At 43.3% G+C, this 144,179-nt stretch overlaps 3 protein-coding genes across 15 annotated transcripts in view; 1 reads left to right on the top strand and 2 right to left on the bottom strand.

Moving 5' to 3' along the window:
- LOC144092640 (uncharacterized) overlaps positions 1 to 4,018 on the top strand; it is a 97,278-nt gene extending 93,260 nt beyond the window's left edge. For all 11 annotated transcript variants that reach the window (XM_077625627.1, XM_077625629.1, XM_077625632.1 and 8 more), the window contains 3 exons: positions 3,476 to 3,619; positions 3,681 to 3,767; positions 3,838 to 4,018. In XM_077625627.1, coding sequence (XP_077481753.1) covers positions 3,476 to 3,619; positions 3,681 to 3,767; positions 3,838 to 3,974 — 368 coding nt within the window. In that variant the 3' untranslated portion in view covers positions 3,975 to 4,018. The remainder of the gene's footprint in view (positions 1 to 3,475; positions 3,620 to 3,680; positions 3,768 to 3,837) is intronic.
- Positions 4,019 to 27,193: 23,175 nt separating this feature from the next.
- On the bottom strand, positions 27,194 to 101,486 carry inpp5e (inositol polyphosphate-5-phosphatase E). Of its 2 annotated transcripts, XM_077625259.1 has the most exons (11): positions 100,745 to 100,888; positions 91,516 to 91,694; positions 78,868 to 79,026; positions 61,477 to 61,600; positions 61,308 to 61,405; positions 59,418 to 59,662; positions 59,241 to 59,348; positions 44,616 to 44,777; positions 43,855 to 43,970; positions 40,486 to 40,622; positions 27,194 to 30,504 (listed from the first exon to the last, which is right to left on the bottom strand). In XM_077625259.1, exons 3-11 carry the CDS (start codon positions 78,969 to 78,971, stop codon positions 30,378 to 30,380), a joined length of 1,221 nt encoding a protein of 406 aa, XP_077481385.1. In that variant the 5' UTR covers positions 78,972 to 79,026; positions 91,516 to 91,694; positions 100,745 to 100,888; the 3' UTR covers positions 27,194 to 30,377. The 2 variants fall into 2 exon arrangements, with proteins under 2 accessions (XP_077481385.1, XP_077481384.1); XM_077625258.1 differs by lacking the exon at positions 91,516 to 91,694 and having other exon boundaries at positions 100,745 to 101,486.
- A 15,145-nt stretch (positions 101,487 to 116,631) lies between these two features.
- On the bottom strand, positions 116,632 to 143,674 carry LOC144093204 (neurogenic locus notch homolog protein 1-like). 2 transcript variants are annotated; one of them, XM_077626537.1, is made up of 8 exons: positions 143,425 to 143,674; positions 141,615 to 141,690; positions 141,410 to 141,536; positions 140,046 to 140,341; positions 129,623 to 129,770; positions 128,852 to 128,949; positions 124,402 to 124,689; positions 116,632 to 120,149 (listed from the first exon to the last, which is right to left on the bottom strand). In XM_077626537.1, the coding sequence occupies exons 1-8, from the start codon at positions 143,523 to 143,525 to the stop codon at positions 119,799 to 119,801; spliced, it is 1,485 nt and encodes a 494-aa protein (XP_077482663.1). In that variant the 5' UTR covers positions 143,526 to 143,674; the 3' UTR covers positions 116,632 to 119,798. The 2 variants fall into 2 exon arrangements, with proteins under 2 accessions (XP_077482663.1, XP_077482664.1); XM_077626538.1 differs by lacking the exon at positions 124,402 to 124,689.
- Between the last annotated feature and the right edge of the window lie 505 nt (positions 143,675 to 144,179).

Below are 144,179 nucleotides of genomic sequence, written 5' to 3'. Positions count from 1 at the left end.
CGGTCTTTTGTTCGCCCAAACCCAAACAACAGGCGACCAAAAGACCGGCGACAAAACAAAGGGAAAACAACATGGTCTACGCATCAATGAAAGCCAACAATGGCCCTGAGCAGTTTCACTGAGCGGACGTGTGAGTGTATAAGAGTTTGTATGTATGTACATGAGTTGTCCCCTTAGGAAGGGATGTCAGTCAGGGTCTTAACAAGTTCTCCAACAAAACACAATAAAAGTACGGGAAATTTTGAGCTTTTCTTTAGCCTAATAATTAATAGGGCATTAAGTGTGACAAAATAATATTTCACAGTTTGTATTTAGGGAATTTGAGCAACGATTTAAATGGTAATTATCAATAACCTTCCGGGCGACCAAAAGACCTGCGACCAAAAGACCTGCGACCAAAAGACCGGCGGCCAAACGACCGAGTACCACTGCAGTCAATCAGTCTGGGCTACATGCAAGAGGAATGTAAGTAAGGTAAGGAATGCCAACATCACGGTTCCCACTGGCTGGAGGTGGAACGCCCAGGCCGAGGTTGACCAAGCCATCAATAAACTGCAGCATCAGGAGATCATGGGCAGAGTTCAGGCATGAAGAGCAGGGCTAGGATGGGGAGAAGCACCGCAATTCTGGTCCAGAGCTAACCGTAAGGAGAGGAAGGAGATAGTGGTGGCGGAGGTGACAAGGATGGGGGAAGAGTGCTACAAGATGAAGGCCGTGTCGCAGGGAAGCTGGACAACCTGGGAGGGAGTTGTCAACCGAAACATCAGTTGGTCCGACCTGTGGAAGATCCCGCAGGCAAGGATCAGCTTCTTCATTCGTGCAACCTACGACACGCTTCCCTGTCCCCGTAACCTCCACCAATGGTTCGGGAAGGAGGTCTGCTGCACACTTTGCAACGCTCCCAACGCTAGCCTCCAGCACATCTTGTCAGGCTGCAAGACTGCACTTTCTCAGGGGCGCTACAGATGGCGTCATGATCAGGACCTGAAGAAACTAGCTGATGTGCTGTAGAGACGTCGACAGAGCAGTAAAAATTCACCACCAGCAGAGATCCACGCCAACATCGTCACGGAAGGGGGGAAAAGAGATACACCAGGCCAAGAGAGACACTGAGGCCCTTTTCCCATGGTGTTAGGGTTATTAGCCTTACATTATTATATATTTGCTTGCAATGAAGAATGCTTTGCTGTACTTAGAATGTTAGGGTTATATTATATATTTACTTGCAATGAAGAACGCTTTGCTTCACTTGGAATGTTAGGATTATTAGTCTTACAATATTATATATTTGCTTGCAATGAAGAACGGTTTGCTTCACTTAGCTTATTAACATTAGAAAAGTAGAGTACATCTGCTTGCAACCGTGTAAATGCTTGCTCCTGAGTTAGCCTAAACAACAGGAAGGTCACTCCTCTTGGACAGCTGGAATATGGAGAAGATCCGGTGGATCTTCATTTGTTTTGAGAACTAAACCTTCTGTTTGTAACTCGGGTCCTTGACTATCGACTTCTCACACTGTTTTCACACCCCTCCCTTGAGAAAATCCGGTGGACCTTCATTTGTTTTGAGAGCTAAAAATTCTATTGACTTCTCACTCCTATTTTCACATGCCTCCCTTGAGAGCTGAGATGTCTGTTGTAAGTCTGATGTCTGAAGTTAATAAACAGCAAAAGAGATGCGTCTAACACCAGAATGAACTTGGACGAAGGCGCGTCAGTTTGATTCTCTCTTGCAAGAACACCACAGATGAGTCTCCTGTCTCTTTTATTTGTGCGTGCATTTGGGAGTGCCTATTGGTGAACCTATCACACGGTCAGGAGTGGAACATGAGGGTTGACCTCAACAGGCAGCTCTGATTCCCCACAGAGATCATCACCACATCACTCCGCCCAGAGATTGTGGTATGGTCCTCCAAGGCAAGATCAGTGCACCTCATAGAACTAACAATACCAACTTTCAACATTATAACCATATTTGTTTCATTTAGACACTGACTAAGCGCAGAGGGATGCCACTATCTTGGACAGTAAATGAGGGCAAACAGTGAAATGGGTAAAATTCATCTTACCAGTGGCGGTCGGTGCTTTTTCTCGTAGCGCCTTCAACGTATCAATCCAACCCTCAAAAACTATTTTATGGCTATAAAACCTCTACTGCAGCTAGAGCTGCGACACATAAAAAATAATCAATAAATCAATGCACAAAAATGGGGTAAAATCCATTTCCTAGCAGCATTTCATGATTAAATACAAACACTAGAGCTTTTCAGATATCAGAACCGGGCCCACAATTGAAATATTATTTTGGAATATAGCCATATTATACTCACCAAAAATTCTTTTTAACTGTACACAATATCCATCCTCCTTTCTTTATTCCTTCTTTTCTATCGCCATCGACGCTAATGATGAAAGTCAAGCCTGTCCTGTCATTTCCGGCATTGTGGGTGGAGTTTGCGATCTCTGGCTGATCTCACTATGCTTTGTCCCGCCTACTAGCCAATCATAGTTGGTGAAAGCAATGACGTATCCCAGCCAGCAAAATGCTAACGCCTATGAAAAATCATTGTGGGGTTGCCAACTCGAAATCTGATTGGTTAAAAGCAACAGTCTTGTTTAATGCAGCAGACCCCGCAGAACTGATTGTGAAGGCTTTGAGGCAGATCTGATCTGGCAACAAATAACGGCTGAAATGTGATTGGTTAAATGCTTCAATATGAAAACACACATCTGGAAGCAGTGCAACCAGGGGGAAAAGCAATGAAAGGAAGCTAACAGACCATTTGGAATAATAGGTATTGATGGACAAAATATAATATGATTCAGATATTTCTTAGGCCAGCAGAGAAGGCCTTGAAGGCCCTGATAGCCCGCCACTGCATCTTACATATATATGTTTAAAAAGTCCTAATGAGCTACCGGACGTCAGGACAGGCGGCAAGCTAGATACCACGTTTGTTTTATTGTTCCTACAAAATGAACATTTGATATGACATGTTTTTTTGTTTTGAATTTTATCAAATAAAATTCCCCCCAAAATGCAACTTATGTTTTTGAGTCACTTCTAATTATTTTACAGCGTCACTTATGGCTAATTTAGGGGATTCCAGGGTCACTTTCTTTTATTTTTGTACCATTTACAATCTACTTCTTGTTGTTTCTTGGGGATTCCTTTTCATTTTCGGTAAATTTTCAGGCCAATTTGTGTTGACTTTGGGTCACTTCCTTTTAATTTTGAGGAATTTAAATATCAGTTTTTAATAATGGGTCATTTAAAGCTCCTCATCTACTAAATTTGGAGAAATTCTTGTTCATTTTCTGTTGATTTTAGGTCACTTCCTACTAAATTTGGTTGTTAATTTCAAGGAATTCCCAGTTCACATTTTTCTTTGCCAAGCATCCCTACAACAAACAAACAAGTAAACTGTTCACCTAAAAACAGCGAGCGATTGATGACACTGTCATTGTCATCTCAGAGTGCAAGTGCGACATAGCAGGCAGCCGCTCACAGCACTGTGCACCTTCAGGGGCGTGCCCATGCAGGGAGGGTGCCACCGGGCAGCGCTGCGACCAATGTCTGCCTGGATACATGCGAAGAAAGAGCATGGCCCACTGCACAGGTACATAATGGGGGGAGGGGCCCTACAGGTTGGCATGTGATGTGTCTCCCCTATCGCACAGCTAACGTGTGTGATGAGATCCAGACATGTCAGAATGGTGGCACTTGCGTTGACTTCCTGCGTTGCAACTGCAGTGACGGCTTTGCGGGTAAGTGTGCCGCCGATATGTCAAGTCTCGTGCTGACGTCAAGTGTCAATGATGTCACACGTGCATGCAGGAATGTACTGTGAGCAGCGTGTGTGTCTGAAGAAGAGTGGTTGCCTTGACGGCGATGCCAACACGGCCTCGTCGACGTCGCCCTCACGGACCTCGATGACCCTGAGCTTGCTTGCCTTTGCTGCCATTGCCATATAATGTGAAACAATAAGTGGAGTTGCAATAAATATGACACAGGGCTACCTGTTGATTTTGGGTCACTTCTTTTTGATTTTAGTAAATTTCACTTCGTTTATATTTTGGACCATTCCTGACTCATGCCCAGTTAATATGGGGAAATTACTGGACACTCTCTATTGCTTTTGGGGTGTGACTGGGTCACATTTATTCATTTGGAATCATTCCCATTCATTATAGGACAATATTGTGTCACTTCCCACTGATTTACGAGCATCCCAAGGTCACCAGCTGTTTGTTTTTTCTCACTTCTGGTTAATTTTCGGCCATTTACTAGTCACTTGCTTGTAATTGCTGACAATGTTCGATTTATTTTGGGTAATTTATTGTTTCCTTTGGGCCATTTACTGTCAGGTTTTTGGGTGGAAGTGTGTGTGTGTGCGTGTTTTCCTTGTGTGTGCTTTCTGGGTGATGTGTGCGTCTCAGCTCTTGTGTCCCTCATGGTTTCCCTTCCTCTTGTAAACTAGCTGCGTGTGTTTATAATTATCCCTTGTCTGTGTATTTAGGGGAGTGTTTGGTGACTTCATTTATGGTAGTATGGTAGTACCTCGTGTTTCCCCGTCCAAGTAAGTCAGGTTTCTGTTTCTTCGTCTTGCCCAGCTTAGTCACATTTGGGTCCCTGTGTTTATTGTTTTTGTATGAGTATTTTGTCATTAAAAATAATGAGTAGTGCACCGACACTTTCGCCGCCTTTTTCCAGTCTCGCATCCTGGGTTCTGTCCTCACCACGCACCCGAGGCAATCATGCAGAATACTCTCTCCAAAACATGAACCCAGTGATCCGAGCCCCAAGTTACCTTTTTGATTTTTCACAGTGGCAAATAAGTATTTAGTCAACCACAAATTGTGCAAATTCTCCTACTTGAAAAGATGAGAGAGGCCTGTAATTGTCAACATGGGTAAACCTCAACCATGAGAGACAGAATGTGGAAAAAAAGAGAAAATCACAATGTGTGATTTTTAAAGAATTTATTTCTAAATTAATAGTGGAAAATAAGTACAGTGGTACCTCGAGATACGAGCTTAATTCGTTCCGAGACTGAGCTCGTATGTCTGTCAAAGCTGGATTGCCTCGACAATAATCTTCATACAGAGGAAGCAGCAAAGTTTTTGACTCCCGGCCGATGGAGGTTATCTGGAAGGGAGGCCCCATCTTGACCGCTCTCAAAATGGCCGCTGCCCGTTCCGCTTTCTTTGTTCTTGGCTAGCCCCCAACCTTCCTAAAAAGGGGGGGAGCGGACGGACAGAGCTAGCGTCCACGTGGAGGTCCCCCAACCAGATACACCGTCCGAACGGTCGGTGATGGTATTTAATAGAAGTTAGGTGGAGACAAACTTTAGGCGGGAACACGAAAGGGGTGTGTTATATACGAAGTGATGACAGGCCTTGACCTGTAGGTGTCAGTAAAAATTCTATTCTAGTGACTTTAAATTCATAAGAGAGCAGAAAGGTGCAAGATTAAATAAAAGAATACAATTCATATTTCACAATGTCGATATTCTCGTAACTCAAACGAACATTTCCCATTGAAATGAACTAAAAACAAATTAATTTGTTCCTTCAAACCCTCTGAAAAAACACCAAAAACAGGATATTGGGTTGGAGAAAAATGTTTTATTTCTTCTAATCGGCATCTATTAACAAATTAACACATAACTAGTGGTTTAATTATTACTAAAAAGCAGTGGCGGGCCGTCAGGGCCTTCAAGGCCTTCTCTGCTGGCCTAAGAAATATCTGAATCATATTATATTTTGTCCATCAATACGTACTTATTATTCCAAATGGTCTGTTAGCTTCCTTTCATTGCTTTCCCCCCTGGTTGCACTGCTTCCAGATGTGTGTTTTCATATTGAAGCATTTAACCAATCACATTTCAGCCATTATTTGTTGCCAGATCAGATCTGCCTCAAAGCCTGCACAATCAGTTCTTGCGGGCTCTGCTGCATTAAACTAGACTGTTGCTTTTAACCAATCAGATTTCGAGTTGGCAACCCCACAATGATTATTTCATAGGTGTTAGCATTTTGCTGGCTGGGACATGTCATTGCTTTCACAAACTATGATTGGCTAGTAGGCGGGCCAAAGCAGTACCGAGGCAGCCGAGATCGCAAACTCCACCCACTATGGCCGACGGAAGCAAAAACAAATAGATTCTGTTTGCTCACAAAGCTATTTTCTAGACGGACTTTTTCAGGAAAAAAATGGACATCATTAAGAAAGGGTGGTCAACTCCGAAGCTAGCAAGCCTGTTACAGCCGGGAAAATGGTGTGTGGGGCACTTTCAGCGCGCTAACTTAGCTCCACAAGCAAATACTATATTGTTGTGTTGATTTAATGCCATTTTCAAAACGGACTATGCCGTAAATATGACAGGACAGGCTCGACTTTCATCATTAGCTTTGATGGCGATAGGAAAGAAGGAAGAAAGAAAGGAGGATGGATATTGTGTAAAAAGGATTTTTGGTGAGTAAAATTACAAATATGGCTATATTCCTAAATAATATTTCAATTGTGGGCCAAGTTCTGATATCTGAAAAGCTCCAGTGTTTGTATTTAAGCTCCAGTGTTTGTATTTAATCACAAAATGCTGCTAGGAAGTGGATTTTACCCCAGTTTAATTTTTGGCGTTTCACCATTGACTTCCATCGCTGTCTTTTCCCGGGAATTTGCCCCACTGTATGTGGACCCTTCTCCTCCGCTAACGCTTCCCCGGACACTGGGGTTCCCCTTTTGGCCATATACTATGGTCCTCCACGTGGTGTTCTGCGGGAAAGCACCAGTAGGTGCTATGCCTAGCCAGCAGGCCCTCACCATGTCGCTGACAAGGGCGGCTGGACCATGCCTTCCGCTCAACGGCGGCGGTGTGCGCCCCAGCCACAGGGGAGGAAGAGGTGGAGCAACGATAACTTCAAGGGCCAAGCGTCAGACTTTGACGGCCAAGTATGGGGCTCCAACAGCCGTTCTCAAGTGGGTCTGGCGGTCGTCTTAATGCATGGCATGATGATTGCGGCCATTTTCAAGCATGGCATGAGGACGACGGCTATTTTTGGGTGTGGCATGATGATTGCGGCCATTTTGAGGTGAAGCAGGATGACATTGGCCATTTTCGAACGTGGGATGAGGATGACGGCCTCTCGCAGGTAAAGGCTCTGATTAGCTGTTACTGCATGCCCACCACAGTGGCCCGCTCCTGCCTGCCTGCCCCGGCGCCCTGCTGCTGCGTGCCCACCCCCGTGCCAGTATTTAGATCGTTTCAACAGTATTTAGATCGTTTCAACAGTATTTAGAGTCTAAATACTGTTGAAATGATCTAAATACTGTCTAACTAAAAGTATACTAATACTTTTATTTGTTTGATAAAAATGACCATCTAATCTAAAGTATTTCAACATTGCAAGTTCCCCAGAGAGAATGAAGGTAGGTTCATTGGACTGCTTCAATAAAAACACCATCTGCTATTTAATAAATTGACACTAGATGGCAGTAGCCGATCAGGCGACCAAAGACCGGCGACAAAAAAGACCGGCGACAAAAAAGACCGGCGACCCAAAAGACGACGACCAAACTTCCGGGCGACCTAAAGACCGCGACCAAAAGACCGGTGACCAAAAGACCGGCGACCAATCGACCGCACACGCTCTGTACGGTGATTCTCTTGGTTGGGGCCCCAACAGCGGCGATCCTCTTGGCGGGGAACCTGACGGCGGCAGCGTGGACTTTCAGGCCGAGGGCGGAGAACCCATGGCGACGGCGTGGACTTTGAGGCCGAGGGCGAAGACCCCCACGGCAACGGTGTGGACTACGAGGCCGAGGGCGGAGACCTTACGGCAACGATGTGGACTATGTGGCCGAGGGCAGAGACCCTACGGCGACGGCGTGGACTACGAGGCCGAGGGCGGAGACCCCCACGGCGATGGCGTGGACTATGAGGCCGAGGGCGGAGACCTCTGCGGCAATGGTGTGGCCTACGAGGGCGGAGTTCCCCTCGGCGACGACAACAATGAGGCCGAGGGAAGAGACACCCTCGGCTCCGGCGACAAAAAGGCCGAGGGCAGAGACACCCTCTCCGGCATCTGATGTTGATCACCTTTTAGACACCACAGTGAGTCGCTCCGCCTCTTCGCCGCCGCGCACCAACAGGACGGAGACCGTTCTGGGGAGGTGACCTGTGACAGTGCCGTCATCTCTCCAGAAACTGTCCAGGGCAAGGGGGCTGGCTACTGCCTAGTGGGGCTACCCGAATGATCCCTGGACGGGCCAGCCAGCCCCCTCCTCGTGGGCCGCCAGTCGCACCCATGCCCAAGCCACGAACCAGCGTCCCCATGCCGGCTGGCCCGCCAGTCGCACCCGTGCCCAAGCCGCGAACCAGCGTGCCCGTGCTGGCTGGCCCGCCAGTTGCACCCATGTCGAAGCCGCGCACCAGATTCCCAGTGCCGACCAGCCTGCCTAGTTCCTGCCTGCCTAGTTCCTGACCGGCTAGTTCCTGCCCGCCTAGTTCCTGCCCGCCTTGTTTCTGCCCGCCTAGTTCCTGCCCGCCTAGTTCCTGCCCGCCTAGCTCATGCCCGCCTAGTTCATGCCTGCCTAGTTCATGCCCACCAAGTTCCTGCCCACCAAGTTCCTGCCCGCCAAATTCCTGGCTGCCCATAAGCGGCGCCGGCTTTCCGGGCCCCCTGGATGAGGGGGTCGGCGGTGCCGGCTCTCCGGGCCCCCTGGATGAGGGGGTTGGCAGTGCCGGCTCCCCGGGCCCCCTCGACAAGGAGGTCGGCGGCGCCGGCTCTCTGGGCCCTCTGGACGGGGGGTTGGCGGTGCCGGCTCTCCGGGCGCCCTGGATGAGGGTGTCGGCGGCACCGGCTCTCCGGGCCCCCTGGACAAGGGGGTCGGCTGCGCCGGCTCTCCGGGCCCCCTGGGCGAGGGGGTCGGACGCCCGCCGGACCGGCTACTCGGCCATCACTTAAAGGGCCAGCGCAAACGCCCGCCGGACCGGTCACTCCCACGCCTCGTCAAGGGCCGGCGTGGCCGCCCGCGGGACCGGCCAATCCCACGCCTCACCACTGGCCGGCGCGGACGCCTCCTGGACCTATTTCTAGTAGCCTTGCCTTGACGTCTCCCCAAAGATGTAACAATAGTCAATTGAGCTGAGTTTTGGCAGTTGTAAAACCTGTTCAAAGAGAAACAAAACATTGCAAAACTTTTTTCTTGTTTTTATGGTTCAAAGGGAAGTGTCTAATCTCTATCTCAACAGATATCCAAGATCAGACCCAAGAGTATTTGATTTCAAACCAGCCATGTTCCTTGTAACTGAAACCCACTTGTATTCAAAATTTCGCCCACTTTGGGCAGGGATAATGAAGGCTTTAAAAATTGAGTCAGAAGGACGTATCTTGCCTTTTCTCTAGCCAATAAAGAGAACTGGTCATGGAAGCTTCAATAATGTCATGCCTATATTTTTATTGACACTTGTGTCACCAGATCTTTCAGAATAAAGAAAAGAACACCCCACAAATGGTGATCCCAGCGTGATTTGTTTGTAAGGTCCAGAGGAAACCATAACTTTCTTTGCAGACTATTGGGGACAAAACAAAAAGATTTTAAATTCTGCATAATTTACAGAAACATCAACATTTTATAAGAGTCATGGTGAGATAAGATTATTGTTATTGTTATTCACGGGAGTCGTAGTTTTGTGTATTTTTGTTGAAGTTGTTGAAGAAAAGTCGCGCTCTGAGTCGGCTGCATTGAAAGTGTGTAATCCTACTGAAAAAGCTACCGTATTTTCATGACTATAAGGCGCACCGCATTATAAGGCGCACCCTCAATGAATGACACATTTTATTTTTTTTTCCATATATAAGTCTCACCACATTGTAAGGCGCACCGCTCCTCATTACACTGGTCTACCATACCGCATTATACGGGTCTACCGCACCGCATTATACGGGTCTACAGTAGAGGCTGGGGTTAAGTTATGCATCCACTAGATGGTGCTGCGCTAAAGGGAATGTCAACAAAACAGTCAGATAGGTCAGCCAAACTTTATTAATAGATTACAAATCAGCTTTCTGACAACTCCATTCACTCCCAACATGAGTAAACAACAGTTTTTTTTATTTTCCCTGAGGTTAAAGTATTGGTATTTTTGTGACACAGCAATAGCATAATAACTCATGTTGAACAGGTGGGCGAATGCGGCATCCAACACGCACGTCTCTGTCTCACCAAAGTTTCTGCCTTCCTGAAAGCTCGGACCACAGTTGAAACCTCCACTGGGAATGACGGCGAACATAGAATTAATGTGCTAGATCGAGCTCAACCGAAATGAAACGCCGTTTTATATATCTCAGCATTCACTGTGCACCGGAAATAGAGTCAGGGGCTGCTTGCCGTTGGTGCGAGAGCTGTTGCAGCTCAATATTGATTATATATTTATATATATAGTGCGCAGTCTAGCTCTGAATGCTCTGTTGACGCCAATCTAGCGGCTAGAGTTCTTTTGTCAATCCACCCGGAATAACGGCAAGCACCAAATTAGTGTGCTCGCCGTCATACTGGGTGTACAGTGGTACCTCGACATTTGAGCTTAATTCGTTCCGGGACGGAGCTCGTATGTCGATATTCTCGTAACTCGAACGAACGTTTCCCGTTGAAATGAACTAAAAACAAATTAATTCGTTCCAAACCTCTGAAAAAAACTCAAAACAGGATATTGGATTGGAAAAAAAAAAATATTTCTTCTAATTCGCCATCTATTAACAAAGTAAAACATAACTAGTGGTTTAATATTACTAAAATGTGTTTAATAGAACTGAAATTAGACGGATTTCGCGGAGGGTAGAGAGTGGGACAGAGAGAAGGGCAACGCACTCGTAACAGAACAAACAAATTTTAATTAACTTGGATTAATATATACAGACACTCAAACATACGTTTAATGTAACTTAACACAAAACTGAATTCTAATTTTGTTTTAATTTGTTTTACCTTTGTTCTCCAGGTTGACTCCACCCGGACTTTCAGCGGGAGTTTTTAAAAGGAACGCATCAAGGGTTGTTTGTTTTTGCCTTCCCTTCAAAATATTTCGAAAATGACGCGCACAAATGTCCTCACAATACGATATCGCACGACCACTTACTAGTTTGTCAGGGTGCCTCTTTTCTAAAAAATCAGAAAACTCTTGCCACTTCGCTAGCATGTCTTTGATATCCTTTGTAGCCAGGCGGTACCCCTCTTCCACCTCCTCCTCGCTACTGAGTTCCCGCAACACCTCCAAATGTTCACTCTCCTGGAGCTCGATTAAATCCTGTGTCATCAGTTCTTCGTGGTGCTCGGCGATTAGATCATTCACATCTGCCTCGTTAACCTCCAGCCTCAAGGACGTTCCAAGTGACACGATATCATCCATGACAACAAGCAAGCTCTGTGACACGTACCCCACTCTCATATTTTTCAATTATTTCACGCTTAATATTGATTGTCAACGTTCGCCTTTTCTTTGCACAACTCTTCATTCCACCGTTTGCTTTGGATCCATTTTTCTTCACTTTGTATTATGCATTAACTAACAGGGAAAAAATCACGGGAAAATGCAAGGCTCGGCCCAGTGCTCGTAGATATCTGTTATACATGAAAGAGATGCGGCAGATAAGACAGTGGGATACAATGATAAACAGCCTCTCATGTCTTGGCCACCAGGCTTTCTCGCATCTCAAAATTTTTCTCGTATCTAGAGATAATTATGTGCTCGAAATTTTACTCGTATCTCGGAATGCTCGTATGTAGGGGTGCTCGTATGTCGAGGTACCACTGTATTGACAAAAGAACTACATATCCCAGCATGAACTGTGCACGGGGGGAAATGAAGTCGCAGGCTGCTTACCGTAGTTGCGAGACCTGTAGAGGATGGTGTTTCCTATCGACTGATTTATTTTATTTTATCGTGATAACAATTTTAATATTGGTCCATATATAAGGCGCACTGGATTATAAGGCACCTTGTCTATTTTGGAGAAAGTTTAAGACTTTTAAGTGCACCTTATAGTCGTGGAAATACGGTATATGCTTTATCGAAACAAAATCGCTGTTTCTGTGTGAATAAGCGCCAATGAAACATACCCTCTTATCGAAATAAGGTCATGTGTGATTCATGCAAGAGGAACTTTGTGGTCCTCAACGTCCTTTGCGGATAGTGTGAGATGTTCTTTTCTTTTTTCTGAAAGATCTGGTGTGACAAGTGTTAACAAAAATAGAGGCAAGACATTATTGAAGCTTCCATGACCAGTTCTCTTTATTGGCTCGAGAAAGGGCGAGATTCACGTTCTGACTCCATTTCTTAAAGCCATCATTGCCTCCGCCAAAAGTGAGCGTTAATTTGAATACAAGTGGATGGGTTTCAATTACATGGAGCATGGCTGGTTTGAAATCAAAATCTCTTGGGTGTTAACTTGGACATCTGTTGAGATAGAGATTCAAAAGATATGACACAATGATCAGATAGAAGCAATCACTTTGGTCTCCAAGCATGAAGCATCCTACATTCTGGCGGGAAAATATCTTTTGAATAGGACACAAATCTTTAAGTTAATTTTTCTAACAAATAATTCATAACAGACCCCCTTTTGCACAGAGAAAACTTTGCAACAAAACTATTAATCACACAAAATTAACACATCAAAACCTCCAGTATGTTAGAAAAAGTACTATACACATTATTTCATCATGGAAACAAAAAACTTGAAAGAAATTATAAAAATCAAATCCTCTTCGATTAGGTGGTCTGCCACTGAAGTTCTTCTCGTAGTTCTTCTTCCTCTCCTGCAAGTGGTTGACGATCTCAGTCTGGGTCCATCAGCAATAGAAGTCCACATTCAAAGCAAATCAACCATCGGTCACAGACAGCATTTCATAATTTTCCATTAGAACAGCATCAAAATGGCCATGTGAAGGAGAGCGGTAGGAGAACACTGAATCATAAACAACAAGTGATTGAGTAGCAGAAACATTCGAGTTATTAATACTAAAAATAAATCTCCTAATCATAGCTTTCACACATTGCAACAATACAGCAACTAAGAAGTAAAAACAAGAAGAATAAAAAGTAGTAAAAGAAACCATTAAAGAAAGTCTCAAATTTTCCATTTTGCAAGATTGTCAAAAGCAATGCTAATTTTGTATAAATGAGTAATCAGTAGTGCCTATGTTAGAATTCAACAGTATATGACATTCACACATGAATAGACAGTACTTTAAAGCGCAACATCTCATCTCATTTTCTGAACCGCTTTATCCTCACTAGGGTGGCGGGGGTGTGTGGGGAGGTTGCTTTGACCTATCCCAGCTGACTTTGGGCCAGAGGCGGGGGACACTCTGAATTGGTGGCCAGCCAATCGCAGGGCACAAGGAGACAAACAACCATTCATGCTCACACTCATACCTAGGGGTAATTTAGATCAATCAGCCTACCCTGCATGTCTTTGGATTGTGGGATGAAATCGGAGTACCCGGAGAAAACCTACGAAGGTTTGGAAATAACATGCAAACTCCAAACAGGTGGACCGACCTGGATTTGAACCCAGGTTTCCCACTGTTAGGCCGAAGCGCTAACCACATGCTACCCGTGTGCGGTCGATTGGTCACCGGTCTTTTGGTCGCGGTCTTTAGGTCGCCCGGAAGTTTGGTCGTCGTCTTTTGGGTCGCCGGTCTTTTTTGCCGCCGGTCTTTTTTGTCGCCGGTCTTTTGGTCGCCTGATCGGCTGCTGCCATCTACTGTCAATTTATTAAATAGCAGATGTTTTTTTTTATTGAAGCAGTCCAATGAATATTCATTCTCTCTGGGAGAACTTGCAATGTTGAAATACTTTAGATTAGGTGGTCATTTTTATCAAACAAATAAAAGTATTGGTATACTTTTATTTAGACAGTATTTAGATCGTTTCAACAGTATTTAGACTCCAAATACTGTTGAAACGATCTAAATACTGTTGAAACGATCTAAATACTGTTGAAACGATCTAAATACTGTTGAAACGATCTAGATATCTAATATCAAAATATCAATAAGAGCACACATTTAACACATCGGCTGCTGCCATCGACTGTCATAGGCGTCCAATGAACCTTCATTCTCTCTGGGAGAAATAAGAGCACTCATTTAACACATCAGCTGCTGCCATCGACTGTCATTTTAGATCCAGTATTTGTATTTCATCCCTGAGGTGCTGATTTTACCGCATTTTAGTGCATTTTTGGCACTTTTGCGAATGGTCGCATATCGTCGCATTTGGTCGCGCCGACTTTTATCGCTGTCTTTCCCCCGGAAAAATCACCCCCAGAGCCCGGTAGTCATGTCTGATAAGCTCCGGTATTTGTATTTCATCAATAAGTGCGTATTTTACCCCCTTTTAGTGAAATTTAGGCCCTTTCGCAAATGGTCGTCGCATTTGGTCGCGCCAAGGTTTATAGCTGTCTTTCCCCCGGGAAAATCACCCCCAATTAATGTCTGAAAAGCTCCAGTATTTGTATTTAATCATTAAATGCTGTTTTAAAAACTATTACTCCGCTTTTGGAACACTTTCCTGGGCATTCTTAACCATTTTTCTACCTTAAGAGAGATTCTCCCATTCATTCTCCCAGAGAGAATGAAGGTTCATTGGACGCCTATGACAGTCGATGGCAGCAGCTGATGTGTTAAATGAGTGCTCTTATTTCTCCCTGAGAGAATGAAGTTTCATTGGACACCTATGACAGTCGATGGCAGCAGCCGATGTGTTAAATGAGTGCTCTTATTGATATTTTGATATTAGATATTTAGATCGTTTCAACAGTATTTAGATCGTTTCAACAGTATTTAGATCGTTTCAACAGTATTTAGATCGTTTCAACAGTATTTAGATCGTTTCAACAGTATTTAGATCATTTCAACAGTATTTAGATCGTTTCAACAGTATTTAGATCGTTTCAACAGTATTTAGAGTCTAAATACTGAAACGATCTAAATACTGTCTAACTAAAAGTATACTAATACTTTTATTTGTTTGATAAAAATGACCATCTAATCTAAAGTATTTCAACATTGCAAGTTCTCCCAGAGAGAATGAAGGTTCATTGGACTGCTTCAAGAAAAACACCATCTGCTATTTAATAAATTGACAGTAGATGGCAGCAGCCGATCAGGCGACCAAAAGACCAGCGACAAAAAAGACCGGCGACAAAAAAGACCGGCGACTCAAAAGACGACGACCAAACTTCCGGGCGACCTAAAGACCGCGACCAAAAGACCGGTGACCAAAAGACCGGCGACCATTCGACCGTGTACCATGCTACCGTGCCATTGCGCAATATCAATATTAGAAAAAATAAACCATGAAAAAGGATTTTGTTAGGTTCACCAATAGGCATTCCCAATTGCACGCACAAATAAAAGAGACAGGACAATCCTCTGTGAAATTCTTGCAAGAGACAATCGAACCGATTCGCCTTCGTCCATGTTCATTCTGGCGTTACACGCATCTTTTTCTTGTTTATTAGCTTCAAGGACCCTAGTTACAATGTACATCTCAGCTCTCAAGGGAGGGGTGGGAAAAGAGGAGTGAGAAGTCGATAGTCAAGGACCCGAGTTGCAATAGAAGGTTTGGTTCTCAAAACAAATGAAGGTCATGTAGTGCTTCTCCATATTCCAGCTGTCCAAGAGGATTCAACCTTCCTGTTGTTTGATCTAACTAAGGAGCAAAGCATTTACATCGTTGCAAGCAGATGTACTAGAATAACTTTTCTAATGTTAAAGCTAAGTGAAGCAAGGGTTAGGGTTTTTACCAGTATCTGTTTTACAGTCAAGGAGATACAATTGACGGCTCAGAATTTCGGTGCGACGGCTGGCCTCTCTCGACGACGTTGAGCCTCATCGAGGGATGGTGATCCGACTTATGGGTTGGTTGCCAAATTGCAGCAGGAGTCTATTTTTCTTTGGGTTACGCCAAATAAAAATATGAATAGGGTGAACAACATCCATTACAATGTCCCAAAAAAGAAATTGGAAATTATGCTGAGCAGGGATTTGCAGCAATGAAGGAACAGCTGGCAGCCACCAGACTCATGGCTTTCCAGGACCGCAAAACGGTTGGTATGCTTCTGACGGTTGATATGCTTCTGACGGTTGATATGCTTCTGACTGTTGATATGCTCTTGGTGGAGCAGGGGGCGTGTGCAAGGTTTGGAAATGTTGCACTCAACAACACGACACCAAATCGGTCCCTAACCAGAGCCGTTGAAGGCCTGCAGACCCTGAACCGGAAACAAAGAGGCACTCTGGAGTGGATCTATCCGCCTGGGCAGACTGGTGGCATAAGAGCTTCGGCAAGTGTAAAAAATTGGCCTTCACCGAGGTGATATCAGTAGCTGTTTTGGCTAATACTTTGACAATGTGTGCGTGTTGTCTTATCCCCTGCTTACGCTCTTTGCTAAACCGACTTATGGTTAGTGCAATTTCTCTAACAAATTGCAAATTGCATGAATTGTATCTGCTTATTAGACAGCCTAATGGTGAGAATATTGATGGCCAGGATTATGCTATTTATGAAAATGAGTTGGATGAGAATGATTTTGTTCTTCCTTTTTCAGACCAGACATGCCAGTAAGGTGATTTCGGGTAAAGATCCAGCCAACGGGCTTCCCCCAAGTATATTTGTATTTGTCATAAAAAAATGAATTAATGAAATATAGGCGGAAGGAAGTTTTATTATGGGATTATGTACAAATATATAATTACGGGGGATGTTAGGATTATTAGTTCTACATTATTATATATTGCAATGAAGAATATGCTTTTCTTTACTATTAAACTTAATTCAATTCAATTCAATTCAATTTATTTGGCAAGAAAAAAGCACTAGGCTAAGGGCCATGTAACAAGACACAAGAAATGTGCAACAAACGCGGTGTAGTCACTGGTTCACGGCCAAAAAGTCATCCAGAGCCCGCTTGAACTGGGCGACCGTCGGCTTCTCGACCACACCCTGCGGAAGCCGGTTCCAAGGACCGGCGATGCGCACTGAAAAAGCCGCCTTCCGCCGATTCAACCGGAACCCGCGAGGGTACAGCTTCCACGGATGACCCCTCAGACCACGATCAGGTGCGGGCGTGAAGAAGAGGTCGCGGGGCACGCTGTAGATGTCGTGGAGGATGTTGTAGGCCAGTATTAGGTCCCCTCGCAGACGCCTAGCCTCAAGGGTCGGCAGGTTGAGTCGCTGGCATCTTTCCTCGTAGGACAATAGCCTGAGGCCGCGGACCATCCTCGTTGCAAGCCTCTGGACCCGCTCCAGATGCTGGATGTCCTTGGCGAGGTACGGTGATGCGGCTTGGATCCCATACTCGAGAATGGGCCTCACCAGGGAAACATACAACGGAAGGAAGATGTCTGCTGTGATGACGGCAAAGGACCGGAACATTAGGAACAGAACTCCGCGAGCTTTGTTGGCTGCTTGGATGCATTGGGCCGTTGGTTTGAACGTGTCGTCGACAATGATGCCCAGATCTTTGCACCGTTGAGTTCGTTCCAGTTCCAGGCGTCCCGGTTCAAAGTCAAGAGGTGAATCAGGAGGAGCCCCAATAGCCAGATGACTGCATTTCGTGATATTGAGCCGCAGGTCCCACAGGTTCGACCAACTCCACACATGATGAAGGCACCTACGCAGGTCCTCGTAGTCGCTCCGGGGAGCAACGAGCTTCACATCATCGGCGAAGAGGAGAACCCGCTGGGAGATGTGCTCTGGCAGGTCGTTTACAAACACCACGAACAGCAGTGGTCCAAGAACGGAGCCTTGGGGGACACCGCTGGGGGCGTTGTGAGTCTCTGAAAGTATGCCATTGACTTGTACTTGAAAGGTGCGGCCAGCCAAAAACGCATCAATCCACCTCACGACCGCTGGGTGAATCGCATACGCTTCCAACTTGCGGAGTAGCAAGCGATGGTTGACCGAGTCAAACGCCTTGGCGAAGTCCAGGAAGACCAGGTCGGCAATTTGTCGATCGTCCATTAATTGAGTGACCCATTCCTCCATCATCAGCAAGTTGGTGAGGCAGGATCTGTTGGACACGAATCCATGCTGACTATCGGAGATCGCCGCTGTGATCTGGAGATGGGCCATCATGGACGTTTTGATAATTGATTCTAACATTTTGCAGATTACTGAAGTGAGGGAGACCGGTCGGTAATTCAGCGGGTCCTCTCGGTCTCCTTTCTTGTAGATAGGGCAGATGACGGCCCGTCTCCAGTCTTCGGGGACTTCACCTGATTGCAAGGACAGTGTGAAGAGATATGCGAGGGGAAGTGCTATGGTCGGAGCGAGTGCCTGGAGGACCCTCGGGTGAATACCATCCGGACCATGGCTTTTAGTGGCGTCCAGACACATCAAGGCTCGGTAGACTTCAGGAGGTGTAATGGCAACTGCAGGCATTGGGGGAACATCCCGAGCAAATGGGGGTGCTGGTCGCCCATCATCGGCTTTGTAAATGCCTGCGAACACCCTAGCAAAAAGAGAGCTTTGCCCCTCTGCATCCGTGACACCGACTCCATCAGCATCCCTGAGTTTAACCACTTGATTGTGCAGACGTTTGTTGGCTTGAACATGGGCGAAGAAGCGCTTGGGGTTTGCACGAGATGACTGCGCCAACCTCAGCTCATACTTGCTCCGCTCTTGCCTTTCAGTGAACACTGCCCTATTTCGTTGCTGCTTATAGACCTCATATGCAGCTGCCGTGCCTCGTTCCTGGAATTCGCGCCAAGCAACGTCTCTGAGAGTCCGTTCCCGCTTCACCTTTTGCATCGCCCAGGGTTTGTGCTTCTGGTGCCGTGGCATCGACAATGGTACTGAGCGCTCAGTCACCCGGAGTATGGATTGTTTCAACAATGCCCACAGCTCGCCGACTGAAGTGATCTCCATGAAGGAAGCCCAGTCAACAGCCTCGGAAGCCTCCTCCAGTGCGTGATGATTCAGGGTAGCAAACCTTCTCTTCGGAAGCATCACGCTCTGTAAGGCCGGAATTGTTGCGTGCCAGTTGAACTTGAGCACCGCATGGTCAGACATGGAGAGCGGCGGGAGGATGATGAGAGACGATACCGACGACGGGTAGCACGTGAGTACCAGGTCCAGAAGAGACGGGCGTTGGTTACTGCGGAAGCGTGTCGGAGCTGCAACATGCTGTGTTAAAAAGCAGTTATCAACTGTGTCGAGGAGTGCCTGGTCGAACCGGTCGGCTGATGAGCAGACGACATCGCTCCAGTCTATTGATGGTGCGTTGAAGTCGCCAACAATAAGGCAGTCCTGGTGTGATGAGACCGAGCGAATTGCACTGATTACGTGGTTGTCGTCTTCGGCGGTAGCTTGCGGAGATCGGTAGACTCCCAAGATAGGCAGACAGACTCCGCCCACAGTTATATTGCATCGCACAACCTCAAAGAAGTCGGTCTGTTGAGCAGCGGGAGGGAGAGGACAAAGGGAGGGATTTAGCTCGCCCTTAGCATAGATGATAACTCCACCACCACGTCTGTCTCGCCTGTCGCACCGGAAGGGGATGTAGCCCATCAGGTTTATCTCAGCGTCGTGCACTTCAGAGCTTAGCCAAGTTTCAGTAATGACGATCATATCAGGCTTGAGTCCTGATAGAATACTGAAGAGGTCACTGAACTTAATTTCATATTATTATTATATGGTTGCTTGCAACAAAATTAATGCTTTGCTCCTGAGAACTTTAGGTAGACTAAACACCGAAACGCCTTTGACGACTACTTGGAGTGAACTAAACAAAGAAAATTCAAAACACCTTGAGCTGCACATGACTTTCAAACATTCACTTGTTTTGACTATATTGACGTATCACTTCTGTTTCTCACCCCTCCCTTGAGAGTGGAGACCTCCATTGTAACTAGGGTCCTTGAAGTTAATAAACAAGAAAAGAAAAAAGCGTGTGACGCCAGAAGGAAGCGGGGACTTGACCTCACCGGTTCGCTTCCTCCTTGCGAGAAAAATCCAGAAGATTGTCTTTTCTCTTTATTTGTGCATGCATTTGGGAATGCCTATTGGTGAACCTTTCAATAGAATTGCATTTATTTTAGAGGCAGATTTTGTCCTTTGAATGAACCAAAATTTCACACAGTGTTGTGTGTTTTGACAGGTGTGTTGATGCTGTGATTATGTTATGCGTTGTCATAGTTTGGATGCGTTCCGTGATCCTGCTCGCGTACAGTAACATACGATTCTTCTATATTCTAGTTTATTTGTTTTTCTTCCCCTGTGCTGTTATTGTTGTACTTGACCTGCCTGCACTTTTTATTCCTCACCGTGGATACTGACACCTTTTCAATGTTATACATACAGTAATACCTTAAGAGACGAGCTTAATGCATTCCGGGATCGAGTTCGTATGTAAAAAAACAACAAGAGGATATTACAATGGAAAAACATATTTTTATTTGTCCAAGTCAACACCTAATCACAAAGTAACAAATACCTATCTAGTGTTTTGATCTTCAATACTAAAATGTTACATTACTCAGTACAGACACACTGTAGCAGTGAAGCTGCCACAGAGTGTGCGGAAAAGAGAGTGAGGGAGGGAAAGAGAGAAAGTAACAAATACCTATCTAGCAATGGCGGGCGGTGCATTTTCTGGTAGCGCCTTCAACGTATCAATCCAACCCTCAAAAACTATTTTATGGCTATAAAACCTATACTGCAGCTACAGCTGCAACACATAAAAAATAATCAATAAATTAATGCACAAAAATGGGGTAAAATCCACTTCCTAGCAGCATTTCATGATTAAATACAAATACTGGAGCTTTTCAGACAATAAAACCAGGCCAGGGGGTGATTTTCCCAGGAAAAGACAGCGATGAACGTCAATGGCGTACGGGCAAACATTGCCCGAAAATGGGGTAAAATCCAGCAAAAAACAGCATTTATTGATTAAATACAAATACTGGAGCTTTTTAGACATCAGAACCGGGCCCGGAGTATCATTTCCCCGGTAAAAAGACAGCGATGAACGTCGATACGTCCATACGTGAAATGACAAAAAATGCACTAAAATACTAAAATTAGGTAAAATCCACTTCCTAGCATCATTTATTGATTGAATACAAATACTGGAGCTTTTGAGACATTACAACCAGGCCAGGGGGGTGATTTTTCCCGGGAAAAGACAGCGATGGACGTCAATGGTGAAACGCCAAAAATTAAACTGGGGTAAAATCCACTTCCTAGCAGCATTTTGTGATTAAATACAAACACTGGAGCTTAAATACAAACACTGGAGCTTTTCAGATATCAGAACTTGGCCCACAATTGAAATATTATTTAGGAATATAGCTATATTTTACTCACCAAAAATCCTTTTTACACAATATCCATCCTCCTTTCTTTCTTCCTTCTTTCCTATCGCCATCGAAGCTAATGATGAAAGTCGAGCCTGTCCTGTCATATTTCTGGCATAGTCCGTTTTGAAAACAGCTTTAAATTAAAAAAACAATATACTATTTGCTTGTGGAGCTAAGTTAGCACACTGAAAGTGCCGCACACACCATTTTCCCGGCTGCAACAGGCTTGCTAGCTTCGGAGTTGACCGCCCTTTCTTAATGATGTCCATTTTTTTCTTGAAAAATCCGTCTGGAAAATAGCTTTGTGAGAGAAATCTGCAACAGAATCCATTTGTTTTTGCCACTGTCGGCATGTGGGTGGAGTTTGCGATCTCTGGCTGCTTTGGCCCACCTACTAGCCAATCATAATTTGTGAAAGCAATGACATGTCCCAGCCAGCAAAATGCTATTGCCTATGAAAAATCATTGTGGGGTTGCCAACTCGAAATCTGATTGGTTAAAAGCAACAGTCTAGTTTAATGCAGCAGAGCCCGCAAGAACTGATTGTGAAGGCTTTGAGGCAGATCTGATCTGGCAACAAATAATGGCTGAAATGTGATTGGTTAAATGCTTCAATATGAAAACACACATCTGGAAGCAGTGCAACCAGGGGGCAAAGCAATGAAAGGAACCTAACAGACCATTTGGAATAATAAGTATTGATGGACAAAATATAATATGATTCAGATATTTCTTAGGCCAGCAGAGAAGGCCTTGAAGGCCCTGACGACCCGCCACTGCTATCTAGTAGTTATGATCTTCAATACTAGAAGAGAGAATAATAGAGAGAAAGAGAGAGCGAGTGAGTGAGAGAGTGAGCAATTGAGATAGTGGGAGAGTGAGAGTGAGAGAATGGTAGAGTGAGCAAGTGAGATAGTGGGCGAGTGAGAGAGAGAATGGGAGAGTGAGAGAGTGAGTGAATAAGAGAATGAGTGAGAGAGGATGAGAGAGCGTGAGAGTGTGTGAGAGAGTGAGTGAGAGTGAGTGAGAGAGTCTTTTTATTTGTCCCAAGTCACCACCTAATCACAAAGTAACAAATACCTATCTAGTGGTTATGATCTTCAATACTAAAATGTGACATTACTCAGTACACACTGTACAGCTTACCACGGAGTGTGCGGATAAGTGAGAGAGAGTGGGTGAGTAAGTGAGTAAGTGAGTGAGAGAGTGAGCGAGTGAGAGAGTGAGCGAGTGGGAGAGTGACAGAGAGTGAGAGAGTGTGAGAGTGAGAGAGAGTGAGAGAGAGTGAGGGAGTGAGAGAGATAGAGAATTGATAAGAGAGAGATTTGATGTACGGCAACACGCTCTAACATAACAAATTTTAAATTTAAGTTAAATGAACTTTACGATACACACACTTAAAAATAAGTTTTAATCATTTAAACATTACACTACATTTTAACCTTGTGTGAAAATCGAGGCAAAGATGTTAATGAATTCCACCGCTGCTTTTAAATCGGAATTTCCTGGCTTCTCCATGCCTCAGAACCGAATGTCTACCAGTTGGTTTTTAAAATTTTGCTTGTTTTGCTTTGAAGTCTGTGTACATTCCGCTGGCTTTTTCGCAGATTATCGACTCAGTCACGCTATCTCCAGTAAAAAAAAAATGCAACCTCTATGGCCCGGTGCTCGTAGATATCTTTATGTGAGGGAGATGCGGTGAGAAAGACAGATCAACGCTGCTCTCATAAGCAGCTTCTCGCATACTCCCACCTGGACAGCCACATCGGAAACCATTTTGTATGCTCATATCTCTAATTCGTTTCATATATCAAGGCAAACATTTGTTCAGAATTTTCCTCATATCTCAAATTTCTCTTATGTTAGTACACTCGTATATAAAGCTATTACTGTATGTGCTTTTCCTCCTGTGTTCTTTCCTCCGGGTACGCCGCGCGTTCATTTAATTTTTTGAATACTGAGAACTTGAGGAGAGTGGGGTGTTGAGATGTCCAGAGAAGGTATTGGTCAGTTTTTGTGGGTTGTCCTGTTTAAATTTTTTCAAGATTGTCGTCCATGTAGCGCAGGTGTCTCAAACCGATTCCGCCGAGGGCCGCAGTGGGTCCTGGTTTTTGTTCCAACCGATCCAGTGCCGACATTTTAACCAATCAGGTGTCTTCTAAAATAAGTAGCACCTGGCTGCAATCAACTGATTAACTGATTACACTTGCAAAAGGTATCCTCTTGTTGAGTTGGAATGAAAACCTGCACCCACTGCGGCCCTTTGAGGACCGGTTTGAGACCACTGATAGCGTGTTCATAGAGATGGATTGTCTACTCCCATGCCTTTTAACTGTGCCTTTTGTATCAGATCCTCCATATTTCCCATATCAAACCCTTGTTTCTGAAAGTATATGGTGTCTGTGAATTGAAAGTATATGATGTAGCAATGAAACTGCAACTGAGTGATATCCAGTATTGTTAGATTAGAGCCTTTTGTAGTGTTCTGTCTAATCCTAACTTGTCCTAAACTATCCGGGTGGTGGCCTGTGTAGGTGTTTTGGTGAAAAATTAAATGACATCATGTGAGAAAAACAATGTCTTTTTCTGTACTTTTTTGTCGAGTTCTGTAGGATTATTTTAGCTTTTGCAGTGTTGATCTGTCCGAGTAAGGGTTTTATTATTTCTGAGAGCGGTTTTGATAGATTGTACAGACCGTGACCGGACGTTTCGTCGAACGGACGTTTGGTCAACGGACGTTTCGTCAAACGGACGTTTCGTCGAACGGACGTTTCGTCGAACGGACGTTTCGTCGAACGGACGTTTCGTCGACAGACAATTCGTTGAAAGGACGTTTGGTCGATGGACAATTCGTCGCCGGACATTTCGTCGAATGGACAATTCGTCGCCGGATTTGTTCGCTCTCAACATTTTGTGGTCTAAGAATGTACTTTAAAAAGAGGTTTAATATTAAGGCAGGGTTGGGCAATTAATTTCACAAAGGAAATTAACCTGTGGCTATAATCTCACATATTTACATGTATATGTTCATTAATTTTTATAGGCACACAGGGCTCTGTAAATCTAAATATAGCCGTCTAATGTTGATACCTAAGCCTCTCGCAAATGCTGCGTTCACTTGCTCCTCCAGAGTCAATCACACTAGCTCAGGGTTGGGCAAACTTTTTGGCCCGGGGGCCACATTGACTTTAAAAATTTGACAGGCAGGCCGGGTCAGCACAAGATACGATACATATAAAAAACTGCATCCGTTAACAGTACATATGAAACATGAACAGAAAAAAAGGACTAAAGTATGAACATACTCATCACTCATCTGGGATTTATGGGGTGCTTTCTTGGTTTTCATCAGAATAAAGGTCTGTTCACACACATATGTAGAGCCAAATAACACCAGAATCCTCTATGCCATCTTCTGGATGTTTGGAAATTTGGCTGCACTTAATGAAGCCTAAAACTCAGAGACTTTCAGGGAGTTGAACTTGTCACATTAGAGATCAATCAGTTCCCGCTGAAACTCCTGTGGAACCGTTTCCAGGTCTTGTGAGAAAGGACATGACACCAGCTGTCAATTTTTCCAAAATCACAAAACCGACGGCAGAATTGCTCATGCAGGTCATCCAATGATTCCCTGTATTTTTTTCACATGCGGGGTCCTCTTTTAACGCAACCAGTGTGGGGAAATGAGCAAATGACTTGTCTGATATTTGGTTGAAAAATAAAACCAGCTTGGTTTTGAAGGCAGAAGGTTTGCTTGCATTTCATGCACAAACTGTTTTTTCTCTTGTAGCTTCACATTCAGCTCGTTCATGTGTGTCAGGATGTCCACAGTAAAAGTTAAATGTTCAGAAATGTGTCAGTATTCTCAAGTAGCTCCCACACACATTTACATACTTTTACAAGGCTAGTGCACCATCTATTGGGGAAATGAGGGTATTGGATTGGATAACTTTATTCATCCCGTATTTGGGAAATTTCATTGTGACAGTAGCAGAGAGTGATTAGACAGAACAACAAAGCAAAAACACAAAGTACAAAGCAAATCAAAGTAAATGGGGTCATTAAGAATCACCAAATCAGATCATTAAGACAGAAAAGCAGCAAAAACACAAAACGAGCAAGAGTGTACGGAGCTACCGCCGCCGGCTGCCACTTGAACGGCTCCATCTTGGTTGCGGTAGCTAAAACGGATACAGACTCAAAAAGATGTTGTAAAGGACAAAAACTGGAACCACACACAGGAAGTCTTCCACAAGATGGGGAACTTCTGCAGACAGTGACCGAGGTAGAGACTATGCAGAGTCACTCTTCCAAGCTTATCCGCACAGTTCCTCAGTAGTCTGGAGCTGAAGACAAAAGCAGTAGAGCTCCCGAGAGGCCGCCCGTCGTGGCCTGCGAATCCAACAAAACCACCCAGAGCTGCCACCCAGGAACGTGGCGCCCTACGTTTTTCATCCAGCCGGAGATATTCGCACTGCCCCACACCTCCGGCTACCCCCTGGATGAACTAATCCGCGTTCCAGTGACAGCTCTAGCGCTGCTGAGGGTAATCCTCAGGCGCCTGAGGTGACCCAACAACAACAACAACAACAGCAGCAGTAGAGCAGGACTCCGCTTCCGGCCTGGTAAGCACCGACAGCTCTTCTATCTTATCCCATGATGGAATGGTTGGTCAGAAGTGTTGCTTCTTCTCCCGGCACTTTTGTCCAGCTCCGAATTTCCAGCGGGATTGAGGTCTTGCTCCTTCTGCTGCGTATTGTAACAGCTAGTCCCATGTGTGTGACAGCGTGGGCATGGCTGATGGTTCCAAAAAAGAAGTGGCAGAGAGAAGCCAGGCTAACAGAACAAAGAAAGTTGTAAAAACATTAAAGTAAAAAGTATAAAGTACAAAGTAAAGTAAGAAGGAATGTATTAAGAAATATTAAAATGTAATTAAAAAAAGATAGAAGGGCTGTAAAACACGAAAAACAAATAAGAGTGGACAGAGCTACTGCCACTGGCTTCCACGTGACAGCGCCATCTTGGGAAAAAAATAAAATAAAATAAATTATAATAATTTGGACAACGTCGGCGGGCCGGATTAAAATGGTGATAAACACATGGCCTTCATGTTGTAGTAGTACCTCTGGTCAGTTTGGTGTGCTGTCCATTGAAGAATCTGCCAGTATTGAATAGACAAAATTCCACCGAAAAGCTTAGACAGTCAGTGTGTGAGGTTAACTCATATTCTGCCATTGACGGGAATAGGCGTCCAATCCATTTTCATTGGGCGATTGGCAGTTAAAGAGCCCATTCATTCACTGCGCTTGTCAACAGTACATTTCAACCAGAGGTTCCACTTTAAATGGATTGGTCGTCTGGCAACTGCATTTGAACTGCACTTGAGTTTGTGTTATTTATTGGATAAAGGGACTATACAAATTAATGAACATATACATGTAAATATGTACGATTATAGCCACAGGTTAATTCCCTTTGTGAAATTAATTGCCCACCCCTGTCTTGATATTAAACCTCTTTTTAAAGTACATTCTTAGACCACAAAATTTTGAGAACGAATCCGGCGACAAATTGTCCGTCGACCAAAGTCCGTTCGACGAAACGTCCGTCGACGAAACGTCCGGGTACCTAATACCACTAATTACAAAATTAGTTGGTTCCAGAAGTTTTTTCGTAACTTTCGTAAGTAGAGGTGTACTTTATATGTAAATTCTCTAATTCGTTCCACCGTCCTCACACAACTACCAACAAAACCCTTTAAAATTGGTTAAAGTGTCCCAATATTGAATGAAAGATGAGGAAAGACACATAAAAATGACAGAAAATGATTTTTTAATGTCTTAAAAGCATACAAAATGTATCCGTGCTGAAACGCTTTGGATCAAGAGGAAAAATATGCAAGAGAGAGAGAGAACACACAACCACTGTCTTGTTTTGGGGACTTGTGTGTGTGTGTGTGCGTGTTTGCTTTTTCCCTATTTTGTTCCTCCGGTGCGGTGTGGAGCAAGTTAAGCCGCGTGGATTGGGCACACAACAGGCAAAAAGCAAACACACACACACATCCACCCCAAACCCTAAGAAGGCATTGACAACCTCACGGACACATAAGCACACGTCTTACAAACGCAACATTAAGAATTCAAACAACATTAACAACATTTATCAAAAACAAACATTAACGTTTTATGATTTCTTTGGAATTTAATTTTTCACCCGTTTTATTAGTCGCTACTGGTTCTTACCTGTTTGGTTTCACTTTGCCCTTCCGTGCTGGTTGACGGACGTTTAAAAATAAATACAAATAAAACTATCCAAAGATGATTGCTGAGATGAGTGTTTTTTTCCACAAAGACCGGAAGTTTGTGAAATATCTCCAGCATTTCTTTGATTTTTTTGCTGTTGCAATGCTCGCTGCTTCCACATCGTCTACCTTCTCATTGTATTCCCCCGTATTGTCGAGTGTTCATTAACTCGAGTTTGCTTTTATGCCCCCTCGACCAACTGGTCATCCACGATGAACACTTCGTTTCATTCAGACTGGTAATTTTCTTGGGATGCATGATGATAAAAACAGAAGCAGTTGCTTTATCCACACTTGAAAAACTCAACAAAAAACCCAGTCAGAACTCCATGAAGACGAACGGCGGTCAAAAGTACAAATGAGAGAATCTTGAAACAGTGGTTGTTGTGAGAGCCAATGAGAGCCCAATAGAGAGTAGAAAGCTTCTAAAGTGAGAATAAATGCATCCGCGACAGTATTTTCAAAATAAAATAACGGATAACGAATGCATGTACTTCTTGGGTGTTTTCGTAACATGGATATTTTTTCTTATCTCGAGGCACTATTTGCATATAAAAAGTTTGGTAACCTGGAAATTTCGCACCTAGAGGCATTCAGAAGTAGAGGTATGACGGTACGTGACTGATCCCACAGTGTCTGCAATGGGGCAGAGAGTTGTGCCTGGTTTAGGAATTTTTGGCATGCCATAAATTCTGGAGATAATGTTTGCTGTGATTACATGACTTGTTTGTCTTTTTTTCCCGCTGAGTAGCGCATTAACTTGGGATTTCACTTTATTTGTATTTAGTCTTATTTTAAATACTTAATATAAGTTGTCATGGGCGGCCCGGTGATGCCAGTGGTTAGCGTGTCGGCCTCACAGCTTTGGGGTCCTCGGTTCAAATCCAGGTCACGTCAACATGTGTGGAGTTTGCATGTTCTCCCCGGGCCTGCATGGGTTTCCTCCCACATTCCAAACACATGCATGGTAGGCTGATTGGACACTCTAAATTGCCCCTAGGTATGGGTGTGAGTGTGAATGGTTGTCCGTCATCTTGTGCCCTGCGATCGGCTGGCCACCAATTCAGGGTGTCCCAGCTGGGATAGGCTCCAGCACCCCTGCCACCCTAATGAGGATAAAGCGGTTCAGAAAATGACATGAGATGAGAAAATAAGGGGAGCATTTAGCCGAGGTGGATAGGACGTGATATGCGCACGCGCATGCGCATTCCCCTTTGACCTGTCTGCGTCAGAAAGCCGTCAACTTTGTAGATTTTAGACTTTTATAGCGAGGATAAAGCGGTTCAGAAAATGAATGAATGAATGAACGTGTGCCCCATGTATGTTTGTGTAAATATGTACCGCGTTGCATTTGTACGGTTTTTATTGCTTACTATGGGGAATTGCAATCATTAATAAGGGAGACATTTAGCCGAGGTTGACAGGTCTGTAAAAGAGAATCTTGAAACATGGATAGTGGTTGTTGTGAGACAGCCAATGAGAGCCCGGTAGAGTGTAGCGAGGTTCTAACGTGAGAAGCAATGGATCCGCGACAATAGTTTCAAAATAAAATAACAAATAAGGAAATGCATTTACTTTTTGGGGGATTTCGTAACTTGGATCTTTTCTGTATCACGAGGCACTCAATAAAAGGCTTTCGTAACCTGAAAATTTTGTACCTAGAAGTATGCCTGTTTATGTGTCCCCTCCCATAATTACTGTGGTTCTGCCTTTATCTGCTGGGAGGATTGTGGTGTCTTTGTCTTTGATTGTGTTAGTCTTAGGCCGTTTTATTATACCTTCTATTTCGTTGTGTCGCGCTGCTTTTTGTCATGGGTCCTGTATTTTTTCGCATGCTATATTCATTGCTAAAATTAAATTTTTGTGGAGTATTTTTCTGGGTGTGACGGCGTAATTCTTTTGTAAGTATGCTGTGCTCTTGCTATGTGAGGTTGTGGATCCATTTGCCCTTTCCGTGTGTGGTTCGGTTCCATTTTCTTCTTTGCGGTGAGTCTGTCTAATTTTCGGATGTGACAGCGAATTCCTGTTTGTGTATGTTGGGTAAATGTCCGCCATAGTGTTGTTACCACGATCGTGTTCAGAACGTGATCAACTGCTGCTCAAACTGTTCTGTTTACCATTGTAGTTTTTTATACGCCGTATTCCATATATCTTCTTCAAGAAACTGTCTTTAGTTTCAAGGCACATCGTTCTTGTTGGAGCCATGATTCTTGTGAATCGAGTTGGTCCAGCAGCCCTCAGGTGTGATCACCGCACTGTTTTAACTGCTGACTAATAAGCAAATTTCATCTGAGGCAGGTGCCCATTTAAGGAAAGGAATTTTGAATGGGTTGTGTCCCTATTATCTACTCAAACTGAAGTGACTAATTTTTTTCCCCCTCAGAATGGAATGATTTTTTCCCCCAGTGCTTGGTATATAAAACTAACATTTAATGACAACCTCAATGTTTTTTTAATCATTTCTTTTAGTGTTTCTGAAAGCCATGCTGTTGCACTTTTGAAAAACATCATTATAGTTTCATGTTTGTGATCTGAGTTTGTTCAGCAGAATAAAATGTCTGAGTGAGTGCTTGCTTAACACTGATGATTCCATACTTTTTGTTAAGATTAGTAGATGTCCAATCCATTTGATTCGGGACAGATGAGAGAATGAGCAAATAAACAAATATCCCTTTCACAGAAGTGTGACCCTGGTATTTCAGGAGATGGTACAGACGGTGCTTTGGTTCTTGCTGGCTTCCCTAAGCTTGAGTTCCCTGCTGATCCTCCTTTTGATGCCTTCAAGGTATAGGCTGCAGTCAAAATGGCCCGCTCCCAATGGAATTCTGGTGGAGAAAAATAGCAATATCATTCAGCAAATTCTTACCAGTTGGAACATCGCAGGTAGTCGCAGTGGGTCATTAAACACTTGTACAGCAAAGACAGTGTTGGGATACACCACTGTATGGTGTTCATTCACAAAACGGTCAATGATAAATACAGTGCGTGAAAAAGTATTTGCCCCTTCCTGATTTGTTTTTTGGATATTTATCATATACACAGGTTTCAGACCATCAAATTATTTTTTGTATGACACAGAGACACCAAAAGTAAAGAGAAAATGCAGTTTCTAAATGATGATTTTATTTGCCAAGGCAGAAAAAATTACAAACTTGTCTAGCTTTCTTTGAAAATTAATTAGGCCCTTTTGTGAAATCCCTCATCAACTGTGAATAATAACAATTATAGGAAAACTGAGTTCAATTTAACAGGCCACACCCAAACCCGATTACCATCACGTGTTTAATGAAGAAAACAATTAAATACAATGTGTCAAACAAAGTGAGGGCCCCAGCAAACCACTGTCAGAGCCATTATCCACAAATATAGAGAACTGGGAACAGTGGCAAACGTTCCCCAAAGTGGTCAGCCAGCGAAAATTACTCTAAGAGTGCGACGACGACTCATCCAGGAGGTCACAAAAGAACCTAGAAAAACATCGAAAGAACTGCAGGCCTTGGCGACCTCAGTTGAGGTTAACATTCGTGACTCCACAATAAGAAAAACACTGGCCAAAGCTGGCATCCATGACAGAGTTCCAAGGCAAAAACCATCTTTCTGCTCCTTCCCACTTTTAGAAGAAAATTCTGTGGACTAATGAGTCAAAAGTTGAACTTATTGGAAGGTGTGCAGCTCGTTACATTTGATGAAAAAATAGCACAACATTCCATCAAAATAACACTATACCAACAGTGAGGCAAGGGGATGGCAGTGTGATGGTCTGGGGCTGCTCTGCTGCCTCAGGACCAGGATTTGCTGTAATTGATGGAAGAAATAAGTCTGCTGTCTATCAGCAAATTTTGAAGGCGAATGTCAGGCCCTCAGTTCATGCACTCAAACTCTAGCGCTTTTGGAGCATGCATTATGACAACGATCCAAATCACATCAGCAGGTCCAGCTCTAAAGGGCTCAAAAAACAAGGTTAAGGTTTTTGGAGTGGCCAAGTCAAAGTACGGATTTAAATCCTATTGAAATTCTGTGGTGTGATCTGAAACGGGCGATTTATACTAGAAAACCCTTTATTATTGCAGAATTTAAACAATTCTGCATAGAAGAATTGGCCAAAATTCACCCAAAGCACTTGTGAAAGGCTCATCACAAATTATTGTAAATGCTTGGTTTCAGTCATTGCTCACAAAGGTGGCACATCCCGTTATTAGGTTCAGGGGGCAGTCACAGAGGGCCAGACAAGTTTGCATTTTTTTGCCTTGGTAAATAAAATCAACCTTCGAAATTGCATTTTCTATTTCCTTGGGTTGTCTCTATGTCATACTAAAATTGGTTTGATGATCTGAAACCTGTGTGTGTGTGTGCTTGATAAATATTAAAAAAAACAGAAATCAGGAAGCGGGCAAATATTTTTGCACGGCACTGTATGCAGAAGGAATTACATATTTACGGGGTGTTCGCTAAAGCACATGAAATAACTGAACAAGTGAATAAAATGGATATTGTTTGCATTAGTGTTGGAGTATTTGTGTTTAAAGTCCGACTTCTAATTAACAATGAGCTTTACTCATTTGGCATATGAGCACAGGAGGATGTAAAGGGGTGAAATGCCTCAGACAGTCTCCAGACAAACACCTGCGACCTATCTCGTGGGACGGTGAGGCCTTCCATGACATATTTTGCTTATTCTCATAACATACATTTTGCTTTCTCAGCAAAAAGTAAATATACCGTATTTGCTCGCATACAAGACGCACACACGTTTAAGCCGCACCCTTCAAAATATTGAAATTTCCAATTTCTCGCGTGTAAGCCGCCCGCTGATTCCCAATATTCACCTCCATATTTGTGGTTTTAATAGGAGTACAAATGTGTTACTTTGAAGGGAAAATCTTAAGAAAAATCCTCACACGTGGTATTTCTGAGATACTGTATGAATCAAAAGCACATTATTAGGCTCAATATCATAAGGAAGTTAATATGCCTGTCATTGTAAATGCAAAATATCAAATGATTCAATTTGAAAAAAGAAATAAGTCTATCTTGATGAGAACCTGATGCTTTCTAATTACAGAAATTACAGTTTTCTTACCAGAAGTTTAAGATGTTGTGGCAGCCATATTGCCACAAATTTCAAAATATCTCAATTCTTTCGATAGTTCATATTACTTCAATAGTTGTCACTTTCTAACAAGAAATAAAACGAAAAAAAATCAAAGTGGAATTTTGTTTTATTTCAAAATCAAGGCTACTCGCGTCTGGCGAGTCAGAGGACGTTTAACTAGGTTTAGATGGCAGCGCACTGGGTAAAATGGCCGGGCCCCGAGCGTGCAGTGACGAGAACGAGAGTTTTTTTACGTTTTATGCAAGATACGTACGTTTGTTCTTAAATTTCATTCATAGACGTCAAAATACATTTTGTTTAGCGTTTTAGCTGTTTATCTTTTCTCTATTTTGAAATATTCACATACATGGCGGCGAACACGGGTGCAGCGGCTCTTTGCTCTCCAGTTTGGTGTTTTCTTTTCTCAATCCTATCGTTATTTACCAACATCTGCGAGGCAAACTTTTCCTACAGTCGCCACGACTTAATTGCTATCGGAAGGAGATGCGATATATCTGATTTCACAACAAACTACCAACGAACCTACGATATCCCCGAGGGCATCTCGAGACCTCCGGGATCTCCGTGGATAGTCAGCCCACTCAAAGCACGTCGAAGGAGGCGAAGGCGGCGGAGAGAAAGGAAACAAAAGCGCGGATGTCGGGCGGGCCTTGCTGCTAAGCTAAGTCAACAACCACACCGAGCACCGCTTCCGAGTATCTTTTTGACCAACGCCAGATCCATCACCCATAAAATGGATGAGTTGGAACTTCGAATTGCTACCAACAGCTTTGTTAAGAACTGTAATATTATTCTCATCACGGAAACGTGGATACACCCGCAAATCCCTGACGCTGCGGTATCGCTAGCTAGCCGAACGCTTTTTCGGAACGATCGTTCAAAGGAACTAACAGGCAAAAGCAGAGGAGGAGGACTATGCTTGGTCATACATAATGAATGGTGTGGTGACAGTAGGATCATTGACACTCACTGTTCCCCGGACTTAGAGCTATTGGCAGTACGATGTAGGCCCTACTATCTACCGAGAGAGCTAACGGTCGTCATAGTAACGGCGATCTATATTCTTCCTGATGCTAACGTCAACACGGCATTAAACCTCCTGCTAATGGCTGTAAACAAACAACAGCTTGACCACCCCGATGGAGTCTTTATTGTTGCTGGTGACTTCAACAGAGCATGTTTAAAGACTGTTCTACCTAAGTATATCCAATACGTAAAATGTCACACGAGGGGAGACAAGACGACTCTTGACCATGTTTATTCTAACATCAAACATGCTTACAAAGCCACTTCCCTCCCTCACCCAGCTGGATCAGATCACCTCTGTCTAGCCCTCACCCCAGCATACACTCCATTCCAGAGGCTAACAAGGCCACAAATAAAGACAATAAAAACTTGGCCCGAGGACGCCCTTTCTCAACTGCAGGACTGTTTTTTCCGCACCAACTGGGAACTCTTTGAACACGACAACCTCCATATACTATACGGACGCTGTACTTTCCTATATCAAAAACTGCATGGACAACGTCACTATAAATAAACATATACAGGTTTTTCCTAACCAAAAACCCTGGATGACCAAGGAGACACAGGCACTCATCAAATGCCGTAACACCGCTTTCAGATCAGGGGACAAGATGAAATATAGAGCTGCCAGAGCTGAGCTGAAAAGAGGCATTAAAAATGCCAAGGCAGAATATACTAAGAAAATTGAGGAGCACTTCACAGAAAATAACCCAAAGAAGATGTGGCAGGGAATACGACATATTACCAACTACAATAACAATAATATGTCTGTTAACGCAGATGCCTCACTAGCGGAGGAACTGAACCGTTTCTTTGCCCGCTTTGAGACTGACAAATCAGACCCAGTCTCAACACCCCCACCACTACCCTGCAGCAATACATTGAAGTTCCAGGAACAGGAAGTGAGACTGGAAATGCGGTCTCTGAATACCAGGAAGGCTGCTGGCCCTGATGAAGTACCTGGGAGGGTGCTCAAAGCCTGTGCTGACGAGCTGGCTGGAGTCTTCACAAAAATCTTCAATTGTTCCCTGCAACAATCCATCATTCCATCCTGCCTGAAATCTGCCACCATTATCCCTGTCCCCAAAAAGCCAACCATTGATAGCATGAATGATTATAGGCCTGTTGCTCTCATGCCTGTGATCATGAAGTGCTTTGAAAAGTTGATAGCCCGCCATATCAGGAATACAATCTCTCCCTCAGTTGACCCTCACCAGTTTGCTTATAGAGCTAACAGGTCCAATGAGGATGCTGTCGCCATAGCTCTACACACAGCACTGAGCCACCTGGAGCACCATGGGAATTACGTGAGGATGCTTTTCATTGACTATAGCTCAGCCTTCAACACCATGAAACCGGACATTCTGACTGACAAACTCTCCCACCTTGGACTATCCTCCTCCATCTGCTGTTGGATAAAAAACTTCCTAACCAACCGGCCAGTTTGTGGCCGGTTGGTTAGGAAGCACTGAGCACTGGCTCCCCTCAAGGCTGTGTACTGAGTCCTCTTCTGTACTCCCTGTACACTTATGACTGTACACCAACCCACCAGTCTAACTCCATCATCAAATTTGCTGATGACACCACTGTGGTCGGACTCATCTCAGAAGGGGATGAGGCGGCCTATAGAGACGAGGTCAACAAACTGTCTTCGTGGTGCTCGGTGAATAACCTCACACTGAACAACACAAAAACTAAAGAAATAATCCTGGACTTCCGCAAACAGAGCACAGATCTGGCCCTACTTCTCATAAATGGAGTTCGTGTAGACAGGGTCCAGTCCTTTAAATTCCTCGGGGTCCACGTCACGGACAAGCTCTCCTGGTCCACAAACACCACGGCAGTAGTGAAGAAGGCCCAGAAACGACTCCATTTCCTGAGGGTACTCAGGAGGAACAACTTAGACACTAAGCTTCTGGTAACTTTCTATAGAGCCACTGTGGAGAGCATCCTGGCATACTGCATTACAGTGTGGTAAGCTGGAAGCACGGCAGCAGACAGAAATGCCATGCAGAGAGTGATTAACACTGAGGAGGAGGAGAACCAGGGGGGAGAGTTTCTTCTGGTCTGGCGGGTCAGGGGAGTGCGGGCAGGACTGAATCTGTTAAAGAACTGATTCAGTTCATTGGCCCACTCCCTGTCTCCGGACTCCGGGTCTCTGTCACTGTTGCCTCCATGGCCCAAAATGGTCCTCAAGCTCCTCCAGACCTCTTTGGTGTTGCCTCTCTGGAGTTAGTTCTCTAGTTTCCTCCTGTAGATTGTCTTTCCTTTCCTTATCTCTCTCTTCAGCTCCTTCTGGACCATTTTCAGACTCTCTTTCTCCCCAAACCTAAAAGCCCTCTTCTTCTTGTTCAGGAGGGCCCTTAGATCCCTGGTGACCCACAGCTTACTGTTGGAGAAACAACGGACCTTCTTGGATGGTACAATGTTCTCAACACAGAAGTTAATATAATCTGTGATGCAGTGTGTCAAGCTGTCAATGTCTTTCCCATGTGAATTGCACAGCACCTCCCAGTCAGTGGTCTCAAAACAGTCCCTCAGTACCATGCTGGTCTCCTCGGTCCATCTTTGTATGATCCTCATGGTAGGTTTTATTTTCCTCACCATAGGGATGTAGGTGGGGATCAGATGGACCAGGTTGTGGTCTGAACGGCCCAGTGGGGGCAGGGGGAATGAACTGTATGCCTCCTTTATGTTGGCATACAGCAGGTCCAGAGTTTTTTGTTCCCTGGTGTGGCACTTCACATACTGAGTGAAGGTGGGGAGAGTAGAAGCCAAGGAAGCATGGTTAAAATCACCAGAGATAAGGAGAGACTGGGGGTGTGACGTCTGCAGCCGGGACACAGTAGCGTGTAGCAGCTCGCGAGTGACTGCCGCATCAGCCGAAGGAGGTTATAGGCAGTTATTACAATAACATGCGAGAACTCCCGGGGATGTAAAACGGCCTGATGCTAACAGCTACTAGCTCGATATCTCGAGTGCAAAGTTGCTCCTTCACAGTAATATGCCCGGGGCTGCACCATCTACTATTAATAAAAACAGCTAGTCCCCCACCTTTCTTCCTACCGCTCTCCTCAGCATCTCTGTCCGCCCTCACCAGCTGAAAGCCATCCAAGGAGACGAGAGAGTCTGGTGTTAGTTCATTCAGCCAGGTCTCCGTGAAGCACATAATGCAGATTATCCGATATTGTCGTTGTTGTTTGGTACGCGCCGTTAGCTCTTCCATCTTATTGGGGAGAGATCTTACGTTCCCCATAATAATAGATGGAATGCTGGGTCTGAAGCGTCGCTTTCTCTCCTGACATTTTCGTCCAGCTCTGCATCCTCTTCTCTTCCTCTTTAACTCCGCGGGGAGGTCCAGGTCCAGGGGAATCCAGGTGTTGCATAGCGCTAACAGCTGATCCTTTGTGTAAGACAGCGGAGGCATGGCTGAGTGGGTCAAAAATGTAATGTCCAGAATTTGAAAAGATAAACTAAACTAATAGATCAAAGACTGCCTCTCGCACAACTTGAGTCTTGGAGTAGAGTCTTGAAAGTAAAGTTTTAAAATATTAAAGTATGGAATATAATATATAAAGTAAAGTAACAGTAAAATCTTAAGAGACAATAAAACGTAAAAATAAAGGATAAAAAAGCTCTAAAAAAGCTGAAAAACACAGAATACGAGGGAGGGTGTTGGAGTTACTGCAACAAGCAGCCGCTTTGAACGGCGCCTATGATGCAATGTATGTGTATGTTTTGCCATGCCTGGCTGCATCTATAAAAACGGTGCGTCCTTTGTGTGTTTAAAATATAGAAATAGCACTCGTTACTGACACTGCGGCTAAAACTACGATGCGCTGTATAGTCGTGAAAATAGGGTAATAGATTTTTCCTTTTTCTAATTTTCTATTTTCGTGTTTGGCATCAAGTAATGCGAGGTGCATACTGGGATACAGTAATGCCTCGATTATCGCAGTTAATGTAGACCAGACGGCCACGATAAACGAAAGTGAAGTAGGGTCGCCCCTATTTAAAAAAAATAAAACAATAAAAATTAAAAATGTTACTTCAATGCTGAGTTCTAGTAGCAAGCCGAGGACAGGGGAGTGGCTTCCACTTGCGAGTTTCAGCGTGGATTTTCACATTTTTATGAACTTACAAAAAAATGTAATTAACAAAAACAAATTTCCCCCAGAAAAAAACCGCGATGTAGTGACGCCGCGATAGTTGCGATAATCCAGGGATTACTGTATATAAAACGGCATTTTCATTTCTACAAAAAAACAGGCCTATTATGAAGCATTGTGCTCTTTTATCCTTTGGAATCTTTAAAAAGATTTTTTCATCTGATTAATGTCTAAAATGTTCATTGATTTGTCCTTTTTCTAATTTTCTATTTTCGTGTTTGACATCTGCGCGGTGCATGCTGGGATATATAAAACGGCGTTTTCATTTCTACAAAAAAGAAGCCTATTATAAAGTATTGTGCTCTTTTATCTCTTGGAATCTGAAAAAATATTTTTTTGTCTGATTTATGTCTGAAAAGTTCATTAATTTTTCTTTTTTCTAACTTTCTATTTTTGCGTTTGACATAAAGTACAGTAATACCTTGACATACGAGCAATTTGAGATACGAGTAAAATTTCGAGCAAATATTTACTTTGAAATACGAGACAAATTTTAATATAAGAGCATACATTCAGGTGTGGCCAACGCGAGAGGCTGCTTTTGAGAACAACATGGGCAGTGTCTTTCCCGTCGCAACTCCCTCGTGTAAATGTCTCTACGAGCACTGGGCGGAGCGGTACATTTTTCAGTGTTTATTCCCCGAGTGCAGAATGGTGTACGCGTGGCTGAGTTTGCTCGCTAGTACGAGAGGAGTATACTACTTCTCGTTGGCAAGTGGTCGTGCGTTATCCTATTGTGAGGACATTTGTGTGCATCATTTTCGGAATATTTTGAAGGGAAGACAAAAGCAAACAACCCTCGATAGGTTGCAGCTGAAACACAGGGTGGGGGCAGGGCAAATAGAGCCAACCCGGGAGAAGAAAGGTATAAAAATGTAAAACAAAATTAGAATTAAGTTTAGTGTAAGGCTAGATAAAATTTATTTTTGAGTGTGTCTGTATCGTAATCCAAGTCCAACGTCTTATGTGTCTTGCTACTGCAACCAAGAAATTTCCAGAATACGGGTTGAAATAAAGTTCTAATCTAATCTATAGTAATCCCTAAATTATTGCGGTTAAAGTAGACTAGACATTGCAGGTGAACCACTACACCACGTGCGAGATAGCGAGAGAGATAGCGAGAGAGATAGCGAGAGAAATAGCGAGAGAGATAGCGAGAGAGATAGCGAGAGAGATAGCGAGAGAGATAGCGAGAGATAGAGATAGAGAGATAGTGAGAGAGATAGTGAGAGAGACAGAGATAGAGATACAGAGAGATAAACAGATATATATATATATATATATATAGAGAGAGAGAGAGTGAGATAGACAGAGATAGACAGAGATAGAGACAGATAGAGAGGGATAGAGAGATATAGAGATATATAGAGCGAGAGAGAGAGAGAGAGAGCGAGAGAGATAGAGATATATAGAGCGAGAGAGAGAGAGAGAGCGAGAGAGATAGAGATCTCGCGGTCTCTTGCGCTCTCTCTCTCTGTCGCGCTCTCTCTCTCTCGCGCCCTCTCTCTCTCGCACTCTCTCTCTCTCTCACTCTCTCTCGCGCTCTCTCTCTCGCACTCTCTCTCTCGCGCTCTCTCTCTCGCGCTCTCTCTCTCGCGCTCTCTCTCGCGCGCTCTCTCTCGCGCGCTCTCTCTCTCGCGCTCTCTCTCGCACTCTCTCTCTCTCTCGCGCTCTCTCTCTCTCTCGCGCTCTCTCTCTCTCTCCCACTCTCTCTCGCGCTCTCTCGCACTCTCTCTCTCGCGCTCTCTCTCTCGCACTCTCTCTCGCGCTCTCTCTCTCTCTCTCGCGCTCTCGCTCTCTCGCACTCTCTCTCTCTCTCGCACTCTCTCTCTCGCGCGCTCTCTCTCTCGCGCTCTCTCTCTCTCGCGCTCTCTCTCTCTCTCGCGCTCTCTCTCTCTCTCGCTCTCTCTCTCTCTCGCGCTCTCTCTCTCTCTCGCGCTCTCTCTCTCGCTCTCTCTCTCTCTCTTTCTCTCTCTCTCTCTCTCTCTCTCTCTCTTTCTCGACATTACGACTTCAGCTGCCTTGTGGTGTGGGGTTCACCTGCCTGACATCAGTGTGGGCAGGCGCGGGCTCAATTCCTGCTGGTGGGGTTATAATTGTGAGTGCAGATGGACGTTTGTCTCTCTGTGTGTCCTAGTGGTTCACCTGCAATGTCTAGTCTACTTTAACCGCAATAATTTAGGGATTACTACAGATTAGATTAGAATTTTATTCCAACCCGTATTCGGGAAATTTCTTGGTTGCAGTAGCAAGACAGACACAAGACATTGTAGACCTAGGTAAAAAAAAAAAACTGGAGCCACACACAGGAAGTACAAGGTGGATTTATTTAGCAAGTATAGGCCAATCTTGAAAGAAAAAAAATCTCATATTGAACATGTATATTGGCCACCCGATATATCGGTCGAAATATAAGAAGGATCATCACCCAAAAAACAAACATAAGAGTAACCCATCCGGCTGGCCAGCCAGTGTATCAGTCAAAGTTTAGTACTCACGTATCTCGGCCAGCCTTGAGCTTGACACCGTAGATACCAACGACAGGCCGGTGATCCGACGTTTTGATGCTGGAGCAGCTGGAGTATTTCAACACGTGGATGGCCTCGGCGTATCTCGTCCGGAACAAAATTCGGTCCTGTGGGAGGGTCCCAATGCATCGGTCAACTGATATAATATAATCTTCATATATAAGGACTTTTTTTCTCACAACATTACAACTTCAGCCGCCTTGTGGTGTGGGGGTTCACCTGCCTGACATCAGTGTGGGCAGGCGCGGGCTCAATTCCTGCTGGTGGGGTTATAATTGTGAGTGCAGATGGACGTTTGTCTCTCTGTGTGTCCTACCGGCTGACTGGCGGACAGTCTAGGTTGTAGTCTGCCTTTTGCCCGAAGTCAGGGCGAGGGAGAGGGCGAGGGAGGGAGAGAGACGGAGAGGGAGATAGACAGAGATAGAGATAGACAGATAGAGATAGATATAGACTGAGATAGAGATAGATAGACAGAGATAGAGACCGATAGAGAGAGGGATAGAGAGATAGAGAGAGATAGAGCGAGAAAAGTAGGGACGAAACAAACACTCGGTTCTGAGGCATGGAGTAGCAGGAAGTTCTGCCTCGAAAGAAGCGGTGGAATATATTAACATCTTTGCCTCGGTTATTGCACAAGAAGGTTCAAATTTAGTGTAACGTAAGATTACAAATTATTTAAAAGTGTTTGTATAGTAATTTAAGTTCATTTAAGTTAAATTTAAAGTTTATGTTACATTACGAGCGCGATATCGAGTCTCTCTCCTGTCCTTTCTCTCTCTCTCGTCCACATTGTCTGTCTGTACTGAGTAATGTTACATTTTAGTATTGAGGATTATAACCTCTAGATAGGTATTTGTTACTTTGTGAGTAAGTGGTGAATTAGAACTAATAAAATTATGTTTTTAAATTGTTTTATCCTGTTTTTTAGTGGGGTTTTTTCAGAGGGTGAGAACAAATTAATTTGTATTTAGTTCATTTCTATGGAGAAAAATTCATTTGAGATATGAGTGAATTGACAAAGGGCCATGGGTCCCGGAACGCATTAAGCTCGCATCTGAAGGCATTACCGAACAACGTTCTGAAATGGCAATCTCAAAAACTGTGGTGGGATTCAAAGCAGGCTCTCCATGCTCGGAAACCCAAACCTGACTGAACTGGAGATGTTTTGTAAAGAACAATGGTCAAAAATACCTTCAACCAGAATCTAGACCAGGGGTCACCAAACTACGGCCCGCGGGCCGGATCCGGCCCGCCGGCACATTTGGACCGGCCCTCTGAACAATACCAGAGACGATATCGGATGTTTTTTTATTTTTTTATTTTTTTTTGGATGCAGCCCGCCGGCACATTTGGACCGGCCCTCTGAACAATACCAGAGACACTATCTGATTTGTTTTCCTATTTGGCCTTGAAGACTGGGACGTTTTAATCTTGTGTTTGGTTCATTGCACCCCTGCTGAGCCCACAAATCATCCCAGTGAAGCGGGGTTTCGCATTGCTTCTTTGGTGACACGCGCGGGGAGAGTGTTTCCCTTTGATGCAGGCGGGCACGTCCACCGTTGCATGCACGAGCAGTGTTACCGAGACATCTGGACGATCGCAGGTGAGGGCGGAGCCCTGGGACCACCGCGGACTATTCAAGCATATAAAAACTGCAACCTGTTTGAGAACGGAATAATGGCGAAAAAGTTAGGTGAGAGAAAAATTGATTCAGAATGCAGGGTATTTAACCTGGAGTGGACAAACGATTATTTTTTTGTTCAATGCAAAGAAAAGGCTGTTTGTCTCATTTGTCAAGAGACGGTGGCGGTATTCAAAGAATACAATCTTTGCCGACACTATGAATCCCGTCACAAAGACAAGTACGATAGCTTGCAAGGCCAAATACGAGCAGACAAACTCTCAAAGCGAAAAAGTGGACTACTATCTCAGCAGAACCAGGCATCCGTTCGGGCCAGCTTTTGGGTTGCTAAATTGATAGCAAGCAGCGGTAAGCCTTTCACTGACGGAGAGTTTGTTAAGAAATGTATGGATACTGTCGCGGAGGAGGTGTGTCCCGAGAAGAAAGATGCATTTAATGCCGTAAGTCTGTCGGTGAGTACAATGACCAGACGCGTTGAAGAAATCGGGAGTAATGTATATGCCCAGCTGCAGCAGAAGACGAAATAATTTGCCTTTTTTTCATTAGCACTGGATGAAAGCACGGACGTGCAAGACACAGCGCAACTGCTCATTTTTATTCGTGGAGTTAGCGCAAACTTTGAGATTTGCGAGGATCTGGCAGCCCTCCAAAGTCTCAAAGGGACTACAACGGGAGAGGATATTTTTGACAAAGTGTGCCAAACCATGGAGAAGTTGGACCTGGACTGGTCAAAGCTAGCTAGCATCACGACTGACGGGGCTCCTAACATGGTGGCCGAAACTCGCGGTCTAATAATGGGACGCATGAACCGGGAGTTGGAAAAAAGGGGTCTCACCGCCCCGCTACGAGTCCACTGCCAAATTCACCAGCAAGCACTGTGCTGCAAAATGTTGACGTGGGATTCTGTAATGACGGTTGTGGTGTCGTGCATAAACTTCAGAGCAAAGGGAGAAGATTGTGCATGGCACAACAGAAAGTTAATGTTCCATGGCTTTTTTTTCTATGAAGAACCCAGAGAGAGTTATTTAGTTATTATTTATTTCATAAATAGTGTTATTTATTTCCTGTTTTTTCTGTGAAGAACTCAGAGAGGGTTATTTAGTTATTATTTATTTCATTAATAGTGTTATTATATGTTTCCTGACTTTTTTTCTGTAAAGAACCTGGAAAGGGTTATTTGGTTATGTGTGGCTTTCTGGAAAACAATAAAAAAAAATTAAGCTCCCCTACGATCGTCACACTTTTTCTGTTACAAACTGACACCGGCCCCCCATCAGAGAAGGGAAAAGTTATGTGGCCCTCACAGGAAAAAGTTTGGGGACCCCTGATCTAGACCCTCATTAGAAGCTATAGGAAGCATTTAGAGGATGTTATTTCTGCAAAAGGAGGATCTAGTAAATATTGATGTAATTTTTCTGCCAAATTTATTCACCTGCCTACTTTTGTAATTATTGCACTTGCTGTAAATCCTATAAACTTCATTTCACTTCCCAAATATTACTGTGTTTGTCTGCTATATGCTATATTTAACTGAAATTGGTGATCCAAACAACCAATACTTTATCAAGACAAATCTTGGAAATGATCAGGGGTGCCCAAACCTTTTCATATGACTATCTTGAAAAAAATCACATATATTGGCATGATACACCAGTTGATCTTTAGACGACTAGTTTTGTATCGCTGGCATTTCTTACAGTGTAAGACGGCGTCCTCTTCTTTGCGCTGGTGTCGTACACATCACTGCCAGTGTCGAACTTGTAGGTGGGGAGGAAGTGGATGTCAGCTTCCCGGAATCCTTTAAAGATAGAACCTAAAAATATCATCATTCTTGAGTTAGTGCAAAATTCTTCTCCGTATCTTCTTAATCACTGCTTTGTTTCATATTACAAACATCTCCTGCAATTTAGGTAATAATCTCTTAATTCATCAGTTATCATGGACTTCGTTTGCTTAACCTTGTGACCTTTGACCTCAAGACAACAACTTTTATCATTTCATATTAAAAACATCTGCAAGTTTGATTATAATTCTTTTATTTACCCTTGAGTTATTGTAAAATTAATTTTCTGGCTTCTGTGAGCGATGACCTCATTACCCCCAAATTTAACCATTCATTCCATATTATAAACAAGTTAGATTTAGTTTGTTCTTGAGTTATTGCAAACTTATTTTCACTAACCCTGCAAGTGTGATAATCTTTCAGTCGCTCTTGAGTTATCACAAAATTCCTTTTCTGATCTCTGTAATCTTTGAACTCACGACCCAAAAATTTAATCATTTTTTCCATCTATTAAAATTATTTGACCAGAAATGAATGATTTTGAATCCAAGTCAAGAATATTTTAGATTTTTTAAAAATTAAGAATGTAATTTTCTTCTTACTAAAATGTAAGTTTTTGACCCAAATTTCATTTTGTTGTTCTTTTTTTAAGAGAAGAAAAAGTAGAGAAGTTACCGTCTCTCATCTCCTTTGCTAGTTGGTCCTGCTCTACTAGAGCATCTACGTTGTGTCCTGCTGCACGCTTGATGATGCTCTCCACACTGACCCGCTCGTGACCAAGGCGAAAATTGAAGTCCCCGAACCAGAACACCTGGTCAAACCTTGTGGTCACATCAGCTGCAAAGCATATAAGCCATTTCAAAATTGTGTTGCAGCATCTCCTGATGGACTCTAAGTAAACATATTGATTGTGTGGATGCTTTGCAAAAGCAAAGCTCCCCACACATTTTGACTGTCTTATCGTTCCTACTTTGACACTGGATTAACATAAAAAATAAACCATTTTGCGAAAACACATTAATCACACTATGCCTGTTGTCTAAAGTATAGTTCTTTCCATACAGAATTACTTTGTAAAAAGTAATCCGCCGAACCAAACAACGTCCGGTTCATGTAACATAAAAATAAGTAATAGATCGACTTAATCCTGTAAAACTCCCACTTTTAACTCGTAACATTAATGCAGTTTTGTGTTCACACAGACCAAAAGTTGAAGCCCATGAAACCAAACAAAAACAACACAAAATTATCCAAAATGTACAAGTGACATTCATTCATCCAGACAAAGAATGGCTCAGAAGACCTCTTATGACAACATTGTCGAACGGTGTATTCCCCTGACAGGATGCGGGTCACCGGGGCCCCACTCTGGAGCCAGGGCTGAAGGAGGTACACAATGGCAATTTCAATTGGGTGCCTCCAGTTTTTAACCTAGGTCTATAATGTCTTTTCCTGTGTCTGCTTGCTACTGTCTTGCTACTGCAACCAAGGGAATTTCCCGAATACGGGATGAAAAAAAGTTCATCTAATCTAATCTAATGGCGAGCGTCTGGTGGCTGGGCTACACCCATGGGGCCCGCCGGTTAGGCACAGCAAAGAGACTACATGGGTTACCCTTCACATGGGCTCACCACCTGAGAGAGGCCAAAGAGGTCGGGTGTGACGAGAGTTGGGTGCTAGCCAAAGGAGGGACCCTTGGCGTTCCAATCCCCGGCTGCAGAAACTGGCTCTAGGGACGTGGAATGTCACCACTCTGGTTGGGAAAGAGCCTGAGCTAGTGCGTGAGGTTGAGAAATTCCAGGTCGATGTAGTCGGGCTTACCTCTACGCACACCTTGGGTTCTGGTACCACTCCTCCCGTGGGGGGTTGGACACTCTTCCACTCTGGAGTCACTCACGGTGAGAGGCGCCGAGCAGGTGTGGGGATACTTACAGGCCCTCGGCTCAGTGACTGTATGTTGGGGTTCACCCAGGTAGACGAGAGGGTAGCACCCTTCCGTCTTCGGGTGGGAGGACGGTACCTGTTCTTTGTGTGTAAGCACTAAACCGCAATTCAGAGTAACCACCCTTTTTGGAGTCCTTGAAAGGGGTGCTGGAGAGTACTCCTTCAAAAGAAACTCCCTCTTTATGCTGGGGGACTTCAACGCTCATGTGGGCAAGGACAGTGAGACCTGGAGGGAAGTGATTGGGAAGAAAGCCCCCCTGATCGGAACCCGAGTGGTGTTCTATTGTTTGATTGACAATAATGAACACCATATTCAGGCATAAGGGTGTCCATATGTGCAATTTTCACCAGGACATTTTCACCTAGTCCACAGTTTGATGATTGACTTTGTGGTTGTGTCATCAGAGTTGCAGCTGTATGTCTTGGACACTCAGGTAAAGAAAAAGGCAGAGCTGTCAACCGATCACCACGTGGTGGTGAGTTGGCTCCGATGGTGGGGGAGGATGCCGGGGCGGCTCGGGAGACCCAAACATTTTGTGAGGGTCTGCTAGGAACGCCTGGCACAGTCCCCTGACAGAAGATGTTTCCATTCCTACCTCCGACAGAGCTACTCTCATTTCTGGGAAGAGGCGGGGAACACTGAGTTCGAGTGGACCGTCTATTGCTGAGGCAGCAGACGGTAGCTGCGGTCGGTGCCTGTTGTGGTGGCAACTCTGGAGCCCGCTGGTGGACGGGTAAGGGATGCCGTCAGGCTGAAACAGGAGTGCTATCGGGCCTTTTTGGCCCATGAGAGTCTGGAAACAGCTGTATGTCTGTCAAGCCTCTGCTTCACCGGATCGAGCGAGCAAGGTCAGGATGCCCCCTGGACACCTCCCTCAGGAGGTGTTCCAGGCACGTCCCACCGGGAGGAGGCCACGTGGCCAACGTAGGACATGCTAATGTCAGGTTTTTCTTATTTCATTTTATTATACATGGGCCTGCAACGAAGTATAAGCTTGGCCTTGCTATTAAAGGATGCTTTGCTCGCCTTTAGTTATTCATTGATGACAAATCAAAACTTGTGTCCTCCTTGTAAGAAACGTTTTCAAGCCTGTGTAAAGCAGTGGCGGGCCGTGCATTTCACACCTAGGCCTTCAGTCGTGCTACATTTGAATCAATCCAACCCTCAATAAGTATTTTATGGCTATAAAGCTGCCCGGTGGAGTGCGTGGTTAGCGCGTCGGCCTCACAGCTCTGGGGTCCTGGGTTCAAATCAAGGTCAGTGCACCTGTGTGGAGTTTGCATGTTCTCCCCGTGCTTGCATGAGTTTCTTCCAGGTACTCTGGTTTCCTCCTACATTCCAAAAACATGCATGGAAGGCTGATTGGACACTCTAAATTGCCACTAGGTATAAGTGTGAGTGTGCATGGTTGTCCGTCTCCTTGTGCCCTGCGATCGGCTGGCCACCGATTCAGGGTGTCCCCCGCCTCTAGCCCGGACTCAGCTAGGATAGGCTCTGGCACCCCCAGGACCATAATGAGGATAAAGCAGTTCAGAATATGAATGAATGGCTATAAAACCTTTACTGCAGGTACAAGACATATAAAAGCATTAATCATGACCTCATAAAATTAAAATATTATTTAGTAATATAGCCATACTCACCAAAAAGAAGTGCAAGCTGGGCTGCATTACTCGCGCCTGTCGTCTCATCCACCATAACAGAGAAAAACTGTGCTTTCTTAACTTCCCTTCTGATCTCTTCCCCCATCACTTCAGTAATAGCAGGTCATTTTTTTATTTTGGCCCGACGTCCCACAAAACACTAATAGTGGACAGGTGGTAATGTAAATCCGTGTTTCTCTCAGCAATAAGAGAAAGAAGCTCCAAATAGTTTCCTTTGTATTTGGATCCAGCGATTTCAACGTGTTTTGACATGAAACTTCCTGCTTGCCCAACAAACTGACAGTCTATCAGTCTTTTCAAGATTGACCTATTTTTCTTCAGCTTTTCGTTGTGGAGCTCCATTTCCCAGAGCACTTTTTTGCTGAGCTGTATAGCTCCACTCGACACTCTGGCTACAGGGTTGTCCGACCGTTCTTAATGATGTCCATCTTTTCTTAAGAAGTCCATCTTGAAAATTGCTTAGACAGTAAATCTGCAACCAAATCAATTTCTTCTCCTCCTTCAGCCATTGTGGGTTGACAAAACCGCTATTAAATCAAGACAACAATATATTTGCTTGTGCAGCTCGCAACAGATAGAGCTTGCTAGTGCTGGCTAGTACACTCTATCACTAGCCAATTATAGTTTCTGAAAGCGACGACCTATCCCTACGCCTGCGAGAAGGCCTCGGTTTCGCCAACTCGAAATCTGATTGGTTAAAGCAACAGTTTTATCACGCTTATTTTATGCTGCAGGGCCTGAAGAACTGATTGTGAAGGCCTCCAGGTAGATTTCTGACACTGGTAACAAATATTGGCTGAAATGTGATTGGTTAAATGCTTAAATATGAAAACACACATCTGGAAGCAGCGCAACCAGGGGAAAAGCAATGGAAGGAAACTGACAGACAATTTGGAATTATTCATGGACAAAATATAATTAACATCAGTCTGTGATTAAAATATTTTTAGGCCAGCAGAGAAGCCCTTGCAGGCCCTGACGGTCCACCACTGGTGTAAAGTGTGTATATATATTCAACTAACCTGATATCGGGAGAATATGATAAAAGCCCTGGAGTCTATTATCAAAATTATTATGAAATGATATTGATTGGATTGGATAACTTTATTCATCCCGTATTCGGGAAATTTCGTTGTCACAGTAGCAAGAGGGTGAGGATGCAGAAATAGGAAAGGCATTTTAGACATAAATGGATAGGTAATAAGTAAGTTAATAAATACATACATGAATAAATATATAAATAAATAAGCGTCTTGCTGAAATATATATATATATATATACACACACACACATACATATATATATATACACACATACGTGTACATATACATACATACATACATACACATATAAGCACATACAGACGCTCCTCAACTTACGAACGCAATTGGTTCCGAGCGATTGTTCATAAGTTGAATTTGTTTGTAAGTTGATTCAGTGCTATATTTTGTATTATAATTTATGTTTAAGGCCGATATAAGTATATTGAAGGTTTATATAAGTGCATTTGTATGTTTAAGGCTTGTATAAGTAACACGCATTGGTTTGTACTGAAAAAAAACATTTAATAAAATGGAGAGAATATGTACAGTACTGTAGAGAGAGAGAGAGATTTATGTATTAGAAACTGGCCAAAAGAAGCGACCTAATGACAATTGCACAGTTTTCTTCTTTTTTTCCATCATAAATGATGCAGTAGCACTGTATGGCATCATTCAATTGATTTGCAAACTTTGTGCAACGTTCAATATTTGGGTCCTGCTGCTCGATCTTTCTGTTTATAGATGGTACTGACGGTCGAACGATTAAATGCCCGTGAAACGCTCACCACTCTCACGCGCATCAAGCTTCGTTATTATTGCCACTCGTTTCAAATGAAATGGCTTGCCTCTTCCTTGCAACTCCCTCAATAGAAGCCTTTAGCTTTTTACCAACCATATTCAATATTGGATGCATGAGATATTTAATGATACAAATGAAAAAGGTTCTTTGCACACTGGAGATACATTCACGCACTTCCGCATTGCAACGAAGAAGAAGGTAGATGCTGGGTGAGCTGAGCTCTCACAGCGCCAGGCGTTGGTATTAGCGGCGGAAAGAAGTACTACTCCGAAAAAGGCGAAATACAAAATTGGACTTGCGAACATTTTTGGACTTAAACGCAATTTGCAGACATGTTCGTATGTACCGTTGTTCGTAAGTTGAATGTTCGTAAGTAGGGGAGCGTCTGTATATTTTTTTCCAGAAAGAATTGTGTACATTTTTGAATATTGTTAGATTTATTATGGAATGTTTCTATATGTGTTGTAAGCATTTTTAATAAGTAATAAGGCTATAAATTAATTCATGGGACCACAGACACTTTTCCTCCCCATCGTCTCCTCAAGGCCCCACAGCTCGAGGACACATTGTTTTCGAAGGCTTTTCGGCAAAACACAACAGGACTGTTTTGACGGGACTCCAGCAGCAGATGGCGATAATCGCATTATTGTTTGAAAATACGGATGCTTTGTTTACATTATAATACTGCTTTGTTTACATTATAATACTGCTTGGTTTACTTTAGAATGCTTTGTTTACCTTATAATGAGAATATTATGCAATTCCTCACACCGTTGTTTGGGTGCCTTGTTCAACTTTTATGCTTACTTCGGCAATTCTCACAGTTGTTTTTCTAACCATCTAGGGTGTTATTGTACTGATTACATAACATGTTTTTCGAGTGTCGCGATTAAATACAATGATTCAGTTACTGCAATTTAGAATGCCTTGGGGACTAAGACGACGTCACAAGGTACCTCCTTGCAAGTGTAAGCAGTTATGTTGAAAGATGTTTTCCTATTTTAATTAAATATTACTAATAATGATTCAAAAGGTTTTAATCGTTATTCCAACAAATATATATTTATGTGATTAAAATTTTATATTTTTATATCATATTTTTGCAGGAGTTTGCATGTCGGAGGACCAAGGCTACGATTATTGTTAAGGAGAGCCTTGCACGTGGCTACACCCAAGACGTCATTCAGTACTGCAGAACTCACCCATTTACCCTCATGATTGATGAAAGCAATGATCGTACTACCAAAAAGCGACTTGTTGTGTTAGCTCACTTCTTTGATGGGGAGAACACAAATACCAGACTCCTCGATTTACCAGAGTTGGCATCAGGCACAGCAGCATCAATCTTTGCCGTTATTGACAACATTTTACAAGAAAATGACATTCCATGGAGTAACGTTGTGGGATTTGCAAGCGACAATTGCAACACCATAGTTGGAAAGAAAAACTCTGTCTTGTCTAGGATAAAAGAAAAAAATTGGGCTGTTTTTAGTCTTGGATACATTTGTCATCTTGGCAATCTGTGTGTCAAAGATGGACTGAAGACATTGCCAGTAAACATAGATGACTTGCTAGTGGATATATTTTATTTTTTTAAAAATAGTTCCAAACGAATTGAGGATTTTAAAGAGTTTCAGGACTTTACAAATTCCGAGCAAGAAAAAATCCTAAAGCATTGTCCGACACGATGGTTGTCTCTGCAAAAAGTGGTTGAAAGAACATTGTCTCAGTATGAAGCACTCAAAAGCTACTTCTCTAGCCATGCGGATGTTGAAAGGGCAGGTAAAGTGAAAAGCATCCATGATCGACTTCAAGACCCTGTTACTCTCCTCACACTCCACTTCCTCAGCTTCATCCTGCCTCAAATAAATCAATTCAATATTGTGTTCCAAACAGAGGCATGTATGATTGGAGATTTGCTACCAGAAATGGAAAGACTCTTAAAGAAACTCTTGGTGAAATTTGTCCAAATGGAACATGTCAAATCTGCTGATAGCCTGCTGGCAGTTGATTAGACAAAAGGATGCCTGCAGCATGAAGATAGCAGGCTTGCTGTTGGCTTGGGCACCAGGGCCCTCTTCCAAGACACCAATGAGGAGGATGAAATCAGGCAAAGCATCACACCAGCCATGCAAGCAACTTGTTTTTCCTCTGTTCGCTCCTTCTACGAGGCTGTTGTAACTAAAATGATACACACATTTCCATTTGAGAATACAATACTGAGTGACTTGGTGGTGTTGGACCCAAGAAAGAGAGAGATGTTGGATTACACAAGTATTGTTAAGCTTGCAAACAGGTTTACACCAGAATTTGATCAGGAACAATTAAAAGATGAATGGGAAGACTATCAACTAATACCTGATGATCAGGTCAGCTGTCAGGCTCTTTAACAAAAAAATGGCTTTGTGTTAAGACCTACCGTATGCATGCATGTACATTTATGTGTATGTATGTATGTATATATGTCCTAAGCAACACGCTTATTTGATTATATATTTATTCATGTATTTATTTCTTGACCTACTTATTACCTATCTATTACCTATCTATTTATGTCTAAAATGCCTTTCCTATTCCTGCATCCTCACCCTCTTGCCACTGGAACAACGAAATTTCCCGAATACGGGATGAATAAAGTTATCCAATCCAATCCAATCTTCTCCCTCAGAAAAGTCAGGATGGACAACCAATTCGTCCAGAGACATTTTGGTCTCATGTGTTCAAAATGAAAACTGGTTTGGGGCTGGATCGCTTTCCACTGATGAGAAAGATGTATCTAATTTTACTCAGCCTTCCTCACAGTAATGCTGATAAAAGACTTTGCATGCAAATTACCTTTGTTATTTCTATTACACTGTCTGGTTACCGCGAGTAAACATGCGTCGTACGGTGTTTGTAAGGTTTTTTGGGGGTTTGTAAGGGGAATCATAATCATTTATAAGGGCAGTTATCGGCAGAGGTTGACAGGTATGAAGCACATATATACATACATACCCATAGATGTACATGCATGCATACGGTAGGTCTTACATTCAGACATTTTTTGTTAAAGAGCCTGACAGCTGATGGGAGGAAGGATCTGCGGAAGCGCTCCTTCCTGGAATGAGGGTGCCACAGTCTATTGCTAAAAGAGCTTCGGAGGGACTCCACAGACTCAAGCAGGGGGTGGGAGGTGCTGTTCATGATGGACATCATCCTGGTCAGCATCCTCCGCTCTCCCACTTCCTCCAAAGGACAGCCCAGAACAGAGCTGGCCCTCCTGACCAGCTTATTCAGCCTGTTCCTGTCCGTCTCCGTGCTCCCGCATCCCCAACAGACCACTGCATGAAACACTGTAGATGCCACCACAGTGTCGTAAAAAGTCCTCAGCAGTGTCCTGCACACTCCAAAGGACCGTAGACTCCTCAGTAGGTGGAGGCGGCTCTGGCCCCTTTTATTCAGGGCATCTGTTTGTGGGCCAGTTTGTTGTTGAGGTGAACACCCAGGTACTTAAAATTCTCCACGATTTCAATGTCTGTACCCTGGATGTTCACCTGAGTAGTCTGTTGAGGATTCCTCCGAAAATCAATGACCATTTCCTTTGTCTTACTGGTGTTGATGTAGAGGTGGTTTTGCCTACACCAGTCAACAAAGGCTGTGATGACTCCCCTGTACTCCAGGTCGTTCCCGTCCGTCTCTCTTCCAACAATAGCGGTGTCGTCAGAGAACTTCTGGAGGTGGCAGGTGTCTGTATTATGTTTGAAGTCTGATGTGTAGAGGGAGAAGAGGAGTGGGGAGAGCACTGTGCCTTGTGGGGCCCCCGTGCTGCAAGCTACCACATCAGACGTACAGTCCTGGAGTCTCACATATTGTGGTCTGTCAGTGAGGAAGTCGATGATCCATGCGGCTAGGTGGTTCCTTACTCCAGCCTCTTCCAGTTTCCCTACTTAACTTACTGTACCTATGTCTTTGCTTAAAGTGTAATTTTGGAAAATATGTTGACAAAATGTGTCTTGCAAATTCAATGGTGATAAAAAGATGCTAAGATTTAAAACTCTGAGAGGGAACAATTTTTGTGAACGTAAACAATTGTTTTATTATGCTATTAATGAGTAAATATTTCAAAGTAAAAATTTGACCAAAATTATTAGGGGATTGGTTTCTTTTATTGCATGTTTGGCACAATTTTCAAGTCTAAAGTTTATAATGACAGGTTTCTTGGAATTAAGGTAAATGTTGTTTTATTTGATTTTTCTTTTTTCAGAATTCTGATTTGGGGAAGGGTTAGGTTAGATTTGCTATGCATGTAACCAAATTGGGCTGGCATAATGTCTGAAATTAACTGTAAATTGTTTTTATCTTTTTGACATTGAATTGGATAATTGGTAGAAATGAAACTAGATTTTTATTTTGTCTAACGATTGATAAAACATTGTTTAAGAAAGTTTATAGGAAATGATAGACAAACTACAAAGAAAATGTAAGTTAATTTTTTTGAATAAGCTACTAGAGTGGGGTATTTTAATTTCAAACAACTGGTTTTAATATGCAACACGATACACATTATTGAAGGAATTTGGAGTTCTTAATTAGCATTCATTTTATAAATCGTGTGCCTTAATTACTGTTAAGGGCACATGCTCAATATACTAATCGTTGCGAACAGGGGAGTTGGAGGTTCAATTCAAGAAATATAAATTTATTCATTTGTTTTGAATGTTAACGGATGTGAATGTAACTATTGTAGAAAACGAAAGACCTATTTTTCTTTGTCTGGCAGAAGAGGAGGTTGTTAAACTTCCGTGAAGACTCCAGCCCGGTATGCTTTTTTTTCTTTTTTCCCTATACCTTTAGTTTACACGATTTTTGTTTGTATCATTCTATTGTCTTGGAATCAAGTCTACCTTCTTATGTTCACTGGTGAGAAGTAAGGAATTTACATATGGAGGAAGCCAGTCTGGCTATTAATTACCAGGAAAAAATAGGGAAAATGGATGAAAAGGTGTCTATCCTGTTATGAAAGCAGTAAACGACAAACCAATTTTCCCACTAACTATTGCCTTTGCTAACTTTACCTGCTTTGAAGCTTACAGGGCAGGGTCTGAATCTGGGGCCAGTAAATGAGACATGATGTATACCCATGTTTCAAGACAAACTGCGCCACTGATTCCACGTTTTGACCTACGGTGGTGGGGTGGTGCAAATAAATTATGTGACTCCTGTCAAAGAGCAACAGGACTATGTGCTTTGGTTTCACTGCTCTTACCAGTATCTGTTTTTCCATCTACAGTCGAGGAGTTACAATTGGCGGCTCAGAATTTCGGTGCGACAGCTGGCCTCTCCCGACGGCATTGAGCCTCATGGAGGAATGGCGATCCGACTTACATTGATGCAATTTGTATCCCCAGAGGCGTAACAGACGAGTATGGATTGGCTAAGAAAATTGCAGCAGGTTGTCTTTTTCTTTGGGTTATTCCAAATAAAATATAAATAGGATAACAACATCCATTACAATGTTCAAAAACTTGAAAATTATACTGAGCAGGGATTTGTAGCAATGAAGACCTGGCAGCCACCAGTCTCATGGTTTTAAAGAACTGCAAAGCGGTTGATATGCTTCTGGCGGAGCAAGGGCGTGTGTGTGCAATGTTAGGAGATCAATGTTGCACCTTTATTCCCAACGACACATCACCTGGAGGGTCCCTTACCAGAGCCAGTGAAGGCCTGCAGACCGTGAACCTTCGGCAAGTATAAAGATTTGGCCTTCTCTCTGTGGATGTCAATGGCTGTTTTTGCTACTACTTTGACATTGTGTGCGAGTTGTCTTATACCAAGCCTGCGCACTTTAAGTTGACTTATAAAATGCATCTACAAATTCCAAATTGCAAGAATCGTATCCACTTATTACACAGCCTACTGGTGAGAGCATTGATTTCCATGCCTATGATCAATATGAAAGTGAATTGGGCGAGATTGATTTTGTTCTTCCTTTTTCAGACCTGACCTGCAAGTAAGGGGAATTTGGGTAATGAGCAGACCTGCACATTTTCCCTGGGTGCATTCATATTTGTCTTTAGAATGAATTAAAATATAGCCATAAGGAAGTTTCATTAAGGGCATTAGATTCTGTGCAAATAAATAATAAGATAACATTTGCTTGCAATGAAGAATATGCTTTGCTTAACTATTGAACTTGCTCATCATTACTGGTATCATACTTGAATAAAGAGGAGCCAGAATGGAATGGACTCCTAAAGTTGCCTTATGCTAATGAACTTTACTTCTGGGAGTCTAAACAAAGAGCAACCATCCAGGAGGCTGACGATGGGAAGAAGTGGAGCGAGAGCCCAAATCCTGCATGTGGTGTGCCAAGCCACCAACCCAAGACAACGAGGGATGACTTTCCTGACCTGGGGTCCCTCCAGCGGACACTGTACAGACTTTCCCCTACTTACGAACATACGACTTACGAACAACGGTACATACGAACATGTCTGCAAATTGCGTTTATGTCGAAAAATGTTCGTAAGTTCGAGTTTGTATTTTTTCCCTGTAGTGCTTCTTTCCGCCGCTAAAACCGACGCCTGGCGCTGTGAGCGCTCAGCTCACCCAGCATCTACCTTCTTCTGTCCAATTCGTTGCAATGCGGAAGTGCGTGAACGTATCGCCAGTGCGCAAAGAACCTTTTTCATTTGTATCATTAAATATCTCGTGCATCCATTATTGAATATGGTTGGTAAAAAGCGAAAGGCTTCTATTGAGGGAGGTGCAATGAAGAGACAAGCCATTTCATTTGAAACGAGTGGCAATAATAACGAAGCTTGATGCGCGTGAGAGTGGTGAGCGTTGCACGGGCATACAACTTGAATCGTTCGACCGTCAGTACCATTTATAAACAGAAAGATCGAGCAGCAGGACCCAAATATTGAACGTTGCACAAAGTTTGCAAATCAATTGAATGATGTCATACAGTGCTGCCGCGTCATTTATGATGAAAAAAAGAAGAAAACTGTGCAATCGTCGTTAGATCGCTTCTTTCGGCCAGTTTCTAATACATAAATCTATCTCTCTCTCTATACAGTACTGTACATATTCTCTCTATATTATTAAATGTTTTTTTCAGTACAAACCAATGTGTGTTACTTATACAAGCCTTAAACATACAAATGCACTTATATAAACCTTCAATATACTTATATAGGCCTTAAACATAAATTATAATACAAAATATAGCACTGAATCAACTTACAAACAAATTCAACTTATGAACAATCGCTCGGAACCTAACTCGTTCGTAAGTAGGGGAGCGTCTGTACTGATCGAAGAAAAGGAACCCTGTTTTACAGAGGCACAATAATCCTCTGGGTGGCGATGAAGTGGAAACATCGCTCCTACCACATTCGACGGGACTGAGCTGCACCGGATGTCCAAAAGAACTGAACTGCGTGAGGTGTTCGAATGTTGGAACTATAATATTGTTTTTGTAGTTAAAAACTACAAAAGGAGGGAATATTCTGGAATTAGATCTAATGAACGTACGTACGTACGTACGCACGCACGTACGCACGCACGCACGCACGCACGCATGCATGTACGCATGTATGCATGCATGCATGCATGCATGTATGTATGTTTGCAAATCATGGTGCAAAATAAGTATTTGGTCAATACCAAAAGTTCATCTCAATACTTTGTTATGTACCCTTTGTTGGAAATAACGGAGGCCAAACGTTTTCTGTAACTCTTTACAAGCTTTTCACACACTGTTGCTGATATTTTGGCCCATTCATTCATGCAGATCTCCTCTAGAGCAGTGATGTTTTGGGGCTGTCGTTAGGCAACACAGACTTTCAACTCCCTCCACAGATTTTCTATGGGGTTGAAATCTGGAGACTGATGAGGCCACTCCAGGACCTTGTAATGCTTCTTACGAAGCCACTTCTTTGTTTCCCTGACTGTGTGTTTGGGATCATTGTCATGCTGAAAGACCCCAGCCACGTCTCATCTTCAATGTCCTTGCTGATAGGAGATTTTCACTCAAAATCTCTCGATACATGGCCCCATTCATTTTTTTTTCTTTTACACAGATCAGGTAGTCCCTCTGCAGAAAAACAGCCTCAAAGCATGATGTTTCCACCCCCATGCTTCACAGTGGGTATGGTGTTCATCGGATGCTATTCAGTATTCTTTCTCATCCAAACACCAGAACCTGTTTCTACCATTTTTTTGGTTTCATTTTACCAGAACACATTGTCCAAATCCTATTCTGGATCACCCAAATGCTCTCTAGTGAACCGAAGACGTGCCTGGATGTGTACTGGCTTCATTAGGGGGGTACATCTGGCAGTGCAGGATTTGAGTCCCTGGCGCGCATTGTGTTACTGATAGTAGCCTTTGTGACTATGGTCCCAGCTGTCGGTAGGTCATTCACTAGGTCCCCCTGTGTGGTTCTGGGATTTTTTCACACCATTTTTGTTATCATTTTGACGCCAAGGGGTGAGATCTTGCATGGAGCCCCAGATTGAGGGAGATTATCAGTGGTCTTGTATGTCTTCCATTTTCTAATAATTGCTCACACAGTTGATTTCTTTACCTATTGCAGATTCAGCCTTCCCAGCCTGGTGCAGGTCTACAATTTTGTCTCTGGCGTCCTTCGACAGCTCTTTGGTCTTGGCCATAGTGGAGTTTGGAGTGTGAGAGACTGAGTTTGTGGATTTTTTTTTTGATTTGAGACGTTAGACCTCATTAGAAGAAGTTAAACCTCTTTGACAGCCAGAAATCTTGCTTGTTTGTAGGTGACCAAATACTAATATTTTCAAGTAGGAGAGCTTGCACAATTGGTGGTTGACTAAATATTTATTTGCCCCACTGTATATATATCTCATCCAATTCGCAACACAAATGTTATCAGTCAAATGTATATATTTCTCAAAAAAATTACTGTTTCACCTAAATTTATATAAATATATATATAAAAAATAAATAAATAAAAAATATTAAAAAAAATAATATATATATATATATATATAATATATACATATATATATATATATATATATTATATATACATATATATATATATATATATATATATATATATATATATATATTATATACATACATATATTATATATATATATATATATATATATGTATGTGAAACAGTAATTTTTGGGAGAAATTATTTATTTGACTGATAACTTTTGTGTTGCGAATTGGATGAGATATATTGGACAAAATACAATGTGTTTTTTTTTTCCTTTATTTTCCATATAAAAAATAAAATTCTACCATTTTCTGGATGGTCACTTCTTTCGTCTTGATAACTTTTTTTTTTTTTCTAATTGATGGCAGTTGTCCAATCTGCACATTTTGGGGAATTCCAAGGCAATTTCCAGTACATTTTAGATCATTTTCTGTTGATTTTAGGATTTTTATGGTTCACTTCCTGTCGCTTTCGGGGCTTTTTGAAGAGACGTTCTGTTCATTTTTCCATTGGAAATGAAAGGGGTTGTTGAAAAATAAATGTGGAAGTTATGTGAAATTTTGTTAACACTGCTTTTTCAGAATATAAATTTTAATCCAAACTTGAATCGAATTTAAAAAATAGGATTAGATATAGATTTTTCTATTCATAATTTGAAATGTGAAAATTGTAATGTTTTTTTTATTTCTTTTTTTTGTACGAAAAATCCATGTTGTTGCCAAAACCGTAACCGTGAGATGACAGATGTAAGGACAACTTGCATCATGTTTTATGTTACAAAATTCACAGTCAAAATGGTCAAAGTGTGTGTATACTGTGTAGCAAAAAAGTGGAAGGAACCAAAACCCAAATATATTAAGTGGCTCGCCACAATGACATCTTACAGGATGTGGAACGGTATGGGTTGGTATCCGGCAATCCTTTGGGAAGCGCCAACGCCTCTATGGTCTTGTTGTAGTCCAAGATCCGCTCATACACTTTAGAGTCTCCGGCTGAAAGGCATTTGGGTGCAACATCAGCAGTCCAATTTCAGGACGGTTGTCACCCGTCGCGCATCTTACAAGTGAAGTGTGAGGTGATGAAGAGGAAGCTGGTTCCGAAGAAGGTGAAGGCCAAGGCTACGGCACCTTTGGTCTTGATCTGCGAGATGATTCTGGTGGTGACGGAAGCGTGCTCCACCTCTGAGCAGAACCAGATCAGGTCCCTACGGATGAAGGCGCTCAGGTACAGGACACCGTGGGACGCTGCGTACAGCATCACATAGTGAGGGCCCAGGCACTCTTGAAGGCGCATTTCCCATTCTCGTCTGGAAGGGCAGCAGCATGTGAAACGCTTAAAAACAGTTCAAGGAGCAGGGCTGCTTCCTGATATTCTTGGTAATAACTTACATTTATTTCATTGCATTTACTTGTGTAACCTTTGGAGAAAAATTTAGTTCAAAATCATAATTGTGTGAAGAACAAAAACACCAGGCTTGCTCAAATACTTTTGGCAGTGAAAAAAAGTTATACAAACACACACACACACATACACACATAGACCATATTGGACCATCAAATTCAATTTTTATATATTTTTTTTATATAAAAGTCAGGGCTCTGCTTTTGGTGCTCTTTGGTTCTGAATTGGGTGGCACCCAGCGCTAAAGAAGCGGAATTTCACCGTAGAAGAAGAACGATGCACCAAATAATACAAAAGGCTGAGAAAGACGAAATCATACCTTCTACTGTTTTTTTGCAAGTGGATTTCCCATCGTGCACATAACCTGTGGAGAAGGAATATGCCGAGCCTATTCCAACTTTGTTTGGTTTTTGACTCACCATTGAAAATGCCTCTTAAGCTTCCTGGGACATCTAAGGCATCCATCGAGCCCCCCCCCCCCCCCCCCCCCCCAAAAAAAAAAACGAGACATGATGACGGTGACTGAGGAGTTGCACGCTATTGCGGCATGAATTAATCTACCGTACGTTATACCAAGAAAAAAGAAGCGAACATTCAGAAAATGGCCACAATGTCCTTTTAAGGACATCAAGCGAATGGTAACCACAAGGAATAAAAAATGAACCAGCATTATGAGGGATTTACGCCGTAGATACAACTATGAAGCTGGCATGACTAGAGGATGTCAACACACTGCTCGAGAGCCACTCAAAACCACCACGCCCCCCCCCCCCCCCCCCGACGAGGCAGCGGACAACGACGAGAACGAGAATGAGGAATGTGGTCCATTTGTGTCTGTGTTTGCGTGTGTGAATGTTTGTCACCTTTTGCCCTGCGATTGGCTGGGCACCAATTCAGAGTGTCTCCCACTTGGTTTCCACAGTTGCCTGGGACCCCCCGCGATAAGGATAAGCGGTAGATAAAATGAATGAATGAGTATCTGAACTCACCAAAAAGCGTGTCCCCCAAAGCACTTTCTTTCAATACACAAGAAGACTTCAATGGCGTTTCACCTGCAAATTGTGAATTTAACCCCAATTATGTATGTGCATACGTAATAAGTGCGTATCGAGCAACCACAAGTTTTGTGCAAAGTGACAAGAGGTTCATAACTGTATTTTCATACAAACACATTCGAAACGGACCATAATGCGCGTCGCCAAGCAGCCAGAAAGAAGGTTCGTGCTCGTCACGCAATATGCTACATTTTAACCATTAAATCCTGAAGTTTCACCTGCCAACCAGTATTTCCCTTTGGCTTACTGGGTCAGCTTGGCAGTCACAAGAGTGCATGCTTTGTCTTAGGATCCAAAATATCGAGGTGGGATACATCATAATAAATCAAGCAATAAAAAATCAGCATCAAAGGGGATTTGTGTAAATGTCAGTATTAACGTGCACAACTGAGACCACAATTGTTTTTTCTTCCTTTCCCTGGCCCTAATCGTAGAAAGTGGCTAAATTACATTCATTTTGTGTGGTTAGAACTCTTAAAACCAGCCTCGGAGTACCTGTCGGGGCATCCCTCCTGCACTCCAATGATGTAAAAGTCTTGCAAAAATTCCAAATCAGTCGGAAGAAGGAGGTCATCCAAGTTGGATGGGAGGCCCTGTGTGCCGAGCATAGCAAAGGGGTCATCCGTGGGATTCATCCAGAGCATGCGCCGCGTACACCACCTACCTTCTCGCCCTGCATGTTCCAGGTGACCACGTAGATGCCGACCTGGCGGTCGGGGAAGTAGCGCAGGAGTTCTTCCACACCCAGCAAGGCGCCGCTGCCCAGACCTCCGCCCTCCAAGAAACTCCTGGGCAGATAAGATACTCATGGCACTTTTTCTTACGGATTGATATTTATCATTTCAAAACTACAAATAAAATAGTGGTAATTGCAAATTACAAAAACACCCATTAAAGACCCACTCCATTTTTTTTCTAAGATGGCAGCCGGTGGCAGTAGCTCTGTCCACTCTTATTTGTTTTTCGTGTTTTACAGCCTTTCTATCTTTTTTTAAATTACATTTTAATATTTCTTAATACATTCCTTTTTACTTTACTTTGTACTTTACTTTATACTTTTTACTTTAATGTTTTTACAACTTTCTTTGTTCTGTTAGCCTGGCTTATTTCTGCTACTTCTTTTTTGGAACAATTCAGCCATGCCTACGCTGTCATACACATGGGATTAGCTGTGAACAATACGCAGCAGAAGGAGCAACACCTCAATGCCGCTGGAAATTCGACGCTTCAGACCAACCATTCTATCTATTATTATGGGGAAAGTGAGATCCCTCCCCGATAAGATGGAAGAGCTATCGACGCTTTCCAGGCCGGAAATGGAGTTGAGGGGTTGTACTCTGTTACTCTTCATTCTTCACCTCCAGACTACTGAGGGACTGTGCGGATAAGCTTGGAAGTGACTCTGCATATTTTCAACATCGGTGTCAGTCTGCAGAAGTTCCCCATCTTGTGGAAGACTTTCTGTGTGTGGTTCCAGTTTTATCCAACTCTACAATGTCTTTTTCTTGTGTCTGTATCCGTTTTGGCTACTGCAACCAAGATGGCGCAGCTCAAGTGGCAGCCGGTAGCGGTAGCTCCGTCCGATCTTGCTTGTTTTGTGTTTTTCCTATCTTCTATCTTTTTTAATTGCATTTTAACGTCTTAATGCTTTCTCATACACTTTCCTTTGCTTTGTGCTTTGTTTTTCTGCGGCCTTTGCGACTCGACCCTTTGTGCTAGTCCTAGACGTCTTTGGAGCCGTTCAGCCGTGCCTCTGCTGTCATGCACGCAGGATCAGCTGTGAGCAGTGGACGATAGTGCCGGGAGAAGAGGCAACGCTCCAGACCATCATTGTTATGGGAGAGTGAGATCTCTCCCCGGTCAGATGGAGGAGCTGGCGGTGCTTGCTGGGCTGCTTGTGTGCTTTGAAGCCCCCCACTGGCCTCTCCGCTGTTGCTGATTAGGTGATAGGGCATTTTAGGAGGATCTAGGCAAGGAAGATGATCTTTAAAAACTCCAGACTACTGAGGGACTGTGCGGTAACCTCAGTCTCAGTCTGCAGAAGGTCCCCACCTTGTGGACTTCCTGTGTGTGGCTCCAGTTATTTTACCTAGGTCTACAATGTCTTGTGTCTGTCTTGCTACTGTAACCATGAAATTTCCCGAATACGGGATGAAATAAAGTTCTAATCTAATCTAATTAATTCCGCAAAAGTTTGAAGTGACACAGAAATGCCCTACAATCAACACTGGGCCACTTTGCGTACAATGTAAATAAGGTCCTGGTGAATTGAGGGCATTTTGGGCTCAATGAACAGGATGTTACCCAACTGTCCCAAAATGAAGAGAAAGTCAGACAGAAATACAGTTTTGAGGACCTTCCACGGTCACTTCCTAGACAGTGATCAAAAATCACCAGGAAGTTAAGCAGGACATTTCCCTAACTAACACTAATCCTCCCTCAAAGAAATTCCTGAGCATATGAGATTCACACGTCACTTATAATTTAGTACAAATTTGTAAGGTCAAAAAACAAATGAAATCAAGAGACCCAAAATGCCCAACAATCAATAGGAAGTGAGTCCAGGTTTACCAAAATCCAAATCTCACCAAAAAAACCTAGAAAACAGGAAGTGACGTCACCAGATTGTCCAATATGACTTGGGAATGCCACAAAATAAGAAATTAACGCACATTCAAGAGGAAGTAAGCTGGAAGTGCCCCAGAATCAACCGGAAGTGACCAAAGATGAAAGACCCAAATTGAAAGGAAGTTATACAAAATGTAAAGGAAGTGATTTGGACGCCCCACAATAAGAACATGACCCAAATTCAACAAATGAGCCCATAATTGCCCGAGATCCAAAAAAGAAGTGACCCGAACTCTAAAAAAAAATCAACAGGAAGTTATAGTAATCTATAGTAATTTACGTTTTTCCTGTATGTTAGGTTTATCATTATTATAGATGTGTATCAATATTATTATATTATATGTACTTGCAACGAAGAGTAATTGACATTAATACAAAGGACATTTTAATGCATCTCTTGCAAAAGTGAGGACTGTGGTTCGCATCAAGAGGACTGGGAATGGCCTTGGGCAGGATGGGTTCACAACAATAACGGTGGACTGTTTTTCGGCTTCGGAAGAGGAGTCCACAACAAACGGTCTTGGGAACAGTGGACTGTTTATGCTTCGCGAGAGGAGTTCACCACAAGCGCCCTTGGGTGCCCTTGGGAACTGTGGACTGTTTTGGACAGACCTACAATTGTTTTGATGACTGTGATAAATTGTTATGAGACTCTAAAGATGTTTAGACTTCTGTGGGGCATGGCGTTAAAATCTTATGAATAAGTTAGCGAGAGAGACTTCGAGTTGTTAGAATTATCCTGACCGGAGTGGCGGATGGATGTATTCTCTTCTTGCAAGAATTAAAGAAAGATATGACTTCAGATGCCTCTTTTATTGTGAATTTGGAAATACCTAAGGATTATCCAACATTTTGGTCCTTCGAGCCTGTGGTCAAGATACCGGAGCAGAATCCAGGACGCTTCCGTTCGATATCTGGGAAAACGACCGTGGCCACGGCGTGTCTAAAAACCCTTTACGGGCTGGATTACTCGAGGGAGCGCCCCTGGATTCTCGATGGTTGACGACTAATACTACTGAAAGAGCTATCTGACGACATCTCTGGTAGGTCCACATGAATGTCTGCATTTGTTGACGGTTGCCAAATGCGCGAAGGGGCATTGCATGTGTAGGTCCATTTTTGAGAAATGAGACAATAAGACCCTGGGCATACTAGTCTCTACCAGGTAAAGAGACAGAGTATGAGTCTATAAAACTTAGGGCAGTTCGGGGTGTCCTGTACTGTGGTCCGGAAAAGTACAAATATAACTCGGTATATCAGGCTAGGGTATACATTTGTGTTACATGTGTTACGTGTGTGTTAGGGCAGTTCGGGTGTCCTGTACTGTGAAAAGTACAAATCTAACTCTGACGGTATATCAGGCAAAGGGTATACATTTGTGTTACGTGTGTTACGTGTGTTAGGGCAGTTCGGGGTGTCCTGTACTGTGAAAAGTACAAATATAACTGACGGTATATCAGGCTAGGGTATACATTTGTGTTACGTGTGTTGCGTGTGTAGTTCCGATAATAAAAGGCGGAAAAGAAAGCTAACTAACTGATAACTGAGTGCACGCGAACTCCCTTCAAAATGGGCAGCTCGAATATCAGAGCGGCTAGGGATGACGATCCGAAACAGCGTCTGCCGTGTAAAGATTGGAAATTTGTTGAAAATCAAAGCGCTACAAGGGGTAGACACCTAAATGTATGGATAAACAAATATGGGTTTGCTGGCCAGCTTAAATCTGCATGAAATATTAAAACCTGCAGGATAAAATACGCACTAAGCATAGAAGTAATCTATATATAATATGTGAAGGGAGATACAAGCGAGGCGGCGTGTTCCACAGAAAGAAGAGTGATAAAACGGGTCCGTTGTGTAAAAAAATAAAAGATAGTGCGGCCTCCTTGGCTGACGGGGAGAGAATAGGAATGTTAGCCAAGAGGTTGGAAAAAACAAATGAGGTTAAACAGAAATCAGGTTTTCAAAAATGCTATGTGCTGGGTTTGTGGAAAATTGGGGCATATATCGCGTGATTGCCTGGACAAAAAGGTCTCTAAAAACAAGGCATGCCTGCTCAAAATGATTTGAATGAGGATTTTGAACATGAGGATGTTGAGCTAAATTTAATGGAAACACTGGCATTTGATTTGGTTAAACCAGAGATCACACTTTTTGTGAATGGAATTCAATTGGAATTTTTGTGTGATGCTGAAGCTTGTAAAACGGCAATTAGAATGGTTATTTCCAAGTGCTAGGCATACTTTGTTAATAGTAACTAAATGTACGGTCAATGTACTGGAATGAAATGGCTTATTGCGGCTTATCCTGGTTTCGTTCCCGTCTGCTAGCGGGAATATTTTGGTTAACAGAAATGCAAAACGGCCAATTAAATGTTTAGCGGGGTTGCCAAAACTGCGTTTTTGTCATACTCTAAACTTGCCAAACAATGCGTCGACTGCGGGGGAAGCGCTCTGTTTTGGTGCGGCTGATTTGACGGTGTTAGACATTAAGTATAGTATGCGCGCGGACCGCACAAGCGACTACAATTTTTGGGGGACCCCTTCCGTGAAGACATTACAATAATTGGCCTTGGGGGTGCTGAAGCAAACTTGAGGGCAGAAATGGGTTTTGCTATGATATAGTTATGCTTGCAGCATATTGTGATTATGGGGTCTTGGCAAAATATTGTGATATAGTTGGATATCGGGAGAGTAATTAATTTAGTCTTCTCTAAAAAGCGTTATAATTGTGCACAGGAGGCAAAGCATTGTGCTCAAAAAGAAAAAGAGAGCACTTAGGAATGTCAACAAAAGATAATAATGCTGCTGTCGCAGTGAATGTGAAGGTCACAGTTAGCGGCTAAGGGCGCGTTTCCGTTAAACATTTCAGAATAAGAGCAAAACATGGCAGGGTTCCGCGATTGTCTTCGCATTTATTTTTTGGATTTAATCAGGAATGTTTTTCGAGGTGATAGAAAATCTGTTTGGCAAAGATTGATTTGGTAAAAGCTTTGGATCTGGGAATAGAGCAAAATAGCCATTTTGAGCAATTTATGGATTTCAAAGGGCTCTTAATTAAAGAAAATTAGCTTTTGGAGGATAAAAGAATATTAATACTGTTTTTGAATGGTTGGATTGTTCAAAATACTTTGATATAGGAGATTGGCTGGTTGAAAAAAAGGGATTGGAAAATTTTCAATATTATGGCATATTGGTGACAATTTGTGGGTCCCTTATTAAACAGACAATTTTAATTAGGGAATACCTAGTAAAAGGTTTATTTCTCTAATTTAATTATTGTAGATTTTTATTTTGGTTATAGAGAGCTATAGGAAATAGCTCTTATCTTAAGAGATGGCATAAAAAAATTCATGGCATTGTCCAAATTATTAGGTAAATTGAACCTGGCTGGGGTAGATAAGATAATTGATTTAGGTTAGGCATAGTTTCCCTAGAAGAAACATGGAGCGTTTTAAGTGCACAAAACACATTCCCTGTTTGTCCTGAAGGGGGAAATATGCTTTGGTATAGGTTATGTTGATGACCATTAGGATTAGCATTGGTCAATTGATACAACCAAATGACGTTGCTGTCTATTGCTTTAGGGGCATACAAATTAAGAACTTTAGCCAAAACTTACTGCATTGCAATTATGGGGTTAATACACCTAAATGTTACAGTGATAACGATTGGCAATAACAACCTTAGATAAAGGGGAATATCTGCAACAAATTCTGGTGGGGCCTTTCATGGTGTGAAACAAGTGATGAAATAATGTCTATGTTTCAAAAATAACATCTCCAAATTATAAAATATCAACTTTTGAGTAATGCTTTAAGTCAGGGGTCTCAAACTCAATTTACCTGGGGGCCGCTAGAGGCCGAGTCTGGGTGAGACTGGGCCGCATCAGGATTGCCACAAGAAAAGCGCTGATAAAACATTCCAACGTTATCAAATATCTTTATTTTTTAACAAAAAATAATGAATTAAATAAATTAACTTAAAGATGAATAAAAAAATAAAAAAATCAGTAACAAAAAAATAATAATAATAATAATGAGCATACAGTAGATATACACTGGCTGGCTAAGTAGAGAAAACTAATAATTTTTATTCTGTTTCAAATGTCTGTATTAACAGCTCTTTAACCTTTAACTTTCTGAACTTGAATGGAACATTGAACATGAAATATTCTGAACACGGCTTCTCTTGCCTACTTCTTGCCGCTAGAGACCTGGCAGCGCTTCTTCTCACATAGCTGAGTCACATTTGGCTTGAGGGAGGAAGCAGTGGAGACCCTCAGTAGAGCTTGAATATGCTCATCAGTAAGTCTGGACCTGTACTTGGACTTATTGAAGTTCAAGGTGGAGAAGAGCTTCTCACACAAGTATGTGCTCCCAACATGGTCCGCTTTTTTTTTTTTTTTTGATGGCGGCGCGCACTGACGCAGCGGCTCTAAGCTCTCCAGCTCGGTGTCGTTCGTTATCTTACAGTCGCCAGGATTTACTCACTATCCGAAGGATATGCGATACATCCGATTTCTTAACACACTCTCCGGGATCTCCGTGGCTAGCCAGCCCACCAAAAGCACGTCGAAGGCGGCGAAGGGACAGAAAACAGAAGCGTGGATGCCGGGCGGGCCTTGCTGCTAAGCTGAAACAACAACCACACCGAGCACCGCTTCCCAGTATCCTTTTGACCAACGCCCGATCCATCACCCACAAAATGGATGAGTTGGAACTTCGTATTGCTACCAACAGCTTTGTTAGAAACTGTAATATTATTATCATCACAGAAACGTGGCTACACCCGCATATCCCCGACGCTGCGGCATCGCTAGCTAGCCGAACGCTTTTTCGAAACGACCGTTCAAAAGTATTAACAGGCAAAAGCAAGGGAGGAGGACTGTGCATGTATATACATAATGAATGGTGTTGTGACAGTAAAATTATTGACACTCACTGTTCCCCGGATTTAGAGTTATTAGCAATACGATGTAGGCCCTATTATCTACCAAGAGAGCTACATGTCGTCATAGCAACGGCTATCTACATACCTCCGAATGCTAACGTTACCACGGCACTTAACCTCCTGCTAACGGCGGTAAACAAACAACAGCTTGACCACCCCGATGGCGTTTTTATTGTCGCTGGTGATTTCAACAAGGCGTGTTTAAAGACTGTTTTACCTAAGTTTATTCAATACGTAAATTGTAATACTAGAGGAGACAAAACTCTTGACCATGTCTATTCTAACATCAAACATGCTTATAAAGCCACTTCCCTCCCTCACCTAGCTGGATCAGATCACCTCTGCCTATCTCTCACCCCCGCTTACACTCCACTCCGGAGGCAAACAACGCCACAAATAAAGATAATAAAAACTTGGCCCGACAACGCACTCTCTCAGCTGCAGGACTGTTTCTCCCGCACCAAATGGGAACTTTTTGTACACGACAACCTCCAGGACTACACAGACTCTGTACTTTCTTACATAAAAAACTGCATTGACAACGTCACTACGGATAAACGAATACGGGTTTTTCCTAACCAAAAACCCTGGATGACCAATGAGACACAGGCACTCATCAAATGCCGTAACTCCGCCTTTAGATCAGCGGACAAGATAAAATATAGCTCTGCCAGAGCTGAGCTGAAAAGAGGCATTAAAAAGGCCAAGGCAGCATATACCAAAAATATTGAGGAGCACTTCACAGAAAATAACCCAAAGAAGATGTGGCAAGGAATACGACATATTACCAACTACAATAACAATAATATGTCTGTTAATGCAGATGCCTCACTAGCGGAGAAATTGAACCGTTTCTTTGCCCGCTTTCAGACTGACAAATCAGACCCAGTCTCAACACCCCCACCACCACCCGGCAGCAATACACTGACGTTCCGGGAACAGGAAGTGAGACTGGTAATGCGGTCCGTGAACACCAGGAAGGCTGCTGGCCCAGACGGAGTACCTGGGAAGGTGCTCAAAGCCTGTGCTGACCAGCTGGCTGGAGTCTTCACAAATATTTTCAATTGTTCCCTGCAACTATCCATCATTCCATCTTGTCTGAAATCTGCCACCATCATCCCTGTCCCCAAAAAGCCAACCATTGGCAGCATGAATGATTATAGGCCGGTTGCCCTCACGCCTGTGATCATGAAGTGCTTTGAAAAGTTGGTAGCCCGCCATATCAGGAATACAATCTCTCCCTCAATTGACCCTCACCAGTTTGCTTATAGAGCAAACAGGTCCACTGATGATGCTATTGCCATTGCTCTTCATACAGCACTGAGCCACCTGGAACACCCTGGGAACTACGTGAGGATGCTCTTCATTGACTATAGCTCAGCCTTCAATACCATAAAACCGGACATTCTGACTGACAAACTCTCCCACCTTGGACTATCCTCTTCAATCTGCTGCTGGATAAAGGACTTCTTGACCAACCGACCACAGACTGTTAGACTTGGTCCCCACCTCTCTTCCTCCATTACACTAAGCACTGGCTCCCCTCAAGGCTGTGTACTGAGTCCTCTTCTGTACTCCCTGTACACCTACGACTGTACACCCACCCACCAGTCTAACACCATCATCAAATTCGCTGACGACACCACTGTGGTCGGACTCATCTCAGGAGGGGATGAGTCGGCTTACAGAGATGAGGTCAACAATTTGTCTTCGTGGTGCTCGGTGAACAATCTCACACTGAACACCACGAAAACTAAAGAAATCATCCTGGACTTTCGCAAACACGGCACAGATCTGGCCCCACTCCTCATAAATGGAGTATGTGTAGACAGGGTCCAGTCCTTTAAATTCCTGGGGGTCCACGTCACGGACAAGCTCTCATGGTCTACAAACACCACGGCAGTGGTGAAGAAGGCTCAGACACGACTCCATTTCCTCAGGGTACTTAGGAAGAACAACTTGGGCACCAATCTTCTGAGAACCTTCTATAGAACCACTGTAGAGAGCATCCTGGCGTACGGCATCACAGTGTGGTACGCTGGAAGCACGGCGGCAGACAAAAAGGCCATGCAGAAAGTGATTAACACTGCCCAGAGGATTGTCGGCTGCTCTCTGCCCTCACTTGAAGACATTGCCAGCCCTCGTTACCTCAGCAGAGCCAAGAACATCATAGGGGACCCTTACTACCCTGGTCACAATCTGTTCCAGCTGCTGCCCTCTGGCAGACGCTATAGGTCCCACAAAGCACGGACAAATAGGCTTAAGGACAGTTTTTTCCCCACATCCATCAGAAATCTAAACTCGCGCTAACATAACACACATTCCCCTCTGCGGTATATGAACAGATGTTTGGTTGGTGATCTGCCTCCTACTAGCTGACTGAGGAAAGGTAAGTGGAAGACAGTGAGAGGTAAGCGACCTGTATCCTCAACAGCGGAATGACAAATTACAAGTCCGTAACTTACACTTATTAGGTCTTTTGCCGATTAAACGTAGCTTATGGAGAAGCACCATCAATTTCGTCACACGCAGTTTCTGCGTGTGATGACAAGTAGGCTTTTGTGTTGTGATAATGACGACAGGGCCTATGTCCGATTATTATTATTATTATTATTATTGAACATTCGGGAAAGTTCAGGGAAGCTGGGGGTCAACTCTCTCAAAAATTGCCCAAGCTTGTCTGCTTCTCCACTCACCTCCCTGAACTTGACTTTGAGTGCAGAGTTGCACTGCAGGTCAATGAGCTCCATTTGAAGCTCAGGAGGGGCATCTTGCACATCAAAGGAGAAGGGGTCAGCAAAAATTTGAAATGTGGCTTTGTGTCTTGAAATCTGCAAATCTGTGATCAAATTCCTCCTGTAGCTTCGAAATGACCTCAACATACTTCTCACCACTGAATGCTGTGCCTGCATCCACGAGAGCCCTGCATGCTGGGAAATGGCAAAGGTTTGTCTGAGAGAGCTGGGCTTTCCATAACACAAGTTTAGTGCAGAATGCTCTCACGTTGTCATAGGCAGCACTGACAAGTTGCCCCTGGCCTTGTAGCTTCTTGTTCAGTACATTAAGCTCATGTGTGATATCAACAAGAAAAGCCAAGTCCATGAGCCATTTGGGATCACTTAGCACAGGATCAATCAACTCACAAACGGCGTAGCTAGCTTTGACTGCTGCATTACTGTCTTTGGTAGCCTCCTTGAAGAAATCCTGTTGCCTCAGAAGACGTGTTTTAAGACTGGCAACCTGGTTGGCTCTCTCATCTCCCTGGTATTTTTCGTACTCCTCAGCATGTCTCGTAGTACAATTACGTTTCAAATTGTATTCCTTGTGCACCGCAACTTTTTCAGTGTAAATGAGACACGTCGGGGTGCCCCTGTGTTCAACAAAGAAATATTGCACTCCCCACTTTTCTTGAAACTGTCTGTGCTCATCACCGACCTTTCTCTTCACGGCAGGCTTTGAAAGAGACATCTCTAGGGCTCTGTAATATGTTTTTCCACTTGGAATGAGTCTCGGGTTGATCTTTCACATTCAGTCGCGGGGGTTTGTGGCGCATGTGCACTTTCGCTCTCCGTTTCAATCGCAGAGATGGCTACAGACACTGACACAGGCTGGATCACGGATCATAGCGCCTCATTCAGTTCTATGCTGAGAGCAGCGGAGGAGTGTGCGCGCAGAGTGGAGTGATCGGCCTCACGGCTTCTCCTCCGCCCAGCTGATTGGAGGAATGAATGAGTGAGTGAGCGAGGCACTGGACAGCCCGGCCGATGTCCCGCCCTCCAGAGCCGTATACCTCACCGTGATTGGTTCATTCAGCTCCGAACCAAAGTTCCCTCTAATTTTTTGTTGGTCTGAGCAGAAAGACAACCTCCCTGAGTGCACTGAGTACCAGTGTGAGCGACATCATCGGTACTCGGATGATTCGCCTAAAGACGTTTCGCCGACGGACGTTTGACAGACGGACAGGTCGCCGAATGGACGTTCCACCGAACGTTCATTCGGCCGAACGGAGGTTTCGCCGAAACGGGATTCGAACGCTCGCCCCGCCAGATCGTGTGTGTACAAATTTTTCAACCTCGGCCCGCGGGCCATATACGGCCCGTTAGATTTTTAATCCGGCCCACCGCCGGTGTTGTCCAAATTATAGTAAAAATCAATGTTCGTCTACCATCAATGGCAGCCCGGGAATAAGCACTCTTGGGCGGGCATGGCAGTCCGGGAATAAGCACTCTTGGGCAGGCAGATGTAGCAGAACCGAGCCGTAAAATGACAGCAATCGGGTCAAATCCATCCTAAAACAGCATTGTATGATTAAATACAAATACTGGATGATATCGCGATGGAGGCAAAAAAACGTCTATAGACGTCCATTCGCCAAACGGCTCAAAATGCTCTCAAATTCGGTCAAATCCAGCTGAAAACAGCGTTTAATGATTAAATACAAATACTAGTATTTGTATTTAATCATTAAACTAACAAATACTAGTACGACCTGTCCGTCTGTCAAACGTCCGTCGGCGAAACGTCTTTAGGCGAATCATCCGGTCACGACATCATCATTGCTCCCTATGGGCACACCAGTATCACACCTGCCACAAGCAGGTGCATGTCAATGTTCCCTCTAATTTTTCATGTAAAACATGCTGTAAAACACGAAAAACATGAGTGGACAGAGCTACTGCCACTGGCTGCCACTTTAACGGCGCCATCATGGGGAAAGGGGTAAAAAAATAAATAAATAAAAAAAATCGATTTTTTTTACTGCGCGCCATATGATTGCTACTGCGCAGAGAAGACGAGAGTAGTGCGCAATTGCGCACGCGTGCAGCTTAGAGGGAACATTGCTCCGAACACAAGTGTCATTCATATCAATTTTGCGGGCCGCACGAACATTAATCTTTCATATTAAGACGGGGGCCGCAAATTATCGTCCCGAGGGCCGCAGTTGGCCCGCGGGCCGCAAGTTTGAGACCCCTGCTTTAAGTAGATGGGTTGTCTAGAATGGGAAAAAAACTGATACCATTGACAGAGGGTGTAATTTAATGCGAAATATGGGGGTACATTTTTGCAAAGGGTTAATATACTTGGGTGTGTGTGTGTTTCAATGTGTCACAACTTTTCCGTTATTGCATTGTTGGCAAACAAAGAGTTAATCAGAGCCACTCGCATGGCAGTCGCTCATCCTGGCTGACTAGGGCGACGAACGGCGGCAATTGAACTTCCAAAACAAATTTCTATTTGTAGATGTGTGACACGCGAATCTAGTACATTAAGTACCTAGTTCCTTCTGGAATAATTATTGCTGACGGGGCAGAAAAAAATGGGTGTACTACCAAAAATCCCCACTGGGGATGGTGGTTTACACCTGTGATGAAAATTTACAGGCCACTGATGTATCGGTAAATGACCCAAATTGATTGACTAGTAATTAACGCATCAACCTTGCGGTTCGAGGATCTACTAATGCAAGCGGGGTGGATCCAGACCTTCCAGAGTGTGGAGTATTCCTGGTGTCCTCGAGAATTCGTGGGTTTTCTCCAGGTACTCCAGTTTACTCCAACAAACCAAAATTATGGATGCTAGACTGGTTGAACACTAAATTCCCCTGATTACGAGTGTGAGCGTGGATGATAGTCTGGCTTTTTGTGTTTTTGATTGGCTACCCACCAAGATATAATCTACAAACAAATATCAAGGTGGAAAAGGATTTGGAAATGTGATATTTATTTCTGAAATCGCCAATAAGCCTTTCGAGGATGGCGGCGGCAGGTTAGCACAAAAACAAAAAGAAAGAAAAAAAAATTCCCCAAAAGAAATTTTTGACAGGAATGCAGCAGCAGTACTCCACATTTGAAATTTAACATGGAGAAACAAATAATCTGCTCTGCGGAATGTGAGATTTGGGATCACTGGGGTAAAAACTAAAAACAAACAAAAATAAATTGGTACCTCAGCTTACTTGGGTGAGCTGCTTTTAACAAAGCTAGCTTGAGTCATGGGAAGTTCTGTGTCTCGACAGGGAGGAGGGTGGCCTCTGTACGGTGCCACTACACAACTTATAGGGTCAAGTTGGTGGCAGAGCATGCTTAACCTGTACTCGGCATATCAGTGCACAATTTGAAATTCCAAAGATTTATAGTGATAATGGCACCCAAATTGTGTTAACAAAATTGTTGGCTGGATGGACAGAAGGTTCCATATCTCGTTATGAAATCACTGCCTACATAACGAGTTCAACAGGACAACAAAATAGGGAAATCCTATTTAGTAGACCATACAAATTGCCATTATTCACTGCACGATTGGAAAAAAAAATCTTTAAGAAAACACATTCAAATTGGGTTAGCAGAAGGAAACTGTGCTTCTCAACAGGAAACGGACTGGACCAACGGAGGTGCTCAACCTGCAGTATAAAGAAGAAGCACTAGCACACCGAGAAGGGGATGTAGCCACCTTTTGCATTGTAAGAAGGTACCCTCAGTTGAAACGGTTGAGGAGACGGGTGAGATAAATGTTCTGACCCAATAAAATGCAAACACTCCAATATTAATTGGAAAGAACTTTGTATATTGGTTTTATTGTCTCCATATGGTTTCAATGGTTCAAACGTTTCAATTGAGACTAAACCTTCTTACAAAGGGTTAAAACAAACGACCAGACGAGGGAAAATGCGATCGGATATAACATCTCCCTCAATCACCATTCTTTGGGGAAAGTGATTTTACAAAAGAAAAAGTGTCCTGCTTGTAAAGAAAAGGAAAAATATTGAAATGGTGTCTATCCTATTACAGAAGCAGTGAATGACAAGTCAATTTTTCCACTGTGCTAACTTTAACTGTTTGAACCTTACAGGCATGGTCTGAATCTGGGTGCGGTAGATGACACATGGTGTGCCCATTGTCCAAGATTAACGGTCTCACTGATTCCACGTTTTGGCTTATGGTGGTGAAGTGGGGCAAATAAATTGTATAACTCCTGTAAAAAAAGAAACAGGACTATGTGCTTTGGTTTCACTGTTTTTACCAGTATCTGTTTTAGAGTGAAGGAGATACAATTGGCGGCTCGGAATTTCGGTTCGGCGACTGGCCTCTATCGACGACGTTGAGCCTCATCGAGGGATGGCGATCCGACTTATGGGTTGGTTTGCCAAATTGCAGCAGGAGTATATTTTTCTTTGGGTTACGCCAAATAAAAATATGAATAGGATGAACAACATCCATTACAATGTCAAAAAAAGAAATTTGATTTGCAATGAAGGAACAGCTGGCAGCCACCAGTCTCATGACTTTCCAGGACCGCAAAGCGGTTGATATGCTTCTGACGGTTGATGTGCTCTTGAGGGAGCAGGGGGCGTATGCAATGTGTGAAAATGTTGCACTCAACAACACGTCCCCCAATGGGTCCCTAACCTGGGCTGTTGAAGGCCTGCAGACCCTAAACCGGAAACGAAGAGGCACTCTGGAGTGGAACGATCCACCTTCTGGCAGACTGGTGGGATAAGGCCTTCGCCAAATGTAAAAAATTGGCCTTCACCGAGGTGATATCAATAGCTGTTTTGGCTAATACTTTGACAATGTGTGGATATTGTCTTATCCCCTGTTACGCTTTTTGCTAGACCGACTTAGGGTTGATACAGTAGCTCTAACAAATTCCGAATTACAAGGATTGTATCTGCTTATTAGACAGCCTACTGGTGATAACATTGATGTCCAGGATGATGCAAGTTATGAAAATGAGTTGAACGAGAATGATTATGTTCTTCCTTTTTCAGGCCAGATATGCAAGTAAGGTGAATTCTGGTAAAGATCGAGACAACGGACTTCCCCCAAGTGTATTTGTATTTGTCATAAATAAATAAAATGATTATGGGATTGCGTACACATATAATATCAGGGCGGAATGTTAGGTTTATCATTATTATAGATGTGTATCAATATTATTATATTATATGTACTTGCAACGAAGAGTAAATTACATTAATACAAAGGGCATTTTAATGCATCTCTTGCAAAAGTGAGGACTGTGGTTCGCATCAAGAGGACTGGGAAAGGCCTTGGGCAGGATGGGTTCACAACAATAACAGTGGACTGTTTTTCGGCTTCGGAAGAGGAGTCCACAACAAACGGTCTTGGGAACAGTGGACTGTTTATGCTTCGCGAGAGGAGTTCACCACAAGCGCCCTTGGGTGCCCTTGGGAACTGTGGACTGTTTTGGACAGACCTACAATTGTTTTGATGACTGTGATAAATTGTTATGAGACTCTAAAGATGTTTAGACTTCTGTGGGGCATGGCGTTAAAATCTTATGAATAAGTTAGCGAGTGAGACTTCGAGTTGTTAGAATTATCCTGACCGGAGTGGCGGATGGATGTATTCTCTTCTTGCAAGAATTAAAGAAAGATATGACTTCAGATGCCTCTTTTATTGTGAATTTGGAAATACCTAAGGATTATCCAACACTGTATTTTATAAGTTTTTTTGATCATTTCAAAGTGTACGCCGTATAACATCTTTTGTAGGGGATTTTGTTAAAGTACGTTTTTTGTAAACAAGATCTCATTTTACTCATTTCGGCTCTAATCCGGATGATCTCGGTCACTGGTAGCAGACGGAAACGTCATCGTCGACTGGTAATTTTGTCATGCTTTAAGCATGATATGCCCACGTGCAATCCCCTTTCACATGTCCGCCTTTTCACTATATAAATATAGCGCGTCAGCAAGCAATGTACCCAGACAGTCAAGATGTCAGGGTCATACAGCGACATCTAACGAATCTTGCATTTAGTGCATACTGATTGAGCACCCCATCCACTTTGGAGAAAATTTTAGAGACAGAAAGAGGCAGAGGCGGAGGCGGAGACCCAGACCGAGACCGAGACGGAGACCGAGACGGAGACGGAGACGGAGACGGAGACGGAGACGGAGACGGAGACGGAGACGGAGAACGAGACGGAGAACGAGACGGAGAACGAGACGGAGAACGAGACGGAGAACGAGACGGAGAACGAGACGGAGAACGAGACGGAGAACGAGACGGAGAACGAGACGGAGAACGAGACGGAGAACGAGACGGAGAACGAGACGGAGAACGGAGAACGAGAACGAGAACGAGAACGAGACGGAGAACGAGACGGAGAACGAGACGGAGAACGAGACGGAGAACGAGACGGAGAACGAGACGGAGAACGAGACGGAGAACGAGACGGAGAACGAGACGGAGAACGAGACGGAGAACGAGACGGAGAACGAGACGGAGAACGAGACGGAGAACGAGACGGAGAACGAGACGGAGAACGAGACGGAGAACGAGACGGAGAACGAGACGGAGAACGAGACGGAGAACGAGACGGAGAACGAGACGGAGAACGAGACGGAGAACGAGACGGAGAACGAGACGGAGAACGAGACGGAGAACGAGACGGAGAACGAGACGGAGAACGAGACGGAGAACGAGACGGAGAACGAGACGGAGAACGAGACGGAGAACGAGACGGAGAACGAGACGGAGAACGAGACGGAGAACGAGACGGAGAACGAGACGGAGAACGAGACGGAGCGACGGCGAGACGGAGCGACGGCGAGACGGAGCGACGGCGAGACGGAGAGACGGCGAGACGGAGAGACGGAGAGACGGAGAGACGGAGAGGGAGACGGAGGGTCCGACGCGCGAACCACTCATCCGCCAGGCCGCCCATTCCGATATTAATCATTACATTTTATTATTACTAAATCATTTATGTGTAGTAGACATGCACCTGCTTATGGCAATGTGATACTGGTGTGTGCCCATAGCGAGCAATGATGATGTTGCTCACACTGGTACTCAGTGTGCTTAGGGAGGTTGTCTTTCTGCCCAGACAAACAATAAATTAGAGGGAACATTGACTGTGATCATTTTTCACTTGGCCGTTTCACTACATCCCAGATTTTTTTCTGAGATATATACAAAAAAGTTCATAATTTTTTTAAATATACGCTGAAATTCGCAACCGGAAGACAGATAAAAAATGGCTCAACACTGCTCCCCGGTCAGCGGTGACAACTTCACTATAATGAGTGAGAGTGGACTTTTTTTTTTAATAATTCGGTACAAATATTCATAATAATAATAATAATCGGCCCTGTAGTCATCATCAACAACAAAAACCTATTTGTCATCACACCCAGAAACTGCCTATGACGAAATTGGTAGTGCTTCTCCATAAGGTGCGTTTTCTCGGCGAAAGACCTAAATAAGTGATAGTTATGGACTCGTAATTTGGCATTCTGCCGTAATGGATACCTCGCATCACCCCCCCGAGCGGATCACTTACCACTCACTGTTGATCATTGTTGAGATATGTTTTTATTTCCTTCAAGGTGTCCCCATATACAAAAGATTATCTCATGAACAGCCAGAGATGGAGATGCAAGTCCAATCCAATTGCATTTGCCAGTCCAAAGTAATTGAACACCCATCACCATCAATGGGTCCTACCTGTTCCTGACATCCTGAGTTTTGATGGGACGCAGCGCGCTTAGAGCAGATCTCAATGAATTGGCAGATAGGCTTTGAGAGCAGAAGTCACCCTCGCTCACCATCCGGTGCAGCTGTGGCTTCTCGGCAGTGACATCGTCCGAGCAATCCCGCTCAGTCCTATTAGTGGGGATGGGTAGAAGAGGAAAAAAGTATACACCAGTAAAATTAATGTTACTTCAAAACAATATTACCTAAGTTAAAGTTTATTCAGGAGAACGGTTGAAGAAACAAGTCCCAAGCACATTGCATTTTTCAATTATCATGATTTTTTTTTCATTTCAAGTCGGAGGTCGAGATTGAAAAGGATGTAGTCTTCCCTCTAATTTTGCAGATAATGTAGACCAGACATAATCCAAAAACCGCAAAGTAGGATCACTCCTGTTATATCTATACCTTACTTACCCTATTATATCTGCATTACTTTACATGTTACCGTTTCCATACAATACCTAGACATGTATAGTAATATATTAAATGTTAGACATCCGTACAACATATGTATAAGTAAATACTGTAATGTATTTACTGAAACCGCAAAGTGGTGAAGGATGAAAATGTGGAGTGAGAGTGACTTTTCTAGCATCCAGAAGCTCAGAAAAGATCACGAAAACGTTTATATGTAACGGCCCGACCGACATGCACCGAATAGGTTTCTGTGTGGCGACTCGGAATAATGAGATGTAAAGCGTCACCACGAAGTGCACAAATAACAACAACAAACAAACACACATAAAAATTCAATAAATAAGTCAACAACATAAAGTAGGTAGGTGTACGAATAACAGCAACAAACAAAGGAACAGACAAATAATAAATAATAATCAATAAATAATAATCAATAGATAAATAGGTAAATAAATAGGTAAATAAATAGATAAATAGGTAAATAAATAGGTAAATAGATAAATAGGTAAATAGATGAATAGATAAATAGGTGAATAGATAAATAGGTAAATAGATAAATAGATAAATAGGTAAATAGGTAAATAGGTAAATAGGTAAATAGATAAATAGGTAAATAGGTAAATAGGTAAATAGATAAATAGGTAAATAGATAAATAGGTAAATAGATAAATAGGTAAATAGATAAATAGGTAAATAGATTAATAGGTAAATAGGTAAATAGATAAATAGGTAAATAGATAAATAGGTAAATAGATAAATAGATAAATAGGTAAATAGGTAAATAGATAAATAGGTAAATAGGTAAATAGGTAAATAGGTAAATAGGTAAATAGGTAAATAGGTAAATGGATAAATAGGTAAATGGATAAATAGGTAAATGGATAAATAGGTAAATGGATAAATAGGTAAATAGATAAATAGGTAAATAGGTAAATAGATAAATAGATAAATAGGTAAATAGGTAAATAGATAAATAGGTAAATAGATAAAGAGGTAAATAGATAAATAGGTAAATAGGTAAATAGATAAATAGGTAAATAGATAAATAGGTAAATACATACGTCAATACATACGTAAATACAAACGTAAATACATACGTACATACATACGTACATACATACGTAAATAAGTAAATAAGTACTTTAAGACTTTAAAACCCTGTGAATGCTAGTCTCTGACAGGTAAAAAGTGTGAGTTGCGTGTGTAGTTCTGACGTGTGTAGTTTATAAAAATAAGCCTAAGGGAAAATAAGCCTAAGGACAAATACAGATAAGCCTAAGGAAAACAAACAAAGGGCGGAAAAGGTTAAACATAAACTCCCTAAACGAAGACAAAAAGTCATGGTAAAAACAATTATTGCCCTTGGGGCAATGGGATTAATGATTGTGACTCTATTCCTCTCCACAATAGGGCTGTTTTCTCCAGTTGGAGAAAAAGGCGGATGCGTTTCAATTGAGGATACACCTTCTTACGAAAGGGTAAAGCGGGCAACATTGCCATGGGAAATAACACAGTCAGACATAACATTACCTACTGAATCAAATTTCTAAACATGCATTCGAGATGACACCCCCAAACGTTTAAGAACACAAACAATGTTTTGCCTTCCATACAATACAACTACAGAAATCTTCCTTTCTTGGGAAAAAATATTTTTAGACTCAGCAACATCCCTGCTACCATACAAGGGATCAGCCTATGGTAGAGAATATGTGTGGTACATAACAGCCCTAAGCAGAAATTGGGGAAGCCTTGTTGCAGAAACTGGTCAACATTGGTAAGCTTGGATGACACACGTGTGCGCAAAAGCCATCAGGCCTCTGATAAAATTAACCCATATGGTGGGGGGATTACAAATCGTGATTCAGACTGACAAATTAACTTGTGGAAAAGATCCTTGTCTTACGTTTTTCCTAAGTCCATGGTCAGGTGGAGAAGACCCTTTTTACAAATGTTACATTTGTGTCTCAACAGCAATGACCATGCCTATGGAGGCTGTGAGAAAACCATCAAAGACGGAAACACCCGGACCCGCAATAGTAAAATTTAATTCTGAGATGACCAGGGATGATGAAAGCATTTCTGAAACAGGATTTCCCAAAAGGGCAATAATTGGTTGTGCTTGATGGAAAATGCAGCTACTACTATAAATCAAACCTGCATAACATGTATGGGGCCCCGACCTCTCTTACGAGTAGTACCCGCGCAAATTACCCCTGATGGTGTAAAGGAGATAATGAATTTCGCCAAATGAAATTTTTGACGAGAATGCTGCAGCAGTACTCCACATTTGAAACTTAACGCGGAGAAACAAGTAATCTGCTCTGCAATGGGAAATTTGGGAACGCTGGGGGTTACACAAAAACAAATGACTTGTTTAGGAGGGCTGCCATTTTGAGTCATGGGAAATTCCATGCCTCAACAGGGGGGATGCTAGCCTTGGTACAACGGCACTACTATATGCAAAGATTTTTTGCAGAGCATGTTTGACTTGTGCTCGGCATAACCCCCATCTACGGCCAAAACTTCGGGCAATTCCCAAAAGCTACATATCCATTTCAAAGGATACATATGGATTTTATTGAATTAAGTAAGAGTGAAGGGAAAAGATACTGCTTAGTGATTATTGATGCCTTTTCAAAATGGGTTGAAAATTTCCCAACAAAACATATAGATGCGTTAACTGTAGCCAAAGCATTATGTAAAGATATTCCACGATATGGAAGCTCAGAGCTGACTACATGAGATAATCTTTCGAAAAACGCACCGAATTTAAGTTACCAGAGGGAGATTGTGATTCTCAACAGGAAACATTGGAGCGACGCAAAGTGGGAGGGTCCATACCAAGTGTTGCTAACCACACCAACAGATATCAAGATAGCTGAGAGGGGAACGTGGATCCACCTTTCACACAGTAAGAAGGTTATCTCAATTGAAACGTTTCAAGAGGAAAACTCCCAGAATAACCCCAACATCAACATAATAGATAAGTAGTCAACATGAATAAGTGGTCAAATAAGTACGTAAGTAAAAAAGTGACTAAAGTGGTGAGCAGCCTATGGAGTTTTAGTGCAAGTACAAGATAACTTTTGATTAGGTCTTCCTAGGTGGAGAACTCAAGTTGAGTATTGTGATAGCTCTTGGGAAGAAACTGTCCTTGAGTCTATTTGTCTTGGCTGTTATGGTTCTGTAGCGCCTACCAGAGGGTAGAAGGTTGAAGTGGTGGAAGTTGGGATGTGTATTGTCTTTTATGATGCTCTTTGCCCTTCCTAGGCATCAGGATTTGTAGAAGGAGGACAGCGAAGGTAAGAGGCAGGTGATGACCTTTTGGACTGTGCTGATCACCCTCTGCAGGTTGATGTTTAGTTGCTACGTCCTGAGTATAATGTAGCCCCGGCTGTTCTTTCTTGACGAGTACTGTGGGGTTTCGTACCCAAGTGAGATCAGCAGAGATATTGACCCCCAGGTATTTTAAAGTCCCCACATGCTCCACACATTCGCCGTTGAAATACATTCTGTTGGAAGTTCAGGATGAGTTCCCTAGATTTGGACACGTTAAGCCCCAAGTTGTTAAGAGCACACCACTCGCTGAGTCTGAGGACTTCATCTCTGTAGGCCGCCTCATTCCCCTCAGTGATCATCCCACTACCATTGTATCATCCGCAAATTTCACAACGATGTTCTCAAGGTGTGTGGGTTTGCAGTCGTGTGTGTAGAGTGAGTAAAGTAGTGGATCCAGCACACAGCCTTAGGGGGAACCAGTGCTGAGCATGCAGGCGGATGAGAGGGCAACCCACCTTCACGTGCTGGGGTCAGTTGACCAGAAAGTTTTAAATCTAGGAGCAGGTGGAAAGTAGGAGCCCCAGGTTGGCCAATTTGGGGATAAGAAGGCAAAAAGGTTGTTTAGCCTCTCTGCCAGTGCCGCATCTGAGTCTGCAGGAGTCGCAGCTCCGACCGTATGCTTTGCCACATTGTTCGGGGTTGTCGAGTTGCCCTTCTATCTTCCTCTTGTAGTCTGCTTTGGGAGCCTTGATGCCTCTCCTCAGGTTGGCACAAGCTGCACTGTAGAGTGCTCTTTAGCTGGATTTGAAGGCTGCATCACGGGCCCAGAGGAGTGATCGGACCTGGCTGGTCATCCACGGTTTCCAGTTTGGGTAAACCTGGATGATCTTCTCTACAGTGACCGTAGCCATGCAGTACTTTAAAGTTAAAACAGTACTGTGTCTGTGAATGTGCCCAGGTCCTCATGGTGGAAAGTTTCCCACTATGTCTGTTCAATGCAGTCTTGTAGTCCTACCAGGGCATCGTCAGGCCAAGTGGTAATGTTTCGCCTTTGGGGCTTTGTTTGTCGGCTGAGGGTGGTGTATCAACCATTCTCTTGAATTATGTGAGGAAACTCTTCCTCGACGTAGCATTTCGCTGCCTCTTTGTCTGCCAAGAAGGCTCACTCACGGCGCTGGAACAAGGCTAAGGTTCATCTTCATTGTATTTGTCAGGAGCTAAGCGATCATAAAAGGTTTGGTTCTAATCATGTGGATATCCAGAGGATTCATATTAACATTTGCCATCTTAACAATGATTTTATTCCTCGTAGTTACCAAATATTCCCTTCTTCCTTCTTGGTGTAATAAACGGTAGATTCATTTATGATTCATTAGATGGCGCAGGAAATTTTAAAGGCATTTTCAACGCCGATTCAAAATCCATAGAATGCTGGAAGAGGCTCAGCGTAGTGTTTTTGTGCGCAATGTGAAATGTAAATCGAATCAAAAGCACAACATCCTTCTCAACTGTTTATATTATTCAGCGGGTCATTCTTCTACGACCAAAGTTTTTTTCTGCGCTGAGTACCACTCATTTCAACGCCAAAGAAGAAGCGGTGCCCTGACCTCCACCATTTTTCATCTCCTGTCTTCCGCTTGCGAGATTCAGCTTGGATTTTGACATTTTCAGAAACTATTTTTTTATACTTATACATTTTTTAAAAACTGAGAGGAAGAGAATGCGCAAAGTGGTAAAGGATCATAGTATCTCAGTGGTGGACTGTCAGGGCCTGCAAGGCCTTCTCTGCTGGCCTAAAAAAATATCTGAATCACAGACTAATGTTAATTATGTTTTTTCTATGAATACTTATTAAATAATTCCAAATTGTCTGTCAGCTTCCTTTCATTGCTTTTCCCCTTGTTGCGCTGGTTCCAGATGTGTGTTTTCATATTTAAGCATCTAACAATCAAATTTCAGCTATTATTTGTTGCCAGGGTCAGAAATCTGCCTTAAGGGCTTCGAAATCAGTTCTGCAGGCTCTGCTGCATAAAACAAGCGTCAATAAAACTGTTGCTTTAACCAATCAGATTTCGAGTTGGCGACACCACAATGCCTTCTCGCAGGCATAGGGATATGTCATCACTTTTACCAACTATGATTGGCTAGTGATAGTGTGAACTAGCCAGAGATACCAAAATTGGCTAGTGATAGCGTGGACTAGCCAGAGCTACCAAACTGTATCTGGAGCGAGCTGCACAAGCAAATATATTGTTGTGTTGATTTAATAGCGGTTTTGTCAACCCGCAATGGTTGAAGGAGGAGAAGAAATTGATTTGTTTGCCGATTTACTGTCAAAGCCATTTTCAAGACGGACTTTTCAAGAAAATCTGGACATCATTATAAAGGTCGGACAACTACGAAGTAAGCAAGCCTCTCACAACCGGGAAGGAACATTTTCAGCACTAAATCGAATAAAAACGTATTCCAGAAATACGACAGGACAGGCTCGACTTTCAGCATTAGCTTCGATGGCGATAGAAAAGGAGGAAAGGAAGGAGGATGCATTTTGGTGAGTAAAATATGGCTATATTCCTAAATAATATTTCAATTGTATGAGGTTATTATTATCACACCAGAGGAGATAAAACTCTAGACCATGTTTATTCTAATATCAAACATACTTATAGAGCCACACTCCTCCCTCACCTTGCTGGATCAGACCATCTCTGCCTGTCCCTCACCCCCGCATACACCCCACTCCAAAGGCTTACAAGGCCACAAATAAAGATAATAAAAACATGGTCCGAGGACGCCCTTTCTCAGCTGCAGGACTGTTTTTCCCGCAGCATTTGGGAACTTTTTGAACACCACAACCTCCAGGACTACACGGACACTGTACTTTCCTACATATAAAACTGCACGGACAATGTCACTGTTAATAAACGAATATGGGGTTTTCCTAACCAAAAACCCTGAATGACCAGTGAGACAAAGGCTCTGACCAAATGCCGTAACACTGCCTTCAGGTCAGGGGACAAGGTACAATACAGCGCTGCCAGAGCAGAGCTGAAGAGAGGCATTAAAAAGGCCAAGGCAGCATATACAAGGCAAATTGAGGAGCACTTCACAGGAAATAACCCAAAGAAGATGTGGCAGGGAATACTACATATTACCAATTACAATGACAATGTGTCTGTTAACGCAGATGCCTCACTAGCAGAGGAACTGAACCGTTTCTTTGCCCGCTTTGAGACTGACAAATCAGACCAAGTCTCAACACATCCACCACCACCCTGCAGCAGTACACTGGAGCTTCAGGAACATAAAGTGAGACAGGTACTGCGGACGGTGAACACTAGGAAGGCTGCTGGCCCTGAAGGAGTACCTGGGAAGGTGATCAAAGCCTGTGCTGACCAGCTGACTGGTGTTTTCACAAATATCTTCAATTATTCCCTGCAACAATCCATCATTCCATCCTGCCTGAAATCTGCCACCATTATCCCTGTCCCTAAAAAGCCAACCATTGACAGCCTGAATGATTATAGGCCTGTTGCACTTACGCCGGTGATCATGAAGTGCTTTGAAACGTTGGTCGCCCGCCATATCAGGGATACAATCCCTCCTTCAGTTGACCCTCAACAGTTTGCCTATAGAGCAAATAGGTCCACTGAGGACGCCATCGCCGTAGCTCTACACACAACACTGAGCCACCTGGAGCACCATGGGAACTAAGTGAGGATGCTTTTCATTGACTATAGCTCAGCCTTCAACACTATAATACCGGACATTCTGGCTGACAAACTCTCCCACCTTGGACTATCCTCTTCCATCTGCTACTGGATTAAGAACGTCTTAACCAACCGCCCACAAACTGTTAGACTTGGTCCCCACCTCTCTTCCTCCATTACACTGAGCACTGGCTCCCCTTAAGGCTGTGTACTGAGTCCTCTTCTGTACTCCCTGTACACATACGACTGTACACCGACCCACCAGTCTAACTCCATCATCAAATTTGCCGATGACACCACTGTGGTCGGACTCATCTCAGGGGGGATGAGTCTGCCTACAGAGATGAAGTCAACAAACTGTCTTCGTGGTGTTTGGTGAACAATCTCACACTAAACACCACGAAAACTAAAGAAATAATGCTGGATTTTTGCAGCACAGATCTGGCCCCACTCCTCATAAATGGAGTATGCCTAGACAGGGTCCAGTCCTTCAAAATCCTGGGGGTCCACGTCACGGACAAGCTCTCCTGGACATGCTCCAATTTTTCCCAAGTGCAATATGAAATATTTTAAATATTCATAACCAAGTACATGCACCAAATCCATCTAGTTGCCATTTGATCTTCATTGTATATTTTCTAAATCGACCTAGAAAATTGGCTGAGATGTGACAGTTCACCATTCAATGATTTATTTATTTTTTATTTTGATAACAAATACTTGATGAGAATTAACCATCTAGGCAAAAAAAAACTTCTAGAATAATAATAAAAATTAACTGCTAGAATAATCGTAAAAATAGTCCAAAGGTTAGTCAGGAGAAAAATAATTGTTTGGGAAAGCCTAAATTGAGTTACCATAATTTGTTTCACGATCTTTAATATACCGTATTTTCACGACTATATGGCGCACCACATTTTAAGGCGCAGTCTCAGTACAAGTGCTATTTCTGTATTTGAAACACACACAAGACGCACCGCACTAATAAACACAGCCAGGCATGTTAAAACATATACCAGCTTAAACATTCACCTGCTTAAACATACACCATCTTAAACATACACCAGCTTAAACATACACCAGCTTAAACATACGGACACACGCTAAAAACATGTTTTTAAAAAGGCTACGGAAGCAAAACTGAGTTCGGTTGTACTTTATTTAGCCATTTTACAATGTTCTCACGTATTTTGATCAATCATCACCCACAAATCCATCAAAGTCCTCATTTTCTGTGTCCAAATTGAACAATTGTCCAAATGATTCATCAAAACCGCCAGGTTCCCACTCTTCGTTGTCAGAGTCACTCACATTGCCATGTGGTTCGACAGAAATGATGCCGGCTTTGGCAAAAGCTCGAACAACAGTACAAGCAGACACGTTAGTCCAAGCGGCCACCATCCATTTGCAAATAGTGGTGTAACTAGCCCGGCACTGCCTGCCACCCTTCGTAAAGCTGTATTCACCTCCTATAATCCATTGTTCCCATGCCGCTCGCAACTTTGCTTTGAACGCCCTGTCGATGCCGATGTCCAGCGGTTGGAGTTCTTTAGTTAAGCCTCCGGGAATGACGGCAAGCTCAGAGTTCATTTTCGTGACTTGGTTTTTCACCGCTGCTGTGAGATGGGCAATGGGCACGCATGGAGTCGCAAAATCAACTCAGCTTCTTCTTCTTCACTTGGCGAAGCTAGTTCTCCTGCTTCCTCCATTTGCTAACCATGGATTTGTTGATCTAAAATTCCCTCGCGGCTGCTCTTTTCCCATGTTTCCCTGCATAATTGATGGATTGAAGTTTGAACTGAGCTGTCTATTTGTTCTGACAAATCAGACCCAGTCTCAACACCCCCACCACCACCCTGCAGCAATACACTGACGTTCCGGCAACAGGAAGTGAGACTGGTAATGCGGTCTGTGAACACCAGGAAGGCTGCTGGCCCAGACAGAGTACCTGGGAAGGTGCTCAAAGCCTGTGCTGACCAGCTGGCTGGAGTCTTCACAAAAATTTTCAATTGTTCCCTGCAACAATCAATCATTCCATCCTGTCTGAAATCTGCCACCATTATCCCTGTCCCCAAAAAGCCAACCATTGACAGCATGAATGATTATAGGCCTGTTGCACTCACGCCTGTGATCATAAAGTGCTTTGAAAAGTTGGTAGCCCGCCATTTCAGGAATACAATCCCTCCCTCAATTGACCCTCACCAGTTTGCTTATAGAGCAAACAGGTCCACTGAGGATGCTATTGCCATTGCTCTTCATACAGCACTGAGCCACCTAGAACACCATGGGAACTACGTGAGGATGCTCTTCATTGACTATAGCTAGGCCTTCAACACCATAAAACCGGACATCCTGACTGACAAACTCTCCCACCTTGGACTATCCTCTTCCATCTGCTAATGGATTAAGAACTTCTTAACCAACCGCCCACAAACTGTTAGACTTGGTCCCCATCTCTCTTCCTCCATTACACTGAGCACTGGCTCCCCTTAAGGCTGTGTACTGAGTCCTCTTCTGTACTCCCTGTACACATACGACTGTACACCGACCCACCAGTCTAACTCCATCATCAAATTTGCCGATGACACCACTGTGGTCGGACTCATCTCAGGGGGGATAAGTCTGCCTACAGAGATGAAGTCAACAAACTGTCTTCGTGGTGTTTGGTGAACAATCTCACACTAAACACCACGAAAACTAAAGAAATAATGCTGGACTTTCGCAGCACAGATCTGGCCCCACTCCTCATAAATGGAGTATGCCTATGGAGTCCTTCAAAATCCTGGGGGTCCACGTCACGGACAAGCTCTACTGGTCTACCAACACCACGGCAGTGGTGAAGGCCCAGAAACGACTCCATTTCCTGAGGGTACTCAGGAGGAACAATTTGGACACTAAGCTTCTAGTAACCTTCTATAGAGCCACTGTGGAGAGCATCCTGGCATACTGCATTAGAGTGTGGTACGCAGGAAGTGTGGCAGCAGACAGAAAAGCCATGCAGAGAGTGATCAACACCGCCCAGAAGATCATCGGCTGCTCTCTGCCCTCACTGGATGACATTGCCAGCCCTCGCTACCTCAGCAGAGCCAGGAACATTGTCATGGACCAATACCACCCTGGTCACAACCTGTTCCAGCTGCTGCCCTCTGGCAGACGCTACAGGTCTCACAAAGCACGGACAAATAGACTTAAGGACAGTTTTTTCCCACAGCCATCAGGACTCTGAACTTGCGTTAGCACGACACACAATCCCTTCTGTGCAATAACTTCGGGGTGTGCAATAACAACGTGCAATATCTCAGACTGTGCAATATTTTAGAATTTACCTAGCCGGGATGTGACTTTTTATACTTTTATATTACTTTTTTTTAACTCGGAAAACACACTTTGTGGAGTAGCACCACCAATTTTGTTATATGCAGCTGTGTACGATGACAATATAGGCCTTTGATTTGATGTTTTTTTTATGTGTCGCAGCTGTAGCTGAAGTAGAGGTTTTATAGCCATAAAATAGTTTTTGAGGGTTGGATTGATTCAGACAGCTGAAGGCGTCGTTCGAAAATTCACGGACCGCCGCTGGTATCTCTAAATAATCAAATAAATAGATGGACTTCTTTCATTGTCAATAGGAGTGAATAAGTTAAAAAGCTATTTAGTGCAGAATTTATTTACAATACTGTCAATAATAACATAAAATGCTCCAAATTGTATTGTTATTAACGATTTCTTTTGATTTCTTGCTGGCACAGGATCCCCACAAAAGAATCCAGGTGGGAAGAATTTTTCCCAAGTGCAATATGAAATATTTTAAATATTCATAACCAAGTACATGCACCGAATCCATCTAGTTGCCATTTGGACTTCATTGTATATTTTCTAAATCGACTTAGAAAATTGGCTGAGATGTGACAGTCCCCACCTCTCTTCCTCCATTACACCAAGCACTGGCTCCCCTTAAGGCTGTGTACTGAGTCATCTTCTGTACTCTCTGTACACATACGACTGTACACCCACCCACCAGTCTAACGCCATCATCAAATTCGCTGACGACACCACTGAGCACTAGCTGTTGCACTGTAGAGAGCATCCTGGCGTACTGCATCACAGTGTGGTACGCTGGAAGCACGGCGGCTGACAAAAAGGCCATGGAGAAAGTGATTAACACTGCCCAGAGGATTGTCGGCTGCTCTCTGCCCTCACTGGAAGACATTGCCAGCCCTCGTTACCTCAGCAGAGCCAGGAACATCATAGGGGACCCTTACCACCCTGGTCACAATCTGTTCCAGCTGCTGCCCTCTGGCAGACGCTATAGGTCCCACAAAGCACGGACAAATAGGCTTAAGGACAGTTTTTTCCCCACATCCATCAGAACTCTAAATTTGCGGTAACATAACACACATTCTTTTTTTTACCTTTTACCTTTTGCAGTAATATGAAAAGATGTTTGGGTGGTGATCTGCCTCCTACTAGCTGACTGAAGGTAAGTGAAAGACAGTGAGAGGTAAGCGACCTGTATCCATAACAGCAGAATGCCAAATTACAAGATTCCGTAACTATCACTTATTTAGGTCTTTTGCCGAGTAAACGCAGCTTATGGAGAAGCACCACCAATTTCGTCACACGCAGTTTCTGGGTGTGATGACAAGTAGGCTTTTTTGGTTGTTGATAATGACGACAGGGCCTATGTCCGATTATTATTATTATTATTATTATTCATTTTCAGGGGGCCTTAGAAACCAAACCAAAATTGTTTTGCAATAAATACATGCCCACACTATATACGGGTACCTGGTAGGGGCGTGCCTTTAGCGTGTTCTTACACACACACCCTCCGCATGCCTGACCCCACCTACGTCCGCCTTCTCTCTATATAAGAAGCGTGTCGGCAAGAAGTGCTCTCAGTCAGGCTTTGGAGCACACACACAGCGCTCCGCATTATAAGGCATCCTGTCTATTTTGGAGAAAATTTAAGACTTTTTAGTGCGCCCTATGGTCGTGAAAATACGGTAACCCCCTAAGCCCTTTAAAAATGATAAGAGTATCTTGATTTTGAATTAAAATAGTTATGCAAATATATGTATGCAAAAAAAGAAATGAACATTATTTATTAAGCCATTAAAACGCATACACAAACGCACGTGCACACACACAACGCACACACAACTTCAAAATCATGATACATGCACTCGAAAACCCCCAACGAACTCACCGCCAGCCAGAGCTGATCAGCCATGGTCCCAGAGAAGAAAACAAAGTGCCCAGAAAGGGGGCTTTTGGTCAGACAGTCAAATCTGCCGGTGGCCACTACCCCATTTTGGGCCAGCTCGAGCATGTGCCCGGAATGCACCGTTTTCAGGTCAGGGTGGCGCCGTGCTCTCCTCTTGAACCCTAGCAAATAGGAGGCCAGGGAGGTGTTGGGAGATAGTGAAGTGAAAGCAGCGCAACCACAACAAAAATACTGGATACAGAAAGTAAGGGGGCTTGATTTCATAACTTGAATTGTTTTAAGTCTTAATCGAACAAAAGATTTCTCATGGATGTTTTTCCTAACCTCAAAAATTCATATGAAGAAGCATTGAAGCAAACAAAGTCATCTGAAAAGTATAAAGCAAAAGTAAAAACACTGACAGCAGTGTTTACACTTTCCTTTTTTTAACGTTATCGCGACCCAGGTTTTTTTTCTCGATGCCAAATTTTCTTGCTTGCACCTCATTGTTTGGAAAATGTGCTACCTTGCCATTCTCATGTGCTCCCATTATTTTGCTTTTATGATATTGAAACTAAAAGAACAGGTGAGCGGGCATTAAGGTAAGTGCGTCATATTGGTCAAATAGACGTCTCGTGCCCCCGGAAGTTATTTTTTTCACTGGAATAAACAAGCAAAAAGTGTGCAAGAAAATAATTAAAATATAATAATGAAAATATAAAATATACATGTTATTTCACTAAAGTGAGCACACCCCTATCATTTCTGCAATTTATATTATTGTCTTTTTATTGGACTCAGCGAGTGATGTGCGCTCAACGTCTGGCGCTCAACGTTTCCAAAACCATGGAACTCTTGCTGGACTTGAGACACTACAAGACCGCTCCGCTCTGCTGATTTCACTTGAGCTACTTATTTATCTGTCATTTTCTGAACCGCTTTATCCTAATTAGGTTCGGGGGGGTTGCTGTAGCCTATCCCAGCTAACTTCGGGCCAGAGGCGGGGGGCACCCTGTACCGGTGGCCAGCCGATCGCAGGGCACAAGGAGACGGACTATGCACACACACCCATACCTAGGGCAATTTAGTGTCCAATCAGCCTACCATGCATGTTTTTGGAATGTGGGAGGAAACTGGAGTACCCAGTGGAAACCCACGCAGGCCTGGGGAGAACATGCAAACTCCACAGAGTTGGACGTGACCTGGATTTGAACCCAGGACCCCAGAGCTGTGAGGCCGACGGGCTAACCACTGGGCCGCCATTACTTATTTATTTGTTTCTTATTTATTGATTATTTATTTGTCTGTTGGTTGTTGTTATTTGTGCACTACATGGTGAAAGCATTAAATCTCATAATACTTGTCTAAAGACAATAAAAGCCTTCAATTCAATTCATTCATTCATGCATTCATTTTCTGAACCGCTTTATCCCCAATAGGGTTGCGGGGGGTGCTGGAGGTTATCCCAGCCATTCATGCCCACACATACATAGGGGCAATTTAGAGTGTCCAATCAGCCTACCATTCATGTTTATGGAATGTGGGCGGAAACCGGAGTACCCGGAGAAAACCCACGCAGAGAACATGCAAACTCCACACAGGTGGACACACCTGGATTTGAACCCAGGACCCTAGAGCTGTGAATGTATGATAGAGACCTTACGCTCCCAAACCTTCCATTTGAGGATGCCCCGGATGCTAAATAGGGTTTAGGTCTGGGGACATGCTTGGCTAGTCCAACACCTTCACCCTCAGCTTCTTTAGAAAGGCAGTGATCATCTTGGAGGTGTGTTTGGGGTCATTATCATGTTGGACTATTGCTACACGGCCAAGCAGGGGCTCATGCGCTGCTTCAATATGACAGAGTACATGTTGGCATTCATTACATTACAATACATTTTTGTTAGTCTGCTAGTCCTAGGCGTCTTCGGAGCCGTTCAGCCATGCCTCCGCTGTCATGCACGCAGGATCAGCTGTGAGCAGTGGACGTTAGTGCCGGGAGAAAAGGCAACGCTCCAGACCGCATCATTGTTATGGGAGTGTGAGATCTCTCCCCGGTCAGATGGAGGAGCTGCCAGTGTTTGCTGGGCTGTTTGTGTGCATTGAAGCCCCCCACCGGCTTCTCCGCTAGTGCTGATTAGGTGATAGGACAGCTTAAGAGGATCTAGGCAAGGAAGATGATCTATAAAACCTCCAGACTACTGAGGAAGTGCGGTAACCTCAGTCTGCAGAAGGTCCCCACCTTGAGGACTTCCTGTGTGTGGCTCCAGTTTTTTACCTAGGTCTACAATCTCTTGTGTGTCTTGTGTATGTCTTGCTACTGCAACCAAGAAATTTCCCGAATACGGGATGAAATAAAGTTCTAACCTAACCTAACCTAATATGTAATCTCTCCAGTGACAACTTTCCATTGTATCAAGGTGTCATTTGGTGTCAAAAGACATAACAAAAACATTGCAAAAATTTGAGGGCTTACAAATGCTTCTATATATGAAATTTTAAGGTTACAAAACCCCTTGGATAAGCAAATTAATGATCCAAGATATAAAAACAACATCCAAGTTACAAAATCCCCAAAACGTAAATATATTGCCTGTATCTGTTATTTTATTTTTCCATTTTGTCTTATGAGCGCTGGAGTACACATAAAGAATTATTTCGCTTCCTGTGAGCTCTCTGCGAGGACTGTGAATTTTGGATACCTTTCCCATCTCCTGAATGTTTTGGAAGAGGTTTCGACAGTGGTGTGCCGTCAGGGCCTTCAAGGCCTTCTCTGCTGGCCTAATAAATATCTGAATCACAAACTGATGTTAATTATATTTTGCCCATGAATACTTATTAAATAATTCCAAATTGTCCGTCAGCTTCCTTTCATTGCTTTCCCCCTGGTTGCACTGCTTCCAGATGTGTTTTCATATTGAAGCATTTAACCAATCACATTTGAGCCATTATTTGTTGCCAGGGTCAGAAATCTGCCTCAAGGCCTTCACAATCAGTTCTGCAGGCTCTGCTGCATTAAACAAGCGTTGATAAGACTGTTGCTTTAACCAATCAGAATTTGATTTGGTGACACCAAGGCCTTCTCGCAGGCGTAGGGATACGTCATCGCTTTCACCAACTATGATTGGGTAGTGATAGAGTAGGCAGACCAAAGCCAAAGTGAGCCAGCCAGAGATCGCAAACTCCACCCACAATGGGCGACGGAGGAAAACAAATGGATTTGGTTGCAGATTTGCTCACAAAGCCATTTTCCAGACGGACTTTTCCAGAAAAAAATGGACATCATTAAGAAAGGGCGGTCAACTCCGCTGCTAGCAAGCCTGTTACAGCCGGGAAAAGGGTGTCCGCCACTTTCAGTTCGCTAACTACGAGCGCTACTCCTGGCTCACGCTCCGAGGAACACTGCAAATTGTATTGCTGCGAGTGCTTGTTATTTGCCACCGATCGACATGGTGTTTGGAGCAACACTGGATTTGCAAATATGACTTGTTTAACCAAAGCAGCAACGAGACACCAACACACTGCCGGACACTTACAAGCAACGGTGCTCTTCAAAAGTTTTGGGGAAACCCAAGTGGATTTAGAGTTCAGCTAGCAAGTGCGCAGGGAAACGGAGCGCCACAATGAAAAGGTAAAGAAAAATAGGGAAATCTTAAAAATCTTGATATACTGTGTAAACTTTCATTTCGGGGACACGATCAAAGCGCTGCATCCCCAAACAAGGAAATCATGTGGAACTTCGTTCTCTCATTGCTGAGAGAAACACGGATTTACATTCCCACCTGTCCACTAATTAAGTGTTTAGTGGTACGTCGGGCAAAATACAAAACAACCTGATCACTGTTATTGCTGAAGTGATGGAGGAAGAGATGAGAAGTGAAATAAAAGTACTGTTTGTCTCTGTAATGGTGAATGAGTCTGTGCGGTGGGCTGATGGATTTAAAGCACATTTGGATGATTTAGAATTTTGTTTTTTTGCTTCACACATTTAATGGCATTTTTTGAGCATTCAGACATGCTTTTTTTCAATACTACAGAACAACAAACTGGATGTACAGTTTTGTCTTGCAAGAGTAAAGGAGTTTTGTGACACAGTTGAGCGCGAGAGGAGCCGATATGAGGATATCTACGAGGCCACTGAACGCAGTGCGGGTGCTCCAAGCGCACTAAGAGGTCAAGTGCAAGATTCTCGCACGCACTACCACCAACTCCACGACAGGATTCTGGATAATATTATTTGCCACACGTGGACCAGATTTCAACAACACGAAAGACTGATGTTTCTCTCCCTCCTCGACCCGCAGAAGTTTCGGGAATACCGGAATAATGCAGGGCCACGGAGCACTTTTCGATCTGCCTCGGCTAAGAACAGAACTGATTGTAATGTATGCCACGGATGATTTTACAGGAAAATCTTCCACTGATCTCCTTGACTTCCTTCAGCAGAAAAATCTGAGTGAGAGCATGGGGCGGCTGTACACATTAGTGGGTTTGACAGTGACCATCCCCGTGTCCACTGCTTCTGTCGAACGGACATTTTCAGCCCGAAACAGAATCAAAACTTATGCCAGAAATACAACCGCACAGACTCGACTGCAGTAGCTTTGATGGCGATAGAAAATAACTTCTTGATGGACCTGAAACGCACGTGTAATCTGTACGACAGAGTAATTGAAATCTTCTTGAGGAAAGAAAGGAGGACGGATTTTGTGCATAAATAAAAATAATTTTTGGTGAGTAAAATATGTCTATTTTCCTAAATAACATTTGAATTTTTAGGTTATTATTGATTCTTTTTTATATGTGTTGCAGCTGTAGCTGCATTAAAGGTTTTATAGCCATAAAATACTTATTGAGGGTTGGATTGATTCACACACAGCACTACTGAAGGCCCAGGTGTGAAATGCATGGCGCGCCACTGGGTTTCGACATTCTGGGAGGCTGTCCAGGACTAGGAAGAAGCGATTCCAATTGATGTGATCTCAGCAATTGCTTATGCGAAAAGACTGAGACTGTTTAATGGAAACCAGATGCACTGATTTGGACAGAACACACCATTTCTGTACATACACACACTTTTTTTATAAAACAGAGGGCACAGCTAACAAGTGTTGGGAAAAAAACCAACAGAGAAAAGAGGTACGCTACTTTTTCTCCTCAACAGAATAAGAGTTTTTTATCGTTCATTTTTTTCATGCTCTTACAAAGTGTCAAATTGGCAAACTTTGAATAAATGGTCCTTCGAGTCTAAAGTCACAACCTGGGGATCTCCAGTCGCAGCGTCTGGACGGACCGTGGCCACGTAAACAAAAACCTTTTTTTTTCCCAGGACTGATTCGGCTCTGCAGCTGGGGCGCCAACGGTTAACGACTAACCAGACAGTGGGAGGCTCTTGATCTGGAGAGTAAACATTCATATTAGGGCATGAATGTGTGTCGTGTCTAAGGGGACTGCAACAGAGAAAAACCCTAACAAATGCTAGTCCCTAGTTAGGTACACAGACAGAGTAAGTCTATAAAACTGAGAGAGCGACGGTCTCCTGCTTAAGCATAACCTCTGTATGAAATAATGTAAAAGTGTGCGTGGAGACTGGGGTCTCATTGAACAGGAATTTTAAGTGACACCCCTCTTTAGAAGCAAAGGCAAGAACCCCCCCACCAATTCGTGTGGTAGAAGCTTGGGGGGTTACTGGAGACGGAAAATTGATTGTCACCCAGTTGCAGGAAAGTCAGTTTAGACATTCTGAAGAGTAAAACACTAGTACCTCGACCTACGATCAGCTCTACCTACGACATGCTCAATATACGATGAAAATTTCGATCGAATAATTCGCCCTAGATACGATCAAAATTTCGAGATGTGACCAAGCCAGGTGGCCATGGCACTGTCTTTTTTCAGCTCTACCTACGACATGCTCAATATACGAGGCATGAATGTGTGTCGTGTCTAAGGGGACTGCAACAGAGAAAAACCCTAACAAATGCTAGTCCCTAGTTAGGTAGCATAAAATATATCTGCGAGCACTGGGCTGAGAGAGACTTTGAAACAGCAGCTCCTGCTGCACATGATGAACTCGTTGTAATGGATGATATCATGTTGCTTGGAAATTCCTTGGGGCTGGAGGTTAACGAGGCAGATGTGAATGACCTAATCGCCAAGCACCACGAAGAACTCATGACACAGGATTTAATTGAGCTCCAGGAGAGTGAACATTTGTTGCCGGAACTCAGTAGCGAGGAGGCGGTGGAAGAGGCGTGGCCCGTGGCTACAAAAGATATCAAAGACATGCTCGCGAAGTGGCAAGAATTTTTGGATTTTGTAGAAAAGAGGCACCCTGACAAGCTGGCAAGTGGTCGCACGTTATCGTATTGTGATGACATTTGTGCGCGTCATTTTCGAAATATTTTGAAGGGAAGGCAAAAACAAACAACTCTTGATACGTTCGTTTTGAAGACTCCGGCTGAACGTGCGGGTGGAGTCAACCCATTACAAAGGTAAACAAAGATTAAAACAAAATTAGAATTCATTGTTGTGTAAAGTTACATTAAACGTGTATTTGAGTGTCTGTATATATTAATCCAAGTTAATTTAAATTTGTTTGTTCCGTTACGCGTGCGTTATCGTGGAAAGATACCCCCTCTCTAACTGTCCCTCTCTGTAACCTCCGCGAAATCCGCCCAATTTTAGTTATATTAAACACATTTTAGTACTATTAAACCACTCGTTATTTATTCTTTTGTCAATATATGGCGAATTAGAACACCTAAAAATGTTTTTCCAATCCAATATCCTGTTTTTGGTGTCTTTTCAGAGGGTTGGAACAAATTAATTTGTTTTTAGTTCATTTCAATGGGAAACGTTCGCTCGAGTTACGAAAAGCTCGACATACGATCTCAGTCCCGGAACGGATTAAGATCGTATGTTGAGGTACCACTGTATTCAGGAAATAATAAACCTGCATGATGAAATAAATAAAACGCGTAAAGGAGACAAAAAGAAAATGGAAAAAAATGGTTATGAATATACGGGGTTTTGGCTATTGTTGGCAAGAAAGCTGAGTGAGTGGAAGAAAGAGGCTTGCAGAGAGAGAGTTACCATATTTACTCGCAAGTAAGACGCTTTTGTCGGACAAAAAAATGATGACTGAATCCAGGGTACGGCTTTTATGTGCATAAAACCATGACATGCAAAAAAACTGCGAATTGACGCCGCCATCCCATGATGACGTCACGACAAAATGGCGCTATTGCGTCAGCCGTGACATCATGATGCAAGTGAATGTCAATATGGTCATTTATTTCAAAATAGAGAAATGAAACAGATAAAACGCAAAACAAAATTCCACTTTGATTGTTATAAATTCCCTATGTTTTCCGTTGTTTTCATTAAAAGGCAGGTTATATCCTTCTTTTCGTTCAGGCACCTAGGCGGACAGCTTCGGGTCCTATAGTTGTAGTTTGAGTTCATCTGTGTGCCTTCGTCTCACTCTCTGACCAGACTATCTGATTAGATGAGGTGTCCCAGCGCTATCAAAGAACATCGCAATGCTAAGCTAACTCGCTAATATTGATTTTTTTCATTGTATTTCTTGTTCGAAAGTGACAACTATTGGATTAATATGAACCATCGAATGAATTGAGATATTTTGACATGAGAAGCAATATGGCTGCCACAAAATCTTAAACTTTTGGTAAGAAATTTCTGTAATTAGAAAGCATCAGGTTCTCATCAAGATAGACATTTCTTTTTTCAAATTGAATAATTTGATATTTTGCATTTACAAAGACAGGCATATGAATTTCCTTATGATATTGACCCTAATAATTTGCTTTTGATTCATACAGTAACTCAGAAATACCACTTGTGATGATTTTTCTTAAGATTTTCCCTTCAATGTAACACATTTGTACTCCCTATTAAAACCATGAATATGAAGGTGAAAATTGGGAATCGGGGGGGGGGGGGGGGGGGGGGGCGGCTTGTATGCGAGAAATTGTAAAATTTCAAATTTCAAGGCAACTTTGAGGGTGCGGCTTATATGCGAGTAAATACGGTAATCATGACCGTGATGACAGACAAAACGAAGCTGTGCTTTCTCCAAGGAAGATGATGAGACGGGTTTAGTAAGGAGAAGGAAAGGAGGAAAAAATTGATGATGGTCCACATTGAAATGTGTCGCACACTCAGAGGCTTTACCGTTCATTGCGGAATTTTTGTAAATTGCAAATGTCACCTCCCGCCCCACCTCTGGTCTATTACAGCACCTTCTCTGCTTTATCCAAAATTCCAAATTATTTAATTTATACAAAAATTAAGTATTCCAGGGCAAACCGATGGAGCGAGTGGTTAGCACGTCGGCCTCACAGCTCTGGGGTACTGTGTTCAAATCCAGGTCACGTCCACCTGTGTGGCATTTGCATTCCTGCGTGGGTTTCCTCCGGGTACTCCGGTTTCCTCCCACATTCCAAAAACATGCAAGGTAGGCTGATTGGACACTCTAAATTGCCCCTAGGTATGGGTGTGAGTTTACATGGTTGTCCGTCTCCTCGTGCCCTCCGATCGCCTGGCCACCGATTCAGGGTGTCCCCCGCCTCTGGCCCGGAGACAGCTGGTATTGGCTCCAGCACCCCCCCACGACCCTAGTGAGGATAAAGGGGTTCCGAAAATGAGATGAGATATATTCAGGGTGTCCCCCGCCTCTCGCCCGGAGTCAGCTGGGAAAGGCTCCAGCACCCCCCACGATCCTAATGAGGATAAAGCAGTTCAGAAAATGACTTAATTAATTAATCACAAATGTGATTGCACTTTTATTTACATATTAAAAAGTTCAGATCTTAAGATGTGAGAAACAGTTTTACATGATTTGAATAAGGCAAAATAACATGATTTTCTTTCTAATACATTGTTATAATCATTTGTTTCGGGTGTAGTGTAATTATTTTATGTATAAAAAATGAATTTGGTGTTCAAAAGGTCTTTTTCAAACTTAAGTCTTGAAAAAGAGGGGGTCGTCTTTTTATCATGATTGTCTTGTGTTCGGGCCAATCCGCAACGTGTATGGGTGTGTGCGCTCGTGCGTGTATGCGCGTTTTAATAAAATTCTATGAAATTCAATTATTATTTTTTTACACTAATTGCAAATTAATATTGGCTACAAATTTTGCTTAACAGCCTCCACTAACTACTAATAATCGATCCTAAAAACCCATGACGGTGGATCACTACTACCCACCTCTGCTTAGTAGCGCGCCTCGGTGCCGAATTGTGCTGCGGGGTTGGTGAAGGCAAACCCCCAAGCGGCCCATCGCGCTCCCCTCGGAGGGCCGCGGTGGGACGGCTCGCTTCCTTGAGGGAGTCCACTGATAAAATCGCCGGATTGCCGAGGCTCTCCTGCCTGGATCTCAGCCTCCGGACATGGACGCCATCGTCCGGCGTCTTTCCGTCTCTTCGCTTCCCAGGAAGCGGCCGGTCAGGGATGTCTCCTGCAGCCTTTCGCAGTTGGAGGGCCGTCTTCAACTCCGTGCAAAATTTGCGCTCATGCGACAGGCCGTCAACAACGACCGTCACCGGGCTACTCTCGCCCGGCCTTGAGCCGTCCACGCCGTTTTCCGTCATGAGAATTCGCGTTTCATCCTCTCAGTCGAAATAACTCAAGCCTACATAGCAAGCGAAATCATCTCTAGACACTAAACTGGATGGTCGTCATTGTGCTAAACTCATTTAGCCAACGCCGAGACTTCAGACATGCCCAAAAATATACACTAACGGATTACGTCGGAGTTCGAAGGTCGTTAAGAGACGACATTTGATATTTTAACCTGTCAGACTATCATGGTTTTATCGCTACGTCGAACCACCCATGAAGTTTGAGGGGGAGAAAAACGAGCAAACGGACATCTTCCTTAGCAACGTTTAACAACAGCTACTTCGTTGCCACGAGGAGGGAGGTAACCGCGCTGTGTCGCTACACTGCCATGGCGTGGTTACAGTGGAAATTGAGTGCGAGTTTGGACTTGTTTTTTTATTTTTATTTTTTTAAAGTTTTTTTTTTTGGCAATTTACTCTCATTCTCACAACATATATATTCATGTGTTTTAATTTTATGTAATTTGTTTTAGATGTTTGAAATTATGGTTTTCTGTAAAAGGTGGTATATCCTCCTGATTTACCTTGAGATACGAGCTTAATGCTAAACTCGTATGTCGATTTACTCGTATCTCAAATCAACGTTTCCAATAGAAATGAACTAAAAAAACAAATTAATTTGTTCCAACCCTCTAAAAAACAGAATATTCGAATTGAAAATCATTCTTCATTTGTTCTAATTCGTGATCTATTAACAGATTAACAAATAACTAGTGTTTATGATTAATAGTACTAAAAATAGACTGATTTCGGGGAGGAGCGAGAGGGACAGAGAGAAAGAGGGATAGAGAGAGGGACAGCGAGAGAGGGATAGAGAGAGAGAGAGAGAGAGAGAGAGAGAGAGAGAGAGAGAGAGAGAATGTGATAGAGAAAGAAAGGGACAGAGAGAGGGGGACATAGAGAGGGGGTACAGAGAGAGGGACAATGAGAGAGAGTGGGGGGGGCAATGAGAGAGGGGGGCAGAGAGAGAGCTACGGACAGAGAGAGACAGAGAGAGAGGGAGAAAGAGAGGGGGAACAGAGAGAGCGAAAGTGACAAAGAGAGAGGGGGACAGAGAGAGCGAGAGTGAAAGAGAGACGGACAGGGAGAGAGAGGGACAGAGAGAGGGGACAATGAGAGGGGGGGTAATGAGAGAGAGGGACAGAGCGAGAAAGAGGGACAGAGAGAGATGGACAGAGAGAGAGGGACAGAGAGAGAGGAACAGAGAGAGGGACAGAGAGAGGGAAAGAGAGAGAAAGGGACAGAGATCGAGAGAGAGGGACAAAGAGAGGGAGAGAGAAAGAGAGTGATAGAGAGAGGGACAGAGAGAGAGAGTGAGAGAGACAGAGAAAAAGACAGAGAGAGAGACAGAGAGAGATTTCTTTTTATTGAAATTTTATTTGGAAGTTTTGTGAATAACTGTGAAGAAGAAATAGTGTTTAATATTATTATATAAGGATTACTGTTATATCGACCTGTTCAACCAAGCAATGGTGGTGTGACCCGGATTTCAATGGTTCATCCATAAAGGCAAACGGTTTTCGACCGCATACTTTACACATACTTTATCCCGCACTTTATCGCATACTTTATCACATACTTTACTGATCTGAATTACTCACGTATTTTGGTATAGGTTATTCTTCGATTATTATTTCAAACTACAAGCTAAAGGTACATTAAGCTTGAAATCGCCACAACAGACACAGTGAGAGTGCCAGAGAGCGCGAGGGAGAGCGCGAGAGCACGCGAGAGCGTGAGGGGGAGAGATAGAGAGAGAGAGAGAGAGAAAGAAAGAGAGAGAGAGAGAGAAAGAGAGAGAGAAAGAGAGAGGGACAGAGAGAAAGAGGGATAGAGAGAAAAAGGGACAGAGAGAGGGTCAGCGAGAGAAGGATGGAGAGAGAGGGGGACAGAGAGAGGGGGACAGAGGGAGAGAGAGAGAGAGAGAGAGAGAGAGAGAGAGAGAGAGAAGAGAACAGCAAGGTGTTGAAATACTTTATATTGTCATTTTTCTCAAAATCTGTCTCGTATCTCAAGATACATATTTGCCCGAAATTTTACGTTTATCTCAAATTGCTCGTATGTCGAGGTACCACTGTAGTTTGTTTTACCAGGTTTCCATACTATATGGTGTGAATACATGTTTTGTCATGGTGACGTGTTCAGCATTTGCCAGTTACTATTACCAGTGCAATCATTGGTGTGAGCTGAGAAAAAGTGAAAAAAAAACAAATTTTTCATCAGAAATTATGGGTGCATGTTTTATTCGAATAAATACGTTTCGCCGAATGGACGTTTCGCCGACTGGACGTTTGGCCGAACGGACGTTCCGCCGACCGGACGGTCGGCCGAACGGACGTTTCGCCGTCGCAGGATTCGTGTGCTCGCCCCGCCCCCGGATCGTGTGTGTACATGTTTTTAATCTCGGCCCGTTAGGCTTTTTAATCCGGCCCGCCACCGGCGTTGTCCGAATTATAGTAAAAATGACCTCATTCATTTCCCTTTGCCCTGCAATACCGCTCATCACTCTCAATTAAAGACTGCTCTCTTCTGTTGAATAATAATATGTTCTTAATGTTGAAAGTAAATTTGAAAATAAATTTTCACCTTCAATTGTGTCTTTTTTTTTATATTTCAATCCCCAGGTTTGATAAATTACATTGCGTGTCCAAATGCTGTCAAATTTTAGGATCCATTCTGGCCCGCAAGTCAAAAAGTTTGCCCACCCCTGGTATAGACAAACAAGCCTCTTTTATCCTATTATTGTCCCAAATTAAACACATCATCAATAAGCTGCCATTCAAAAAAATATTTTATTACAAATTGTATTAAAAAGAAGACAAAGCAAATTCACAGATTGTGTTTTTATTAAAGCAGTAAAACTTACAAAAGCAAATTCACAGATCATGTTTTTATTAAAGCAGTAAAAAACTTACTAATTATTTACAAAAATTACAAATACAATACAAACTATGTACAAAAATTACAAATACAATACAAACTATGTACAACAATTACAAATACAATACAAACTATGTACAAAAATTACAAATGCAATACAAACTATGTACAAAAATTACAAATACAATACCAACTATGTACAAAATTACAAATACAATACAAACTATGTACAAAAATTACAAATACAATACAAACTATGTACAAAAATTACAAATACAATACAAACTATGTACAAAAATTACAAATACAATACAAACTATGTACAAAAATTACAAATACAATACAAACTATGTACAAAAATTACAAATACAATACAAACTATGTACAAAAATTACAAATACAATACAAACTATGTACAAAAATTACAAATACAATACAAACTATGTACAAAAATTACAAATACAATACAAACTATGTACAAAAATTACAAATACAATACAAACTATGTACAAAAATTACAAATACAATACAAACTATGTACAAAAATTACAAATACAATACAAACTATGTACAAAAATTACAAATACAATACAAACTATGTACAAAAATTACAAATACAATACAAACTATGTACAAAAATTACAAATACAATACAAACTATGTACAAAAATTACAAATACAATACAAACTATGTACAAAAATTACAAATACAATACAAACTATGTACAAAAATTACAAATACAATACAAACTATGTACAAAAATTACAAATACAATACAAACTATGTACAAAAATTACAAATACAATACAAACTATGTACAAAAATTACAAATACAATACAAACTATGTACAAAAATTACAAATACAATACAAACTATGTACAAAAATTACAAATACAATACAAACTATGTACAAAAATTACAAATACAATACAAACTATGTACAAAAATTACAAATACAATACAAACTATGTACAAAAATTACAAATACAATACAAACTATGTACAAAAATTACAAATACAATACAAACTATGTACAAAAATTACAAATACAATACAAACTATGTACAAAAATTACAAATACAATACAAACTATGTACAAAAATTACAAATACAATACAAACTATGTACAAAAATTACAAATACAATACAAACTATGTACAAAAATTACAAATACAATACAAACTATGTACAAAAATTACAAATACAATACAAACTATGTACAAAAATTACAAATACAATACAAACTATGTACAAAAATTACAAATACAATACAAACTATGTACAAAAATTACAAATACAATACAAACTATGTACAAAAATTACAAATACAATACAAACTATGTACAAAAATTACAAATACAATACAAACTATGTACAAAAATTACAAATACAATACAAACTATGTACAAAAATTACAAATACAATACAAACTATGTACAAAAATTACAAATACAATACAAACTATGTACAAAAATTACAAATACAATACAAACTATGTACAAAAATTACAAATACAATACAAACTATGTACAAAAATTACAAATACAATACAAACTATGTACAAAAATTACAAATACAATACAAACTATGTACAAAAATTACAAATACAATACAAACTATGTACAAAAATTACAAATACAATACAAACTATGTACAAAAATTACAAATACAATAAAAACTATGTACAAAAATTACAAATACATTACAAACTTACAAATTATGTACAAAGGGAATTCACAGATGGCAGTTTTTATTAAAACAGTAAAACTTACAAATTATACGCAATGGCTTTTAGGTACTGTACTTTGTTTGCAAATCGATCCCGGTTTTCATAGTCATCCGTGAACTTTTTCAACCGTTCATTAACAGCTGCGTATGACTTTTTGGTCTGTCTGGGCATAATACCGCCATAAGCCTGTTGTATTCATATTTCCCAATCATTTTGCTCTAATTTGAGTTTGTTTATAAGACGAGATAAATTTGGATGGACGACTGAAATTCTACGTTGAAATGTGCGGTGCCAACCTTCAACAGAATTATTAGTGTGTGGCATTCCAGCAAGGTCTTTTCTCTAACATTCCATAAGGGGATAGCAAAACCTGGACAGCTTCGCCTTCCCCTTAAAACAGCACCTAGCCAAGTAGTCTCAAAGTAGATAAGAAATTCTGCTAGGACTTCATCTGTTTCCTTGTCTAGTGAAGCCATTTATTCATTAAATGCTTCTATGACATCCTCCTTTGGGACGAACGCCAGTGCTGAAAGTTTTTTCATTACGAAAGTATTCATACCGGCTAAATAGCCATATGGGGCCATATAGGCTATTTGACCGGTTACCGGCTAAATAGCCCCTGGGACTTTTTGACCGGTTACCGGCTAAGGAGCCACTGCCAAACTTTTTGACTTGCGGGCCAGAATGGATCCTAAAATTTGACAGCATTTGGAAACGCAATGTAATTTTTCAAAGCTGGGGATTGAAATATAAGAAAAAAGACACAATTGAAGGTGAAAATTTATTTTCAAATTTACTTTCAACATTAAGAACGTATTTTTATTCAACTAAAGAGAGCAGTCTTTAATTGAGAGTGATGAGCGGTATTGCAGGGCATAGGATAATGAATGAGGCCATTTTTACTATAATTTGGACAACGCCGGCGGCGGGCCGGATTAAAAAGCCTAACGGGCCGTATATGGCCCGCGGGCCGAGGTTGAAAAATATGTACACACACGATCCGGGGGCGGGGCGAGCGCGCGAATCCCGCGACGGCGAAATGTCCGTTCGGCCAACCGTCCGGTCGGCGAAACGTCCGTTCGTCCAAACGTCCGGTCAGCGAAACGTCCGTTCCGCCAAACGTCCGTTCGGCGAAACGTCCGGTCGGCGAAACGTCCTTTTGGCGAACTGTCCGTCGGCCAAACGTCTGTCGGCCAAATGTCTTTCGGTGAATTATCCGGTCACGATATGTATCCATATATACATACACACATACATACATACACACATAAACACATACATACATACATGCATACATACATACATACATACATACATACATACATACATACATACATACATACATACATACATACATACATACATACATACATACATACATACATACATACATACATACATACTGTTAGGTTCATCCAATTGTAGGTGTTGGAGTAATCATTATTATAAATGTGTTTGCAATTAATATAAAGCCTTATAATATACATGCTTACTATATTAATCAATATATTTGCTTATTAGGAATAGTAATGCTCATCCTAAATGTGTAACTATATTAAACAATATATATATATGTGTTGATCGCTTTTATGTTAGAGTTGAATTAATATGTGAAGACAAACGCTTACGCCAAGGTCGCTCTCCAGGACAGCTGGGTCCAGCGAGAGATACAAGTTCGCAAGGACATAAAACAATACACTGAGTTCTTGCTCCGAGGACTGAGTACTGGAAGATACGCCTCAACACTTTCCCCAGATACAAGTTCGCAATGAAGATCTGTGAAGGATGCTTAAATTGTTGTTGATTCAGCGGATGGCTATCAATCAACTCGCATATTGTTTTTCCTTTGTGACGCTAGGTTGACGCTAGGTTTGCTTGATTATGGAATTGTTTTGTTTCTTGCTTACGCAATTGGAATCGATAACCTTGTAATTGTTTTGATTTGAGGCCTTAAATGGGCAGGACATAATGCCACTCGTGAGAATAATCTTGATCGGCCGAGCGGCGGGATGTATTCTCTTCTTGCAAGAATTAAATGGTGATTGTGACTACAGATGCCTTTTTTATTGAAAGCTCAATTGGAAAAACCTAAGGATAAACGTACAATTGGATGAACCTAACAGTAGGTTTATCCTTAGGTTTTTCCAATTCAGCTTTCAATAAAAAAGGCATCTGTAGTCACATCATCATTTAATTCTTGCAAGAAGAGAATACATCCGGCCGTTCGCCCCACAAGATTATTCTCCCGAGTGGCATTATGTCCTGCCCATTTAAGGCCTCAAATCAAAACAATTACAAGGTTATCGATTCCAATTGCGTAAGCAAGAAACAAAACAATTCCATAATCAAGCAAACCTAGCGTCAACCTAGCGTCACAAAGGAAAAACAATATGCGAGTTGATTGATAGCCATCCGCTGAATCAACAACAATTTAAGCATCCTTCACAGATCTTCATTGCGAACTTGTATCTGGGGAAAGTGTTGAGGCGTATCTTCCAGTACTCAGTCCTCGGAGCAAGAACTCAGTGTATTGTTTTATGTCCTTGCGAACTTGTATCTCTCGCTGGACCCAGCTGTCCTGGAGAGCGACCTTGGCGTAAGCGTTTGTCTTCACATATTAATTCAACTCTAACATAAAAGCAACACATATATATATATATATATATATATATATATATATATATATATTGTTTAATATAGTTACACATTTAGGATGAGCATTACTATTCCTAATAAGCAAATATATTGATTAATATAGTAAGCATGTATATTATAAGGCTTTATATTCATTGCAAACACATTTATAATAATGATTACTCCAACACATACATACATACATACATACATACATACATACATACATACATACATACATACATACATACATACATACATACATACACACATACACACATACACACATACACACATACACACATACACACATACACACATACACACATACACACATACACACATACACACATACACACATACACACATACACACATACACACATACACACATACACACATACACACATACACACACACACACACACACACACACACACACACATACACACATACACACATACACACATACACACATACACACATACACACATACACACATACACACATACACACATACACACATACACACATACACACATACACACATACACACATACACACATACACACATACACACATACACACATACACACATACACACATACACACATACACACATACACACATACACACATACACACATACACACATACACACATACACACATACACACATACACACATACACACATACACACATACACACATACACACATACACACATACACACATACACACATACACACATACACACATACACACATACACACATACACACATACACACATACACACATACACACATACACACATACACACATACACACATACACACATACACACATACACACATACACACATACACACATACACACATACACACATACACACATACACACATACACACATACACACATACACACATACACACATACACACATACACACATACACACATACACACATACACACATACACACATACACACATACACACATACACACATACACACATACACACATACACACATACACACATACACACATACACACATACACACATACACACATACACACATACACACATACACACATACACACATACACACATACACACATACACACATACACACATACACACATACACACATACACACATACACACATACACACATACACACATACACACATACACACATACACACATACACACATACACACATACACACATACACACATACACACATACACACATACACACATACACACATACACACATACACACATACACACATACATACAGTGGGGCAAATAAGAATTAAGTCAACCACCAATTGTGCAAGTTATCCTACTTGAAAAGATTAGAGAGGCCTGTAATTTTCAACATTGGTAAACCTCAACCATGAGAGACAGAATGTGGAAAAAAACTGAGAAAATCACATTGTTTGATTTTTAAAGAATGTATTTGCAAATCCTTGTGGAAAATAAGTGTTTGGTCAATACCAAAAGTTCATCTCAATACTTTGTTATGTACCCTTTGTTGGCAATAACGGAGGCCAAATGTTTTCTGTAACTCTTCACAAGCTTTTCACGCACTGTTGCTGTTTTTGGCCCATTCCTCAATGCAGAGCTCCTCTAGAGCAGTGTTGTTTTGGGGCTGTCGTTGGGCAACATGGACTTTCAACTCCCTCCACAGATTTTCTATGGAGTTGAGATCTGGAGACTGGCTAGGCCACTCCAGGACCTTGAAATGCTTCTTATGAAGCCACTCCTTTGTTGCCCTGGCTGTGTGTTTCGGATCATTGTCATGCTGAAAGACCCAGCCACGTGTGATATTCAATGTCCTTGCTGATGGAAGTCGATTTTCACTCAAAATCTCTCGATACATGGCCCCATTCTTTCCTTCCTTTACACAGATCAGTTGTCCAGGTCCCTTTGCAGAAAACAGCCCCAAAGCATGATGTTTCCACCCCCATGCTTCACAGTGGTTATGATATTCTTCGGATGCAATTCATTATTCTTTCTCTTCCAAACACTAGAACTTGTGTTTCTACCAAAAAGTAGTATTTTGGTTTCATCTGACCATAAAACATTCTCCCAGTCCTCTTCTGGATCACCCAAATGCTCTCTAGCGAACCGCAGACGGGCCTGGATGTGTACTGGCTTCATTAGGGGGACACGTCTGGCAGTGCAGGATTTGGGTCCCTGGCGGCTTTGTTACTGTGGTCCCAGCTCTTTGTTGGTCATTCACTAGGTCCCTTCATGTGGTTCTGGGATATTTGCTCACCGTTCTTGTTATCATTTTGACGCCACAGGGTGAGATCTTGCATGGAGCCCCAGATCGAGGGACATTATCAGTGGTCTTGTATGTCTTCCATTTTCTAATAATTGCTCCCACAGTTGATTTCTTTACACCAAGCGTTTTACCTATTGTAGATTCAGTCTTCCCAGCCTGGTACTACAATTTTGTCTGTGGTGTCCTTCGACAGCTCTTTGGTCTTGGCCATTGTGGAGTTTGGAGTGTGAGAGACTGAGGTTGTGGACAGGTGTCTTTTATACTGATAATGAGTTAAAACAGATGCTATTAATACAGGTAACGAGTGGTGACGTTGCCAAACATGCTTATAATGCCACTTCCCTCCCTCACCTAGCTGGATCAGATAACCTCTGCCTATCCCTCACCCCCCCATACACTCCACTCCGGAGGCTAACAAGGCCACAAATAAAGATAATAAAAACTTGGCCCGAGGACGCTGTTTCTCAGCTGCAGGACTGTTTTTCCCGCACCAACTGGGAACTTTTCGAACACGACAACCTCCAGGACTACATGGACACTGTACTTTCCTACATCAAAACTGCATGGCCAACGTCACTGTTAATAAACGGATACAGGTTTTTCCTAACCAAAAACCCTGGATGACCAAGGAGACACAGGCACTCATCAAATGCCGTAACACCGCCTTCAGATCAGGGGACAAGATACAATACAGCCCTGCCAGAGCAGAGCTGAAAAGAGGCATTAAAAAGGCCAAGGCAGCATATACAAAGAAAATTGAGGAGCACTTCACAGAAAATAACCCAAAGAAGATGTGGCAGGGAATACGGCATATTACCAATTACAATAATAATAATATATCTATTAACGCAGATGCTTCAGTAGTGGAGGAACTGAACCGTTTCTTTGCCCGCTTTGAAACTGATAAATCAGACCCAGTCTCAACACCCCCACCACCACCCTGCATCAATACACTGAAGTTTCAGGTACAGGAAGTGAGACTGGTAATGCGGTCTGTGAACACCAGGAAGGCTGCTGGCCCTGACGGAGTACCTGGGAAGGTGCTCAAAGCCTGTGATGTCCAGCTGGCTGGAGTTTTCACATAAAAATTCAATTGTTCCCTGCAACAATCCATCATTCCATCCTGCCTGAAATCTGCCACCATTATCCCTGTCCCCAAAAAGCCAACCATTGACAGTATGAATGATTATAGGCCTGTTGCACTCACGCATGTGATCATGAAGTGATTTGAAAAATTGGTAGCCCACCATATCAGGAATACAATCCCTCCCTCAGTTGACCCTCACCAGTTTGCTTATAGAGCAAACAGGTCCACTGGGGATGCTATCGCCATGGCTCTACACACAGCACTGAGCCACCTGGAACACCATGGGAATTACGTGAGGATGCTTTTCATTGACTATAGCTCAGCCTTCAACACTATAAAACCGGACATTCTGACTGACAAACTCTCCCACCTTGGACTATCCTCTTCCATCTACTGCTGGATAAAGAACTTCTTTTACCAACCGACCACAAACTGTTAGACTTGGTCCCCACCTCTCTTCCTCCATTACACTGAGCACTGGCTCCACTCAAGGCTGTGTACTGAGTCCTCTTCTGTACTCCCTGTACACATACGACTGTACAATAACCCATCAGTCTAACTCCATCATCAAATTTGCCGATGACACCACGGTGGTCAGACTCATCTCAGGAGGGGATGAGTCGGCCTACAGAGATAAGGTCAACAAACTGTCACCTTTTGTGACCCTTGCTGACCCACAGCACTGGTAAAAACAACCTAAACCACTTGGCAAGACGACTAAAGCTGAAAGGAATGGTAAACATGCAAAAGAAAAAAACAACAATGAGAAACATCCCCACTTTAATTTGTTTAATAAAATAATAAATTAAAAACTATTTTTTTCACTCACACACAGTTTTACAAGAAATTACAAACAATAAATTAAACACTTTAATTTATATGTTAGAGAAAAGACTAGTCAAATAGCATCTCACTTTTAGTTCAAGAACAATATGGAGTAGGACTTCTGGATATACAATTTCATAACAGTATGCTGTTACTGCTACTTTGTTTACTCTATTTCTTCTGTCACGTGTACTTGTATTTAGAAATAGGCTGTGTACTTGTATTTAGAAATATGCCGTGTACTTGTATTTAGAAATATGCCGTGTACTTGTATTTAGAAATATGCCTAGCGGGGGGCAGTACATGCCCTTGTTATTGCGGGGGGCAGTACATGCCCTTGTTATTCCTAAATGAATGTTATCTGTAACGGCCGTATATGGCCCGCGGGCTGAGGTTGAAAAACTTGTACACACACGATCCGGGGGCGGGGCGAGCGCGCCTGCGAAACCTCCGCTCGGCCGAACCTCCGTTCGGCCGAACGGCTGTTCGGCCGATTGACCGTTCGGTGGAACGTCCATTCGGCGACCTGTCCGTCTGTCAAACGTCCGTCGGCGAAACGTCTTTAGGCGAATCATCCGGCCACGCTATAGAACCACTGTGGAGAGCATCCTGGCATACTGCATCACAGTGTGGTACGCTGGAAGCACGGCAGCAGACAAAAAGGCCATGCAAAAGGGATTAACACTGCCCAGAAGATCGTCGGCTGCTCTCTGCCCTCACTGGAAGACATTGCCAGCCCTCGTTACCTCAGCAGAGTCAGGAACATCATCGGGGACCCGTACCACCCTGGTCACAATCTGTTCCAGCTGCTGCCCTCTGGCAGACGCTATAGGTCCCACAAAGTACGGACAAATAGGCTTAAGGACAGTTTTTCCCCCACATCTATCAGGACTCTAAACTTGCGGTAACACAACACACAATCCCTTCTGCGTAATAACTTCGGGGTGAGGTAATATGAAAAGACGTTTGGGCGGTGATCTGCCTCCTACTGGCTGACTGAAGGTAAGTGAAAGACAGTGAGAGGTAAGTGATCCGCTCGGGGGGGGTGGGGGGTGGTGATGCGATGTATCATAAAGGCAGAATGCAAAATTACAAGTCAGAAATTATCACTTATTTGGGTCTTTTGCCGAAAAAAAACGCACCTTGTGGAGAAGCACAACCAATTTCGTCATACGCAGTTTCTGGTTGTGATTACAATTAGGCTTTTGTTGTTGATGATGACGACAGGGCCTATGTCCGATTATTATTAATATGTCTGATTATTAGAATAAGTTAGACCTTGTTAGAAGAAGTTAGACCTCTTTGACACCCATAAATCTTGCTTGTTTGTAGGTGACCAAATACTTATTTTCCACTCTAATTTGGAAATGAATTCTTTAAAAATCAAACAATGTGATTTTCTGTTTTTTTCCCATATTCTGTCTCATGGTTGAGTTTTACCCATGTTGACAATTACAGGCCTATAATCTATTCAAGTAGGGGAACTTGCACAATTGGAGGTTGAGTAAATACTTATTTTCCCCACTGTACTGTGGCAGATAGCAACATGTGTTCATGAGCCAGGGTCAGGCTGGTCTTACAGATATCAGACATTCTGTTGTTCGATCCTGCTGGTGTAGCGTGCGGCTAGCTAGCGATACCGCAGCGTTGGGGATTTGCAGGTGTAGCCACGTTTCCGCGATGAGAATATTGTTGCAGTTCCTGACAAAGCTGTTGGTAGCAAGCTGAAGTTCCAAATCGTCCATTTTGTGGGTGATGGATCTGGCGTTGGTCAAGAAGATACTCGGAAGTGGTGCTCTGTGCGGTTGTTTCCTTAGCTTAGCAGCTAGGCCTGCCCGGCATCCCCACTTTTGCTTTCTTCCCCTTTGCCGCCTCCGTCGTACTCTGAGTAGGCTGACTATCCATGGAGATCCCAGGAGTCTCGAGATGTCCTCGGGGATATTGTAGGTTCGTTGGTAATCTGTTGTGATGGATATATTTCATCTCCTACCAAGAGTAATTAAATGCTGGCGACTGTAGCAAAAGTTTGCCTCGCAGATGTTCATAAATAACGATAAGATTGAGAAAACAAAACACCAAACTGCAGAGCAAAGAGCCGCTGCACCAGTCCGCGCCGCAGTCTTGGATCCCACTCCAACACTCTTGTGTTACCCAGGTGTTCCTAATTATTTCGTCAACCAATGTCTCTCTATTTAAGCCCGTTGTGTTTGTCAGTTCATTGTCGGATCACCTGCTTTGTTTCCTTCATGCCACGCTGCTTTTCTATGCTCCATGTTTCCGCGTTCCATGTTCCTCGCGTCCACGTGTCTTCCCATCAGGTTTTATTTTTTTATTTAATTCTAAGTTGTTGTTTAGTTTCATGAAACCCCTCCTTCCTAAAGAATTAAAGATTTTCGTCCATTGCCTGCTTCCCTGCATTTGGGTCCAACCCTCTACGTTTCTACGCCCGATGTCACACTTGACGTAATACAAAGAGTCTAAGGTAGACAAACACAAAACCACAGAACATCGCAAACATCATACAGTACTGTCCAGTACGTCATAAGTCAAGCTTTCACCATGACGGAGATAGACCGAAAAATTTAATAAATTTTAACACAACCACTTATGTTCTTTACTCATGAATGAGTAAACATGTCTGAATGTCTACTTGAAGGAGAACTGCATTGTTGTGTACGAAGAACCACGAAAAACAACTACAACTGAACTCTACGAGACACTTCTTGACAACCCAGAATTGAATTTTTTCACAGACGGATGTTGCTTCAAAGGTAACGATGGCCTACAATCTGTATTTCTTTTATTAAGTTGTGGCAGGAAAAAGCAAGTCCAGAAGAAAACAGTGTGGAAGTCGAAAGGGGGGCGGTGGTGAAAAGATGGTAAATGCATTCCACCTCAGAAACAATTGAAAAATCTAATTTTTGACGCCCATGGAACATGCCATTTAGGAGTGGATGAAATACTGAGACGACTCCACTCCTGGTGGCATCCTTTCATGAGACAAATTGTTAAAGGTGAACTGCAGGACTCCAGCGTTTGTAGCAGGTATAACAGTATGCCTACAACGAAACCAATTGCAGAGGGTACATGATCTGGCCAGGGGATTTCAATGGATTTCACTGACATGATTAAAACTGTGTCAGGTTACTTGTATTTGCTCATCATAGTAGATTCCTTTTCAGGATGGCCAGAGGCACATCCCTGCAAATCTGAAACAGCAAGTATAGTGATAAAAAATTGGGTTAATCACTACATTTCAACGCATGGGTTTCCACGAAAAATCAGATAAGACAATGGAACTCATTTCTAAAATAAACATCTCCAGGCTGTAGAAAAAAATGCTAGGGTTGAAACATTATTTTGGGTCTTTGTATCATCCACTATCTTAAGGACAGGTTGAGAGCATGAACAGGAACATCAATGTCATTAAATTCTTGTAAAGGTTGAACCCTATTCGAGCGTCACACTAACACACCGTTTCCTGCACCCAGAGCTCCATTGACTGCAGGTGAAATTCCAGGCCCACCTGGACTCAAACAACTAACCATCAATTTCTCCCATTTCACAGAAAGACAACCAGGTGCTCCCTCTTCAAAATGAATGTTTGTGAATCTGTGTGGTTAAAAGTGATTGAACAAAAATTCTCTGAACCCAGGTGGACCGGACCTTTCCAGGTCACTGAGCTGACACCTACAGCAGTCCGTCTTGAAGAAAATGGGGGCAGGTGGTTCCACATCTTGTTTACAGGGACCGCCAGATCTGCCTCAGGCTCAGCCATCTCTTCATCTGAGGACAACCGGAAAAGTACGTCTTCTCCAGTGCCGGCTGGCACCCATTGATAGCATAAATTGACAAAGGTTGATTTCATGGTACAGTGGTACCTTAAGATACGAGCTTAATGCGTTGCAGGACTGAGCTTGTATGTCGATTTCCTCGTATCTCAAATCAACGTTTCCCATAGAAATGAACTAAAAACAAATTAATTTGTTCCAACCCTCTGAAAAAAACAGCAAAAACAGGATATTGGAATGGAAAAACATTTTTATTTGTTCTAATTACCCATGTATTATTAGAGTAATGAATAACTAGTGGTTATGATGTTTAATAGTACTAAAAGTAGACGGATTTCGCAGAGGGGAGAGAGAGGAACCTTTAGAGGGTTGTTTGCTTTTGTCTTCCCTTCAAAATGTACCAAAAATGATGCACAGAAATGTCCTTACAATAGGATAACGCACGACCACTTGCCAACTTGCCCGGGAAGTAGAATTTATCTCATATTGGCGAGCAAGCTCTGCCATTCTACACTGATAACGGGGAAAAAACACAGAAAAAATGTCCACCCAGTGCTCGTAGAGACATTTACACGAGGGAGTTGAGACAGGAAAGAAAGTGCCCATGTTGTTCTCAAAAGCAGCCGTTGACCACACCTGGCTGTATGCTCGTATATCAAAATTTTTCTCGTATCTCAAGGTAAATATTTGCTCAAAATTTTACTCGTATCTAAAATTGCTCGTATGTCGGGGCACTCGTATGTCAAGGTATTACTGTACTGTGATCCGTCTTCACTTCACGGCTTCAACTTTCGCGGCTTCACAACATCCCAGAATTTTTTGAATTTAAAAAAAAATTGTCAAAATCCACGCTGAAACTCACAAGCGGAAGCCACTTCCCTGTCCTCCGCTTGCCACTAAGAAAAGGGTGGAAACAGAGGACAGTCACTGAACTCAGCACCTAGAAAAAGAAATGGTGGACATCGGGCAGTGGCTGTCATTTTTATCTGAAAATAGTTTTCTGAGCAGCCGTGAGCCTCTGGGAGGGTGGATTTTTATCAGAAATGCGAGCCTCGGCCAACATTACGGCGGACGCCATCGGCGTTGCCCGAAAATAGAGCCATTTGGGCGGCTAAAATGGCTGGACGTCGTGGCGGAAGCTGACGGCGGAATTTGGCAGAAATCTTTCCAAGTGCAACCTCTGGGCAACGTTACGGCAGATGCCATCACCCTTGTCCGAAAATCAAGCCCTTTAGGTGTCTAAGATGGCTGGGCACCGCGGCGGAGCTGACTGTGGAATTTCCCAGAAATTTTTCCAAGTGGAACTTCCGGGCGACTTTACGGCGGACGCCATCGCCCTTGTCGAAAAATAGAGCCCTTTTATTGCGCGGATGGCTGGCCGATCCGAGGGGCAACGTGGAATTTGAGATTCCATTTAAGTGCAGCCAACGGGCTCATGCCGTTGCACTTATCTGAAAATAGAGATCCCTGGACGGTTAATTGACAGCTAGGGCATCGCGGAGGATCGAAGTGGAAGTTTACCTAATTTTCTGCCAAACAATGATGCCAATAATAATAAAAAACGTGGTATTAGTACTTTGAGAAATCGGCTAGAAACTTTCAATATGGCTCACAGTTTGAAGCAAAGTGCCCCAGAGATTGATGACAACACAGTCTTAGCCATGGAATATGGCAATCGTCTTGACAGTTTCATGTCCTTAACAAAACTATATCTGTACCAAAAAAGAAACAGTGGTCACAACTCCCCATCAACAACTTTGTGCGCCGAAAAACTCTCGCAAAAGCTTCTCCTGAAAAGCTCCCCTACGACGCCTCCTGAAGATTCTTTCGATGATCCAATGCATCTCGAATCTGACAAAAAAAGATTTGGACTAAAGCTCCCAATAACCTGTTTTTTAAAGGATTTAATCAAGCGGAAAGGAACTATTTTCACTGTGAATCCAGTACTTAAAATATTTGCATTTACATATAGATTATATTTAGCTATTAATACATTAGAGTATTCTTATATGCTTATAGCTGTAATATTTAATAAATACACTTTTTGATAAGGCTTGTGCAAGTGGTTAGCGTGTCAGCCTCACAGCTCTGGGGTCCGGGGTTCGAATCCAGGTCATGTCCATCTGTGTGGAGATTGCATGTTCTCGAGGGCCTGCGTGTGTTTCCTCCGGGTACTCCGGTTGCCTCCCACATGCCAAAAACATACATGAAAGGGTGACTGGACTCACTAAATTGACTCTAGATATATATGGGTGTGAGTGCGCATGGTTGTCCGTCTCCTTGTGCCCTGCGATTGGCTGGCCACCGATTCAGGGTGTCCCCTGCTTCTGGGCCACAGACAGCTGGGATTGGCTCCAGCACCCCCCACAGCCCTAATGAGGATAAAACAGTTCAGAAAATGAGAGGAAATGAGACTTTTTAATAATTGTACTTGTGTACTTGTATAGGCGCGAAAACGTATTATGGTAGTAATAATAGGGGTGATCCTACTTCGCGGTTTTTCGATTATCACGGTCCTGTCTGGTCTACAATTTACGAGATATTCGAGGGATTACTGTACACGGGCAGAAAAATCCCGGTGAGTCAACATGGGACCGTGTAGTCTAACCCCAAGGTCCTGAAGAAACCGACTGCACCCCTAGCTCTACTCAGCCCAGAGGAAAAGGTGTGAGATCCCTCTGTGTGGTGTTCGACATGATACTCTCTTCAACACAGACATTGGCAGGGATGCCCATCATCTTAGTGGTTACCATCCTGATGCGGCCAGGAATCGCTGCAGAAGCAGCCTTAGAATGTCCCATCCTAACCAGCAAAGAAGAATGTCTGATAAAATGCTCAAGTTATGTTCGAATTTGATGCATACAAATTGTCACCTTGTTTTTGACCTCCTAGTTATCATTATTATCTGTCTTCTGTATTCTTGACGGATTATACCACCGTAGGGTGCTCTGTAATTCACCTGCGCCCAGAATATTCTGGAATAAAAGCTTAGAACAAACTTCATCATCTCCAGCCTGCATTTCTACAACTAACATTCACACTACCCGACATTAATCAAAGCTGCAGAGGAAGAAAGAGCTCTCTTCCTCTAATAGTATTCTCCCACATACCCAAAACATGCATGGTAGGCTGTCTAAATGCTCCAAATCGTCCCTAGGTACGAGTGTGAGCATGAATGATTGTCCCTCTACTGGTGCCCTGTGATTGGCTGGCCACCGATTCAGGGTGTCCCCCGCCTGGTGCTTGGCTGGGATAGGCTCCAGCACCCTCACTCCTTAAGAGGATAAGCGGTTCAGAAAACGAATTAATAAATATACTGTGTATGTGATAATTCTGCGTAGAACCTTCTATCTACAGTGCCGTGCCTTTTTGGCACGGGATTTTACGCAGGCGATCCACTTAAAGTGCTCGGGCTAGCGTCCCCCCCATCACACTGGCGGGCGGACTGGAGATCCCCTCCGACCAGTCGGAGACATTGGAGTGTGGTGAGCAGCTGGACCAGCAATCGGGTGAACCGGGTGAAGGTGTAAGAAAGTGGTGGTCGGCAGCATGGAAGTAGGAAGCTGCCATCCACGTGCCGCCGTAAGCCGTCATCGGAGGAGGCCTTGGGCAAAGGGCACCCATCATGCCAGAGAGCCAGCCAGCCGGCATATGGTGGAGGCGGGGCAATGAGGAGTTGGTCGGGGACAGGATGACCGAGCTATCCAAGCGGACCTCCTTTTTGATGTTTTGTGGGCAGAGGTGTGTAACCTTTTGAGAAAAATTAGAAAGTAATAAAAAAAAGGAAACTAGCAAGTTTTGGTACCCCAAAATCAACAGAAAGTGACCCAAAAGTTCTCCCAAATCAACAGGAATGCTGCAAAATCAACAGGAAGTGACACTTGGATGTGATTTGTAATTAACAGGAAGTTACTAAAAATGCCCCAAAATAAACAGCGAGACCAGTGAGTGACCCAGAAATGTTAATTATCTTGGTCCTTGGTGCTAAAATGGAAAAACAACTGACTTATTAGGAATAAACACAGAAGATGCTCTTAGCTTTATATAGTGGAAGGAAGCAGGAAACATATGTGAATTTCCCAGTTCAATATTTCGGCCCCCCCAAAAAATTCTGGCAAAAATACAGATGAATAAAGAATGCATTTACTATGACCTAGAGATGTCGAACTGAATTGTTGTCAATATGTGCCCCTGTTTTCAGCACTAATCTTCAAATTGATATATATATATATCATATATCATATATATATATATATATATATATATATATATATATATATATATATATATATATATATATATATATCATATATCATATATATATATATATATATATATATATATATATATATATATCATATATCATATATCATATATATATATATATATATATATATATATATATATATCAGTGGCGGGCGGTGCATTTTCTGGTAGCGCCTTCAATGTATCATTCCAACCCTCAAAAACTATTTTATGGCTATAAAACCTCTACTGCAGCTACAGCTGCAACACATAAAAAATAATCAATAAATTCATGCACAAAAATTGGGTAAAATCCACTTCCTAGCAGCATTTCATGATTAAATACAAATACTGGAGTTTTTCAGACATTAAAACCAGGCCAGGGGGTGATTTTCCCGGGAAAAGACAGCGATGAACGTCAATGGCGTAGGGGCAAACATTGCCCGAAAATGGGGTAAAATCCAGCCGAAAACAGCATTTATTGATCAAATACAAATACTGGAGCTTTTTAGACATCAGAACCGGGCCCGGAGTATCATTTCCCTGGTAAAAAGACAGCGATGTACGTCAATACGTCCATACGTGAAAAGACAAAAAATGCACTAAAATTAGGACAAATCCACTTCCTAGCAGCATTTATTGACTGAATACAAATACTGGAGCTTTTGAGACATTACAACCAGGCCAGGGGGGGTGATTTCCTCGGGAAAAGACAGCGATGGACGTCAATGGCGAAATGGCAAAAATTAAACTGGGGTAAAATCCACATCCTAGCAGCATTTAGTGATTAAATACAAACACTGCAGCTTTTCAGGTATCAGAACTTGGCCCACAATTGAAATATTATTTAGGAACATAGCCATATTTTACTCACCAAAAATCCAATTTACACTATATCCATCCTCCTTTCTTTCTTCCTTCTTTCCTATCGCCATCGAAGCTAATGATGAAAGTTGAGCCTGTCCTGTCATATTTCTGGCATAGTCCGTTTTGAAAATGGCTTTAAATCAAAACAACAATATACTATTTGCCTGTGGAGCTAAGTTGGCACACTGAAAGTGCCGCACACACCATTTTCCCGGCTGTAACAGGCTTGCTAGCTCCCGTCCCCGCTCCCGTCCCCGCTCCCGTCCCCGCTCCCGTCCCCGCTCCCGTCCCCGCTCCCGTCCCCGCTCCCGTCCCTCTCCCGTCCCCGCTCCCGTCCCCGCTCCCGTCCCCGCTAACGTCCCCGCTAACGTCCCCGCTCCCGTCCCGCTCCCGTCCCCGCTCCCGTCCCCGCTCACGCCCCCCGATCCCGTCCCCGCTCCCGTCCCCGATCCCGTCCCCGCTCCCGTCCCCGCTCCCGTCCCCGATCCCGTCCCCGATCCCGTCCCCGATCCCGTCCCCGATCCCGTCCCCGATCCCGTCCCCGATCCCGTCCCCGATCCCGTCCCCGATCCCGTCCCCGATCCCGTCCCCGCTCCCGTCCCTCTCCCGTCCCCGCTCCCGTCCCCGCTCCCGTCCCCGCTAACGTCCCCGCTCCCGTCCCGCTCCCGTCCCCGCTCCCGTCCCCGCTCACGCCCCCCGATCCCGTCCCCGCTCCCGTCCCCGATCCCGTCCCCGCTCCCGTCCCCGATCCCGTCCCCGATCCCGTCCCCGATCCCGTCCCCGATCCCGTCCCCGATCCCGTCCCCGATCCCGTCCCCGATCCCGTCCCCGATCCCGTCCCCGATCCCGTCCCCGATCCCGTCCCCGATCCCGTCCCCGATCCCGTCCCCGATCCCGTCCCCGATCCCGTCCCCGATCCCGTCCCCGATCCCGTCCCCGATCCCGTCCCCGATCCCGTCCCCGATCCCGTCCCCGATCCCGTCCCCGATCCCGTCCCCGATCCCGTCCCCGATCCCGTCCCCGATCCCGTCCCCGATCCCGTCCCCGATCCCGTCCCCGATCCCGTCCCCGATCCCGTCCCCGATCCCGTCCCCGATCCCGTCCCCGATCCCGTCCCCGATCCCGTCCCCGATCCCGTCCCCGATCCCGTCCCCGATCCCGTCCCCGATCCCGTCCCCGATCCCGTCCCCGATCCCGTCCCCGATCCCGTCCCCGATCCCGTCCCCGATCCCGTCCCCGATCCCGTCCCCGATCCCGTCCCCGATCCCGTCCCCGATCCCGTCCCCGATCCCGTCCCCGATCCCGTCCCCGATCCCGTCCCCGATCCCGTCCCCGATCCCGTCCCCGATCCCGTCCCCGATCCCGTCCCCGATCCCGTCCCCGATCCCGTCCCCGATCCCGTCCCCGATCCCGTCCCCGATCCCGTCCCCGATCCCGATCCCGTCCCCGATCCCGTCCCCGATCCCGTCCCCGATCCCGTCCCCGATCCCGATCCCGTCCCCGATCCCGTCCCCGATCCCGTCCCCGATCCCGTCCCCGATCCCGTCGCCGATCCCGTCCCCGATCCCGTCCCCGATCCCGTCCCCGATCCCGTCCCCGATCCCGTCCCCGATCCCGTCCCCGATCCCGTCCCCGATCCCGTCCCCGATCCCGTCCCCGATCCCGTCCCCGATCCCGTCCCCGATCCCGTCCCCGATCCCGTCCCCGATCCCGTCCCCGATCCCGTCCCCGATCCCGTCCCCGATCCCGTCCCCGATCCCGTCCCCGATCCCGTCCCCGATCCCGTCCCCGATCCCGTCCCCGATCCCGTCCCCGATCCCGTCCCCGATCCCGTCCCCGATCCCGTCCCCGATCCCGTCCCCGATCCCGTCCCCGATCCCGTCCCCGATCCCGTCCCCGATCCCGTCCCCGATCCCGTCCCCGATCCCGTCCCCGATCCCGTCCCCGATCCCGTCCCCGATCCCGTCCCCGATCCCGTCCCCGATCCCGTCCCCGATCCCGTCCCCGATCCCGTCCCCGATCCCGATCCCGTCCCCGATCCCGTCCCCGATCCCGTCCCCGGTGCCCGTCCCCGGTGCCCGTCCCCGGTGCCCGTCCCCGGTGCCCGTCCCCGGTGCCCGTCCCCGGTGCCCGTCCCCGGTGCCCGTCCCCGGTGCCCGTCCCCGGTGCCCGTCCCCGGTGCCCGTCCCCGGTGCCCGTCCCCGGTGCCCGTCCCCGGTGCCCGTCCCCGGTGCCCGTCCCCGGTGCCCGTCCCCGGTGCCCGTCCCCGGTGCCCGTCCCCGGTGCCCGTCCCCGGTGCCCGTCCCCGGTGCCCGTCCCCGGTGCCCGTCCCCGGTGCCCGTCCCCGGTGCCCGTCCCCGGTGCCCGTCCCCGGTGCCCGTCCCCGGTGCCCGTCCCCGGTGCCCGTCCCCGGTGCCCGTCCCCGGTGCCCGTCCCCGGTGCCCGTCCCCGGTGCCCGTCCCCGGTGCCCGTCCCCGGTGCCCGTCCCCGGTGCCCGTCCCCGGTGCCCGTCCCCGGTGCCCGTCCCCGGTGCCCGTCCCCGGTGCCCGTCCCCGGTGCCCGTCCCCGGTGCCCGTCCCCGGTGCCCGTCCCCGGTGCCCGTCCCCGGTGCCCGTCCCCGGTGCCCGTCCCCGGTGCCCGTCCCCGGTGCCCGTCCCCGGTGCCCGTCCCCGGTGCCCGTCCCCGGTGCCCGTCCCCGGTGCCCGTCCCCGGTCCCATCCCCGATCCTATCCGATCTATTCTAATACCACCTACTGCCCCTACTTGGATAGGCTTAATCAACCCTTATGAGGACAAGCAGAATGGAAGATGAATGAATTATAAATAATTTCTTAAGGAATGGAAGTAACACTAATCTTACTTTGGCAGACTTTTGGGCTATTGTACTCACCTCTACCTGGGGGCTCCTCCTTTTCCCTTTGGTGTCCATGTGGCATGGCTTGGCTTTGCGAGGAGGCTTCACTGCTCTTTCTGATGAGGGGCAGGTGGCAGGAGAAGCTGGCAGTGGAACACGTTCGTCCATCAGACTCACAATGTCATGGTGCACGCTCTCCTGGGCGGCATCCCTTGGGATGCGGTCTATGTGGTCGCTGATTTCCTGGTTGGCAAAGTGCTCTAGCAAGACTTTGCACGTCTCGTAGCTCCCTTCCCGGGCTGCCAGGAAAAGAGGGGTTTCCTCCTGTGTACAAAACCCACCACGGGGCTGTTCATTTTGGTCAGTTTCTGATGATTTGGGGGCATTTAAGACTCACTTCCTAAAGAAGAGTAAAATCCTGTTGATTTGGGGGCATTTTGGGTCACTTTCTGATGATTTGGGGGCATTTAAGACTCACTTCCTAATGAAGAGTGAAATCCTGTTGATTTGGGGGCATTTTGGGTTTACTTTCTTTTGATATTAGATTGCATAGTGCCAGTATCAAGACTATATTTATTTTGGTGCCCTAAAATTAACCAGAAGGTGACCCAAAATTAACTCAATATCTAGACATCCAACTCCTTGACAATAGTAAAAAGAAATAATCCAATATTAACAGGAACTGACCTTAAAAACTATCAAAGTGTAAGGAAGTGCCCCAGAAATATATCTAGAAATCGAGAAACCAAGGACCTCGGGGGGTATATTATTGAATTCAATAGATTTGACTTCACTGAACCATAATCCATAGTACTTTCCTTTGTATAATTAACAAAAAAACACAGTTCGCTTCTGTTGGGGTTATTCTGGGATACTATTATAGATGTATGCATTTTAATTATTTTTGTATAAGAGTGTCTTTAATTTGAGACTGGGGCAAGCTCGGGGTCACCCTCCAGGACAGCTGGCTCCAGCTAGAGACTTAACATTTCACCGAGTCCTCGCTCCAGGACTGATTACTGGAGGACACGCCTCGACCCTTTCCCCAGATACAAGTTCGCAATGAAGATCTGTGAAGGACGCTTAAATTGTTGTTGATTCAGCGGATGGTTATCAATCAACCTCCGGGATTACTCACATATGTTTCTCAAATTATGACGCTCGGTTCGCTTGATATAGAATTGTTTTGCCGAATGGAGGCTCGTTTGTTTAATTTCCAATGGAATTGTTTTTGAGTTCTGACCTTAATAGTTATTAATGAATACCTGATATGCGATTATTGTTGCAGTTGTTTTTGACCTCGATGGTGTTATCCAGTTAGCTTATGCAATTGTTTGAATCAGATTCGCTTAGATGTTTTGAATTATGCGCGACTAAATGGAAAGAGGAGGATGCTGCTCTTCAGAATCATCTTGGACGAGGACGAGTCGGGAGTGATTCTCCTTGCAAGTTTGTAGCTAGAGTATGTCAAATGATGTCTCTCTGATTTGATTAAAGTATACCTAATAATATACCTATCAGCTTCTCATTTCACTGCTGGCCAGAAAGCCAGAGTCACAGATTTTTTTCTGGAAAAAAAAGTTCATAAAAAATGTGAAAATCTACCCTGGGCCTTGCCACCGAGGAGCTTTTTTAACCACTTCGGGGACTTCAACCCCAGAGATAAGAGAGTCCGCTCCAGAGTCCCCTGGCTCTGCTTCTTCATGGGAAAGCGTGTCGGTGTAGTTGAGGAGTTCTTCTAAGTATTCGGACCACCGATTCACAACATCCCAAGATGAAGTCAGCAGCGCTCCATCTCCACTATACAGTGGTATCTCGAGATATGAGCTTAATTAGTTCCGGGACTGACCTTGTATGTTGATTTACTCGTAACTCAAATGAACGTTTTCCATAGGAATGAACTAAAAACAAATTAATTCGTTCCAACCATCTGAAAAAAAACACACCAAAAAACGGATATTGGATTGGAAAAAACATTTTTATTTGTTGTCATTTGCCATCTATTAACAAAGTATCAAATAACTAGTGGGTCAATAGTACTGAAATGTGTTTAATAGTAGTAAAATTAGACGGATTTCACGGAGGGAAGAGAGAGAGAGAGAGAGAGAGAGAGAGAGAGAGGGGGGCGAGGGGGAGAGAGACTTTTTGCACGGCAACGCACATAAACATTTTTAAATGAACTTGGATTACGATGCAGACACACTCAAAAATAAGTTTAATCTAACCTTACACTAAACTTCATTCAAATTTTGTTTTACATTTTACACCTTTCTTCTCCCGGGTTGGCTCTATTTGCCCCGCCTCCACCCTGACTTTCAGATGCAACCTATCGAGGGTTGTTTGCTTTTGTTTTCCCTTCAAAATATTCCCAAAATGATGCACACAAATGTCCTCATAATAGGATAAAGCACGACCACTTGCCAACGAGAAGTAGTATATACTCCTCTCACATTAGGGATCGCTCCGCACTGACTAACGGGAAACAAAACACTGAAAAAATGCAACGCTCCGCCCAGTGCTCGTCGAGACATTACACAAGGGAGTTGCGACCATAGAGACATTACACGAGGGAGTTGCGACCAGAAAGACAGTGCCCATGATGTTCTTATGAGCAGCCTCTCTCATCCCCTGTATGCTCGTACAGTGGTAGCTCGACATACAAGCAATTTGAGATACGAGTAAAATTTCAGGGAAATATTTCTCTTGAGATATGAGACAAATTTCGATATACGAGCATACAGCGGATGTGAGAGGCTGAAAGGTGGTCTTTCAGGTGGTCTCTTGGAGGCATGAAACCCTGTTTAAAATATCAAGATTACTGCCTACCATTTAAATCCAGGTGCGAACAGACGATTGAAGGGAATTGCGGCATACATGGTGAAGAGAAATATTTCTTACAATAACATCCAGGACATCTGGGGAATTTATGATCCTTTGCATCTTCTACAATTGACAGAGCAATTTCTGTGTTCAATCATTCATCTTCCATACTCGCCATCCTCAAAATGGTTGGGGGGTTGCTGGAGACTAACCCAACTATCTTCGGGCAAGAGCTCATCCTTCTGGGTGGCCCAACACATCCCGATGCGACAACCACAAAATGAAAACTAGAACTCTGAACCCCCGTGTCATTTCCTCTCTCTATCTGAAACCCAAATGTCTGCGGCATATACAACAAAAAAACAAAGGAACTAGCTGTATATCCATTTATACATCTATAAACCCTAGACTGGTCGCCAGTCAGTTGTAGGGCACACACAGAGACAGACAACCACTCACACTGCCACCGAGTGGGAATTGAACCCAGACTGACCACACCAAAGGCAGGTGGAAGAACCACTGCACCGTCAGGTGGCCTGATTTCAGCGTTTTCTGGCCAAAATGCTCCATATTGGTAACATTTTAAGAACTCCTCCTTGAAGTTTCAGAAGAAAACTATAATCATTGGAGATTGTAAAGATGAACTAATGGTGGGACTTTTGCGTGTTAGTAAAGGTCACTAAAGGATACACTCTCTTTCTGATGATGATGCTGACAGAGACAACTCAAACCAACTCAGAGGATTATTTCAAGAATTTGAAATTAGATAAGACTTCCTAAAGTCCTGTGACCAATTTTTAATATTTGATCCCTCAACGTGGCCCCGGGAACTACAAAGTCTCCACGATTTTGGCAATACAACACAACATTCTTAAGATATATGAAGTCATTTAAAAACTTGACAGTGATATAATTGTGAAAGAATGGATGTTCCTAAAGCAGTCAGGAAAACATTTGGGAGCCTCCTCTGTGTTTGACTGATTTGAATAGTAAATACAAGTAATGAAGACATGATCAAAACATTTATCTCTCTCTCATTTTCTGAATTGTTTCCTCCTCATTAGGGTCGCGGGGGGTGCTGAATTGGTGGCCAGCCAATCGCAGTGCATGAGGAGACAAACAACCATTCACACTCAGTCATACCTTGGGGCAATTTAGATTGTCCCACAAACCTACCGTGCACGTTTTTGGAACGTAGGAGGAAACCGGAGTACCAAGAGAAAACCAACACAGGCCTCGTTTGAGTAATCCTTTAAATAAATTACGTACACCCCTGGCTATTTCCCCTCTCCTGTATTCTCATAATGTTATTGTTTTTTGAGAAAGCTGATGGCAAAATTACATGAATGCTTGTTTGGCTACAATTTCAATAATTATGAATCTGTGTGAGTCCTGATCATTTATTTTATAATACTCTGAGAGACTTTTCTTTTAATTGTGTAAAAATCTGTGAAAGTCGACCTTTTAATAAACAGCAAACGATCCACAATGTACAAGAAATGACCGAGAATCTACAGAAAGTAAGAGCAAAACATTTGCATGCAATTTATCTATAAATTGCATTTTAAGTTGATGCTATATTTAAATATTTTTTATTTATTTATTTTTCTGTAGAAAGGGTTTATAGATGTTTTTTTTCCTACTCACAAAGAGCTGATTTGCCTACCTTGTTATTTTGCATATCCTTGTTGGCCCCACTCTTGAGAAGAACGATGGTGGCCTCCATGTTATTGACAGCGGCGGCCCAGTGCAGTGCCGATTTACCTTGGAGAAAGTACGGACTGTGTCGTTAGAAGGAAGAATGCTTTACATATAAAAGGAAGTGACCCGAAATGACCCAAAATCAACAAGTGACTGCAAATCATCAGGAAGAGAACAGAAATGTAACCAGGAAGTTATGTGGAAATGCCCCTAAATCAATAGGGAGTTTACATAATTTTGAACGTTTTCTCTTCATTTCTGGACATTAAATGACAAAAAATCAACAGGAAGTGGCCTGTCAAGGCGCTAGTGAGGTATGAACAAGAGGTGACAAAGAAATGCCCCCAAATTAATAGAAACTTATCAAGAAATTAAAGAAAGTGACCATGGAATGTTGCAGAATGTACAGGAAGTAATAAATAAAAAAAACAAAAGAGCAGAGTGACCCTATAAGTATGCTCAAAATAATAGGAACTGATAGAAAATTTATAAGAACTGCCAGATAAACGTATTCAAATTAACAGGAAATGATAAACATCGGCTGGCCATCGATGCAGGGTGTCCTGTGCCTCTGGCCCGGAGATAGCTGGGATTGGCTCCAGCAACCCCCGCGACCCTAATGAGGATAAAGCGGTTCAGAAAATGAGATGAGATGAGGAAATGATAAATGATACACAGGGAAAAAATCCAGAAATAGCATCTTGTAATATTTTATTAATTAATTTATTTTTTTTACCAAAATCATCCACGGCATTGACATCGGCGTGAGAATTAATGAGCTCGTCAACCGTCCCCTCCACCGCTAGTCTGGAAGCCAAGATGAGGGGTGTAGTGCCGTCGTACATGCGGGCATCCAAGTCCGTGGCGCGATTCCTGATCAAAATCTAAGCAAAGCAAACAAGTTGCAAGTTTAGCCATTCCTTACTGACAACATCATTTTTCTGTGGGCCAAATTAATTGGACATGTAGTGCTGTCAATGGGAGACATTGAGTTCATTTTGGTTCACTGATTGTGGGTCATTTATATTTGACTCCATATTCAATTTAAGGCATTTACATATCAATTATTGTTGATTTTTAGACACTAGCTGTTGATTTTTGGGTATTTTAGGTAACTTAGTGTTAATTTCCGGTCAATTCGTGTTGATTTAGAGTCACTCCCTAATGAATTTAGGACACTTTTGGGTCATTTGCGTTTATATTTATAGCGTTTCTGGGTCACTTTCAATTTATTTGGGGGCATTTAAAGGTCACTTCCTATTCATGTTATTCTTTCATTTTATGTACCACTTATCCTCACATGGGTCGTAGGGGGTGCCACAACATACTACTAGCACCAGGCAGGGGTCACCATAAATTGGTGGCCAGCCAATGGCAGGGGACAATGAGACATTCAATCATTTACTTTCACACTCATAATTAGGGGCAATTTAGAGTTTGAATTTGATTTATTTAATAAGGGGCAGCACATATTATTGAACATATTTATATCCATGTTAATGAACATATAGTACCTGGGTGTTCACCTCAACAACAAACTAGACTGGTCCACAAACACAGATGCCCTGTACAAAAGGGGTCAGAGCCGCCTCTACCTACTGAGGAGTCTAAGGTCCTTTGTAGTGTGCAGGACACTGCTGAGGACTTTCTACGACACTGTGGTGGCATCTACAGTGTTTTATGCAGTGCTTTGTTGGGGATGCGGGAGCACGGAGAGGGACAGGAACAGGCTGAATAAGCTGGTCATGAGGGCCAGCTCTGTTCTGGGCTGTCCTTTGGACTTTGTGGAGGAGGAGGGAGAGCGGAGGATGCTGACCAGGATGATGTCCATCATGGACAGCACCTCCCACCCCATGCATGAGTCTGTGGAGTCCCTCCGAAGCTCCTTTAGCAATAGACTGCGGCACCCTCATTGCAGGAAGGAGCGCTTCCGCAGATCCTTCCTCCCATCAGCTGTCAGGCTCTTTAACAAAAAAATGGCTGTGTGTTAAGACCTACCGTATGCATGCATGTACATTTATGTGTATGTATGTATGTATATATGTGCTAAGCAACACGCTTATTTGATTATATATTTATTCATGTATTTATTTCTGGACCAACTTATTACCTATCTATGTCTAAAATGCCTTTCCTATTCTTGCATCCTCACCCTCTTGCCACTGGAACAACGAAATTTCCCGAATACGTGATGAATAAAGGTATCCAATCCAATCCAATCCAATCCAATATTTGTAAATATGTAAGTTTGCACCAGAGGGCGTTCAATAAAGATGGAAATTAGCCCTCGGCTCACATATTTACTTACCGTATTTTCACGACTATAAGGCACACTAAAAAGTCTTAAATTTTATCCAAAATAGACAGGGCACCTTATAATGCGGAGCGGCGTGTGTAAGCCTTAAAGCCTGACTGAGGCCACTTCTTGCCGACACGCTTCTTATATAGAGAGAAGGTGGACGTGGGTGGGGTCAGACGCTAAGTTCACGCCGCTACAAGGTACCCATATATCGTGACCGGACATTTCGCCGACGGTCACTTCGTCGCCGGACACTTCGTCCCCGGACGTTTCGTCGCATGGATGCTTCGTCACCGGACAGTTCGTCGAACAGACATTTCGTTGCCGGACATTTCGTTGACGGACAATTCGTCGCAGGATTCGTTGCCGGACAATTTGTCGCCGGATTCGTCGCCGGACATTTCGGCGACGGACAATTCGTTGCCGGATTCGTCGGCGGACATTTCGTCGACGGACAATTCGTCGACGGATTCACCCACTGTCAAAATTATAATCATGAGAGAGTTTTTACTTCAGATTGTTTAAAAGAACTTTGACATTAAAATAAAAGGCAAAAGATACAATTATTTTGTTTAAAATTATGTGCAATGGCTTGTAGCTACTGTTTGCATAGTCATTCGTGACTATCCTAACCTTAACAACTAACGTTAACCACTATCCCCTAGCCCGCGACGATTCAAAGAAAAAAAGCCTTACTGTCTATGGTCATTTATTTTGAGGAATTTTAACTGATAGACTGGTGTGCAAATACTGATTTGCAGCGGCATCACGCAAATAAATCGCTAAAAAGTGATATATTTTTCCTTTTTGGATTATCTCTCTCACAGTGGCCATGCACATACAATGTACATTTCTAGGTGAGAAAACTTGCAATACAGCAAGGTGTTGAAATACTCCATCTGTGAAATTGTTTTGTCTTCTTTTTAATATTTTTTTTTACAAAATAATTTTATTTATTGCCTTTTATTTTAATGTCAAAGTTCCTTTAAACAATCTGAAGTAAAAACTCTCTCTCAAGGATGACAATACAAACAGTACCTACAAGCCATTGCACATAATTTTTAATAAAATAATTTTATTTTTTGCCTTTTATTTTAATGTCAAAGTTCCTTTGAACAATCTGAAGTAAAAACTCTCTCTCATGATTATAACTTTGAGAGCGAGAGATTACCTGGTTGATCGCTTTCAACAGTAAAAACTCTCTCTCTCTCTCACATGATTATAATTTTGAGAGCGAGCCAATACGGCAACGAATTGTCCGTCGACGAAATGTCCGGCGACGAATCCGGCGCCGAATTGTCCGTCGACGAAATGTCCGGCGACGAAGCGTCCGTTCGACGAAACGTCCGGGGACGAAACGTCCGGGGACGAAACGTCCGGGGACGAAACGTCCGGGGACGAAACGTCGGGGGACGAAACGTCGGGGGACGAAACGTCCGGAGACGAAACGTCCGGGGACGAAACGTCCGGGGACGAAACGTCCGGGGACGAAACGTCCGGGGACGAAACGTCCGGGGACGAAGTGTCCGTCGACGAAATGTTCGGGTACCCCGTATATAGTATGGGCATGTGTTTATTGCAAAACAATTTCGGTTTGGTTTCTAATGCCCCCTGAAAATGAATATTATACAAATACACGCTTACGAAGCTCAGTTCAAACTTCAAGCCATCAATTATGCAGGGGAACATGGGAATAGAGCAGCCACGAGGGAATTTTAGATCAACGAATCCATGGTTAGCAAATGGAGGAAGCAGGAGAACAAGCTTCGCCAAGTCAAGAAGAAGCTGAGTTGATTTGCACGTGCCCATCTCGCAGCAGCGGTGAAAAACCAAGCCACGAAAATGAATTCTGAGCTTGCCGTCATTCCTGGTGGCTTAACTAAAGCGCCGGGCTAGTTACGCCACTATTAGCGAATGGATTGTGGCCGCTTGGACGAACGTGTCTGCTTGCACTGTTGTTAAAGGCACTAACAACAGATGCTTGAAAACCGCTGGACATCGGCATCAACCGGGCGTTCAAAGCAAAGTTGCGAGCGGCATGGGAACAATGGATGATAGGTGGCGAACACAGCTTTACGAAGGGTGGTAGGCAGCGCCGGGCTAGTTACGCCATTATTTTTGAACGGATATTGGCCGCTTGGACTAACGTGTCTGCTTGCACTGTTGTTCGAGTTTTTGCCAAAGCCAGCGCGGTGCATCTTGTGTGTGTGTCAAATACAGAAATACCACTTGTTACTGACACTGCCCCTTTAAATGCGGTGCGCCATATAGTCGTGAAGATACCGTAAATATTTTCATTAACATAAATATGAATATGTTCATTAATATGTGCTGTCCCCCTTATTAAATAAATCAAACTCAAGCTCAAACAGCCTACCATTCATGTTCGCCACGCAAGCCCGGGGAGAACATACAAACTCCACGCAAGCCTGGGGAGAACATACAAACTCCACGCAGGACGGTCCGAACCTAGGATTGAACCCTCAACTTATAATTTTCATGTTATTTGTTAAGGGGCCTATCAGGGTATTTTCTATCAATTTTGTGTCACACCCTGTTTTTTAGCTGTTTTTTTAGCATTTAATGCCACTGTTACTTTTTGGGTCACTTTCTATTGATTTGGCATCTCTTCCTCTATTTTTTTGTGAGTTTTGGGTGACTTCCTTTTTCTTTCTGAACAATTAAAGTTGATTTGGAGTCACTTAATTCTGAGCTTGGGGCCTTCCTGGGTCTTTTCCTGTTGACCTTTTGACATTTTGGGTCACATTTAATTTATTTTTGTTCAATTCCTGTTGATCCTTTTGGTCACTTTTGATCGTTTGTCGTACTTCCTGTTGATATTGGATTCTGGTTGATTTTTCAACATTGCGGGTCACCTCGTGTTTGTCAGTTCCTTTTGATGCGGAGTTACTTACTCAATTTTTATCTCACTTTTGGTCACTTCTGGGTGATTTCTGATACTCCCTTTTGGAGTGTTTAGGTGTTGCTTCCGTATTAGAACATTTTTTGGTTTTGATCACCCGGTCAGGGGCAGGTAAGCAGGTAGCTGCCTTTGTTCAGGGCAATCTGACCGTGGCTGACTACGTGATTCAATTTCAGATTTTGGCGGAATGTGGATTTGACAACGCAGCACTATGCGGTATCTTTTGATGTGGGCTAACTCCCACGGTCAAGGATGAACAGGCTGCTCTGGATGACACAACCGGGCTGGAGGAGCTATTCGCCTTGGCCAACCGGTTGGATAATCGTCTACGGGAGTGCGAGCAAGAGCGACGAGAGCGGAACCCATGCAACTCGGCGGGGGACGTCTCTCATTGGCAGAACAGCGGAGGAGGAGACGAGCTGACATGTGCCTATATTGCGGCTTGCCAGGCCACCAGGTGGCCACCTGTGACGTGCTGCCCTCGTAGGAGAGACAACAAAGACCCCCAATGACTTCACCCCTTTATGTCAGTCCCCGCACGGCACAATAAAGGAATTAGGACGTCAGGAGACTATTAAGTCGCAAGTACCTGGAGTTCTTTGAGGAGAATAATTTCAGAGTTTCTGCTCTGATTGACTTGGAGGCAGATGACTGTTTTATGAACCCAGGTGTAGTCGCCACAATTAAATGTCCACTGACCACGCTTTCCGCTCCCAAAAGACTGTGATCTCGATAGGCGACTTGTGGTGGATGTTAGGTCTGTAACTTCACCACTAAGTCTTAAACTATCTGGAAACCATTGTGAGGTCTGCACTTTTCTCATTATCCCATGCAAAACAACTCCAATTTTTCTGGGCCTCTCTTGGCTGAGGGTACACAACCCTTATACATTGAGCTAGGGTGCAAGTAGAGACGTGGAGCACCTTTTGCTATGCTCACCATTTAAAGTCTGCATCGTTTCCCCCCCAAAAAAAACATAGACGACCCCTCTCAGAGCTTGAGCAGGAGGCATTAAGGGAGTACTATATTTACTTCTCGTTCTCCGCTGGCGTGATCTGCCCGTCATTGTCACCACTAGGGTTGGGATTTTTCTTTGTTGATAAGAAAGACAAGTCTCTCTCCACTGGACCATTTTGAATACTTAGTTATGCATTTTGGCCTCACCAATGCACCGGCTGTGTTTCAAAATCTTAGCAATATTTTCCATGACATGTTGAACGTTCTTTGTTTGTTTACTTGGATGACATCTTATTTTTTTTCCCGGAATTCACACAAACATTGTCAACATGTCCGCATGGTTTTAAGACGCCTCCCAGAGAATAGACTATATGTTAAAGCAGAGAAATGTGACTTTCATTGTGAGTCGGTGCATTTCCTGGGATTTATCGTAGAGAGGGGCCAACTCCGCCCTGAGCTAACCAAAATCAGGACGGTGGCGGAGTGGCCAACCCCCAAGTCACAAAATTACCTCCAAAGGTTCCTGGGCTTTACAAATTTCTAAAGGCAGTTGATCCACAACTATGGTATGAGGGCTGAGCCACTTACCAGGATGACCTCTGCCAACCGGCCATTTATATGGTCAGTGGCGGCCGAGGCCGCTCTTGTCAGTTTGAAACGCGCATTCACGAGCACTCTGGTACTTGTTCATGTTGACACTGATCTACCTTTGGTGGTTGAGGTTGACACATCAGGCTCCAGAGTCGGGGCGGTCCTGTCTAGAGGTGAGATCTTAAGGCCTAGCCTGAGCCCAACCCGACCTAAATTTCGGGTCGGTCCGGGCCTAAAATGTCAATCATTACTTTGGGTTTGTGTCGGGTCGGGCTTCTAAAATGTATACTAAAGCAATGGGTAAATACAAAACTAAGCAATAATTTGGATAAAAAAGAGAAGGTGCTGTAATGTAATTCCTATGTAACCACAAAACAGGAGCTGCAGACCTAGATCATGCTCAGCGCACGTCATGTGAACGCCGTCGTCTTAATCGTCTTCCCCTCCGCAAGTCCGGATATATTTTGACCTGGTATCTCCAATATGGAGGAACAAGAACTTAAGGATCGACTAAAGAGAGGAGAACTGAAAAGACAAACACGCACTTGTAAGAGTGAAGTGTGGAAAAGTTTCAAATTGATTGTTCAATACGCAACAGAAACTTGTGTTGTCTTCGCTGAATGTAGTCAATGTGGCACTTTGCTTTCATACGAAAGCAAAAAGACTGGCATATCGACGCTGATTAGGCATTTAAATAGCTGTACTGGCAAAAGTGCTGATCGTCAAACATCTATATTATCATATAAAAAATTTAAATGTTTATACAGTCTTTTGTTACTTAGATTTAATTACAAAATACAGACTTTAATTTAACATAAATCACCCCTTACAAATAAAATATGAAATTTTGGGTTCGCTTTGGGCTTGGGCGTGCAAATCAAGTTAATTGGTCGGCCTCAGGCCAGGCTTTAATACCCATGTGCCAGGTCGGTTTGGGCTGGGTGTTTTTGGCCCAATCTTACCTCTAGTCCTGTCCCAGGGGTCTACAGTTGACCAGAGGCTGCACCCCTGCGCATTCTACTCCCACCTCGTCAGCCCAGCAGAGATACATTATAACATCGGTGACCGGGAGCTGCTAGCCATCGTCCAGACATTACAGGAATGGGGGCACTGGTTGGAGGGGGCGGGGGCACCGTTCCAGGTCTTCATAGACCACAAGACTTTGGAATACCTTAGGGCCGCCAACCGCCTTAACCCACGGCAAGCCTGTTGGGCTATGTTTCTTGCACATTTCAATTTCACTATCACTATCACCCACCACCTGGGCTCGAAGAATGCCAAGATTGATGCCCTGTCAAGGTTACGCGAACTGGCAGAGGAGGCAGCCTCTGAGGAGACTGTCCTCCCGTCTCCCTGATTGTGGGCGCATTGAGATCGGAAGTCGAGGACTTCGTGAGGAAGGCATTGGAGGGAGTTACAGTGCCTGGGGGCTGCCCCCAGACAAACAATTCATTCCAGAGACCCAACGCGCCAGAATACTGAAGTGGGGCCACGCGTCGATGTCGAACAGTGGGCCCCAGTTTGTCTCACGAGTCCGGGAGGCGTTCTGCAAGGCCCGTTTGTCTGGCTACCATCCTCAATCCAACGGTCAGACAGAAAGGACCTACCAGGAGCTGAAAACGGCTCTTCGCTATATTTGCTTATGACACCCGGGATCCTGGGCTTCGCATCTTCTATGGATCGAGTATGCTCACAACACCCTTGTCTGCTCAGCGACGGGTAGGTTGCCCTTCATCCGCGCGTATGAATATCAAACGCTTCTGTTACCCTGCCCGGAAGCTAAGGTGGCAGTTCAGTCAGTGCAAATCCACCTTCGACATGCCCACAAGGTCTGGAAGGATACTAGGGCAGCACTGGTTCACACAGCGGCTTGTACTCACATGATCGCTGACCGTCATAGGAGACCTGCCCCAACCTATCAACCTGGCCAGATGGTCTGGCTGTTTGCACGGGATCTACCTCTCCCTGGGTCATTTCGAATGCTGGGTCCAAAGTTTATGTGCCCATTTGAGGTAGATACTATCGTGAATCCAGTTGCCATCAAGCTGAAACTCCCCAGCTCTATGAAGGTGCATCCTGTGTTCCACGTCTCCCTGCTCATGCCGGTGTCTTCTTGCTCTCTAAATCCTCCACAGGTGCCTCCTCATCTGGTCGATGGTGGCCCCCTGAACACTGTGTGGACTATTCTCAACTACCATAGGCAGGGTAGGGGGGAGGGGGGGTGCAGTGTTAGATCGACTGTGTGGGGTATGGCCCTGAGGAACGTTCCTGGATTCCCCGCTCCTGGATTCTCGACCCGTCACTTTTGAGGTATTTCCACTGAAATACTGCTAAACCAGGTGGGCAGCCAGGGAGTGTCCGTTGAGGGTAGGGTACTGTCATGTTCTGTCGCCTACAGTGACGTGTCTTTTAAGCAGCTGAATAAGCCAAGGAGGTGGGGGGAATCAGCCTTCCTGTAGCTGATTGACACATCTGATATTTAAGGACACTCGCAACAGCCGGCGGATTGTCAGAGTATTGAGTGCCTTGCCCTTGCTTACCGCCCTGCTTGTCTAACACCTCGCTATGACTTTTGACGTTTGTATTTTGTGTTTTTGTACTTTGAAAACCTTAGTTTATTCGCCGACTTGGTCGTGCTGTTTTGTTCTACCTTTTGATCCTTAGTTTATTCGCTGACTCGGTCGTGCTGTTTTGTTATCTCCTTTTGATGCTCACATTTTTGGGTGTTTTTTTGTTTAATAAATACTAATTTCTGTGAATACCAACTCCTTCATTCCTTAGTTGTTGTGGATTCATCTTTAATCGGTTTACTCATTCATAACAGAATGATCGAAAAGTGACGCTGATACATATGCTAAAGGTGTAGCACACCATTGCAGCATAAATTAATCTACCATGCGTTATACCAAGAAAGAAGCGAATATTCGGACAACGGCAACGGTATTCATTTCCAAGGACACCAAGCGAGTGGTAACAACTAGGAATAAAAAAACATAAATGGTGAACCAGCAGTATTCCCAGACATGGTGATGATCCACACTTTTAGATGATGTTTGAATAAGAATCTCCGGAAAGACATCCTCTTCCAAAAAAGCCCAGTCTCATCCATGTTAAAAACGGAAGATAACCAATCACTCTTGAATTATGAGAGGGAACTATTCCTTGGCGTACCATTTCACTGCCTCTTTGTCTGCCGAGGAGGCTTCCCCAGACAGCAAAACACTTTTTACTAGGCCATACCTTTTCTTAAACATTTAAAACCAGCCCTTGCTTGCAATAAAACCACGAGCCTCACTAGTAGTACCAGGACATTTCGTCGACGGACACTTCGTCGACGGACACTTCGTCGACGGACGCTTCGTCCCTGGTCGTTTCGTCAAACGGACGTTTGGTCGCCGGACAGTTCGTCGACCGGAGAATTCGTCGCCGGACACTTCCTCGCCAGACAGTTCGCCTAACCTTAACCACTATTAAAGAAGACAAAGGAAATTCACATATTCTTTATATTCTTTATTAAAGAAAATAAAACGGCAAAAACCCGCTCGACAACACAAACACATTAACATTTGGGCGTGTGCATATTAAATGGGATCGTCTCTAAACAGACTACGCACTTCCTACGTTGAGCGAGTATTTTTAAAATAAAAGGCAATAAATAAAATTATTTTATTAAAATTTTTATTTAAAAGAAGACAAAGGAAATTCGGTTCCTCGGGGGGCACTGAGTGACTCCACTAAATTACTATTAACTGTTTGGTTTTTAATCGCGAATTGATATGGCTACGATTCTGACTGGATGCTGATATTTAGTGGTTACCACTCGCTTGATGTCCTTGGCAAAAGATACTGTTGCCGTCTTCCCAATGTTCGCTTCTTCCTTCTTGATGTAATGCTCGGTAGATTCATTTATGATGGCTTAGAATGATGCGGGACACTTAGGAGGCATTTTAAATGGCAATTCAAAATCCAAACAATGCTGGAAATAGGCTTGGGGTAGTCTTTCTGTGCGTGATGTGAAATGTAATCCGAAGAAAATTACATTTTTATTCATTTATGATGCCATAGAATGATGCAGGACGCTTAGGAGGCATTTTAAACGGTGATTCAAAATCCAAACAATGCCTGAAATAGGCTTGGTTTAGTCTTTCTGTGTGCGATGCGAAATGTAATCCGAAGAAAATTACATTTTTATTTAGCGTGTCATTTTTCTTCCACGGTGAAATTTCGCCTCTTCTTCAGAATGATGCCCTGACTTCCGCCATTTTTCATCTCCTGTCTTCCGCTTGTGAGTTTCAGCATTAATTTTGATATTTTTATGAACTTATTTTTATACTTAATATAAAAAAACGCAAAGTAGTGAATGATCACAGTATTTCTGTATGGTCTGACCTGGAAGACTCCTTGGGCATCAGCAGCCAAGGCAGCATGCAGCGGGGTCCTGCCGGCATTGTCTCGTGCATTGGCATCAGCACCGGCCTCCAGCAGGCTTTTGGCAGCGTCAGAGCGAGCGTAACGGGCGGCCAGGTGCAGTGCTGTCTCACCACTGCGCTCCGTTCGCTCGTGGAGACTGGCGCCTCGGAAGATGAAGTTGTCCACCACGCCAGCTGACACATCCTCTTCGCCGACGGCTGCTGTCTCTAGACCACCACCGCTGCATGACGCTATCATCAGCGGCGTGAAACCATCTGACATAGGTGCCAGAAGCGGTTAGTAATGTGTTGAATTGAATTAAATTTATTATCATTATATAAGTATAATTAGATTTAAAGCCTCACCACAATGTGCACAAAAACAACAACAAACAAACAGACAAATACATAATCAATAAATAAGTAATAAATAAATAAGTAGTCAACAAAATTAGTAGGGAAGTGCAAAAACAACAACAAACAAATAAACAAAAAAAATAGGATAGCCAAAAGTTGTACTCTAGTAAAGGTAACATTACTCCAGAATACTATTACTCAGGTAAAAGTTGTCAATCCAGAAATTACCCCAAATACAAGGAAAGAAAAATATATAGTCAATCTATAGTTTCAATAGGAAATTAATGGATCCCCATTTAAAACATCAAGGGATATTTTTAGTCAAAGTTTGGCGACACTGTACTTTTTTTGCAAAAAACTGGATACAGCTTTGCACACAAGATTAATTTTGTGAATCAAGCAAAAAATGTAGAAATAAATTTATTTTCAAATTAGAGTGTTTACATTTTTTGGCTTTGGAAATGAAGGAGCCTTTTCGTGCCTTCTCTTATCCCACAATTGTGAATTCTGAATCAGAACACAACTTACGTCACATGAATTTTTGTAACGTTTGGGAGTTGGAATGGTAAGCATCGGTCAGAGGGTGCAGGCTGTTTGACATAGCTGCTGCAAATCTTCATTGTGGGGTGGTTATGCCTTTTGGCCTCACTAATGCACTGGCTGTTTTTCAAAATCTTAGCAATATTTTCCATGACATGTTGAACGTTCTTTGTTTGTTTACTTGGATGACATCTTAATTTTTTCCCGGAATTCAGGCGAACATCGTCAACATGTCTGCATGGTTTTAAGACGCCTCCCAGAGAATAGACTATATGTTAAAGCAGAGAAATGTGACTTTCATTGTGAGTCGGTGCATTTCTTGTGGTGTGTTGTAGAGAGGGGCCAACTCCACCCTGAGCTAACCAAAATCAGGAATTGAATTTAGGTTTGTAAAATTCCTCATAATGAAGGTGGTCAATGGCATGGAATCATGCACAAATCACTTACCGGGCCCGCGTACATTCACATCCACAGTGTCTCCGTCGACCCCACCGGGGACGCGTAGGTCAGCTGCCTTCAGGTGCTGCCGTGTCCACTGCCTGTGATCGTCATCCAGGACTGCTCCCTCGTCAAACTGAGAGACAAACCCAAGAGGAAAAATATCTTGCTCTTAAGTGGAAACGTTCAAAAGGAGATCCGGCACCTTTCTTACGGTAAAACATTTGTCATCCGTGGGTAGGTCGCCTCCCTGCCGGTTGGGCAAAATGTCCAATTGTTTTTTTCTCAGCCTGTGACCAGCAGGGGAGAAAAAAAAATCAGTGACACCTTCTGTACAAAAAGTCTCCCGATATAGCAGCCTGATTGATATATTGGTTATTTCTAGATCAGCCCATTTAATAACTGTTCACTATTAAATCAACGATCCCCAACATTTTTCTCACCGCGGACCGGGAAAGCTTTTCCTATTTTCTCATGGGCGTGGGGGCATGGTATTTACAGACAAAAGCAGGGGGCTGGGAAGTCAGCTGAAGATAAACGGAGGGAACGGACCATGATGGCAAAATTAACACGTCCTGAGCACAATAGCATTTTAAAATTATTTTTATCACATTTTTGTTTTTCATTTCAAGTAGGAGGGCAAGATTGGAAATGCTGTACTAGTTTTGACAAAAACCTTGTATGAGTGACATTTTAATATATGGACCAGCCCGACTGACATACACATTCAATTGGTTTCTGTGCGGCGACTTGGACCTAGAAGGGGTGGCCAAAGTGGTCCTCGAAGGCCACTGTGGGTGCAGGTTTTTGTTCCAACCGATCCAGCACAGACACTTTGACCAATGAGATTTCTGCAGAAAACAAGAAGCACCTGACTGCAATCCACTGATTGTGCTTGAAAGACACCAGATTGGTGAAAAGGTGTCCTCTTGATGGGTCGGAATGAAAACCCGCACCCACTGAGGCCCTTTGTGGAATACTAGTTTGCCCACCCAAGACTAGAGGACACTCGGAGTGAGTTGGGAGTAGCAACACATCAAAATTTGGAAATGCAGAATACTCACAGTGCGCCGCCAGCTTAATGTGGGTGATGAAAATTTGTTTTTCTTGGCTTTATATGCAACCCCTTTGTGTACTTCATTTTCTCAAGTTTTAATATATCTTGTTCTATGAAACTAATTTGCTGCATTATAATTTGGGAGAGTTTGATTTCCAAAGTTACACAAACTATACCTTGTGTTAAAAATAATAATATATAAATATACACATGAGGGAATTACTTGGAAAAGCAATTAAGTAATAAACATATTGAAAAGATATATATCTATATATATATATATATATATATATATATATATATATATATATATATATATATATATATATATATATATGTATATATGTATGTATGTATATATATATACATATATACATATATAAATATATATAAATATATATATATATATATATATATATATATATATATATATATATATATATATATATATATATACATATATACATATATACATATATAAATATATAAATATATAAAAAATAAAATCAGACTTAGGCTTGTCATCATCATTGACTAGACAAAAGCCTAATTGTCATCATACCCAGCTGACGAAATTGAAAGTGCTTCATATATATATATATATATATATATATATATATATGTATGTGTATATATATATGTACGTATATATATATATATATATATATATATATATATGTATGTGTATATATGTATGTGTATATATATATGTATGTGTATATATATGTATGTGTATATATATATATATATATATATATATATATATATATATATATATATATATATATATATATGTATATATATATTTTCAATATTTGTATTACTTAATTTCTTTCCAAGTAATTCCCTCAATTAATCTTCGTTTCAGCATAATTAAGAAAATGGCTAAATAGATTTCTATCATTTCCATGCTTTGACACCAATCCTTCAAAAGATCATCAGTAATAAATAAAAATCTACAACTTACTGCAATTCCACGTGATCTTCTCTCACTGCCTCATGTCTTATTTTCCCACTTGTCCGAAACCCCTCAGGTAGCCACAGTCGTCCGTGGCGGTTCCGCCGCATGCGGGCAGTCGCCACGCCAATGCTTGCTTGTGCCAGCGCAGCCACTGTGCTCGTCGCCAGGTGAAGCCCGTAAACTTCCTATGCCGGGAAAAAGTGTTGCCCAAGAGCACAGACGCTTAACTCGAGAATGTGGCACGGCCTGGCTATGCGCTAGCACCCTCCTTTTCAACTACCCGGAGACAACTTCTCCCCTTTAAAGAGAAAAGGAGGAGGAGAGGATTAACTAACTTCAAATTATCGTGCACGCTTTAAGCTGTAAAGACGAAGGATTTAACAGGATTTTCCAGATAACAAAGACTCACAACTCCGATCAATTTTCCCTGTTTCTCATCGTCCCCCCACCCATCAACACCCACCCCCCTACTAACGATTTGGAAATGGTGAACTCCCCCTCGACCTAAAGTCTTAAGACTTGGTATTACATCCAGTGAGGTGAAGGTGAAGGCAGCCCGAATATACGAAAAGAAACAAAAAATTGAGGAGTATTGGCCTGATATTTGTGCCATTAAAATCTGGATCTGAATTAATGAATTTGAATTATTTAATTTCAATATGGATGACTTAACGCTTTTTAAAATAATGTAATTTGAAATTATTTTTTAATCTGAATTATTGCATTAAAAAACTGAATGTAAATGAATCGAACCCACGCAG

The sequence above is a fragment of the Stigmatopora argus genome, chromosome 18, assembly GCF_051989625.1.
Source record: "Stigmatopora argus isolate UIUO_Sarg chromosome 18, RoL_Sarg_1.0, whole genome shotgun sequence".
In the NCBI taxonomy this organism is placed as follows: domain Eukaryota; kingdom Metazoa; phylum Chordata; class Actinopteri; order Syngnathiformes; family Syngnathidae; genus Stigmatopora; species Stigmatopora argus.
Note: the sequence above shows the minus strand (reverse complement) of the source record. Positions and strands in the feature narration are given on the sequence as shown.

Bases quoted from the DNA above. Each gene is read 5' to 3' on its own strand.
- LOC144093204 (XM_077626537.1), bottom strand. From the start codon at position 143,525: ATGCGGCGGAACCGCCACGGACGACTGTGGCTACCTGAGGGGTTTCGG. The intron at 141,537-141,614 runs GTAAGAAAGGTG...TTTGTCTCTCAG, and splicing joins CGGATGACAAATGTTTTACC to TTTGACGAGGGAGCAGTCCT. The intron at 124,690-128,851 runs GTAGGCAAATCA...TTTTGTACACAG, and splicing joins AGGATATGCAAAATAACAAG to GAGGAAACCCCTCTTTTCCT.
- inpp5e (XM_077625258.1), bottom strand. From the start codon at position 101,127: ATGACGGAAAACGGCGTGGACGGCTCAAGGCCGGGCGAGAGTAGCCCG. The intron at 43,971-44,615 runs GTAACTTCTCTA...TGATATTTTTAG, and splicing joins AGCAAAGGAGATGAGAGACG to GTTCTATCTTTAAAGGATTC. The intron at 40,623-43,854 runs GTAAGAAATGCC...ACCCTCCCACAG, and splicing joins AGAGGACGCCGTCTTACACT to GACCGAATTTTGTTCCGGAC.